We start from the raw sequence: 144,179 nt of genomic DNA on the forward strand, positions 1-144,179 counted from the left end.
GAACCCTGCACTTCCTACAGGCAAAGAGCGTGGGGCTCAAAGCAAAAGAATTTAGGGTTGATGTGTAAATAATAATAGGACTCATAGCTAATATTTATTGGGTAGTTCCATGTGGGAGGCACTGAATTAAGCCCTTCACATGCATTAATTCATTTAATTTGCACAAGAGCCCTATGTAATAGATGCAATGATCACCCCCATTTTTCAAATGAGGAAAATGGTCACAGAGAGGTTTAGTTACTTGCCTAAGGTGGCACAGCTCGCAAGTGGGAATGCCATGCCTTAGTCCCTGGCAGTCAGGCTCCAGAGCACACCTCTTACAGCTAGAAAGCCCTGGAAGCCATCGGTTTTACATGTTATGGTTAATTCCATGATCTGACTCTCCGAGACAACAAGGTGGGGGGACACATATTCCTTCAACACATATTTACTGATGGCCCACCGTGGCCAGGTACTATTCTGGGTGTGAGGGATCCCAAGCTGAACTTGAAGCAGACCTTGCCTAGAAGGGAGACATCATCTATCGGTTTCATTTTCATCCCACGGTATTAAGTCTTAGTTCTGCCCACCACAAAACTGAGACCTACTACGAGGATTTCTACAATATGGTCGTGACGGTTAGTTTTATGTATCAAATTGACTAGCAATAGTACCCAGGTATTTAATCAAACGCTAATCTAGGAATTCCTGAGGAGGTATTTTGTAGATGCGGTTCACATCTACCATCAGTTGATGGTAGATAAAGAAGATTAATCCTGACGATACGGATGCACCTCATCCAATCAGATCCATTCGATCCATCCATTCAAGATGCTTAGAGCAAAAACTGAAGTTTCCCAGAGAAGAGAGGCTCTGCTTGGAAACTACAGTGCTAACTGGTACTTGAGTTGCCTGCCTGGTGGTCTGTCCACCAGATTTTGTAGAGGTCTTGCCAACCTCTACAACCACAGAAATACATTCCTTAAAAGAATAAATTATACACATCTAAAACTAATGATGTAATGTATGGTGATTAACATAACAATAAAAAAGCTAAAAAAAAGAATAAATTATACAGACACACACACACATATATCTACATACACACACACACACACTCGCATATACACATATATGCACGTGTGTGTGTGTGTGTGTGTGTGTGTGCGCGCATGTATCCTATTGGTTCTGTTTCTCTGAAGAACCCTGACTGAGACAATATTTGAGAATCACAGGATTAAGGGTTGAAGATCTGGAGCTCTGGGAACTTCAGAAATTTCTGGGAAGGCCTAAAATTCTCTTCAGAAATTCTCTTCAAGCTTTAAATTCCTCATCTATAAAATGACGATAAAAAGTTTTCTTTTGAAAAGTCACACTTGCCTCACCCACACGTATCCAATGACCCAGATGAAAACATGTTTTAAACACTAAAATGCCACACCGATATCAGCGATTAAATTCCAAGGGCATATTTCTTACAGACGCTAGGTAACTATTTCTTCTCGTTCAGACTTCGCATCACTGGCCTCAAAGTGGGACAACAAAACGAGGGTGCTCGGCTTCAGCCGGGATGATCAGAGACGGCGCAGGCCTGAGGTCACCGTGAGTCAGTTCAGGGAGGGAATCAATACGCTGCCGCCGGGGCTGTCCTTGCGGTGGCCTGGGGAGGACAGGGGGACACAGGACCTGCGAGCTCGGAGGAAGGAGCGATGTCCCATCAGTCGGGCAATGTCTTAGAAGACCCGTGACCAGGGCAGCGAAGGGGCAGCGTGGCGGCTCGTCAGCCCCCCTCTCCCCCTCCACCCCTCTACCCACCCCCTCCGGCCAGGGCACCTGGCCAGCTCCTGTCCCAGGCTACACAGAGCCTGTGTCGGGCATCTCTAAGCCCCGCTGAGCAGGCCACCGTGTGATTTGAGAGGTGGGGAGGGAACCACCTGACCTACCCCAGAGCAGGAAATGGGCCTCCAGAGACACACGTGTGCCCTCTGCACATGAGGCATGCTGTCACCTGGGAGGAGTGCCACTAGCTGGGGCCTCCCCGGGTGTCAGCAGACGGAGAAAGAGCAGGAGAGGGTGGGGAGTGCGGACTGCGGGGGCCAGCGTCCTGTGCAGGCATGCAGAGAGGCAGGATGCAAGAGTGTGGACAAGCCCACTGCAGATCCGCCCAACAGCACCTCTCCTGGCTGTGTCTGGGACTCGCTCCAGTTTTCTCCCTGTCTACACAACACGGAGTCCAAACTGCTGGTTTTGCAGAGCTCCTCTGGTCACCTCTGGTGACTTGCCCTTTCCTCCGGGCCCCGTACGAAGCAGAGAGCTCAGCAGTCATCATCGGAGTCTTCCCAAAGCCTCCACCCCACTCCCTTCTCTTCCCACATCCTTCACAAAGCCAGATGACACAGCATCTGTAGGACCACAGGGCCATTTAGCCTTTCCCTGGTCTTCCAGGCTGCCAGGTTTCATCCAGGCCAACAGACGGTCTCTGAGAGCAAAACGCTTTCTTCTCTGATCCAACAGAGCCAACATTCCTCTAATATTGTAATTATAATTTTAAAAGTGTCCAGTGGGGGTGGGGGGGCGCCTGGGTGGCTCAGTCAGTTAGGCTGACTCTTGGTTTCAGCTCAGGTCATGATCTCAGGGCCATGAGATCGAGCCCCGTGTCAGCTTCTCTGCTGGGTGTGGACCCTGCTTAAGATTCTCTTTCCCTTTCCCTCTGCCCCTCCTCTCCCCCACATGCTCACCTGAACATGCTCTCTCTCTCTCTCAAAAAAAAAAAAAGTGTCCAGTGTGACTGGCGTGAGCTTGTTCAACACCCCACTGCCCACAGCCTGGGATTTTCTCGTTTTCTCAAAGCTCCTTACCATACATATTCATCATAAATATTGATCTCATACTCACCCCCTCAAGACTTGTCATACTTTTATATTTTCAAGACTGTTCTGTGTTAATATTTTCTTTGTCTTCCAGGATCACCTCCATTCCCCATATGCTCTTCCCCCTAGATAGTCATAAAAACCAAAAGCCTTAATCAGTACGCACCACTAAGTATGCCAGAGAGTTCAAGCACGTTTATGGCTGTGTGTCCAATGGGCACTATCTATCCCATTGTCTGCATGACAACATCTGTTCTGGAGCTCCACCTCCTAGAGGCAGGAGACAGTTCCCACGCTGCACCCCTGCCCAGGCCACACTCCGGTTTCTGGAAGTAGGATAAGCCTCATTCTAGAATTCTAGAATTCTATAGAATTCATCAAATGTAATCGATAAACATCTGAGCTCAAGCAAGAAGTTCCATAGTATAAAGAAATGATCGATGTTTGTACAAGCAGCATGTTGGAAGGAAGGGAGGGAGGGAGGGAGGGATGGAGGGAATCAGGCAGAAAGGGGAGATGCCAGATTTTGTGCTTCTCCAAAATTACGTTGAGCATTTGATGATATCTAGTAAGTTTAGAGGCATGGATAGCCTCATTCCCAGCAATCCCCAGACCAGGGCGGGACACTATGCCACCAAGGTGGCCAAATCCAGCTGGCATAGTATGGATGGCCGTCGAGTTGAAAATTGCTTTTACATTTTTACAGGGTTGTGCAGAAAGTGGCGGTGGGGAGAGATGAAGTGGCAGAACCTGTCAAAAGCTCTGTGGCCCACAAAGCTTAAAATACATAGGATCTAGCCCTTTCCAGAAAAAGTTTGCTCTGGAGTTTTTCAAACTTGTCTGGTCATCTTAAAACTCACCTGTGGACATTGTCACACATATAGATCCCTGCCTGTGGCAAGCCCATCATAGCATTGTTTTTATTTTTTTTAAATATTTTATTTATTTGTGTGTTTAGAGAAAGCATGCATGCGAGCAGCGGGAGGGACAGAGGGAGAGGAATAGAGAGAATCTCCAGCAGACCCCAAGCTGAGTGGGGAGCCCCATGAGGGGCTCAATCTCAGGACCCTGAGATCATGACCTGAGCCAAAATCAAGAGTCTGACACTTAACCGACCAGCCACCCAGGCGCCTCATAGCATTGCTTTTAATCACTAGAAGTCAGAGCTGGCCTACATCCATGAGCAAATGGACACCTCCCTTAGAATAAATGAAGTGGCCATGAGTATTAAAACAGGAAATTCTCACATGTAAAAAAGCATGTTGCAGATAGAGAAATGGAATACAATACTATTTATATGAAGTTTTAAGGTGGTATCACTTATGGAACTTACATAAGTAGTAAAAATATAAAGACATACATGGGAAGGGTAAAGATCAAATCCAGGTTAATAGCTGCCTCTACAAAGGGAAAGGAATGGGTCAGCCAGGACTTCGATTTTATCTAGAATGACAAGTAGATAAATAGATGATAGCTTGCTATAAACAGAGATCAGTATTCCAATATCATTGCCTAGATTTTTCTGGACACCAGAAATAGTTTATTATAGTGATCTTTCAAGAAAAAATTACTGTTGATCTTCCTAATAGATATTCTGGGAAGCCAAAGTCTTTTAGGGTTAATATGTGGGTCACATGAAAGAAACTCCACATTTTCTGGTTCCTTTTTCAATGATGAATTTATTGAGTGATGAAGATTTTAGAAATCAACTGGCTTTTTCTGATTTTAGGAAGAAAAGTCAGCAGGTTCCATGCTTGATTAAGGAAGTTCCTCTACCTCTTCTCCCAGAAATCTGTTTACACCTTGGACTTTCTGTCTAAAAAAGGGAACATCGCATCTTTCTGGAAACAGCAGGAAATGCTGGTCAACATCTTCATTAAAAAACTATGGACAAGTGGAGACCAATTCAAGGGAGAGGCAGGAGTGATGGCCAGTGGGGTGGTGATGAGCAGGGGGTGGGGAGTTAAGAGAGAGCAGGCTCTGCCCTTCCCTGGCTCACAGCCACGGCTCCTTGGGAGAGAAAAGAATGCAAGCTGAGGCAGCAAGAAGAAATCCTCCAGATGACGCTTCCAGAGACTGAGCTGCCAGAGAGAGGCAAGACCTGTGAATAAAACCTCGAAGCCAGAGGGAGGGCTCTGCTAATTGGAGTATATAATTTAAGAGGTGAACACAGCACAAAGCCCTCAAGGGACTGACTGCAGGTTTTAATTAAAGATGATCTTCCATAAACTTGTCCTTCATTTAAGAAACACTGGCCTGGAGAAATGCTGGGAAAACCAGGTATGCCTTGTTAGATGAATCTCTCCTTCTTTGAACCTCGGATACGGAAGGCCATTTCCCACCTGTAATTTGGCCCACTGGGATGGCTATTGGATCGAGGATTCTTGCTCAACTGCCACCTCCCTACACTGGCCAAATATGACCCCAAGAGGGAGAAAAATACAAATACATTTCAATATTAAAAAGTAGAAAGTCTAATCCACAGACAACAATGACCAAAAGATGAATTCTTTCAGGTCCTCTAAGCGTCTAACTACAGAATTTGAGAGCTTGAAAAAGCTCAGGTGTTCCAGACTTACTTCTAAAGACACTTCCTCCATATGACCTTGATGCCTTATGATGCACCATCAACGGCCCTGACCTTCCTCTGGCTTCCACACTTGTGGCTTAGCAGAATCAGATGAACCACGGGAACTGACCAAGAAAGAAAACAGAGGAGGAAGAGCAAGAGTCTTAAGGGTAGGGATCATTATTTTTCAAACTGAAAATGAGCAAGCAAAGTATTCTGAGTAGCTACATGCAGTGTTTTCCTAATTACAGAATAGTAATAAGGCGCTTTTTATGTAACAGGCTGATATACGTGTAAAATCTAATCCTGTTACTTTCCTAATTTATAGATCAAGCAAGCAAGGGGCGGGAGCCAAAGGCAGCACCAAAAATCACATGGAGAGTCAGCAGCGTGCAGGCCTGATTCCAAGCCCAACGCTGTTGAGTGAGGGGGTGATAGCACCACATCTTTGCGGCTACTCAGGTTTCCAATCTGACGAACATTCGACCTTGTTTCTACAGCTACTCCCTTGCCATTTTCTGCCTCACAGCCCCTTGGGTCTTTTCCTGAACTAGGCCTTTCTCTGCGATATTTGCATTGTGTGAACGATATATTCCGATCAACAAACCAGAATCACAGACTGCTTAATCTAGCACCCAGGGCCTACCTCGGTCTATGCTGAGTTTTGCTATTTTTTTATTTTGAAGATGGAGAGATGCCCATACTTTGTTTGGGGAGGCCTATATCACAAGATGGGAGTCAAAAGACAGGATGGCCCCTACTTCCCTAGCCCGCATAACCATCTCACTTGGAATCTCAGTGAGAGCTTAGGCTGGGACAGGGTTTCTCTGCACAACGAGCACATAGTGGTGGGAGCTGCACAGGCAGGGCATGCAGAGGCGGGATGCACGCTGCATGGAGTTACCCAAGATGAACAGTAGAAGGGCCATCTTGCACGGGCTCCAGCCACCACTGCTTTTCTGGAGAAAAAAATAAACCCCTCCCCCTCTCCCCAATTCTTCACCATGTCTTTAGGGATATAGTTTCAGCCTCTGCACTCTCAGGGTCTGCCCTAACCCTTCCTGCTGGAGCTGGATGCTATTTTTGTCCTGTTTTCTCACATTGCCCACAGGCACACTTTGGGGATCGGGAAACTGGGTTCCAATTGACCATCAGCCTCTTCTCTCAGAGGGAAAATGCCTCTGGCTAAACCTTCTCTGCCAGGGCCTGTTGGAACCTTCCAGACGCTCTGTGCACTCACCCAGGCCCAAGCACACAGGCCAGGCGTGCGAACCACACTCGGCTGGCCATGGACACAGGTGTGAGGCTCACAGAGGCCCTCGGTGAGGCACTTTGCACAAACGTGTCTTATTCAAACTTTGTTTCCTCACTAAAAGTGAATGTGGTCTCATCAGAAAATACTCAAACATGGCGCACCTGGGCAGCTTAGTCGGTTAATCATCCGACTCTTGGTTTCAGCTCAGGTCATGATCTCACGGGTTGTGGGATGAAGCCCCTCGTCGGGCTCCACGCTCAGCTTGGAGTCTGCTTAAGACTCTCTCTCCCTCTGCTCCTCCCCACTGCATGCTCTCGCTCTCTCTCTAATAAATAAATAAATCTTTAAAAAAAGAAAGAAAATACTCATACTACAGAAATGTAATCGATGGTAAGTGGTCTCCCCAACACCTACCCCAAGATATTCTTACCCCAAGGTAACAATTGATGACAAAATATTCTTCCACTTTTTAAAATGTATATAATCATATGTATATATAGTTTTCATTTTTAAAATTTTTAAAAGATTTTATTTATTTATTTGACAGAGAGAGAGACAGCAAGAGAGGGAACACAAGCAGGGGGAGTGGGAGAGGGAGAAGCAGGCTTCCCACCAAGCAAGGAGCCCGATGCGGGGCTCGATCCCAGGGCCCTGGGATCATGACCTGAGCCGAAGGCAGATGCTTAACAACTGAGCCACCCAGGCACCCCTTTATACACTGTTTTTAAAAAGTGGGATTACATTAAATCCTACCCTGTTTCCTTTTCTCTCTTGGCAACCAACACCATGTTGGTGTATCTTTCTTCGAAAACCTACATTATGTTTATCGGTAGGTATGAGTTGGTTTCCATTTTTCTCTATTCCAAAAAACACTAATAAAGAAACTTTACACATATATCTCTACAAGTATTAGGTACATTTTTAAAAGTATAACTATTGAATTAAAAAGTATTAACATTTTATATTTTAATAAATATTTCTAAGTTGCCCTCCTAAGGTATGGTATCAGTTTATATGCCTATCCTGCTCAGTCTTTTGGCAAAGAGTTTGACCTTCTTTCCGCTTGGCTTCTAAGTGTAAATGGGACATTATGCTGCTCACATCACAGGGTTGCTGTAGGAGATAACTGAAGTTCAAATGACATTCAAATGGCCATTGGTGGGGTCCCCATTCCCCACCTTTAGCCCTCAACAACCTCACACACCCAGACCCTCCCCCCAATAAGGAATTGGACAAAAGCAAACATGATTACAGTTTAAGGCTCCTACCAGGGGTATGCGCAGGTTAACTTGGGGGAGAATGGGTGTCTGATCGTGGGGTCTCCAGCACTGACATGGTTGGGGGATTGCAGGATTCAAGACAAAGGAGGGTTGGGCAAGAGGCCTCCCGTGGCTGCTGAAAGCTCACCGACTGGTGCCTGCTGACTCCACCAACTCTACTAACCTAAGCTTTTTCCCAGAAGATTCTTTCTTTTGAAATCCAGGGCACAGAGCTTAGCCTCAGGGCCACCATTTAGGAGGAGGACAGAGGGAGCCATGGCATTATTTAAAAAACCTGATATGCAGTATAGTGGGCCAGCTTCATCCACCTTCTTGAGGAGACAATTCGCTCTGACAACTGCAGGTAATTTAAAAGCTTTTATGGCGCCTTGGGTGGAACCCAATGAACCTTCCAATCTCAGGCAATTCAATACAAGCATCTGAAAAGGTAGTCATAAAACATCCTTTCCTAATCCACGGCAGACATTAACGTTGACTTTCCCAATGACCAATGAATAACCTTCAAGGACTTTTCACTAAAACTGACAACACAAAAATTATGAGCCCTTTAGTAATGAAATTAGTATCTGCAGGAGACATTGGATTGATTATTTGTTAGGATTTTAAAGCCCCTTCATGTCTGCTTGTTTTTCTCTGGACAGTCATCACCGAATGAACATTAAGTTTGATATTTATTGTTGGCAACAAAATGGGAATTCCATCTCTTTCAGGGTTTCTGCCTTCAGGCTCTGGAGCTCATTAGAAATATGGCTTTGTCTGGTCCACAATATGGGTGGATCTGAATCTCAGGTGGTGGAAGGGTGAGCAAGTACTCAGGCAGGGGCCATTTCTGCTGCTCACACGACGTATGCAACTGATGTGCGTCATGGCATTAAGAAGTATCTTTAGTATTTCCGCCATACAAAGATCATAAATCACGGACCAGTGCTTTGGATTAAATGAGACCCATGATAAGACACGAGCAAAACAAACAGTTAAGAGCTTCCTTCCTCCTAGAAGGTATAAAATATTTTATGGGATTTAAATTCCCAGCCCCAATATAACACAATAGCTTCTTTCTTTGAACACCTATGAAACAACAAAAGAATGCTCAAAAGAAGTGGTTTGTCAAGGAAGAAGCTCTTGTTCTTACCTTCTTTTCCTCTTTTTTTTTCCCCCAGGGACAAGATGACAAAGTATGGACTTTTCTCCCACCCATTGCTCTGCCCTGTTACACCAGTATTCACATGCCTGTCTCAGTGTGTTTGTTCGATAACCTGAACAAGATGGCAGCTGGGAGTGGGAGTGGGGGTTAGGGTGAGGAGAGATCTTTCTGCAGGTGCCCTTTTGTAGCCAGCACGTGCTGGTTGGGCAACGGTGTTGGCAGTTGAAGCAGACTGTGGAGCTGGGCGTGTTGGAGATGAATCTACTCCAGAGGCTCGTGATCATGGGAACCCCTGGGCAGAACTCAGCACAGAAGGCAGAAGAGGAAAGGCACCTGGAATCTACCTCCTAAACAAGCCAGTGTGTTCTCTGCCAGGCAGGCCGTCACTTGCTCCTGAGGCAGTGCGTCCAGGAGAATCTATCATCCATGGAAGGAATTCGGCAAAGTAGAACATCTGAGTATGAGGTGGGAAGGAAGGAGTTTGGGAAATGTGTTCAGGGAGGTCTGAGGCCAAGGAGGGGAGGCTGGCCTTACCACCAGCTCTTCTGGGACTCCTGGCAACCCTGGCTTCCTGCATGGCTATGACCTCCAAAGTTCCAGGCCCTGGTTCTTCACCAGTTCTCAGTATGGATATTTTGAGAACCCAGTGATAGCACAGACCCTCTCCTCCCCAAACTGTTCGTGTCTCTCTGCCACTTTGTGTCCTTCTCCTTTCTGGGGCTCTCTCTGCTGCTCTGTGTGTGGTTCTGTCTCTGTCTGTTCTCTCTCTCTCTCCTGCAAAGTTTCAGAAGTTTTGAGGACCCCCGAAGTCTACATGAGCTGTAGCTATAGGAACACTTAGCTTAAAGATATTGGCAGGGAGTTCTCAGCACACTTGTTTGCAACAGAAAATAAGATTCAGAAGGAAACAAAACAAAACAAAACAAAACTACTATGCATTTTTTTTTCCCCAAACAGTTTAGGAGGTTTTGTTCAACTTCTCACTCATCACTAATTTCAGAAAGAGGGAAGTCTCTAGGGCTTTGGGACATTCTGTTAAAGTAAGGCAAGCCTACATTATAGATTGTACATTTTGCCCCCCCCCTCCGCCCCCGCCCCATTGGGATTATAGCTAAAAAGAGTCAGGCTCTGTGCTAAGTGCTATAAAATATTTCTTAAAGATAAATTATCTTATTTATCTCCTTATCCATGAATGACCAGAAAGGTGGTTTGTCAGTAATGTCCCCTTTTATGAATACAATCAGCCACAAGGGAGCATTTCTTGCTACTAACAATAGAAAAACCAAATAGTAAATCACTTAGGCTCAAGCGACGTGTGACCCAGAAGGGTGTGTTGGGTTACACTTTCTATGAATCATCCTGCGAACTGACAGGAACCAATCTGGTAGCACCAGATATTCCATGAACTCATTTTCTATTTTTGGTTTCAGAAATGACTGGGCGGACTGGGATACACAGAGAAATGATGGTCACAGACCTGCTGTTGGAGCTGAATTTGGGAACTTCAAAACAACAAGCAATAATGTGCTACTCATATTATTCAGGCCCTGCCTGCTCCTTGCTCTAGAGGGAGAAATGTATTTCTATCTTCCAATACTGACATTAATTAAAGCCAGCAGAAACATGAGAGACCTGTGTAGAATTGTCTCCCAACAATGATCACACTGAATTAAAAATATGTATATAAATGAGATCAAGTCTACATAGCCATGACGTTAAAAGTGCAATTTTCTTTACCCTCATATGCTTGCTAGGACTATCTACCTCTAGAATCTACCAGAACAAGGTCAGCCCCAAGAAGGACATCCCACAGAGTCACTTGAAAATCCTGAAGATGAAGGAAAACTGTACCAGAGAAATCTGGTCTTCTTTCTCCAATGGATCCAACGAAAGCACTAGAAAACCAGATTTCCAGGATCTGATTGGTAGTTGCTTTAATGTCAGTATTCTGTTGAAATGCCCATCTGCCCTGTTGTAGTGGGAACACCCACGGAGCCAAGAGAAGGGGTGAACTATCCAGTCTTATAAAAACAATTCACCCCCAGCCAAGATACACCATGATGGCATAAGTACACTGAGAAAGTGAAACATTTGCGGCAGGGTGTCCGAAAAGGGTGGAAGGAAACTCCATGAAGTCTGGATAGGTCTCACTCGGAGTGGACTAGGAGAAGCCACCCAATTTTTCACAGGCAAATTACAAACACACAGTAAGGGATATCCTGAATCCCAAAGGAAATAGCACTAGTTCTTAGTAAAAACTCTGCAGGCTCAAAGTAAATTCCAGAAGAGGAAAGCAATGGGGGAGACTACTGGTATTCCTGTCTGTGTCCAACTTGAAACTGGCTTTTCACAAAGCTCCAGTTACTGAATACATTGAATTCTTTTGGTTTTTTAGACCGCAGACCAGGGGTCCCCCCACCCCAAAGTACTTCCCACCAGGCCTCTTTAGGCCCTTTGTGCCATTAGAGGGCCCTGAGTCTAGTGACCAAAGACAGGGGAAAAGGAGGAGACAATGGGGTTGGGAGGAGGCTCTCCCTCTCGCAGAGAAGGTTCCTGAGAAGTGGAGGGAATCCCCAGGATCTTTGACTCAGAAGCAAAAATGATGTGAGGATAGAGATGTGTCCATCAGCCGTGGGGCCTGCCTTTCCCCAAGCTGTTAGTCACATGAAAGGCTGGCTCAGGGCCCGGGAGTCCGGCTGAGCAATACTGGAAGACTAGCCGAAAGTGGCAGATCCCAGCAGGCTGGGCGGCAGCAGGGCCCACCATATAACTAAGCCATGGAGCACATTTCTGGCCCCCTCTGGCAGCCTCGCCTGCGCCATGAAGCAGGAAGGGGACATCTCCCAGATGTTATCCCACCTGCTTCTCCGAGTGGTGGGCCAAGCGCCTGGGCCAGACGGGCTGCTCTCGGTGGTGGCCCCTTCGGTCAGTGTCCCTTGGGGACATGGTGGCCAGGGCTCCCAAACAGCTCATGTTCCCAAACCACTGTGTCTTCTTGGAAAGAGCCAACATAATCATGTACGCATCTATTGTTGATAACTGATTCTGCATGGCGCACCATCTTTTATGGGGATTTTAGGTAGTAAATGAAAATTAGGTATCTTCTGTGTTACAGGAATTGAGAAACACCTTCCTCAAGCTGTTCTTCCTCCCAATTTTGCCTCCTCTGGAAACTGATAGGAGGTACTCCATGCTGAGGCTCCGAGGCCAAGTCCAGGAGCTTTTCGTCAGGGGAGAAGGCAAGAAGAGCCTGGAAATGCAGGGGGCGGGGGGCGGGCAGGAGCACAAAGCCTGGGATCCCCTGTTATCAGGAATGAGGGAGAACCCATAGGGAGCCGAGGACCCGCTCCAACCACAGAGCCTCCCACGCCCCACCTCTCAGCTCAGGGGCTCAGCTCACTTTCAAAGCAGCTCCTGGCTTTCATTCCTGTGGGGGGAACTGAGAGCAACCCCTTCTGAGGGGCAGGAAAGCCTAATGGTCAAGGGGCTTAGAGTCAGACAACAGCACTGAGTTTGAATATCAGCTCTGGGACCGCATCTGAGTTTATTTTCTCTTCTATAAAATGAGGATAATGCAATCTACCTCTTAAGATTCATGTCAGGATTAAATGAGATCAGGCAGGTAAGCACTCAGCACAGTGATACCTAAGTGGGGACTATTATTACAGTTGTTATAAATGGATCAAGTTTAAACTTAGATGTCTCAATGCTCAAGTGGAGCACCGAACTAGAAGTTAGGTACTTTGGAGTCATTCCCCTAGTGCTGGACCGTAACTCCTCTCCAGCAGAAGAGAAAATGACAAATAGTCAATGTGTTAATGCCACAGCTTCCACCTGCCGTAACAGCATCCACACGGTGAGCTGAGGTCAGTGAGGTCAGACTTGTGTGCCAGGCTCCGTGAGAATGAGCCAACGGCCCAGCTGGTGCTGAGTCTGGGAGCGTGAAAAAAATGCCTAAGGTCTGCTTCTCCAAATTCTGATTAAATTGGCCAGGACTTGTGTTAAAACTTCCTAGGTGATACAAATGCACCTTCAGGCCTAAGAACCACTGTCCCCACCAGAAAGGAAACAGTTGAGTTTTCTTGAAGAATCTTTATCATGTTTATTCAGTTGGCAAACATGTATTGATCCCTTTGATGGGCCAGGCTCAGGAGTAGATGCTTGATTTATAGAACTCGGTCCCAATCTTGGAGTATCCTAGAGTCTAAAAGAAGAGACAAACAGGTGAATAGACAGTAATAATATGGTGGGTACATGCTGTGATGGGGTAAATGCTAGAAGCTCTGGACATACTTAGGAAGGGCTGTAGACCAGCTTTCCAGATAGAGCCTGTGCATGGTGAGGGTATTCCAGGCTGAGGCAACAGTTTTTGCAAAGCCTCAGAGGAGAAAATATCTATGTTCCAGAAACCCTAGTTATTCAGTAGGACTGGATGTTAGGGGAAGGCCAAAAGATGAGGCGGAAAAAGCAGGGACTAATTTCTTTTAAGGGGTTTGGGTTTTAAGTAGGGGATGGAGTGATCTCAGCTGTCTTTCAGAGAGATTATTCCAGCTACTGGGTAGAGAACAGATAAGAGGTAGGCAAGACTGGACATGGGGAAGCCAATCCCAAGATGGCTGCAAAATCAAGGCAAGATTTAACAAGGGATAGATATGAGAGGTATTAGCAGAGGAAAAAGAGCCTGGTGATTGAGGGTGTGTTGAGGGCAGAGATGGGGAATCAAGGAGGAGGTCCCACTCAGGGGAGTCAGGTGATGCCAGGCCCTTGGTGAGGGAAGGAAGAGAGTGTGTTATGTGGCCAGATCAAAGGGCCTCTTGCTTCATCAGCCCATAACCTGAGCTGGTCAGGCCTAATGGAAATCCTGCAAATTCAGTATTTTTGTGTGTTTATAGGGTGCATGGCATTCTTGCATAATTGGAATATCTGATTAATTTGAAATTTTCTTGAGAATTTCTATCAGATGGGTAAAAGGGAGTTTTAATTAAATGCAAAGCACATGGCCGGAGAGAGGCCCAAGAGCACATGGCCAGGCAGGACCAAATACACAGAGCTCATTCTCGGTTTCCTTCCCAGCCCAGGAATGTGTCCCCGCAACTCTGCTCTCATCAGGAGAGAACCAGGATCAAACACCTGAAAATATCTGGGAAATGAAAAGCTAGATATAAGGGCTTGGTACCCCTGTCTGGGGAACATCTCACAAAGTAAAATTATCCTTTGAACATGTCTTGCAATGCAAAGGTGTGAGCAGAGTTGTAAGCAGCTCCATTTATTTGAGTAAATAGCTTGTAAATAAATCATTGGTAAACATTACAAAATTAAATACATTTTCAAAAGCTTGCCAGTATACATAAAATTCACAAACATAGTTCTTTTAAAAAATAAAATATGTTCAGAGCACCCTTGATATAAAATGTCTGACTCCTGTCCTCTGACAGGGCCGCCTAGAGACGCCTTACAGTAGGTGGGGTTTCTGTGCGGAGGCGGTGGAGGCCTCCTTGGGGAAAGGACGAGTTTCTACTCTGACCTTTTACCCAGCCCACATCCGTCTGAATTTTGATCCTTCTCCAAGGAGCTGATATATCACCGGGAGGCACGGGGCAGGCGCCCCACGCCTAGCTCCAAGCAAGGACATCGGGGTGCGTAATTGGGGCCAAGAGCCAGAATCCTCAGCGCATGCCATAGAGAGGAGCCAGAAATGCAATCTCCGCCACCCTTCCAAAGTGGCCAATGCTCCTGTATCGACTTTCTTGAAAGCAGGTGAGGCTTTCTCACCTCTACAGTCTTCAACCCTCAGTTCACCCGCTCTGGTCTAATGCTGCCCAGGCACGGAAGTGACCAGATCTACATCTAAGGAGGAAGATACGTGATTTGCTAACTTCCTTCTGACCTGCTTTCATGGAGAGAGAAGAATACACAGTATTTGGTTGAAAGCAGAGAGTTAATTGCTACACAGTGCTTCCTTTTTCCATTGCAAAACACCACTCGGCATGGGCATTTCTCTAGAAATCTAAATAGTTCTTCAAATGAAGGGTTCATAAAACTTTAAAATACCACGAACAAGGCAAGAAGTACATGACCTGGCAAAGCATCCCAATTAATGAAATAATATAAAGTCCATGAATTAAGCCCTTGACCAACTCAACTTTTTGTGGCGTAGCTCATTAAAATAACGGATACACTGAATTCTTTCACTTTGGTGCATAAAGTGAACGCTGAAGGTCCGCAGCAGTCACACGACACGAAGAATATCTAGTGGCCTCTTGAAAACCCATGTGCTGTGACCTCCAATTAAAGGACAACCACAAGTTTATTCCATCAGTGTGAAATAAAACTCACATCTACATATTAACTTAGTTGTGTGTAGATATATACATGTACGAGAAATTCGACATCTGAGACAATTGTACAACTTAAGAAAAAGTATTACCAAACTAGTTGTAAGAAAACCATCATCCCTGTATAGTTAGGTCCTAAACCTGCGATTTCTCAAAGAAAATGCTGCCCGGATCAGCCCATTCCTGCATGTCTGCCTGGTTTGATAACCCCTGGTTGGGCTGAAACCAGAGTCGTGATGTTCTTGCTATTAAAACATTACACTAACAAAACCTCCCAAAACAAAAAAGGAACACTCTTGAATAAATGTCTAATAGACACCCCCCCCAAAAAAAAAGTTTCTCATAAGGGCAACTATGCTTTAATAAATGTCTTCATGAAGCCCAAATCCCAGGACCCTTCTTTGTCTCTGGGAGAGTTCCATCCTGTGCCAGAATTATACAGTCTTCTTCTGTGGAGGGCTCAGTTTCCTCATGCCTCTTATCCGAGAGAGCAGCTCCTGGATAAATTCCTAGAAGAGATCAGAAGAAGTTAATATGACAGGCTCACTCTACTAAAGTTGGGGATTAAAATCTGCTTGAAGTTATTAAGGTCAATTACAGTTATCTTGAGTTGATGAGTTTGGTTGGAGGTGTCAACCCCAGTGGCTTCAATAGAGGACATTTTTAAACAAATGAAGGGTGCTTAAACCCCACATCACAATCAATCCTTCTCGCTGCTGCTCTCTTTGGGGGAGAAACATAGGCTGCCTTCACTCAGTGACATTATCTATATGGCCTCTGAAGGCACATGCGGTTGAGATCAGCCTTCTCAACCTTTAATAAACCTTTTATATGAGCATACACGTCACCCAGGGAGCTTGGGGATTCTGATTTAGTAGGCCCAGGTTGGGGCCAGAAATTCTGCATTTCTAACTGGCCACGAGGTGATGCCCATGTTAGTCTCTGGACCAGGCCTGGAACAGCAAGGCCTGGCCAGTGGTTCTCAAATATAAGTCCTCATCAGAATCACCAGGGGGACTTAGGAAACCACAGAGTGCTGGGCCCAGGAATTTCTGATTCAGAAGTTCTGGGGTGGGGCCGAAGAATGTGCCCCTCTGACCAGTTCCCAGGTGATACCTGCTGCTGGCTCCAGGATCATTCTGAGAACCACTGATCTAGACCTCAAAAGTCTTTTGACTTTTTTTGACGGCAAATCAGTTTTTTAAAAAAGCCAACCACATTTTACACTTACCATTCAGTACATTCAAACACATACCTGAAATAAAAATCTAAAGAATGAATACTTAATATATAGAATACACCCTCTATTTTCTATTCTAATTTCATTTAAAGGGTAATGCAGAGGGAGATCCACTAAAATGATTTCACGTCCTAGTCATAGATGAACACCCAAAGACTAAAGAACAATCTAGAATAGTCCCCACGTTATACCATTAGGAATCTTTCATTGTTGCCTTCTGTTTTAAAATATTTGCTACCTAAACAGTCACATTTATTAGATAATAATTACTTTGCCTTCCTCTTTTATATTTGTCACAAAGTGGACAGCCAGACTCTGATCAGCAAGTGGCAGACGGTGGGTATGTCAGGAATTTACCGAGAGCAAAAACACTAAGAAATCTTCCTCTCCATTTGGCCTTCTGAGAAACCACTCTCAATCTCCCCTGCCCATCACAGCCCTTGGTCACGAGCTCCCAGGCCAAGTGATCCCCACAACTACTCTCCAGCTCCAAAACACAATAAGCTTAAACATTTAGTGTTTTGTTAGCCACCCCAATTTTTTTGTAATGTTTTTGCTATTACAAAGTAATATACGCTTTTTCTAGACAACTTAGAAAATACCAACAACAATTACCCCTCAGAATGAACCACTAATGTATTTTCTCCTATGAAAATGGATTTTTACCTAATTAAGATCACACTGAATAAATATGTCCTTTTCTTTAACTTAGCATTATGTCAGAAGCTTTCTCCCACAACACTAAATAGCCTTCCTAAAAATTAACTTCAATGGTTATACGATCCTTTATTATACAGATATTCTACAATCTGCTTAACTCCTCCATTATTGGATATGTGGTTGGTTCCAGACTTTTCAAAATTAGAAACGATGCCACAATTAACATCTCTGTGCATAAATCTGCAGTTTCAATTATTCTCTTTGGAAAGCATATCCAGAAAGGCTTCAGAGGACAAAAACGTTTTCATCACCACCATTTCTGACCTTGGGCAGAATGGAACACATATGAAATAAAATGAGGCCCTGTTTTAACTTTCTGAACACTATTTTATCTAATTTAAAGAATTTTCTAGGATAAAATAATGCCAAATTTTCACTTATATTCAGTTTTCATTTTATAAAGTTAAATGCATTTCCTTTTTCTATACCTCTTGCTATGTGGTTTTGACAATATAATGTGAAACATACAGTTTCAGTTTCATTGTTTTGGAACCTACTACTCAAATGACTCCTGTAGAAAGTTCCAGCATTTGAGTGTAGATCTCCTTTTTTTTTTTTTTAAGCAAAGGTAAGAATCACAAATCCTATCACTTAGTTAATAACTAGTAATCCTTCTGCACTATTTCTGTATTTTTCATAAAGACCATTATAAAAATAAAGATTAAACATCATAAGGAATAATATACTCTAAACTACAGACCTTTCTTCTTCAAGACAAAAGTAATTTGGTAATTTAAATTCAAATTATCTCAAAAAATCAATCATGATGTGCATTAATCTCAGTGACTAAAAAGTTCAATAAATAACTTGTACTTATAATAAATTAACATCAATGAAACTCTTAAAATTTTACATTAACTAATTTATGTCTATAAGTTAATATACTGCATTACACATATTTTAAAGTGTTCATTAAATTTGCATAATGAGGTACTCCGCTAAGTTAAAAAAATAGCAAGACCAATACTTATTCCCCATATAGAAACTTGCACAGAAGGATTTTAATAATTACAGATGATTCTCAAAGAAGATTCAAGAATCTCTAATCAAAAATACTTTGATGGCTCTTTTTCCTATTACTCAAAAATTCTCTATGTAAATAACAATATAGCTCATTTACTTCCAAAACAGATCACTCAGCCTTGGGTTGTGGACACTAATTGAGTCAGAGAAAGGCTGCCCCTTTGAGGAAATGACATCTGATGTAAGACCTGCATTAACAAAGAGAGGCCAGCTCGGAGAAAGTCTGGGGGTCTCGGTCACAGCACATGTGCAAAGGCCCTGCAGAGAAACAAGCAAGGAAGTGGGTGTTCCTGGCACAGAAAGGCCAATATGAGTGGGGGGGAGCCATGCTGGGGGTGCCAGGGTCAGCTCCCAGGGCCTTGCTGGCCACAGAAATATGGCCGCGGAGAGAGTATTCTTTAGGCAATGGAAAGCCACCGGAGGGTTTCAAGGAGGGAAGCAACATCATCTGATTTCGGCTTTTCCAAAGCCCCCTTTGACTGCCGTGTGGAGAATGGGTTGTATAAAGACAAGAATGAAAGAGCGGCCAGTTTGGGGCTGTGGCAGGGATCCACGCAAGGGATGCCCGGCCTTAAAGGTGAAGGAAATCAAAATGGAAATTAAGTGGGATCTATTTCAGGGGCAGAGCCACTAGACTGTGTTGCTAGACTGAACGGAGGCCTTCAGTGAAACGGGAAGAGGGGACAGGGAGAAGGGGGATTAAGGTCACCATTATGCTGAGATGAGGAAAAACCAGAGGGGGAAACAAAACAGATTTACAGACTTGGGAGATCTCGGGTAGACAATTGAACATGACTTGGCGCCTTAGCTCATGGCTGAGGTCATAAACCTAGGCCTCACTAGCGCCTAAATCAGCGGCTTTCCACTAAAAAACAAAACGCCTAAAAAACTACATGTGATCTATACATAGTTACAGCAACCTACTCCACAGAGAGACAAGACGGAAAAAAAAGTTTCTTGAAAAAAATATAACTCTTACTATATATGATATCCCTTGATATTTCACTTTGAAAAAAACTAAAGGTCAAGGCCAGCTCATGGGTTACCACCCACAGTTTGTAAGTACAGTGATCTAGACCAAGGCTAAGAGATGCAGTAGCCCCCAACCACATATATGTAATATATATTTTTATATTCTATAATATAAATGATATAGTGTGACTATTTAAATGTAAATTAATTAAAATAAATACAATTTAAAATTCAGCTCCTTACTCATACTAGTCACATTTCAAACACTCAGTAGCCACATGCGGCTAGTGGCCACCACAGTAGACACTGGGGCCATAGGATACTTCCCTCATTTCAGAAAATTTTATTGGACTGTGCAGGTGGCAATGCTTTGAATCACAAGGCTTGATGGGATAAGCTTGGAGGAAAGTGCAAATAGAGAGGAAAAAAAGGCTGAAGACCAAGGCCAGAGGGCCCCTAGCAAGCAAGGTCTGCGGCCAACAAAGGAAACTGAAACAGAGAAACCAATGAGAAGGGGGGAAAACCCAAGAGAGTGTGCTGTTAAGAAGTTGTCTACTTTTTTAGTTTCTTTCATTCAACATAACTATTTTGAGATTTATTAATAGCTCATTTCTTTTTTTTATTGCTGAGTAGCATTTTGTTATATCGGAGTACCACAGTTTGTTTATCCATTCACCTGTTGGTGGAAATTTGAGTTGTTTTCAGTATGGGGCTATTATAAACAAAGCTGCTTAAAATATTATATAAAACTCTTTGTATGGAACATGCTTCCATTTCTTTTGGGCAAACACCTAAGATTGGAATGGCTGAATTCCTGATCTATTTGTTTGGCTTTCTGGCAATACCAGACTGTCTTCTAAGTATAGGTTTACAAGTCCTAAAATCAGGTAATGTTAGTTTGCCACCTTTGTTGATCTTTTAAAAAAATATATTGTTTTGGCTATTCTAGGTCCTTTAAGTCTCCTTAAGAATTTTAGAATCAACTTGTAAATTTCTACAAAACAACAACAACAACAACAAAACCTGCTGGGGTTTTGGTTGAGACTGCAATCTGTAAATCAATTTGTGGAAAAAACAATGAATGTTCTCAGCAACATTTTATAGATCTCAGTGTAAGATATTGCACATCTTTTGTCAGATTTATTCCTAAGTGTTTAATATTGTTGCTGTTATTGTAAGCGGCACATTTTTATTCCAATTTCCAATTGTTGCCAGCCATAGACTTTCATATATTTACCTCATATCCTGCAAGCTTGTTGAACTGACTTGTTAGTTCTATCAGCTTTTTGAAGACATTTACCTTTTGCAGATGTTCTTTCTAGAGTTTAGAAATTTCCCTTCTATTCCTAGTTGGCGAGAATTTTTAACCAGGAATAGAGAGATTGGATTTTGCCAAATGCTTTTTCTGCATCAACTGACATAATTATAGAAAGGGCTTTTTCCTCCTCAGTGACTTACACTGATTGATTTTTGATATTTTGATCCTTCCGTGTATATGTGTGTGTGTGTGTGTGTGTGTGTGTACTGTTACATTCAATTTGACAAAATTTTCTTTAGAAATTTTGCAGCTATGCTCATGTGGAATAGTTGTCTACATTTCTTATTTTATGATGTCTTCGTCTGGTTTTAGTATCAGAGTAGTGCTGGCCTCATAGAATGAGTTGGGAAGTATTCCCTCCTTTTCAAGTTTCTGGAAGAGTTTGTACAGGGTTGGTATAATTTCTTCCTTAAATGTCTGGTAAAAATTCCCCTGTGAAGCCATCTGGGTCTGGAGTTTTTTTGTTTTGTTTTGCTTTGTTTGTACTGGCAGGTTGTGTCTTTCAAGGCATTTGTCTATTTCACGTTGTTGAATTTATTGGCATGAGGTTCATAACATCTGTAGAAACTGTAGTGATGTCACCTCTCTCATTCCTGACATTGGTAATTTGTCTCCTGTCTTTATTTCCACTTGGACTGGAGGTTTATCAATTATATGGTTCTTTTCAGAGAATGAGCTTTTGTTTCACTGATTTTCTTTATTGATTTTCTGTTTTATATTTCACTGATTTCTGCTTTCTTTTTTTTTTTTTTTTAAAGATTTTATTTATTTATTTGAGAGAGAGAGAATGAGAGACAGAGAGCATCAGAGGGAGGAGGGTCAGAGGGAGAAGCAGACTCCCTGCTGAGCAGGAAGCCCGATGCGGGACTCGATCCCGGGACTCCAGGATCATGACCCGAGCCGAAGGCAGTCGCTTAACCAACTGAGCCACCCAGGCGCCCTGATTTCTGCTTTCATCTTCATTATTTCCTTTCTTCATCTTACTCTGATTTTAATTTGTTCTTCTTTTCCTAGTTCCTAAGGTGGATTCTAAAGCCATTTATTTGAAACCTATTTCCCAATATAGATATTTCATGTTATATATATTCACCTCTAAGCACCGCTTTAGCTGCATCTCACAAATTTTGATATAATGGGTTTTCACTTCATTCATTTCAAAATAGTTCCTAATTTCACATTTGATTCCTTCTTTGGCCCAGGAATTATTTAGGAATGTGTCATTTAGTTTCCAAATATTTGGGGATTTTCTAGACATCTTTTTGTTACTGATTTCTAACTTAATTCCATTATTCAAAGAACGTACTTTGTATGACTTGAATCTTTTAAAATTTGAGATTTGCTTTGTGGCCCAGAATATGTCTATCTTGATAAATGTTCTGTGTGCATTTATAAAGAAACAGGCTAACTTCAAGCAGACCTTTTACCACTGCATTTATATGGCCTCCTGCCATGTGACTTATACACATACAGAACACGCCAAAAGAAGGAATGAACAAAGTGGTTCCCCAGATGTAATATTTCCACAAGAAAATGATTCCCTAACCACAAAGGACATGAACTTTTGTGATACTCAAAAAAGGGCATTCATGTCTCTTTTGACCTTAGTCCCCAGCTAAAAGGATGGGTGAGGATGGATGCAAACTCCCTGGTGGATGTGGGTTCTGTATTGGGAGCTGGCTCTGGTCGTGCTCAATCTAAAGAAAACAAAGGGAATTAGCATTTACTGAAGGCCTTCTCTGTGTCGCCTACTCATACCTATTACCATATTTAATCTAATGTGGTTTTATCATCTCCATTTTACAGATGAGAAAAATGGGTGTTCTAGTTCATTCTAAGTCATTGTCCAAGGTCACAAAGTGAATATTTGAATCTAGGTCTCTTGAAGCAAGTTGAGCTCAATAACTAGGTACCACACCCCCACCAGACTCTACCCTACTTTCTGGGATGCAGAGGAAGGGAGAGGCCCTGCCTAACAGGGGCTCCCAGGCCAGCAGGGAAGGAAGACAGAGAGATAGGCTCTGTCGACGTTAAGACACGAGCCACAGTGCTAAGTGTGTACATGAGTGCCCCGTGGGCAGTTGGACAGTGCGCACCGCCCTTGCCCAGCCCAGGCCTGGGACTGTCCCTGCCTCTCCCACTCTGCCTCTCCCAGTGGATGACAGGCTAAAAGAAGGTCATAATTCCAAGAGACTTTGAAAGATGAGAAGCTCTGTGTCAATACAAGGAATCTAGAATCCAGAACCACTGCTCTGGAGTGACGGCCCAGCTTCCTCTCCCTCCTCCTCCTCTCCCTCCCCCTCACTCCTTAAAGGTACCCCTTTTATTAGCTGAACATCCCTCTACTAGTCTGTAAGATCTAACCATTCTGGTTCCCTAACGTTTGAAACAGTATTTCAACGAACTGCCCGAATTTTAAAACGGCAAACAGACATTGCCCTGACCCCTCATCTATTTTGCTAGGCCACCTCAGCGGCTCTTGTCCAGATGCTCTTCCTCGTGCTCCCCGAGATCCCAGGTCTGCAACTCTGAGAGAGCCCCCCTGTGGGCTGCCGAGGGCCAGGCTGTGCTCAGCCGGGCAGGGCCCCAAACTGCAGCTGGACAGATCACCTCACACAGTGGCCTCTAATAAGATGGGGGCCCCATGTCCCCAGGACCGTGAACTCTATGGTGACGCAAGAGGCAGAGAGACAGAAGATAAAGACCTCGGGTTACAAACCCAAGCACGCCCTTTGAAACAAATGCCTAGAAAGATCTCAGATGGGTTCATTCCTATGTGGAGGGAGTCGCCCTCTGCACATAGAGCAGGAAGCAGTGTAGCCACGGGGCTAAGAGACGGACTCGGGAACCAGGGGACTGGGTTCGAATCCCTGCGCACCACTTAAGGGCTAATTATTTTCTCTATGCCTTAGTTTTCCTCACCATAACCTGAGAGCCCTCAAGGTTGGTGTATTTAACAATTTAATGAATGAATAGCTGTGAGAGGCTTGGGAAGGTGCTTGTACCACAGGGAGCGCCGTGTTAAGTGCTTGCTGCCCTCTTCCTCGTCGTCGTCGAGACGATGCTGATAAGAATCGCTCCAGTCTGGACAAATTCTAATCAAGAGCACTAAGGGAAATGTGGCCATCTCCCCTCGCCCCCCCAACACACACACACACCACCACACACAGCCCTGTAGAAACAGTTGGACAATTGAGGCAGATGAGAAGTGGCATCCAGCAAGACAGAGGTGCTCAGGTCAGGGGGTGACGTCAGGCTGTGAACAACACCTGTGTTTCCTGGAAGAAGCGTCGGTGACCCCAGCCACGCACATGTTTCTCCCTCTGTGGCTGTCGGGTCCCCCGCTTCAGGCAACAAGGCTGTCATCGCTGAGAAAAGCCACACTAGCCTCTCGCATCCTGCCTGGGCTGGGGTCTCGGTTCCCATAGCACCTTCCTCCAAGATTCCTGCCTTTGACTGTCCTCCCTGAGGTCAAGGCCGCGGCCGCTCCCGCCCCTGCTGAGCCACCGCCACCGCTCGACCCCCTCTCCAAAGGCTGTAAAGGAGCATTCGCTCTTCACATCATGAAGTGTTCAAAATGGACTTGAAAACATGCCTTCAGTGGCATTTCCCAACCACCTAGGTCCCTCTTCCACGCATACACGCACACACGCGCGCACTCAGAGAGGCACACTCACACACGCTCAGACACGTGCTCACACAGGTGCAGCAGTAAACATGCCACGTGCAGCCACGTCCCACCTCCTTTAGCTCCTCCTTCTCCTTCTGACCCTCTGAGTCTTTGACCAGGGCCTCTATCACACTGCAGGCGAAATCCTTACCCTTCCCTCCACCTACTATTCTCCCTTAAAACAACGGAAAACCTTGCTTCTTAATAAACATCTTGCAGGGCGCCTGGATGGCTCAGTTGGTGAAGCGTCTGCCTTCGGCTCAGGTCATGATCCCGGGGTCCTGGGATCGAGCCCCGTGTCGGGCTCTCTGCTCAGTGGGGAGCCTGCTTCTCCCTCTGCCTGTCCTCCCCCTGCTCGTGCGCTCTCTCAAATAAATAAATAAAACCTTTTTAAAAAATTAATAAACACCTTTCTAAATGACCCTGGGCCCCTACCCCTGACCTCAGTCCTGGGCACTATTTCTGTATCGGAGAATGCTCTGCATTCACCTTTTCATCCATTAACTCACCTGGGGATGACTCTTTCCCACAGTGTGTACCTTTCTATTTTGTTTGGCATAGTGCCATGCTCTCATGGGCGCTGAATTCCTGTCTGGGGTTCAGACACAACTCATACTTATTGGGCACCCTCCATGTGACAAGCACTCTGGGCATTTTCATGTACTGTGTCATTTAATCATTGTAACTGTCTTGTAATGTAGGCTCAGAGAAGTTTAGAGGTTTGTCCATGGTCACACAGCTACTGAATGGTCAGACCAAGATTCACTGCCTACATTTCTATAAAGCCATAAGAAACCTGGACTCATCGCCTGGGAACAGATGGTACAATTCCCTCTCTCTGTGCCATGATGCCCAGGGGAGGACATCTTTTTTATTAAGCACCCAAGATGGGTAATTTTGGTCTAATTCCAAACCAAACTGAAATGACTTGAAATATGTATGATAAACACAGCAATCCTTTAATGTTTACCTATGGGGAAGGGCTGACCAGATATGTAAAGGACTGTGTTTTACAGGTAAGCTCTGGAAATCTTTCTCCAGAGCACAAACCTTCCCTCCATTCTGCTCAAAGCCTCTTCCCAATGAATAAATACCTCAGAAGCCCTAAGTTGCTGCCTTCTACTCTAGCTAACTTATAAATTAGAAAAGAAGAAAGAGGAAGAGGATGGAGCAAAAAGGAGAGAAAGAGAGAAGGAGAAAAGGAAGAAGACAGGGAAGCCGGAGTGTTGACTTTCTGCCCACTGAGACCCGGATTCTGCCCAGTCAGCTCTGACTCCTCAGGGCCCCCCACAGCTCCTGCCCCTGCTAAGCTCTTGTCATCTGACACTGCTAAGGACAACTTTCTCTCTCCCCCTCTTCCTTCCTCCCTTCCTTCCTTTGTTTTCTTTCCTGCTTACTTGCTTGCTTTCAGTTATCAACTTTATTGAGGAATAATTTATGAACAATAAATGTGAGAGACTTCCTGGACCCAATTCCAGTGTGTGTGTGTGTGTGTGTGTGTGTGTGTGTGTGTGTGTGTGAAGGCTTCCCCACATCCACAAGCAATTGTGACACCAGCAGGGTGTCCAAGAATTCAACTCACTTCCGACACTATCTACCTGGTGAGAGCATCAGAGTCCACAGGTAAAGGTTTCAGTCCCACTAGACAGCCCTCCACCTCAGACGCCAATCCCAAGTCTAGGTTGTTACCTGTGCTTCGGACAGACTGCCTAGAACTTGGAGGTTCCCACAACCCCCTCCTTGGATTTAATTTGCTAGAACTGCTCACAGAACTCAGGAAAACCCATTTACTCACTAGATTACCAATATATTACAAAGGATATTAAAGGATATGAATCAATAGCCAGATAAAGAAACACATAGGGTAAGGTCCTGAGCAAAAGAACTTCTGTTCTCATGGAGCTTGGAGCCCAGCACAGTAGTACCTGGATGCATTCTGGTTCCCCAACATGGAAGCTCTCTTAACCATCCTTTTAAAGTTTTCACAGAGGCTTCATTACTAGGCATGATTGATGAACTCACTGGCCATCGGTTTGAGCTCTAGCCCCTCTTCCATCTCTGGAAATCAGGGGGTGAAACTGAAAGTTTGAGCCTTATAGTTATGGTTGGCTCCCCTGGCCACCAGCCTCCATCCTTAGGTGCTTTGCAAAAATCACTTCATTAACATAAACCCGGTTGTGGTAGAAAGGGGCTTGTTACAAATAACAAGTCACCCATTTCACCTTTATGGCTCCGAAGCTTTTCAGGAACTGAGGACAAGAGCCCAAATACTATAACAAAAGATGTTCCCGTTGCTCTTATGGCTCAGGAAATACTGTGGGTTTGGGGAACTGTGAGTCAGGAACTGTGAATGAGAAGTAAATGCATCAGAGAAATATATTTTGGTCATCTGAATGACCAAATATATATATTTCTTATAAATTGCAGTAACACAAAATCGCTTCTATTTAAAGGTCAGATCATTTCCATTGCTCCCCAAAATTCTCATCTCCCTTTATAGCTCATTCTCCCTCTGTCTGAGCCCAGTTTTCTGTCACTACAGGTTGCATTTTATGTAACTGGAATTATTCATCATGTACTCTTTTTGCCTGGCTTATTTCACTCCGCTTAATGTTTCTGAGATTCACCAATATTGTTGTATCAGTTGTTTGGTCTTTTATATTGCTGACTAGTATTCCATTGTAAGGATGTATCACAACATGTTTATCCATTCACCTGCCGATGGGCATTTAGGTTGTTTCAAGTGTTTGACCATGGTGACTAAAGCTACTATGAAGATACATGTGCAAGTATTTGTGTGGTCATATTTTTTCTTTCCTTTGGGTAAATATCTAGCAGGGCCATGGCAGAGTTGTATAATGTATGTTTAATTTTTTATGAAAGCCCCAAACAGTTTTCTAAAGTGGTTGTACCATTTTGCATTCCCACCAGCAGGATATGAGAGTTCTAGCTGGTCCACATCCTTGCTAACACTTGGTGGTGTCAGTCTTTTTAGTTTTAGCCATTCTAGTGGGTGTGTATAGTGATAAGATACTACTTTTTTCTTTTCTTTTTTTCTCCTTCCTTCTCCTCCCCTCCCCCCTTCCTTCCTTCCTTCTTTCCTTCCTTCCTTCTTCCTTTTCTTTCTTTCTCTTTCTTCCTTCTTCCTTCCTTCCTTCCTTTCTTTCTTTTCAGAGCTTGCCCACTCTCCTCTACATTCTCTTTGTTAAGTTTCTGACTTTCTCCTCTCACTCCCCTTTCTTGGCCACTTACTTCTGCCCCCTGACCTGCTGATGGAATGTGGGCATTCTCCAAAGCTTGGTTTCCAGCCTTCTCAAGGCACTGTCTCTCAGTCAGCCATTTTCCTCATACTCTCAGACCTCCTCTCTGTCTTCCCCCTTGAGATCCAGGCTTGCATTTCCTGTGGCTCCCAGAGGTCTCCACAGGGATGTTCCATGGGCACATCAGTCTCAAAATGACCAAAACCAAACTCACTGTTACCTATCCCTTCTTCAAACCTGTCCCTCACCCTGAGGAATTCACAGTTTTTATTACTGTGTCCTGAACAAACCATCATATAGATCTCATTTACCTCCAAATTAATCTATAAGTTTAATGCAGTTCCAATCAAAATATAAATATTGAAGAATAGTGAAGATACTTCAAATAAGAAAATCGTGGGTTCACCTGGCCCTGGCTAAGAACCAATTATAAAGCCCTGGCTAGGGGCACCTGGGTGGCTCAGTTGGTTAAGCATCAACTCAGGTCGTGATCCCGGGGTCCTGGGATGGGGCCCTGCGTCAGGCTCCCTGCTCAGTGGGGAGCCTGCTTCTCCCTCTGTCCCTCCACCCTCCACCCCCGCTCATACTCTTTCTGTCTCTCTCTCAAATAAATAAATAAAATATTTAAAATAAAAATAAATCAAATCCCTGTGACAGTGTGCAGTGATAGACAAACAGCCAGTTCTGCATATTAGGAAAATTGAATATATAACACAAGATGATTACTTATCAGTACAGCTAAGGATGGACTGATTGCATAATAAATGGTACTGGAACAATACAGCAAATGTAAAATTAGATCTTTATTTCACACCATACACAAAAATAAGTTCAAGATGGTTTAAATATCTGAGCATAAAAAATAAAAGTGAAAAGTTTTAGAACAATATATAAGAAGATTATCTTTTTTTTAAGAGAGAGTTCAAGCTGTGGGGGGAGGGGCAGAAGGAGAGGGAGAGAGAGAATCTTAAGCAGGCTCCATGCCCAGCACAGAGCCCGACCCTGAGATCATGACCTGAGCCGAAATCAAGAGTCAGACACTCAACCAACTGAGCCACCCAGGCACCCCAAGTAGACTGTCTTTAAGACACTGGAGTAGTTCAATCTTTCTTAGGCACACATCTTTTAAAAGCATAAGCCATAAAGGATGTCACGGATAAAACTGATTTCAATTAAAATGTAAAACTTCTGTACACAAAAGAGAACACAAGCAAAATAAGCTCCACAGTTTGTGAAATATATTTGCAACCTACATAAAGGTCAGAGGATTGTCATCCACAATATATAAACAACTCTTAAAAATCAATAAGAAAAACACAAACAAGTTGAAAGTAGACAAAGGATTTGAAATGGAAATCCCCAAAGAAGGAAACATGAACAACCAATAAGCACATGGAGAAAAAAACATGTTCAATCTTACTAGCAAGCAGTCAGGAAAAGGTATGTTAAAACAGCGAGATCTCATCAGATTGGCAAAAAATTTACCGTTTGGAAATACTATGTATGAGAATGATGAGGTTAAAAGAGAATTCTCAAATCCTGCTGGTGGGCATGCAAACTCATGCCAACATTTAAGAGCAATTTCATTTCTCGGTATATTCCTTGGAGAGACTTTGTACATGAGTCAGCAGATCAGGAGTTTTTATCACATCATTATTCATAATAACAAAAAAATGGACACAGCCTAAATGAGTGTCAGCAGAAGAATGGATAAGTACATTAATGTATCAGAATGCTATACAGCAATGAAAGCGAATTAACTAGAACCTCCTATATCAGCATGAGCAAATCTCAGAAATCGAATATTGGGCAATATAAGCAAGCTGAAGAAAATCTGCAAAACATTACTTATATAGCTATAAAGCATGTAAGATAATCCACGTGCATAACTGTCACTCCAGCTTAGCTGGAAGAGCCCCATTCCTCTTTTCCTAGCATGGTGTGTAATATACAAGAGGTGCTCGGCAAAGGTTTACAAAGTAAAGGAATACATTAATTTGTGGACTAATTAAATCACACAACTGTGGCAGTTAAGTGAAGGAGCAGAGAGAGGAGACTCTAGAATCTCTGTGTACTAATTCTGTGTGTGTGTGTGTGTGTTGGGGGGATTGTACAAAGTATCTATTGGCCCCAGCTACTATGGAGAAAGGTTCTAAAGGTTCTCGTTGGTTCTCGTTTAAGCACTGGAAAACTAGCCAACCTGGGGGAGTTACGCAAGATGAGAAGCATTTGGGGAAGAGTGGAGCCTAGGATGCTTGTGTGCACACACGGGTTCACACACACACACACACGCACACATGTACCGAGAGCTCAAAGAAACAACAGAAAGAAAAGAAACAGTTCCAGTGACCTCGTAAACCTGACTCTATATAACACACAGTCACCTGATTTATGAGACTTCTGAGAAAAGCCAAACCATGTTTCTGAAGGGATCTGGCAGCAGCCGTGAAAACAGAAGGTCCGTCCTCGCTCTGGAGTTTCTGCCGTGTGGCACTGTCATGGGGCATGGCGTCCCAGCGGCACGTTCTGCTCTGAGCTCTCATCGGCCCATCCCTCCTGGGCCCTGTGGCTTTCAGCTTCCACCCCCTTCTGCCTGCCCCGGCCGGGGCCAGAGGCAGCAGATGGACACTCATTCTGTAATTATCACCACGGCCAGGCATCTGGGACCTTTCCCTTGTCACTCAAAGTGATTCATCTGTTACATTCATTGATGTACCGTGATGCTTTAACAAAGATGGCTCCACCGGAAAGCAGGAAAAGGAGAAACCACAGTATCTTGCAAATCACTGCTTTGTGCATAATTAAACCACACTTATATCATTCTTTCAAGCATTTAGAGTCATTTAAAAAGACAAATGGATATTATGTGGTAGCCCTTTAATTAGAAGTAGTTCCCCACAAAAGGACTTTTTGAAGGGTATGCTTAAAACTGTTGCTCAATGCGTGGTGTCGCCAATCACAATAATTGTGTAGATCATGCGAGCTCCCATAAAGGGTGTCCAGCGGAACTCTGAATGCCCAACCTGCTTTTCCAAAAAGTATCATCCACCCCTGATGCAGAGTCCAGGGTGAAGTGAAGAGAGAGACAGCAGGTGAAGATTCTGAAGGCTGGGATCCACGTGGCTCAGTGACTCCCCCATGTACTGTCCCCTCTTTGTCACCCCAGTCAATGTACCAGTCACCTCCTTAAAATGCATATTCACAGGGGCCATCTGCTCCAGGTGCTGAGTCTCACTGCCCAATGACAGCAAAACCAAGTCAACCGACACAACTTTTACAGAGCTTCCCAAAAGCCTGACATGCATCAGAAGACGTGGGGATCAGGCAAAGCGTGATCAGGGGGAGGGAAAGAAGAATTTCCAAATCCGCTGAAGTTAAATAGGCAAGGGTGATGGAAGGGTAGTACTTGCCTCTTTTAAAAGCATGGTAACACCTGAGAACCATTCCAAATGGCAAAATATGCTCACCCGAAGAACCAGCTAAGCATTTAAAAATCACACTGTAAATTTTGTTCAGCTTGCATATCCAGGTCACACGGAAGGCCAAGTAGGCAGGCAGTGAGTCAGCACTGACAAACAGCTCTGGGGTGTCTCCGGCCCGGTGCCCCCCAGCCAGAATTTGCTCCCTGCCATCCTCGACATCTCAGCACCACAAATGCCAATATCACTCACCAATGAATATTTAATTTTCCCCCTCTTTTTTGGAGGGTGGGGGGAGTGTTGTTTATCTTTAGGGAGGTTCATTTGCTTACAGTGCACGCCAGAACGGATCCTATTTTTCATTATCTGAAAAGAGGTTTATGAATCTGTTACAGGTAAGGGTTTGTGCCTGCCGTCATTATAATCCCTGCTGCCAACAGAAATTCTGGAAGGTCTTCTTAACTGCACCCTGGTTGTTTTCTTCTTTCCTTCCTTTAACTTAAAGCCACTTGACACTGTTTTGTCCATTTATTTTCTTGACTATTTGCCTTTAGAGATTAATTTGTTGTGCTGGTGAAAGCAGTCCCATTAATCTACTTTAGAGACCACTGCTCTTAGAGTAATTATTTTGTACCCAGATTCTAACCTTTATTTGTATGCAGCAGAACTGTTCACCTGCCCTCCGCATATTCAACCTCACCAGCATTCAATTCTTCCTTCACTTACTAATAATTGGCTTCTCAGAACCCATACACTTGCTATTCGGACAATGTAAAATAAAACCCACATAAACAAACCCACCACAATAAATGATCAGTGGAGTAAATCCAGCAAAATTATGATCTCTAACTTTATAATCACTACGAAAAACTAAAATAATTTTATCAAGGGCCCCATTATCAATGAGGGAGAATATTATTTGCTACAAATATCTAAATCTTGTTGAAATGAAATCTTACTGAATTTACAAGCTGTGAGATTTGTTTTTGATTATGGCTCCCTTTGCTAAAGATCTAGAAATCCAAAAGTCATGTGTCAAATTGCCTTTAAATCGCGTTCTTTCTTCTGTCTGGATTAAGTCGAAACCCAAGAAGAGAATGTGGAACTGTTTATAATTAGGGTTGATCAGCTTTTAAAACATGATCATTCATTCTGAATTTAATGAAAGAAGAAAAGGCCATAAAATCACAATCAATCATTCAAAAATGCCAGCCACTTAAAGGTCCACTGTCCTTTAAAGCCTGTACCTCCTCTATCATGTGTTTTTAAAAAATAACCATCATTAATTACTGGGGAGGGGGGGATGTATCCAAAGCCAGACCCGTGTGGCTCTTCCCATAATGGCATCTACCTCTTCTTTCCTTATATCACGGTTATTGTTGTCATCGTTATCACTCTTCTCGTGGTGATCCTGCTTCTAAGAGTGTGTAGTAAAGAATTTCACCTTGCCCCAAAAGAGGTCTAGTCTTTGCCCTCAGTTCCTGGGAGGCGAGCTCTAAGCCCTTGGAATGTCTTGCCTGATTAAAGTATCTTTGTTTACCCGGGGGGCCTTGGGCCACCCTAGAGAGTCTAATGGTGTGATTTAGTTGGGGGGCTTTGGGTCATGTGATATCAGCTCAATATACCGAGGGACTGGCAACTGAAGTCAGCCACATGGGCAGTCAGCCATGTCCATGTGACCTAGTCCCGGTAAAGACTCTGGGCATCGAGGCTCACGTGAGCTTCCCTGGCTGGCAAGACTCTGTATACAGCATCGCCCATCATAGCTGAGAGAATCAACACTGTCCAGGACTCCACCAAGACAGGACAGCTGGAGGCTCTGTGTTTGGAACTTTCCTGGACTCTGTCCCATGTATCCTTCCCTTGGCTGATTTTCATCTGTAGCCTTTGACTGTAATAAAATGAAATTATGGATATAGGAATGCTCAGTGAGTGCCGTGGGTCCTTCTAGCAAATTATCAAATATGAGTATGGTCTTGGTGACCCCTAAGCTTACAACTGGTGTTGGAAATGAGGATGGGCCTGTGGACTGTTCCCTAACTCTGCAAAGTGTGCTGAATAAAGACCAAAAGAGAAATGCAGAGTTCTGCTCTAGGACTGCATGTCTTTGGCAAGCTTACCTAACCCTTCTGGGTTGATTTCCTCAAGGAAGACAATCTTAACCAGATTTATAAATATTCCAAACGGGTGCTCGTGCTGACCTAGTAAGAATTCAGAGAAAGGCAGTGAGAGGTAGACAGAGCACAGATGCGGACTCCAATATGGGTCCAAATGCTAGCTCAAGCCCCTCCTGGCTCCTTCTCCCTGGGCAGAGGAGGCCTGGTGCATAAAGAGCCCTAAGGAAAGTGTGTGAGCAACTGGCGTACGGGGACCAAAATCCTTTTGCTACTTGGTAAAGTTACTCTTGTTTCTGGTTAACAAATCCCAGTCCTTCATTACTTACCTGCCTAATTACGCTAAAACATAATAAGGCTTTCCTAGCCAGCAGCTAGAGCCACTAGAATGTCATTTTCATTGATTGCAGGCTTTCTTTGGAAGCTCCCAATGCTCTCACCCTTCCAAAACCTTGTTCTGAAGGTGACAGCTTCCAACGGGTGTATTTCAACTCGTTAATCCAGCATTCAAGCTCTCTTTCTCATCCCAGCCCCACATTGCAGTCTTTTTTGAGGAAACCCCATGAGAGCTGAGAAGAAAAAAGGTTCCTCTGCATGGAGTCACTCTGAGCCATTTAAACGGAGTGAAATGGCTACTTCCTTGTCTTTCCCTAGCAACTATGGATCCACTCAAATCACATTCCAATTAGGCAATTTGGTAACTAACTTGGAAAACCATGGGATAAGCAGACATCCTGGCATTTCTGTCCTTTTATTCCTATTTTAATAACCTTTGAGCACTTAATTCTCACCATAGTTAATTGTGAACTTAGGAAAGACTGTTTTTTCAATGGACGCCCGGGTTCACTGCTTTATTTAAGTCCCTAGATTCATTATAGGCACAAAGATGTTCAATAAACATTTGTTGAGCAAATGAATAGAGAGAAGATAGCAAAATGCCAAGCCATGTCTCCTCTAGTCACACACGCAGGCTTTCCGTGTTATAAATACCCAGTGTATCTTTTCTCTCCACTGCAATCAGCTCAGAACAGGAGCTCTGAGCACTACCATTACTTCCATGTATACATAGCTGAACAATATTTTGCAGGACAGGTTAAAATGCTAAATGGAGCGAGACTGATGTGAGCAGGATGAGTTAACAATGGCCCCCACAAAAGTCGGTCAGAAAAGTGAGATGCAGTCACCATGACAGCATGGCGAAAGAAGGAGATCCTGCCTTCCTACCATCATCACGGGGAGAACAGAGCAATCCTGCCTTTTCAAAACCACTGGTCAATTTCTATTGCAAACCACGATCCGACATCCATTTCCTCCACCATCATGTGTCCGTGACATTTCTGTGACCCGACAGATTACTGGGATCCAGAAATGCCTCTCACCACCTACTCACAGATTTAGTCATCCTGCATAAAACCCTGATGCATATCAACCTACAGGCTCTGATTGCTAAATGCACAGGAAAAAAATATGATGTTTATCAGAGAACAATGGCACAGCCATCATCAACTATAAAAAGTGATTTCTATGAGTCCATTGACCAGACTGACAACTCCCCTAACAGATGGTAAGACAGATGCCCTCAAGCCCATATTAAATGCATTTTCTGTCCACCACATCAGTACAATGGGAGTGCTCCTATGCGACCCTAAGATTTGAAAACCATGCAAAGTAATGAGAAATAGGAAAAGAAGCTTCTCCCTAGCCTGGCTAGCTGGCTCCAACACCTCACCTCAGATTTCTATAATGTCCACCAGGCTGCCACTCCTGATCATTCAAATCCAAATATCAGCCAAAATTAAATTACTCCTTTTCTTCTTGCATTATATAGAAACATTATTTTTCTACATTTAAATCAGCTCTATTTTAATATCAGCTACATCACAAATGTCATTTACTCCAGGGGAAAAAATTAAAACACCATTCTTACTAATCAACCAAAAATACATTAGTGTGGTGACCACAATTATATTGCTATGTTTTGAAAGGTCCAAGTCAGAAAAGATTTGCGCATCAGGAGTCCACAGCTAGGAATCTGAGTCAAAATGAGAAAATACAAGTTCTTTTCTGATTAGCCAGGGTCCCACATAAAATGAAACCATGGACCCAAATCATCTGACAACACAAAAAAACATTCACTTCTGTGAAATGAGCAAATTCTTTAAAGTGCACTCTTCAAATTGACTAATTCAAGAATATCATCATTGGCAAACTGGGGCATTTTGCATATTTAATATGGAATGGAGAAGTACTACCTTATACAGAACCAGATTCGACTAGCATGTGTCAAGCTTTATGCTATGTGCTTTTGTGCATATCCTGACTTGTCCAATTATTAATTATATCACCTTAGACAAATGACATAGCCCTTCTATGTCTCAAATTCCTGATAACAATAGTGTCAACCTCACAGTTTTTTTGTGAAGAAGAAATAAGTAAATATATGTGATATACTTAGATCGGTCCCTGACATGTGCTTAGTAATTATTTAGCTATTATTATTATTATTACTATCTCTAAAATTATCAGTGCAAACAATTGTTACTAAAACCCAGAGAGGTGGTTATTACCTCCATTTTATAGAGGAGGAAATGGAGGCTCAGAGAGGTTGAGAAAATCGCTGAAAGTCACACATACGTAGTGCTGGTGCTCACATAAAATTCTTGTCTTAGATGGTGCCTGGGTGGCTCAGTCAGTTGAGCATCTGACTCTTGATTTTGACTCATGTCATGATCTCAAGGTCCTGGGATCAAGCCCTGGGTGGGGTTCCATGCTCATCAGGGAGTCTGCTTGAGGATTTTTCTCCCTCTCCCCCTTCCCCACTCACATGTGCACTCTCTCTTTCTCTCTCTCAAATAAATAAATAAATTTTTTTAAAAAAAGACTCTTGTCTTAAAGTCCACTCTTCCCATCACCCACCCCCACCTCAGCAAGACTATAAATAAATGTCCCTGATTCAGCAAAGATGTCTTCTTTACATTTGTAACTTCAAAGTGACATAAAATTGTATGCAAAATCCTTTGATCAAAAAATAGCACCTTCAGAGAGGACTACTCTAAAAAGAACATCGTTAATTGATAGGCACTTATTTGAGATAGGACAAAGTCCTTTAATGTCCTAAATGTCTTTCTAGGTCAAGTAGCTTAGGAAGCCAGGCAGGGGGGAAAGAATGAGCACAAGATGAGATGTCTGAAACTTGCGGTTGAGTCCTCCCTTTGCTTACTGCTGTGAGATCATAGACAAGATAACCTAACTTTCTTCAAGTCATGATTGTGAGGATTAAATAAGATAGTGCTTGTTACAGTGATGTGAACTCTAGAGCTTTGGGAAAATAATAAGCTATGATTTTTATCATCATAACCCACTGCCAACCTTTTCTGAAATGACCCCTTTAATGGATGAATGAACCTACTGAAATTCCTTAGCATTTTTCACCATTTCCATTTCTAGAAACCATGAGCTAAAGAACACAGAGATGTTCACATGTAAACACCTTCCCTTCTTTCTTCCTTTGGAACTCCAAAGAGTATTCAAATATTACATCTTTCATCTTTTAAAACTCCTTATAAAAACCAGATGAGGAATACTTTTGTTCTGGGGGAAGCAAGACTCACCATTTTCATTCAACTGCATGGCTGTTAACAAGTATGAATGTTTTGCTTCCTAGATACTGAAACAACTGGAAGAGAATAGGGCTCATGAAAGTCGAACCTTTCTTACCTAAATACCAGAACATGAACTGTCCCACTAGAAGGAGAAGCGAAGAAGAAGGGAATGATTAAGTGAGTAAATGGCATGTCTACACCTACCCGTCTGGATCTACTCTCAGCAGCAAGCCTCCTACCCCCACATCACATGTGAATTCAGTGATACAATCTATCACCTTTCTTGACTATTTTACTATTCTTGTTTAACCTTTCACAACAATATAACTCTCCAAATATCTAACTAATTTAACTCTTTTTTGAAAATATTTTATATATTTATTTGAGAGAGAGGGGGAGAGCACAGAGGGAGAGGGAGAAGCAGACTCCCCGCCTAGCAGAGAGCCCAACACAGGGCTCGATCCCAGGACCCTGAGATCATGACCTGAGCTAAAGGCATTTGTTTAACCAACTGAGCCACCCAGGCACCCCTAATTAATTTAACTCTTATATTAATTCCCCCAGATAACTATAAATAAGTTCTTTTCCCAAAAAACCTAATGGTGAGGTCTCTTGCCTCCATCCTGTCCTTGTTTCCAGAAAGCCTCTAATCAAACTATTAACTCCTCAAGGAGTTTAGATAGTCAAACTCTTAAGAAAACAAAAACAAAACCCAAATCTTTTCGTAAAAAGATGTCCAAATAGCAACATTTTGAGTGGGTACCACTTCCTACACACACACACACACACACACACACACACACACACACACACCCCACTAAAAAAAAAAATTTAGTTTGCAACCTGGTCATCCATGGTGAGCCCCACCAATAGACAAGATGTGCTCACGTTACACAGATTCAATCAGTTTACTGGCTCCTAACACTCATGGACACACTGCCAAAAAATCAGCGAAGAAAGATGAAAACAGAAAGAAAAAAAGTGAGATTCAGAGAAAACAGAGACAATGCAGAGAGCAGAAAAATCTTAAAAACAAAACAAAGAAATTAAACATTTGATTAATATCCTCAAAGAGAAAAAAAATTATAAAATGTGTCCATGAAACAAGAAGAAATAGTAAAGCAAAATAGTGAACAGAGAACAAGAAGGTGCTCTTAACTATTAAAAAAAAAAAAACAGATGAAATTTAAAATATCAATAAAAGGGCTAGAAAATAAAGTCAGAATTCTTTCAGGAGAGGGACAACAAAAGGAAAAAGATAAGAAATCAGAGGCTCCATCTAAAAGATGTAACATCTAAGTAACAGGAGAGCCAGTATTATAGAATACTGAGGAAGAAACTGATAAAAAATCATAATAAATAAATAATATTTTTTTAAGAATTGAAAGACATATATCTTCAGACTAAAAGAGTTTGCAAAGTACCCAGCACATGATAAAAAAAGGACCCACACTGAGGCATATCACTGTAAAATTTCAAAGTGTGGCAATAATCCTAAAGTTAATTGAGGGGGAAAAATAGGTCACATACAAAGCTCTGAGAATGGAAGTGGCATCAGACTCTTTAATATGAGAAATGACAAAATAGGATAATGCCTTAAAATTGAGTTTTAATAATAAATTTTATCCCAGAATTCTATATCATCAAAACTATTAATCAAGATACATTTTCATTCATAAAAAGATTCAAAACATTTACCTTCTATGCATCTTTTCCCAAAAAGCTACTGGAGGATATACTCTCACAAAAATGAGGAAGATTGGGACTTAAGAAACAAAGTATCTAACAGGACAACAGTGAACAAAAATCTTATTACAGTAGCTACTCAATAGACCCAGAGAATAACTTCTCCAGATTGTTGCATTGGGGCACCAGGAGGAAAGTCTGGGGTGGGGGCATAGTAATGACAGGTTTGAATATACAGAAAAGATATTACATGTTTAACAAAGATATTGGAGAGTTCAACAAAAAATAGCAATAGGTACTAGACAAAAATAAAAGACAAGAAACTATCAATTCCAGGAAAAACAAAGAGCTATACAGAAAAGGAGACATGGTCATATTTCACTGTTTGGCTTAGCAGTGAAAAATATCTGTTTAAATAATAATACTATAAACCCTGACCATTGATTCAACAAAATTCTGGTCAATAACTTTATTAAGGGGATGGAGGGAAATGAATTATGTGGAGAGTGAGAGAGCTATCATATTTCCCTTTAAGCCAATAAATGAAAAAAATAAATAAATAGCAATTGCATATTTAGGAATACAAGAGTAAATAGTAGGAAAACAGCCAAAAGTATTGATGTATAAAACTATTTGAATATAAAATATAAATATAAAATATATACCTTTAGGAAGAGGGACTGAAGAATAGGAAAGGCAATGTTACTTTTCCTTTATAAGCCTAGTTGTATTTTTGGCTTTCAAAACTATGAGTATATACTACATTAATTTAATAATATATTTAATAACTTTATAATTTTAAAATTAGAATTAAAAATCTCTATGACTGCAAGACACAATCAGCATAAAGGAACACTGGAGACTACAAGAATAAGGCTCAAATAAGTAATTGGTCTCAAGCCAAATGATCACAAAACACCCTAGTCATTTTAATCTTACACACTCTTGTGGAAGTATGCTTTCCTCTCACTTTGTAATTATATCACTTCAAAAAATCAGAAGTCCTACCACCATTGCTTTGATGTTGCAAAAAACATCTGATGGATCTTCTAATTTCTCTGACTTATCACAGAACAAATGAAAAGAACTTCCTTTACCAATCTTTTCATGACTGATCAAATCCTTAATTTCTACACCATGCTTTCACTCTTTGGAATATACCTTAAATGCTTTGGTCTAATCAAACTAATACCCACTGTTTTTTATACTAATATTTATCCACTTGATGATAAATACACAAACAAAGCATAAAATTTCTTCTTCCAATAAAGACAATTCTTCTGAATGACAGATTTCACTTTAAGCTTCTTAAAAAATGCATATCTATATACTAAAAGAATGTATTCTCCAGTTATAAATCTAACACTTTTACTAAAATGATTCCAAACCCTCTCACAATTACCTTTGAATTTGGCTTTTAGGGATAATTGGGTGATGGTCATTAAGGAGGGCACTTGATGTAATGGGTGTCATATGCAACTGATGAATCACAAAATTCTACCCCTGAAACTAGTAATATAGTATATGTTAACTAAATTGAATTTAAATAAAGAATTAAAAAAAAAAAAAGACAAGCAACACACCCAATTCCATTAGTTTTAAGTCTTCCTGAACCAGGTATGCTTGGGCATTCATTTAAGGAAGTTAATAGTAGTCAAGCATGCATTTCACTTATGGATAATAATCACTACTTAGTATATACATAACCAAACCATGTATTGTTGTTTGGCTTTAAAAATACACAAATTGGTATAATAAAAATGAATTCAAACACGGCATTTAGGAAAAGCGATTTCTTTACCTCTGTTGGTTTGTAGCAGTCTACAAGAGCTTCCTAGAATGAAATACACAGAAGGTAAGTTTGATTATTTGAAAATTCAGTATCGATTAAAAATCATTTTATCTTCATGGTGTTATTCTACACATGGTAAATCCAGATTTCATATCAACAATCTAGAATCGCACTTTATTTCAGCACCCATTGGGTCATCTTGAAGATATCAAAAGTTGTACCTTCCTAGGCATGAATTCAGAACACACGTGTGCCTTCCCTTTGGCCTACCAACTGGTTAATAATAAACTGCATATGCTTAAGTTGAGACAGCCTGTGGGAAACGGTAATAATCACCCCTGACATGGAAAGCCAGGGGCCTGGCTGCAATTCAACCACAAACCACCTTGTCACACCTCTGCAGGCCTCAGTGTCCCCACCTGGAAACCAAAGCGGATGGCCTAAGTAGCTAAAGCCCCTTTGAAGTTCTCAATTTTAAAAAACCTTTTATATGTCATTACATTTTGTACAGATCAGGCGCCTGCTTTATTGTTTTTTAACTTTTGTAACTAGATGCTATCATGTCCCAACTAAATTTACAAACAAGAAATAATCATTAAGCTGAGACTGTTCACCACATGAGGGACACAAGTAATCATTAACACATTGAACACATTAATACATTAAAATGTGCCCTTTAATTGCCCTTAGAGATGACTTGCCATTGGTGATGACCAACAGCCATTAACAGTAATTATCAGTGAACATTAAGAACAATGACAGGTCAGAAGCTAATTGGTTTTAGAAACTCCCAAACGCAAATTTTAAAATGATAGATTGGACCTCCTGTGAGAAAGGAAATAAATGTCGTATTGCTCTGGACTGAGGAAACAGGAGACAGCTCAACATCCACTGGTGTACTAGAAGGCTACCAGGTGAGCACACTCTAATAATATGTCTTTTATTAGGTTGTAAACGATCTTCTCTAGAAACTGATTCCATGGGTGACAATAATCCACAACCGTGAGACCAGAGTCCTGGGTTTGGGTACTCTGGGTCTGGCTCAGCATCTCTTCCTCTCACATAACTGTGGAGCATCGCTTCCTTTCCTGGCAAATGAATTTCTGGAAGCAGAACCGGCTCTTCCTCCAAGAAGATGTAGCTACGGAAGCGCATACCTGGTAGGCAGTTTGAGAACTGACCCGGTAGATTCAAGACCTGCTTTACCATCAGAGACGCAGTGCAGGGGGACGGACACCTAGCACCCCACTGCTTGCCTCTCAGCAAACTGCCGTGGCTCAAGTCCTGGAGCTAACACCGCCCTAGGGCAGGATCAGCGTATGCCAGGTTCTGGAGACTCAAGCCAATCCAAGCATCCAAGACTGGCAAGTTCTAGACTTTGAAAGCTGCTCACCCGTAATTTTGAAGCCCTCTCCTCTTCACTGTCTGCATCAAGAAGATCATCAATGTCAATTTCTACTTCCGGCATTTCTTCTTCCTGGGCGGAGCAAACAGAAAGGCATTCTATTTAGTGAGCAACTACATTGAACCAAACCAATTCAGTTAGCTTAAATAAATGACGAGATCATTCATGAAGGGTGGAGGTCAACAACTGGGGGGGGAGGAGAGACCAAAAGGTAGAGGAGGGAAAGGAGGAGAAGGGGAGGAAGTAGGAGAAAGAGAGAAAGAGGGGAGAAAGGAGAAGCCAGAAGAAAATGGAAGAAAAGGAGGGAGGGGGTAAGTGGAAAGAAGGAGGGGAAAAGGAAGGGAGAGGGGAGAGGGAGCAAAGAAGATTTAAGAGTCACGAAGCAGTAGAAAGTAAGATTTCAAAGATGACAACTTCTTACGTTCTGGTAGAAAACTACAATTATGAGGCCAGCATGGGACTCAGCAGATTACAGAAAGAGCAGTGAGAGTTGCAGTTTCTTACCCAACATCTACCCTTTGCTTGGTGGCTACCTGATCTTTATTCCAGGTCCGCATCTCCCTTCACAGCTCTGGGTCTGGGGGAACCTGATTCCGCAGATTTCTGAGGCATGGTGCTTGGGTCAGGATCACCCAGCCCCAACTACTGACTCCAGAGAGCCCAGGAAATCCAACGGAGACCCGAGGGGGTGCTGGGAAAAGATGCTCTTTCCACAAGAAGCATCCCTGCTCGCTCCTTCTAAACTGAAAGTGGAAAGGGGAAGCTCTTAGCCATAAATTACTGGCAGCCATCCTGCAACTACAAAGGGAGTGATCCTGATTCATGGTGGGCAGAGCAAGGAGAAAGAAGAACTCAGCATCCTGGACAAGTCACTGAGTCACTAAGTCAAACCACCTCTGAAGCCCACCTACCTAAGTAAATCCCTATTCCTATTTCAGCCAATGTGAGTGAAGTGTAATATTCCTGCAACCAAAGACATCCAATCCAGAACAGAGGGCAAGAAAGTCCAGCTGGAATGTGGTGAAAGATGTCCCCAATTTGGAATCTGTACTTCCACCCCAGAGTAGGTCTTTGCTACCTCTTATTTCTGTTGTCTGATCTGCGCCATTCTGAGAACACTGAAATATAATCGCATTTAGGAAAGTGCTGCAATTTTGCGTGTCACCTTCCCAGTAGGAGTCACCTCCTCCCCAGCTCCTCCCTGTCACAGGGATGTGTCCGCAGAAGCTAGAGAGAGACCTTTAGGAAGGACATCTGGGCTTAGCCACCTGGTGCTGGCTGCATCACCTGGTCTTCAAGAGCAAGGCTCACTTCCTGAGTATCTCCTTTCTAGTAAAATGCATTTACTAATAGTGCTCAACCATTCTTTTTTTTTCTATTCCAATACAAAAGATGACCCAAGCGTTTGGAGGAAACTAAGGAATATGATCCACTGCTGTGAAATGATAAATGTATATACTGGTCTCGACCCCTGGTTCCTGGCACAGCGCTCCTAAAACCCTTATGAATGGGGGTGCCAACATTTGTTCTAACATTTAGTGTCTGATCTCAGTTCCTGACATAGAGCTCCTAAATCCCTTAGAATTTCCTGGCTGGTAGGAACATCTTGAGTCCTAATGAGGTGACTCTTGGTGGGCTCCTGGATGGGGGCTGGTCACAAGAAAGACCAAACCATGATTAGAAGTTTGGAACTTTCCACCATACCCCTCACCCATCCTCCTGGAAGGGGAGGGGGCTGGAAACGGAGGTAGGTAAAGATGTGGCCTCTGTCCAGGCTGAGGATGCTGGGAGGATCCCAAGGCTGCACTCTGTGGTCAGGACGCTGGGAAAGACCACGCTGGATGTGCATGCTGCTTCCCTCCATCCATGGCTATCAGCCTCCCTGACCGCCACCACTTTCCCCCCTGCCCCCACCATGCTGGCACTCTGTCACTCTGAGCTGCCCGTGCCCCACTTCCTATTTTTGTGTGTATGTGAAATCCCGGCTGAAAGGAGTCATTTAGGAAGCCACAAACAGATGGTAGTACAGCTCTCAAGGGTCTACTAGACTTTACACAGTGACAGGACAGGTGGGGACTGAAACACCAACAGAGAATCTCACTAGATTCTGAAACAGCCAGCAGCCCACAAACACAGACCACAGCCGGGGAACCCCAATGTGGACGGAGCCCACAGGGAACCTCCCCAGGCCAATGAACGCTGAACCAATGGCCATCGGCCCCTCGGAGCAGAGCCCAGCGCACACTGGGTTATGTTCTGGTAAATGTGGTTAGAGATTATGTCGGTTACATCCACAGCACAGTGTAGCTTTAAAAACTACCATATAAGGCCAAAATACCCACAGCCAGTTTCAGCTGATTCTACCCAAGAAAAGCTAAGTGAAAGAAATAAGCCCACAGGTTCCTATCTAACGATCTACACAGAATCCTCCTCAGTTTCTCCACTCCTTCCCCAAAACAGTCGTTTGGGTTTGGCATTAATATTAGGTGTGAACACAAAGTCTATATTTAAGTTAAGGTTCAATGTCCTCGAGCACAGGAAGCAGGATATAGAACCTGCTCAAGGAGTCACAGCTAAGGGAAGCTCAATGTCTGCTATTCTTAAAGGAAATGAAAGAATAAGTAAATAATGCTCTCCTCAGAACAGTACAGCAATGCGTTTCCCTGCAAACATTATTCAGCTTTGATGCCCTGCCAAATTCGGTCAAATGGGCCCTTACTTGTGCAGCAACGCAGAGTCCCACCCACGCGGGAGGCGTCTGCAATACTCTCATTAGGAATGCACTCAGCTTTTCCTCAGATGCTACATTTGACCCATTTTCTCCAACCCTCGAGATCTGGGCTGTCCAATATGGCAACCACATGTGGTATTTTCATTAAAATTCACTAAATGAAATACAATTAAAAATTCAGTTCCTCAGTCACATCAGCCACATTTTAGTGCCCAGGGGCCACATGTGGCCTGTGGCTCCTGCACAGATGTAGACCCTTTCATTCCATTGGACAGGACTGCCCTAGAGTCCACTTACCCCCTGGCCCAGACATTGGGAAGCAAAGCCTCCTTCCCTCTCAAAGGAGCTTGACAGGAGTAAAGAAAATGCCCCGCATCACAAGGTCACTACCATTACCAAGGGTATGTGGCAGGGAGAACCTAGGCTTGGCTTTCCTGGTGCGAACTGTCTTCACCAACTGAGTAATTATAACAATCATTGGGCATGCACACTTTCTACCAACCTATGATGCTTCTCATTACCCCCACCCTGATCTGTCAATAGCTAGGAGGAGTCCGAGCTCAGCATGCATGCCAGGAGGGTGGAGTAAGGGTGTGTTCTGAAGGTCGGCGATGCCAAAACCAAACCATGGGGCACAACGACATAGAGACATGGGTCATGGAGGTACACATGGGAGAGTCCTGGGGAGCAAAGACTGATCTAGTATCAAGTAGAGAATCCTATGTATATTTGGTATTTAAAATATCTAATGAGGAGTGCAGAAATATTCTACATTCGATTGAAGTACTCTTTAGCGCTTTTAAATGTATGGAGCAGTGTCACTGAATAAATAACTTTAGTGATAGATCACATCATTGACAAAGGAGTAACCACAGCTACAGCTCACTCTGATGTCCCAGAGTTTAGTTGCGTTTAAGGATTTCCCCACATTAAAAATAGATCAGTGGTTATGGTGACACTAAGTGAAACAATATCTTCAGGGTCCCTTGTCCAAGTGAAATAGTGGTTCTCGTGACAGTAAGTGAAATCATCTCTTGAGGGTCCCTGGGCTAAGTCACCAGCTAACATATCTCCCTTTTAGTCAGAGGCCTTCCTGTTGGTACCCACAGAACAAGCCCCTTGATCATGACCATGCATCTTCCTGGTCATACATCTGTTGAGAATCCACTATATGCAAGGCATTGTGGGTCAGGCATTGTGAGACTCTGCCCAGGTGGGACTGTCAGTCTAAGCTCAAAACAAAATAACATGGCACCAAAAGAGAAAGACAAACCCCAAGTGCTTGAGAAATTAAGGAGAGGGAAACCTTCCACCGAGGGCTGCCTGGGAGGGTTTCACCAAGGAATGCATAAGCTAGCTTTGAGGAGTGGCAGGATTTGGACAGGATTAGAGGGGGAGGGAGATCACCCACAAAAGGCAAAATGGTACACAGGAGACAAAAATACAATGTGAGTTGTAAACATGGCTTGTAAAGAGGTCCTTGGCCTGGAAGTCACCCAGCTCTGTGCTGCCAATTTTAATGCCTGATGGCAAGCAGACAGGTAACAGAAATGAGCACTAAGGTAGCCTAGGGGCGTTATAAGGAGTAGTGGGGAGCATGGCAAACTGGAGAAAACATGCCCTGAAGAAAGACAGCAAAGAACACTCCATTCCTGCCAATTGTGACCTTCCTTTTAGGAACGCGTGCTTAGTGCCGCCAGATTTTCTAACTTTTCAGGAGAAGTTGAAAATACAGATTTTTAATATAAAACTATCACAATATTTTAAAAGTTGGTTAACAATTCCTTAAAATCCTGTAAATGACAAACAAAATCCATCACCCTGCAGGCTGCAGTTTTTTCCTCATCCTGCAGAGACTAGTCCATGGAGGGCTCCAGAGCAAGGGTGGGAAATGCCCGAAGGGGAGCCCACCCGGCTGCAGGGCTGAGGGCAAAAGGGAGGAGGTGAGGAGATGAGGAGGCTGCTGAGAAACACACACTCAGCCCAGCGTGAGCTAACCGGGCTTGAATGAGTTGTGGCAAGAACAAAAAGATCTTAAACCACAATTAACAGGGAGGGAAAACAGATGGCATTTGGAGCTGAGCTGGGTGGCAGATGAGGGAGAAGGAAAAGGTAAGAGAAAATCCAGGTTTCGAGTCCGAGAGGTGTTGGAGGAAAATGCAGTAATAAGGAGCACATCTGGGACCTAGAGGGCAGTTCACAACCAACAAGCAGTTCAGAGATAAGCCATTTGCTTATCAGAGATAAGCCCCAGCTCCCAGCCCGTGAGCAGATGTGGGAGCCGCAGGACCCCCACAGCGCCACCATAAAGGGACACACTGCAGGCCCAGCCCTGTGCAGGCAGAAGCTGTAGCCTGGAGGCGGCCGCCTCAGCTGGGAGCACACAACAGGCCCGGGGATGAGGATGACTCGGGCCACCCACACGGGCTCCCAAAGCACGGCCAGCCTGTGGAAACACACACACTCTCACATGTGCACACACTCGCACACATACATATATGCGTCCCGTGTTCATACACACACTCACATGCACACTCGTGCACCTACACTCATGCACTCACTCATATGCACACACTCACATGCACACACTCACATACACCCACACCCATAGTCTCACAAGCTCACACACTCTCTCACATGTGCACACACTCACATGCACACACTCACATGCTCACACACTCTCACATGCATGCACTCACATGCTCACGCACTCTCATGTGCACACACACTCACATGTGTGCACACACACTCACATACCATATGCACACACACTTCTAACCTGCCAGAAAATTTACACCATGAACCCTGTCAAGTGTGTTTGTATTAAAAAAAAAAAAAATACAAATGCTCACTTCTCTCCACAGCAGTGATGGGGGCAGGAATGCTCGAGATAAAACAGCTTGAACATGGATTGTTGTTTTCCAGCCCTGTGACCCACAGTCTAATGGCTCCCTGAATGTGCCAGAGGCTCATGGTTCGCAGCAAGTCCACAGCTCCAACAGGGCTGTGATCAGAGCCTGTGACCCTGGCAGCCATGGACGGACACACGCGGGGCGGGACACGATCAGACCCTGTGACCCTGGCAGCCACGGACGGACACACGCGGGGCAGGACACGCGGGCGGCAGGGGCAGGGGTGGGCAAGGGCCCATTCCCACAGCCAGCACTTCTGAGCACTCCCCCTGCTGTAAGTGCGCAGGGGACACTGGCTTAGGAAGAACAGAGGGGAGCTGAAGTCGAGGGATTCTGTGGGTTCCCTATGAAAATATTTACATTCCATGTTTTCATTTGAATGACAATCCCAAAAATTTCCGTAAGCAAGCATATTTATTCTAAGAATCGTCTGGATGGGCATCCTTTAACCTTTAACTCGACTCTGTGTCTACACGTGGGCATCAGGCAGAATTCCTTTAACTGTCATGGGCTAATGAGTAATACCGAATAGATATAGTACCTGTTAGATTCATACCTTGGTGACTTATGCCCACCAGGTGAAGCCAGAAGACGTCTCTTACAGGACGTGCAGGGGCAGGGCTGGGCCTCCTTCCTAACCTCGAAAGGAGTGACTTAGCCATCACACTAAATTCATGTTGTGTGCTTGAATTCCATTGGCTGGGTGCTTTCTGGCTAATTTGCAATTTCGATTTGATTTTATAACTGGAAAAACCATAAGCATCAAGAGTTATGCTTGGTTTTAAGTGGCACAAATTTAAATATTATAATATTACATGTTTAAATCAGCCCTGGAAACTGCAAGAAATCTTTTCCACTTAAAAAAGGAGCCTAGCCTGCCCTTCGGCACATCGCTGTGGAATTTCAAGACATTGGGGACAAAGAGGAGATCCTGGAAGCTTTCAGAAAGGAAACAGGTCACACAGGGGCAGGGAGAGAATCTGCGTCATCAGGCAAGGGAGCAGTAATTCCAAAATCCCGTGGGGAAATGATTTCTAAACTGGATGCCTCCCTGCCCACAAACTGCCAATGAAGAGTCAGAGAAACACCACAGACATTTCAAGACACATCAGGTTTTACATCTTAATAGATTGGCCTCCCATCTGGGGAAGAAGTGTTCCAGCAAAACAATGAAATAAACTAGGAAAGGCATCTGTGGTAGTAGATGGTGCAGGCTGGAGGGCATACTCTCAAATCAAGCCCGAGGAGGGAACCTGGGAGGCCAGGAAGTGAAGAACAAAGCACATGGGGCCTCAAAAGCTGGGAAGCTGAGCAGAAAGAATGGAGCCGAGCCTAACGGGTAACACGGGCTTGGGGACCACCTCACACCTGCCTGGGTGGCCAGGCATTCAGAGGGGCTGGAAGAGGATGGCCTCCCATGGAACCAAAATGGGGGAAACACGTGTAGGTCATCCCAGCTCCAACACCCTTGGTAAATGGTGTGATCCCATGTTACCAGTCTTTCCCTAATACCCACTTATTTTAAAATTTAAATAAGCTTCAAGGGTTGAAGCTGGCTCCGAGCCAAACAGTAATATCTCCCAAACTCTTCTCTTAAAAAAACAAAAAAAATGAAACAGCCTAACCAAACTTTATCCTATGATAAAGGGATGGTTAAGATAATGTCCACAGAGGATGCTGTTCTTGCCGCCCAGAAGAGCAAGTCTGTACCTCCCTTTATCCCACACACCTCACAGCTGAAGTTCATCTCTGCAGCACCCAGAGCACCCAAGCACTGTCACCACCCACATCCACCTAGCACCCCACACAGAGCGCCATCCCATTCCTCTCGGGCAAGAAAACATGATGTGATAAGGGTGAGCAACACTGACATTATTTTATAAACACCATAAACTATGTTTTAATTTGTCGATAGTTCACTTGCTTGATTTGGTGTTATCTTGCTATTATCACTGAGCAAATTACTTGCCACACCGTCTCATGTCAGAGCAGCCCAGGGCACAGCTGCTGTCCTAACCATCAACAATAGAAAATGAATACCAACTCATAGATAGGAAGATTCACGTTACTGGTCTTGTGAGATTATTCTAGAACTAGGCACATCTACAGCAAACGCTAAGAGCACCAGGCAGATCCATGTGGCATCTACTGACTGCATACCTACTACCTGCCAAGCACTTTCTAGATGCCAGAGAGAAAGAACAGACAACTGACAAAAATACCTGTTCTTGTGGAGATCAAACCCTGGTAGGGGAAGACAGACAATAAGCACGTAAGGACCACATACCACATAGCAAATGGTGATAAATACTTTAGAGAAAAAATAGGCAGAGGAGAGGGACAGGGAATAGCAAGGCTAGAATTTTACCTAGGGTGAGAGAAATATCTGAATAAAAGACCTTGAAGAGAGTGAGGGAAGCCAGGTCGGATGTCTGGAGGAAGACGTCGAGGGGGACAAGCAAGTGCCCAGGTGTATCTGAGAAGCTGCAAGGAGTCGGGGGTCAGTGTAGTGGGCTTGGGGTGGGGACCCTGTAAAGACTGACTTGTCCCCTGAGTGAGAGAAAAGCCGAGTTTGAGCAGAGTGGTGGCGTGATCTGATTCACCTCTTAGAAAGGATCACCCTGGGCTGTGCGAGGAATGGGGGTGAACAGAGTCACGTAGAAGGTGGCAGAAATCACCTGGTAAGAGACAACATGCCTTAGACCAGGCGACAGTGGCGCAATATACATTCTCTTCTTACTTGGGTCATGGCTACGCCAGACCTCAAAGAGCAGACTGCATACATGCAGCTCCCGCCGTCCCGAGGCTGAGGAGCTAGAGCATTCCGCCAGGTGTAGGTGTCAAGGGCACGCCTATCAAGCAGCAGCAGGTGGGCACAATCATGGGTGGGAGCCGCTGGGACGCAGACTCGGGTGTTGAGGGCCAGCATTTAGGTGAGGGGGTGCCCGGGCTGAGAGGTCAGGGGTGGCCACTGAAATGCTAACGAAAGGAGCTGTGTGGGAAAGCAGCAGGACAGCACCGAGCCCAGCCAGGGAGGTGCCTTCCCAGATCTGAACCCCGTTCCCCGCCCTGCCCCCCACCCTGTGTCAATTGTTCCTCCGCTGAAGGACTATGCGGGGCAGGCCTCCACCACCCCCAAATCTCTGCCCCTCCTAAAACCTGACATGTAGCGATTCATTTTCATAAGTGATCATCTCTGGCAAGGGAGGCTGGAGAGAGACAGACCCAGGTTCAATTGCATTCCTGCCACTTAAAACCTGTGTGATCTGGAGCGAGGTAACTCACCCTCCTGACCCTTCTTTCCCACACCTGTAAAATGGGGCCGAACAGAAAAAGCCAGCGCGATGGTGCCAGGGCTTATCACATCAACTCAAGGATCCGTAACACGACCTCAGACGTGGCTAAGGTTTCTGAGCACGTCTGATCAGCTGATCCCTCTTTGAAAAAAATTTAATGTAAATGTCTCTTCCGGGGCATCTTTCACTCCTTATGCCTGAAAATTGCATGTAAAGACCTAACACATCACCAACTTATTCAAAACCACAAGGATTAAAAGGGTGGAGGGAGAAATGTAAGCAAAAATCCCCAGAGGCAGAGCTTTCTGGAAACAATAACACTTTGCTCTGCGTTTCTGCGGATGAACGCTAAACATGCACAGCTGGTCATGAACAATGCCAAAGTGACAAGAGAAAAAGCAGAAGTTGGTATCCTAAGAAGGTGCTTGACAATAAGGGAGAGCTAAGGCAGTTCTCAGAGATGGCGAGGACAGCCTTCTTAGCCACAGCACAACGGATGTCCCAAAGGTTCTGGTTGCATTGAGTAGACGGCCACCATCCTCATGCTCCCTGCACTGATTCACAGCAGTGGGACCCCTCTAGGTCCCCAGCCCCCCACAGCAGCACCTGAATCACCAGGAGCACCGCGTGCAAGCCCTCAGGCCAGTGCTGAGGGAGCTGCTGGGCACACACATTCAGAGGCACATCAAGCAGAAGACAGGAGGGATCAGGCAGGTCAAGAATGTGGACAAGACAGCTGGGCAATGAGCTCAAGTTGCTATGGGGCTGGAGGCTGCCACTAAGGACACGGGGAGAGAATAAAGGGCTGTTCCAGAAGAGAGGGCTGGTGTCACCCACGGAGAGCAAGAGGCAATGGGCGTGCAGCCTGTCCCTTAAGAAGTCACACTTGGCTATGTCCTGCTTCTCCTCCATTTAGTAATACGGCCGAGACTGTCTTTGGATAGAAGGTGATCCATTCCTACGTTTTTAGAAAAACTACTTAAAGGCCAAGCAGAGCTCTTCAGGCTGGAAACACTCAGACCCAGGGTGTCACAAAGGCGCATGCCTGTTCCAGCTCAGTTCTTAGATGGCAGTCCTCCCACACTATCAAACCTGTCACCACACTGCGCGTGACTGAATCATTCCAATGGGAATCCGCGGGGGCCAGGGTGTTGGATTTCAGGAACACAGAATACTGAATCTGAACATTTTCCCATCTCCTATCTTGGGAAAGCTCCTAAATCTGCTATGGCTACCTGTGTTCGGGGTTGACAGGTACACAGAAGAGGAAGACTGAGAAGACGATGTGGAGCTGCCATTTGGAAGCGATGCCAGGCACCGAAAAGAAATTGCTATTCCCATCTGGAGACCTCCAGGCACAGACCAGCAGGCAAGGCCCACTTGTGGAAGACTATGGGTGAAATGAGCTCTCAAGCCACAAAAAGACATGGAGGAACCTTATTATACCTATTGCTAAGTGAAAGAAGCCAACTGGAAAAGGCTACATACCATAGGATTCCAACCATATGACGTTCTGGAAAAAGGCAAAACTATGGAGACAGTGGAAAGATCAGTGGTTGCCAAAACCTTGGGGGAAAGGAGGGGTGACCAGGTGGGGCACAGGGCAATTAAGGGCAGTGAGATTGTATGACATTGTAATGGTGGAAAAATGTCGTTAGCGTCAAGTCCATAGAAAGTACAACACATAGAGTGAAACCTAATGAAAACTCTGGAGTTTGGCATGATAAAAATGTATCAAAATCCTTTTTAAGTGGAAGGCAGGCAGGGACAAGAGGTTCCTTCCCACACACACACATACACCCTAAGAGGAAACCACCCTTAAAAAGATTTTGCACCCGCCCTGGAAGGAGCCCTCCACCCTTTCCCATATGATAGATAGGTGACAAAAACCTGATTGGGTGACAGGTGCAGGGAGGGTTAATCAGATTCAAACAGCCTGCCAATGAACCCATAAAAACCCCTAGACTTAGAAACTCCGGCAGCAATCCCCTTGGGTCCCCTCCCTCCTTGGGAGCTTTGTACTATCCCTTTGCTATCGCTCAATAAACCTTGCTTTGCTGCCCACCAAAAAAAAAAAAATATATATATATATATATATATGTATATATATATATATGTATATATATATATCAATACTCGCTCATCTGTTGTAATAAATACACCAGACTAATACTAGATTTAACAACAGTGGAAGCAGAGGGAGGGGAGGGGACGCCGAGGGGGTGTATGGGGGTACTTTCCAGAAGCTCAGGTACCTTCTAGGGTACAGGTGAGAGCTCAGGGCCACCCCTCAGGACATTCTGCCTGAGGAGGAAAATTTGCCAGAAGTTCCTTTCATTACCTTCCTCACATGGAGTCTTGCTCCAAGAGCCACACTGGGATCAGAGGGCAGGTCCCTGGGCACACTGGGCACAACTGACTTTGCTCAAAGTCACCTCTCTATAGCCAGGGTAGCAACTTTCAGAACACAAATCTGTCACTGCCCTGCTGAGGACCTTTCGGTGGCTTCCCATCAAACTTAAAACCAAAATTCCTAGCACAGCCTACAAGACGTGCTGGGTGCCAGGCCCCACCCCCTGCTCCGCCCCATCCCCGATCCCTCAACATGCTCCCCACCTAGGCCTCCACAGGGCCTTTGCACATGCATGTGTGGTATGCTCTTCTCATTATCTGAAGTCAACAGTCACTTCCTAAGGGGAAACTTCTCTGGTCTCACTTGGGACAAGGTCAACCTCCTAACCCCTGAAACTGTATTCCTAAGGCCACAGACTTCTTTGTTGCATGTGCCACACAGGTAAAATTTTACATTTGGTGTTATCCCTCCCTAAACTGTACGTCCCTAGAGCAGTGCCTTGCACAGTGCCGGGCACATAGGAAGCCCTTGATAATCATTTTTTGAATTAAAGATTGAACAGTTCACTGAGTTAGGTACGATCCTCACTGCGATTTCACAGAAATGTTTGAGTATCTTGACTCAGGGAATGAGGACTTAGTTTCAAACTCAGACACCCTGACCCCAATCTGCATGGCTTTATGCCAACACGTGTTCTATGCCTTTCAGGATGCAGCCATGCTGAGCAAAAGATTTGTCCCTGCTGATTTCAGTGACTTTGGGAGCAGCACGAGAATGGCAGAGCCCTTTCCGGAGGGCTGGACAGCAGCCAGAGGGCCCTCTGGGGATGGCCTCCCTGTCACGGCTGGCTTCGGGTACTCCAACACATCAGAAATAGCCAAGGCACTCACCAATCTGGAACCCAGCAGGTGATTCCAAGTTTCCATGGAACACACCCTTTGTGAAATACACACGAATGGACTCGGGGTTCTAGGGCAAGTTTGGGATATCACTAACCATTTCCAGAGAACATGCTAACCCCCCAGCTGGAGACCTGAGCCTCACGCATTACAAACATGGTGGAGATGGTTGATGTAAGTACTGCTATTCCCTGGGCCTGTCACAGAAAAGCCCACATCCACACCAGAGGATATGATCCAAAGGGACAGGCAGCCGGGTCTGGGCAAGGGACCCAGTGTCTGTACTAGTCTACACTACCTGTCAGTCAACAGTGCGAAAGGAATGTTCCCCAGACTGGGAATGGGAGCTGGACAGATCGACCCCAGGGTGCCAAGGATAAACCTGTCTTGGACAGGGAAGGAGTCAAGACTATAAGGGAGGGGGAAAAAAGGCCAATTGTTCTACAGAAGCAAGTAATTAGGACCCCGACTCCTTGAGAAGTGGCTGTGATATAGTCCAGTCTCCGGGGGCTACAATAGAGTTTATTTAAGATCTGGTACTTGGGAAACTTAACTGATTTTTAATTGTACATCTAGTAATTTTGTTGTTGTTGTTACTGCTCTCCTATAAAAGTACTCAGTTTTTTAAATGTCAACTGGTTTCAGCCATGCCACTGAATATTTAGAGGGTACTTGAAGAGAATGGTAAAGTGTCCCCACGGGACTCGATGGGGTGGTACAAAAGAAATCAAAGGTGTGGAAAATTCCAGGTGTGTGATCAAAGCAGTGGGAATGAGTCAGAGTTCCTTCCTCGATTGTTGACTCCCCACCTGAAGAGCCTACTTCCAGAGCACTCGGCGGCTAGAAGCAGGAAGTGCTCTTTCTCAAGTCCTAACTCACAGAACACCTGCCTCAGAAGCCCCTATGAAAATGCAGATCCCTGGGCACCATCCTCCCTCAGAGCCGCTGGACCCCAGCACGTAAGGAGGAGCTCAGAGTCTACACAGGTTGACAGGGGCCACAGAGGATTCACAAACCAATTTGTCTGCAAACCACTGCTTCAGAAGGCGCTGAGCATCTTTGCAGAAAGGGAAGACACCCCACGACAGAGAGTGACAACAAAAAGGAAGAGCCACTCCTCACATACGGTCGCTGATCTCCACTCCCCGTCTAGAACCTTCATTCTACCATTACAGGCTGGGTGCTGAGGATTCCACCGTCAACAAGACAGGAGCCCCCACCTACCGTTTGCAGGGCAAGACAAAGGCAAATGGCAGCTACACAAAAGAACACCGTGGAATGTCGTTTGGCTGTGGAAGCAAAGCTCAGACACACAAGCGCCCCCTGGAGCCAGAGATCCACCGGTGTGGCCCTTCTGGGAGTGACTGCTGATGGAAGGAGGCACACGGCGTGACTTCCTAGACCAACACCAGCAACTGGAAGGTCCGTCTTCACCTGAATTCAACGGGCCAGAGCTGAGCCTCTTACACTGGGCTCTCCTGACTTTTTCCTCCCCAAGAAAATACTCCCGCATCCTTCACCTCTCTGAGGCCTGAGGAAAGCGAGTTCAGGAGATAATCCTTGTAAACACTGGATTGAGATTTGAGTGGCCCCTTAAGGCTGAAGTTTGAGCCTTGGTCTGTGGCAGGTGAGAGGTTATATTTATGTGAAGGGGCGGGGAGGGAAAGAAAGAGCATCCAGACCTTCCTTATACCTAGAAACTCTCATCTGTCTTCCAAAATGCTGTCAGCCCTGATTGTGAGAGAGGTTCACCTTTGATCCCAGGCAAGTAGCACAAAATACAATTCCAGTCATTCTAAAAACGCCAATTCAGTTACTCTGATCCATCGCAAAGTAAGCTTCAACTAAGAAGACAGCAAGCTGTTACCTCATCTGCATCTGTCACTTTTGCTACTGGAATAGACACTCATTTAATGGCAGATGCACAGAAAGAAAGGGATGCCATGCTTTATTTTTGATTTCCACAAACGGACTGATTGAACTACAGATCTATTTTTCAAAGGAAAAAAGCAGTGGCAAATAACAAAGGTGTAAATGCCTATGCTGATCTATGTTTTTATTCCCAGAAAGAGGTGTGACATGGACAAATCTTTCCCCAAATCCTTATTTAATTTCTTCTGGGAGAGAATAATTAGGATTGAAGATGACATCCTCAAAACAACCTTGCAAATTAAAAACAGAAAACAAAAAAACAAACCAAAAAAGTCCTTGGAACAGAAATTAGATTCAAGAATCCGATGCCCTGCTACTCTGCTAACTTTTGACATCAATGAGAGAGGAAACAGAATGCCTCACACCTAGTGGGCACTCCATAATTGTCTATTGAGTGACCGACTGCATGATTTATTCTGAGTCCCAATGGCTCTTTGCACTAGCAAGCTAATTCAGTTGTTATAAAGGCAAGCACGGTGGAAGATTTATGATTGTCCAGTTACCCGGAATGACCATAAATCCTTGCCAACCTCTAGGCTGTTCCAAGCAGCCCAGCTAGGAGTTCGGCAGGCATAATGGCAGTATATTGTGGTGATGCCCTTTGGAAAGCCTTGGCGGCACTCTTCTTTAGAAAGTGAAGGTCTACCAGGACTACTGTTCTCAGTCCGCCTTTATAACACAGACCAGGAGAATCCCATCCCTCTACTCACGGAGATGGTTTCGTCAGCCCAGACAGGGACCAGGCTGAAGGATCTCAGGCCTTCTATCCTCGGTATCCAGTGCACATCAGGAGATGGGGTGAAGGTCATTCGGGCTGACCACTGTCCATGACCTGACACTGTATTAGGACCTGGACCTCCCGTCCTCTGGCCTCCCAGAGCTCTGTAGTCACTGGCACATTAAATTTCATCATGATCCCTAGCACATTAAAATCCTAAAACCCATCAAGACGTATATCTGTTGTCTCCAATAGCACATTAAGAGCTCCTCGAGGGCAGGGACTATATTTTGTTTATTTTGTAACACTCATACCTATCTGGCCCACATATATGCACAGTGAATTTTTATTGAGTGAATAAATGGAAGCTCTCACCAAAATAAAATACTTAAGCCTAGAACTACCTTTAGACACATTTTCTAGAATATTGAGGTTAAGAAAAAGAGGAATTCCTATAACTGCATGAATACTTAATTTCCTCTTGAAACTGGCCCAGAATTGGAGATAAAATGGTGTTGCAGGTTTATGTAAGAAAGGCTGGCTATAAATAGCAACGGCTTTAGCTGTGTAAGTAAAGAAAATGTGAGGGAAAGTAGACATATATTCTTTTCATAACTCTTGCCTTCATTGATCGAGAGACAGTGACACAGACAGCCTCTTGGATCAGTTATTATATTTATGAACTGGCCCCATCTCACCTTTAAATTTGTCAATAACTGTATTCAACATGCATAAGTACTTAAACGAGTAGTCTTCCCCCTTTACTCACTGAGATGCCAAAGAATAGCAAATATCTACCACCAAGCAATTTTTTTTTTTAAAGATTTTATTTATTTATTTGACAGAGAGAGAGACAGCGAGAGAGGGAACACAAGCAGGGGGAGCAGGAGAGGGAGAAGCAGGCTTCCTGCCGAGGAGGGAGCCCGATGTGGGGCTCGATCCCAGGACCCTGGGATCATGACCTGAGCCGAAGGCAGACGCTTAACCGACTGAGCCACCCAGGCGCCCCACCAAGCAATTTTTTTAATTTCTTTTTTTTTTTTTTTACTGAAGTGTAGTTGATGTACAATATTGTATTAGTTTCAGGTGTAGAACACAGCGACTCAACATGTATATACATTACAAAGTGATCTCCATGGTAAATGTAGCAACCATTCCTCACCATACAAAGTTGTTACATATTACCAACTATATTTCTATATACTCGACATTGTATCCCTGTACCTTATTTATTTATTTTATAACTGGAAGTTTGTACCTTTTGCTCCTTCTCCTATTTTGTTCATCTGCCCCCTCCCCAGCCCCACGCTGTTCCAGCAACCACTGGATTGTTCTCTGTATCTATGAGTCTCTTTTGTTTTACATTATTGTTCATTTGCCTTGTTTTTTAGATTGCACATATAAATGAAATCCCAGGGTATTTGTCCTTCTCTGACTTACTTCACTTAGCATAATACCCTCTGGGTCCATGGCAAATGGCAAGATTTCATTCTTTTTTGTGGCCAAGTAATATTCCATTGTATATAAATACCACATCTTCTTTATCCACTTATTTTTTGATGGACACGCACTGCTTCCATATCTTGGCTATTGTAATAAGGCTGCAGTGTACACAGGGGTCCGAGGGCTAATCCCTGAGGCCTCCAGTGGGTAAAATTAGAAGTGTGAGAGCCAGCAACGGAACAGGAAAGAGTTTGATGCCTGGGAAGCCAGAAGAGGAACGTGCCTTAAGGAGGAGGGAATGAGATCAACTGTGTCAAACTCTGAAAGTAAGACAAGGACCGAGCCTGGGCCATTGGGTTGAGCAACACAGAAGTCACGGTTACCTAACAAAGCAGCTTCGGAGCAGGGCTGGGGCGGAAACCCAGAGTCAATTCAAGACACAATGGGAGACTGGGACCGGGTTTGGTGTTCAAGAATGCAGTCATCCCACCCACCATCTGCAGTTTCAAATACCTGTGGTCAACGGCGGTCTGGAAGCAGATGACCCTCCTTCTGACCAAGCAGAAGGTCAAGAGCAGCCTAGCGCTACGTCACAACGCTTACGTCATTCCCCTCCCCTCATCTCATCATGCAGGCATCAAATCGGCTCACTCATCTCAAGAAGCAGGGTGAGTACCGTGCAATGAAGATATCGTGAGAGAGAGAGAGAGAGCGACCACCTTCACAGAAGTTTTATTACAGTATATTGTTGTAACCATTCCATTTCATTATTAGTTATTGTTGCTAACCTGATACAATGTCTAATTTATGAATTAAACTTTATCACAGGTAGGTACGTATGGGGCAAAAACACAGTGTGTAGAGGGCTTGGTGCTGGGAACCACTGCAGACATCCACGAGAGGTCTGGGAATGTATCCCCTGCAAAAGGTTGGGGGGGGTGCACTGTGCAGAAAACTTTCTCGAGTTGTTTTGAAGAAAAGGACAAGGTTGCTAATTAAAAGGAGGAAGTGGGGTCAAGAAAGGATTTTAGATTTTTTTTTTTTTTTTAAGGATGAAGAAAGAATAGCATGCTTATACTCTGCGGGGAACGAACGAAGCAGGAAAGTGAGGGGAAATTACCGGAACAATATCCCTGAGTAGGCCAGAAGGGTGGAGTCCACTGCAGAAGGGAGGGTCCCTTTCTGGGGCCTCAGACAGCTCATCGGCCGCGCTAGGAAGTGAGCAATGTGCGTGGGCACGCGAGCCGGCGGGGCACTGGGAGCGCCCTCCGACTGTCCCCGTTTTCTCAGTGGGAAACCAGAAAGCCGAGGTGAGGCCTGCGAATGAGGTGCCGAGGAAGGCAGCTGCCGTCTGGGAGAACTGGAGAGCGGCCAGCCTGGGCAAACGCGGTGCATGTGCGGGGCCTGCCTCTAGTTGGTCGTCGTGAATTTACGATGTGTCCGGGCAGAGGGGTAGAGTGAGTGAGTGAGTGAATACATCTTTCAGGAGAGAGGCACAAGCCAGAATCTGCACAAAAGAAAGTCTGGCCAGCTCTCTTTTACCTCCAAGATGAAGTGCCAGCAGCACTGGGGACAATATGTAAATGGGTCCTTTTCAGTGGGTCTCAGGCACCTCCTTGCACATGGCTGTCACCCCATTAAATATTTGCTCTCGAGGGAATATGCAAATCCAACATCACTTTTGCCTTCGAGCGGGAACAGTACTTCAAGAACAGACTTGAAGCCAAGCAGACCAGGGGTTTGGTCCCAGCTCTGCCAATCACTCACTGTGTGACCTAAACCTCTATACACCTCTATTTCCTCATCCATAAAATGGGAATAAGTAAGACTAGAACTTTCCTCACTGGGCTGTCCTAAGGTTTAAATAGTATGTCCTGTGCCTAACACAGTACCTGCCTTATAGTAAGTCCTTCACCAACGAGAGCTATGATGAGTCTGAGGAAGTCAACAGCAGACCCAGGCCAGAGAAAAGATTAGTCTTGATCTAAATTCCTTATCATACCTGAGCAATGCCTTTGTTTGCAGAGCTCAAAATATAAGTTTTATTATGCAGTTGTCCAGGGTTACTGGACTCTGTCCCGACGATTGCTTAGTAACCACCTGACCTACACCCTCTAAGAATTAGTAAATCAGCCCCAGAACAGAGACTATTATGTCCATTGATTAGTAAATCAGCCCCAGAACAGAGACTATTATGTCCATTGATTAATAATAAAAAGACAAAGTCTTGAACCATAAATCAGCTATGAATGAGTGACTTAGAGCCAATGTGTACATTGTCTTTAAGAAACCTGTGTGAAACACAAATTATCACAAAGTAAGGTCCTAGGTCTGATCAAGAAGTACCAAATTGGGTAAGACAGTCCTCTTTTTTTTTTTCAAAATAATAATAGCTCATATTTATTAGTACCACTGAACCAGGTGCTGTGCCAATAACTTTTATAATCAAGAGTTTAATTACTGCTCATCTCAACCCTTGTAGCAGGTGCTATTATTACGGATGAGGACATGAGGACTTTGAGAGGTTATAGGATTTGTCCCGGGTCACACAGCTTGATCTAACGGTGGTTTGAACCAAAACCATCTTTCTTCCCTCTTTAATCTGCAAGTGAAATGGGAAACTAAGGTCCGGCTAAGAGCCTTGCTGAACAGTGACTCTCTTGGCCTTCACCTTCCTGTCGCTTCCTGGACGGACGTGTTCTTGTCCGGGAGAGTGGGGGACTACAACCCAGAACAGATCTGTGTGATTCAATTCAAGCCCACTAGGGGGGTGGTAGCTCAAAGAGTCAGTAGAGAACCAGCCAGAATTAAGATTCCAAGCTGTGGTTGTCGATGTTAAGGTGTCTGTGGCTTTCAAACTCTATCCAGAGGTATGTGGGGAAAATAAAACATTCAATATTAGTCTGAAGGAAGGTTTTAAAGGTTCCAAATGCGAGTAGCCTAGAATGTGAAGTCAGAAAATGTTCTCCCTGCAAGAGAAGCTAAAACAATCAGTATCAACATGATGAGCTTGGCCATCACCAGAAATCCCTCCAACATACAAGATGGTTTGGTAATATATTGCAGATGAGACTTGGGGATTTTCCTAAGCCTCCACAAGGAGACTAGAACTGCTGCCAAATTCAATCAGGGACACCCAGGTGTCTTCCTTATCCAATCAAGAGACCAGAGTCCCCCTCAAATCCAATAACTGTGACCATGAAAAATGGGATGAGGATGTCAATTAAGTCATCAAAGAACACTGCAAATCTTCTCTATTGCATTATGACCACTGCCTGAGTGGGCACTGTGTCAACAGAAAGAAATATAGGAGGATGGGGAGTAAACACAAAGCCCTTTAAATGTATCGCTCTTCATCTGGCACTTTTGGGGAAAAGGGATTGCACAGACCCTCAAGGATTGATTTCAGTTATATCCAGAAAAACGAACTCAAAAGGAGTGGGAATTTCGTGAGCAAACAAAGGGTAATTTAAATATCCCATAAGAAGGTAGCTCCCTTTGTTCTGTTCATCACCAATCACCCATCTCCCAGGTGCACTGCCCCCCAAGACAGCATGCCCTGAGCAAATGACCACCGTTGCCTTCCTGCTGGATATCACACCCATCCACTGGCAAGTCCTGTCCATCCTACCTCCAAAGAGCACCGCGTCGGCGCACCCCACCCCATCCCCACCACTAACACCTTGGTCCCCCCCACCTCTTCACTCTCTCTTGACCTTTGGCACTTGCAGCACACCTGGAGGCTTTTCAAAATTCTAATCTGCCTTCAGTCATTTAGGAACAAAACTTACAGTTTCAGAATGTGTGTATAAACATTTGTGTGGCCATCTGATTAAGCTATTACCAAAGGAAGACAGATTTGAATAAATAGATTATCTCGCCATAAAACCAACAAAACCAGAAGTAGATTAATCTGTTCTAAATTAGAAACCCTTAATGCTTTAAATCCATACGTATAAAGTTAAATTTTGACAAGACAACGAATTGTAGCAATCACCTAATGAAACAAACAAGCCCCGAGAATAAACAGCTCTCTCTCTCTGCTGTAACTGAATCTACATTCGAGTATAATATTCTACTTCAGTTTTCTCATGTTGCTAAATTTTCTGTGTAAGTGAAAAAAAAAATACTGGAAATGATCAGATTTAAATGTGGGTATTCAGTGTAAAACAGAACTTGAGGTTTAAAACAGAAATACTGCCGAGAGTAATTAGTTGTGGAAATGTAAATCATACCAAGAAGTAACACATGTAAAAAATAATGAACAAATCAAGCATAAGTTAAATTTAAAAATTCAAGGCATTTTGTTTGGAGGCATCTTTGAGCTCGCCAAGCAGAGACGATAAGCAAAACTCCTCTCCTGAGATGAAAAAAATGTATGGGCAAGAAGTTATGGTCACAATTAAATGGTGGCAGGTGTGGCCAAGGAATATTGAGGGGATTTGGTCCCTTTATGGATCTTTTGATGGATGAACGTGTGGGGATGAGGCAACCAAACAATGTGGGAATGATAGAGATGGGAGGAAATAGCCTTGGATGGAGCACAGATGATGGCCGTGTTCACCAGTGAAATCCACTGTTTCTGCGTGTCCCCCCCCCCCATCCTGTTTTTTCTATAAAAATCAGGTTGTGTACATTTTCATATTGAACTTTTTTGTTCGATACGCCTTTGTAATAGTAAAAAAATAAAATAAATTCAAATCTGACCACCTCATTTCTCTGCTTCAATGGCTTCTAACCAAACTTAAAATTCTGACTCCCCGACTTGGCCCACAAAGTTCTCACAGTATGACCCCTCCAGGTCTCCAGCTTCTGCTGCCCTATGGCCTAGAACCATCTCCTGACCACGCCCCTCCTCTTTACCTCAGGCGAGCTGATTTCTCAGCCTTCCAGAATCTTCTGGGGGAGGCCCTCCCCTACCTGCTATCTCCTTCCCTTATCCTCTGGCACACTTCCCTTTGCTTCTCCTTCTCTCAAGCTGCCATCGTTTTGTCTATTAGCCACTCTACCACAGAACCACAGAACCCCAGCTCCCAGCTCAGTGCTGAGCACAGAGGGGCCAGTCCCCAGAGGCTTATTTATGCTTCCGCCGATGATTATCTAACAGGAGCTTATCTACACAATGGCAGTGCACATATGAGTCAGGACTAAAGGCCATATAAACCCTGATCACACAAAGGGTCTCAGCAAAATCCCAATAAAATAATTGAGTGAACTGAGGGGCTTTTCATATAAATCACTCTCCTTGGAGGCCCAGCTCTAGATTACTTAGGACATTTTCTCTTCAGACACATAGTTATTTCCTTCAACGTGGATGAGTTCATTGTTCCTGAGAGCTTTGGAAGACCATCCTGAAGGAAAACTCCATTTGTGAAGCTTCCTGGGACTCATGCCTTTTCTCTCTGACTAAGTAATTATTTTGAATGAGGCTGGAGATGAGGCATGGCAATCCTTTTGAAGAGTGACAGTAATAATTAGGCAACACTCCCTTTATCAGCAAAATCTCTCTCTGGTCACAAGTCCTCTAGTGGCTCCTTCAGGCACAGGGTAGGTCCATGCTCTGCCTCTAAGGTTAGACGTGGAGTGAGACTCGCTTTGGCCAGTGAAGAGCAGGTGGGAGCGATGGGTGCCCTTCCTGGTGGAAGCTTTAGGAGCCGTGGGTGCCTCTCAGGGCCCTTGCCCTGGCTCGGTAATTACAGAAGCATGTTTCTAGAGGCAGCCTCATGGGCCTGGGTCCCTGAGTGACGGTGAGGAGCGGAACCCCCACATCAGGTCAACATTGGCTACACAGCTTGAGTGGGAAATAAGATGTCATTATTTTAGCCGGTGAAATTTGGGGTTGCTCTGCAGCGCAACCTAGCCTATCCTGACTGACACAGCGAGCTGCCTTGTCACCGGCTACCAGAATTATAAATGCTCATTCGGTTCCTATCCCCGCAGGAGGCTGCCGAACCACCGTGCAGCAGCGGCCTCAGACGGTGGAGCCTGGAGGCCCCGGTCGGGGGCGAGGCCAGAACCTCAACGTCTGCCAACCAACAAGTGGTTGTCGGTGTGCGTTCTTTGACCGACACTGAGCGGGGTGCTAGGGAGACGGTGGACTGTTGCTAGAAGATTCCGATGGATGCTGTGAGGAGGGTCTCCCTGGCAAGTTGAACAAAGTCAGGAAAGCATGAGGTGGCTGGCAGGGCCGAGAGCACAGGAGAGACGGCCTGGGCCTCAGAAGGGGCGGCTGTGCGTGTGCGCGGGACAGTGTGGGTGACTGGGGATCAGAACGGACTACCGCAGGCCCTTGCCACGTGCTTTCCATGCAGTCACTCCCTGCACCCCCCAGAGCCCTATGCGACAGGCGGCACCACTGCTGTCATTTCCTAGGCAGAGCAGAAAGAAGTTAAATTTTAAAAAAAGAAAGAAAGGGGCCCTGGGTGGCTCAGTCGTTAAGCGTCTGCCTTCGGCTCAGGTCATGATCCAGGGTCCTGGGATCGAGCCCCGTATCGGGCTCCCTGCTCAGCGGGAAGCCTGCTTCTCCCTCTCCCACTCCCCCTGCTGTGTTCCCTCTCTCACTGTGTCTCTCTCTGTCAAATAAATAAATAAAATCTTAAAAAAAAAAAAAAGACAGAAGTTAAGTAACACCCCAGCTAAACCGAGAGGCAGGGGAGTTAAGAACACACACATTAGCAATTAGGAGGGGGTGATAATAAGCTGGAATGGAAAGGGGGAAAGGCCTGCAGCACAGGGTGACAGCCGAGACCCAACCACAGGTGGCACGGTAGCGGAGAGCCCAGCCAAGGAATCCAGCGTATGAAAGGGGCACCGGCCATGCCCACCCCTGGTGGGGGAGTCAGGAGCGTGACCTCCTGCTCAGGCGTCTCTCCGGTGGGCCACGCGTGCCCAGCTTTGGTCTGCTCAAAGACACAAATTCACCCGTCCATTAACTCACCCACAAACCCTCTGGGTGCCTGCCCCGTGCCAGTCACTGTGTGTGCCCCGAGACACAACAGTGAGGAAACCAGGGCCGCAGCTGCTCCTCAGAGGCCCTTCTTCCTCCTGGAGAAAATAGACCTACACTGGGAGCGAGGGCTCCCACACAGAACGGGGTCTCTTATCCACATCTTCGGCAGAAAGAAGCTCAACACAGGGGTAAAGGTGATGTCGCCCAAATGCAAGCTAGGAATCACACCCCGTGGTCGCAAAGGGAACGAGGCGCGGGCCGGGGACAAAGGGCCAGGCGTCCATATTCAGCAGAAGGTGACAGAAGGTGCTCATGGGACAGAAGTCAGACTTGCCCGTGAGCAAGAGGCGGCATCAGTGAGGGAGTCAGCTCCGTGGAAGAGCCACCTCAGCTCAACAGCACAACAGGCCAAACGCTGAGCATCGCATGCCACATGCTAGTGGGACACCTGTTCACCAGGTCCAGCATTTACTACACTCCGACGTGTGACCACACCTGCAAATTAGTTCCTGGAGAGCCCAGATATTAACTTCTGAGTCCATCTAGATCAGAGAAGAAAATTATATTTAACCTGCCCGATTTAGCTCATCAAATTTTGACCACTAATCTTCTTCAAAGGCCTGAAGAATCTCTCACCTGACATCAAAAGGGACCACTCAAAACAAGAGAAATATGTAGAGTCAAAAAGTGTGCATTACACCATAGCACATCTCTCTTCACCTTTTCTAAGATGTTTAAGATAAATAGGCTTAAAAAATAAAGTTAAGGGCGCCTGGGTGGCTCAGTTGGTTAAGCGACTGCCTTCGGCTCAGGTCATGATCCTGGAGTCCCGGGATCGAGTCCCGCATCGGGCTCCTCCCTCTGACCCTCCCCCCTCTCATGTGCTCTCTCTCTCTCTCTCATTCTCTCTCTCAAATCAATAAAATCTTTACAAAAATAAATAAATAAATAAATAAATAAATAAAGTTAAATTAAAAGGCTTATAAATGTTTGCATCAATATGAATTTTGCATAAACCAATGAAACTTTTCTGTGTTTTACTTACTCATTTCAAGAAATTCCCCAGTTTGACGACTCAGGTATAAGCCCACACTCAAATGTCAGCCAGCAGGTTTGGAATGACCCCATACCATGCCATTGGAAAGCACTTTTCTGAACACTGAACTTGCCTGAATTCCTAAGACAAAATACAAAATTTTATTTTCCATTCTATTTCTTTTCTGTCAAGGTAGAGAGATAAAGTTGAATTTATAAACCCATTTTCACCAACTCATTTTCCTTTTTATAATTTTAGGGCTAACTGTACTGTAGAAAACTCAACTGAAATTTATAACTAACATTAGCCACAGCGGCTTGCTAATAGTTCAAGACAACTCATATTAAAAAAAAAAAAAAAATCACTCCCTTTCAAAAGTGAAAAGTCTAAGTTACCGCAGTAATCGTGAAAGCTATAATCCACAAACCAGCAGAATATTTATGCTTTAAGTGGGTATTTATGGATTTCTACAATTATATTGTGCTTACTTGGTGACAGGTATTATACTCTGCACTTGACACACACCGTATCATCTCATTTACTCATCACCATGACCCTATAAGGTAGGCGTGTTATTTCCACTTTATAGTTGGAGCAAGGTACACAGCTTGGAATTGATAGAGCCAGATTCAAACCCAGCAGGTCTGGACAGAGAGTGTGCACCCTTGGCCATTATATTAAGATTCTTCCGTTGCCGACCATAACCTAAACACCTATACACGCCAACCAATTTGGTAACAGTGGCTGAAATCAGTCGAATAACAACACTAAGTTTTCTTGTTCTTTAATATCATTTGCACCTGGGCTAGTTAGCTGTACAACCCATATCAGACTTAGCACTTCCAAAAAACTAATTCATATTCTACCCTGGCATCCTATTTCCCACTTTATCTAGCAACTGCTATGGGAGAAGAAGAAGAGAGGGATAAACATATTGCCAACCATTTACTGCATAAAGTAATTTTATTTCAAGTCTCAAATTAGAGAAGCAATGAAAAAGAAAACCTGTCATAGCTCCAAATCAAAAATAAATCAAGTCACATTAATGAAAGATCTTAACAAAGATACACTCAAAGCGTGCTCTGTTTGTCAGAAAGATGGTTCACACAGACTCCAAGCAAACCTCAGTGGCTCAGCTCCCCGGCATGCTACCATTAAGGCGAAGGACAAAGCATCTTATTATATCTAGAAGCAAGACAACTAGGCTCATATGTGACATTTTTCCTAATTAAGGGATAAGCAAGAAAACCATTATGTGCAAGAAACCATTCTGTAACTTGGGAAGTGGGCTACCTGGGGAAACAGGAAACGGAGGAGAAGGAAAGAGCTAGGGTGACAGAAAAGAACAATGTTCATTCACAGTTAAATATTCACGACGAGATTTGTAAAATGTTCTGCCATACTAGTAAAGGGTCTCCTCTCAGGACAACCTGAATCTCAGAGCAGAAAGGAAGAAAAAGGTCCCCCAGCAACTCCCCCTCCCTGAAAAAGCACCGAATAATTGCTACCAAGGAGGAGCTCGGGTGCATGGCAGGCTGGGCAATGCACATCCAGAATCTCTCCTAAAACGCCAGCCTTGCCGGAAGCAGCCAGCCACTTCCTGGCAAACAGATGAAGATAGAGGGAATAAAGATTGCAATTCTGGGGCGCCTGGGTGGCTCAGTCGGTTAAGCGTCTGACTCTTGATTTCAGCTCAGGTCGTGATCTTGGGGTCGTGAGATCGAGTCCTGCATCGGGGCCGCCCTGGTCATGGAGCCTGCTTCAGATTCTCTCTCTCCCTCTGCCCCTCCCCACCCCACATACACTCTCTCTCTCTCTAAAAAAAAAATTTAATTAAAAAAATTGCAATTCTGAAGACACAGCCACTTGATTTCACCTAATACACACACACACACACACACACACGTATATATATCACTTACTACTATATTTAAATCTGACCATTAGCTCCTAAGGGAGAAGCTATAGTTTTTCTACCTCCCTTTCACCCAGATCAACCTCAACTTTGACATTCTGTCCTTATTTCAGATGCACGGTGACAAGAATGTGGACACTGATGAATTTTCCTAGTGACGATGCAGACTGGCCCTGTCCCCTCCTGTTTCACAAAGAGCCCCTCTTACACCTGCAGATGTGGTCCAGGATCACTGTTCAGCAGTAGAAACGCATCGCTCCAAACGGCTCTGCACCCAGGCTTCCTTCAAATTTTTGCCCACTCCGCGCACCCCTAGCCCAGCCACACTGGTGGTGACGGTCCTAAACCTCCGCAAAATCGTCCTGGTGTCACTCATCTCGAGGAGCTTACACAGACTGCTCTGCCTATGTCACCCACCGAAGGGACCCCAGGGAGGTCCTCAAGACACACACTCAAAACAACTATTCCAAGAAGGGCTTGTGTGGCTGGGACAACATTTAGAGCAGAGAAAACAACCAAAGGCAAACTCAGGAGCTCGTGAGATTTATCTGCAAGTGTAGAGTACCGTATACAGCACTGGATAAGATATAAAACTACACTACGCCTTACGCCCCAAAGGGCTTGCGTTTCATTAAAGCGCTTTCCCCAGACACGACCAGGTGTAGCTCTCGTGACTACCCTTTCATGGAGGCAGAACTAAAATGCCCATTTTACAGATGAAGAAACTGAGACTTGGACAGGTTCCACTATAAGCCCACAGTAATGCAGCTAGAGGGGCAGCCCAGGTCTGCCTCAGTCTGTACTCCTTTGCCTCAACTCTAATAACAGCTAACATTTCCTGAGTGCTTACTATCTACAAGACACTGTGATAAATGCTTTATTACATAGAACACCTCGGTTCATTCTCACAACATCTCATTACCCCCAATTTGACAGACGGAGAAACCAAAGAACAGAGAGGCCAAGTAATTTCCCCAAGATCACACAATCAGTATGTGACTCAAACCCTCGTCTTCCTCACACACTATGCCTGGCCTTATTCTTAGGTTTCATCACGCCTGTTCTAAAAATAATAATAAGGTTGTTTCATCTCACGGATGTAAGAGCCATCATGGATAGTGCCAATTATTTGTATCACTCTGAAAAGCAACAAGATTTAACATGAGACAAATATTTCAGATTCAGAGTCTAACAAAGGGTAAATCTGCAGAGTTCGTTTCCATTTAAAAAGACAGACCCCTGTGGCCAGGCCACCAGGTCTAGACACTTACTGGGACTCTCCGCACCTGGGCAGTCCATCCTCCTCACTGTGAGGATGAAGGCCTCTGGGCGGGCAGTCCCTCCTCCCTGGGTCTCTCCTCATGCCTCCCCTCGCTGGCTCTACTCTCAGGACAGGCAGACACCACAGGCCTCTCTTCCTCTCAAGAGGAAGTGGATTGGGAGGATATTTTAGGAAACAGAACAGAGCTTTGAAAAGGACTGCACTCATAGTAACAGGAAGACTCTAGAAAGCTAACAAGTACAGCTGCTGACTTTCCCTGGAGAGCTCGCTTTGCTTGCAGCATCCACATTTGGAGCCAGTCATCCAAGAGGTACCTCCAAGAGGATCTCATTTTTCTCCTTCTCCATGAATGAATAAATGAGTCACCTGTGAAATTTGAAAATCCACATATCAGAGAGTATGGGTCAGGGTCTGAGACAAACCACTAGTAGCTACGTCCTCCTCTTAGATGATCACTTCCATGTAATACCACGATAACCAATGGCATAAAGATCCTCTGCAGTATTTCTGGACACAGTATTTTGTATCACCATGATAATTTTGAAAGCCAGGTATAATTCTGTCTTTAATGATTCCAAAAAACAAAAGAGGAAACAAAGCAATCAAGGTGATGCCTCTACTACTATGCTTAGGTTAGACATACACAGTCATCTCTTTGGCTGAGATGCTTCCAGTAGGCCTATAAATCAATCATACTGACTTAAGTTGAAGGAGCGAACTAAAACGGCTGCTCATGCATATTAGGAGAGTAACAAATCTCCACCTGCTGTAACTCCTTTCTCCTCCAGTAATAGCCCAGAGTCTCCAGAGATCCTTGAGCTGGTCCTGCCCCTCTCCGTCATCCCACATAGGGTTCCCGTTGACCCTGTGGCCCCAACACACTCCCCTGGCCACACGTGGCATTTCCTCCAGCCTCCTACATGAGCTGGGTTATCAGGCAGACCATCCTGGTCTCCCCACAAGGCTCCCAGGTGGGCCCGAGACGGGTCGCTGTAAGCCTTTCCAATGTGGCATCTGCCCCTGATCACAGGATGCAGATAGACAAGGAGGGCACAAAGCCTCTGCACAAAAGCCCCATAGTCCTGCTGGTGTGGTGAGGGGCCATCCCGGGGGCCAGGAGACACACACACAAAGCCCTCCAGGAGATGATGATCACAGCACTCAGTTGTGGGGGAAAGCATGTTCACGAGCAAGGTAAAACATTAGACTGATGAGCAACTGGACAACTACACAGAAAAGAGGGAAAACGTAGGCCGCAAAGAGAAGCCCATCTTCATGGCTGGAGATGGGGCCTTGGTGGTGAGGTCTGTCCCCATCTCCTCACTGGGAGAGTCACTGGACAGGCCGGCCTCTGGAGTTCTGATGTAGGTCCGATCGGCCCCATTAAGGTAGCTCCCCCCACCCACTCTCTAGCTCCCCCTCCCGGGAAGAGAGGGACAGGAGCCCACAAAAAGGAGAAGAGAAAGCAGGCCTAGGTATGAAACGATTCCATCTTCACAAAAGCTCCATCGCCCCGGGACACTCCACACATGACCCTGTGTTTACACTCTTTGCTGTCAACAGACAGAGGCCAGTCCTCGGTCACACTGGCAAGAATTCTCGCTTCTTATCTACCAAGATAGTTCCCTTCCCAATATAAACCTGGCCTGAAGGCACCATTAAGTAAGACCCATATATAGGCCCAATTTAGCATTTCATTTTCCATCTCTTCTCCCCAGATCGCTTCACAGAAACAACAACAACAGGTAGAGAGAGAAGCGGTGCATCTTAGTTTTTCCAGAACTGTCAAGATGCATCTCTTGAAGCAGAAGCTCATTCCCATTCTGGTCGGCACATAGCATCGGGGAAAGGCCTGCATTCTTTCCGCTGAGTGTTAAGACTGGCTTACTGGTGTCTGGAGGGCAATGTGGTGTTGGAAACTTCTAGCACAAAACCACCCAGCGAGATATCTGTTGGGAAGTAGGTCCAAGTTTGCAGGCTGGGTAACACGGACATTAGAATTTTGAGTACAGAGAAGGCAGCAAACAGGACATGGAGTCAGGATCACAGGAAGCCAGAAGGCAAAGGCTAGCGGACACACAGGACAAAGGTGGGTTACTTGCCTGGTGGGACTGCCTTAAATAACTGGCTGTTCCTAGCGATCTGGCTTCCCACTTCCCTGGGTGGCCTCATCCGTCAGTATGAAGCCCACCTCCTGGCCCACAGGGTCCTCCACAGCACAAGGTTCTCCCGATTCAGCCCCTCCTTCCGGTCCTCTGCTAGACACACCTCTGTGGCAATCACAGGGGCCTGCCCTTCCATGGGCTTCACTCCCAGTAACAGCTTAAGAGAAAATCTCATTTCTATGAAATAAAAGAGTGTGTCTGAATGGGAACTAGTTGAAGATGATCATAAAACTCTGCTGGCTCCAAGACATGAATCCACTGATCCACCAAAACAGCATAGAAAGAAACAGATTATGAATTAGACCAAGAACAATCCTTTCAAACAAACTAAGGAAGTTGTCACAATTACTGAGCCCAATTACTTGTTTGGTATTTTAAATAAGACTGCACGGATAGGGGCGCCTGGGTGGCTCAGTCAGTTAAACGTCTGCCTTCGGCTCAGGTCATGATCCCAGGGTCCTGGGATCAAGCCCCTCATCGGGTTCCCTCCTCAGTGGGGAGTCTGTTTCTCCCTCTCCCTCTACCCCCTCCCAGTCGTGCTCTCTCTCTCTCTCTCAAATAAATAAAATCTTCAAAAAAAAAAAAAGACTGCACAGATAGAAATAGGATGTTGCTTTTCTGTCATCCCTTTGGCACCAAGACCTACAATCAAGGGGAAAGGTCAATTTAAACTGAATGATAAGCCAGGAAGCAGGAAACAAGACAAGAGGAAGGAGCCAGACACAAATTGTACCAAGGGTATCCTGCCTCAAGCTTAGTTTTTAGGAGCAATCCCTGGCTTGGTAACTCTGCCCTGCCAAGCTGGCATCGCTCCAGTCTGTCCTGCCCAGATTAGGCAATAGGGCAGCTGCAAGCATTGCATGGGCTCCATCCCCAACCCTCCCCCACCCCCTCACCTACCAGAGCCTGACAGGGTCCCTCCTGTTCACTGCTATCACGAGAACTCCTTTCCCCAAAAAAACAGGTAATCAGTCAAAGGATAAACCTACAAGAAAGGAAAAACAACAACAACAACCACAAAAGCACAGGCCATGTCAGGCCAGCATTCTAAATACCCACAGTAGAGTTTTGAATTCTTTTTTAGTAGAGTAACTTATGACTTCGGTGTGGCAGGTTTGGGGATCCTGTTGCCAGCGAGAGAACCTTGGAATGTTCGGGACCCACTGGAGCAATTACGACCAGCAAACCGAACATCAGTTAAAAATACCATAGGTTGGCTTGTGGTTAAACTGCATTTCCCAAAACAAGCCAGGGGTACGACATCCAGGTTTTATTTTAACTGATTCTAAGAAAAACACCAGCTTTAAACTTAGCAGAGTGAAAAGCCATGTGTTATGGTTACCCAATAACACACGGTTAAATGCTGTAAAATGATTAAGCATTAGAACGGAGAAAGCACATAAAGTAGGAGTTCTGATAATGCCCTACCCCCCTGTCCTGGGGGGACCAAATCACCACCCAGAAAATGTCAGAACAACTTTCTTGCATTTAGAAATGCTCCACACTTGGGAGCTTGCCTTTATTTGGGCTTTTAATTGGTAAAGTAATATTTTACAAAGGAAATTACTAAGCAGTCGTAAAGATCAAGGAGTTAAAGATTTATAAAGGCTCACACTGGTAATGAACTCACTTTTTTCAAAAAAGACACTCAGCATATCAAAGTTCTAGTCTTAGTAAATGAGCCTCTGACCTCACAAAAAGAAGAGGTGAGTTCTGTATGCACTGTGACCCCACTGAAGTAGATCCAGGGGACCCAGCCCACTGGGGACAATCCTTCCTGCCCCACCAGCTCCTCTGTGCCTCTCAGTGAGTTACTGGATCTCTCCTTGCCTGGTTTCTACCCTTTTAAAATGGGACTGGTGAAAATACCCGCCTCAGATGGTTGTTAAGATGATGAAGAGTTAATGTGGGGAAGCCTTTAGAATTGAGCCCAGAACCTAATAAACACTTCGTGCCCATTATTATTGTTGGTTTGGGTTTTATTTGGTCGAGAGTGATTCAGTGCCATAGCAGCTCTATAAGCAAAGTTCAAGCCATTAATAATATGTTTCAAATAGAATGAGACTCTCTTCACTATTTATTATCAAATGATATTCCGGGAAATCACACTTACTTAAAACACATTTATTCAACAGAGACTATATGCTGGACTCTTTGGAGGACACAATATATTATAAACCAAAGTTCCTTGGAAAACAGTAGGGAGGTTCCTCAAAGAGTTGAAAATAGAGCTACCCTACGACCTAGCAATTGCACTAGGGGGTATTTACCCCAAAGATACACATGTAGTGATCCGAAGGGGCACCTGCACCCCAATGTTTATAGCAGCAATGTCCACAATAGCCAAACTATGGAAAGAGCCCAGATGTCCATCAACAGATGAACGGATAAAGAAGATGTGGTATATATATACAATGGAATACTACTCAGCCATCAAAAAATGAAATCTTGCCATTTGCAATGACATGGATGGAACTAGAGGGTATTATTCTAAGCGAAATAAGTCAGTCAGAGAAAGACAATTATCATATGATCTCACTGATATGTAGAATGTAAGAAACAAAACAGAGGATCATAGGGGAAGGGAGGGAAAGATAAAACAAGATGAAATCAGAGAGCAAGACTCTTAATCATAGGAAACAAACAGGGTTGCTAGAGGGGGTGAGGGTGGGGGGATGGGGTAACCAGGTGATGGGCATTAAGGAGGACGTGTGATGTAATGAGCACTAGGTATTATGTAAGACTGATGAATCACAGACCTGTACCTCTGAAACCAACAGTACATATGTTAATTTAAAAAAGTAAAGGTTAAAAAAATAGTAATAATAAAATAAAAATAAATAAACCAAAGTTCCTACCTTCTAGGAGCTTACAGTCAAATTGGGAAGATTAGATGCCCACCCATAAGAAATCACACCCACAGGAAGCATATGGAAAGTGCCAGCTGAGAGATAAAGCATTTATTCTAATTGATTTATAAATATTAAGAAGTGCTGGGTAAGCAGATTGATTTCAGCCTAAAATGAAAAAAATAAATCATGGAAATGAGATTTCAATTGGCTTTGGAGGATGAGTAGGATCCTCACTGAAAATACAGAAGGGTTTGGTGAAGGAATGTGGAATGGCATGAGCAAAACTCATGGGGCCATCTTGAATTTGAGATGAGGGACTGGAGTGCTTAAGAACCTAAGGTCTATAGTCAGACTGTCTCAGTCCAAATCCTTGTTCAACTACATACTGGCTGTGTGACCATGGCCAGTTACTCTTCCTGTGCCTCAGTTTCTAATTGGTCTCCCTCATAGGTACTGTCCTAAAGACTGAGTAAGATAAAGCATGAAAGGAGAACACAGTTCCTTCACACAGCAGGACTTGAGGCTTGGCAATTGTGAGATAGGGAGCAATGGATGGGAGGCTGCCAAGAAACCTCCCCATCTGCATAAGAGGGCTGAAGCTGAATCTGGAAGGTGGTACAAAATCATGTTGGAAGGGTTAGAAAAGAGGCTGTGGAAGCTCAGCTTTCAGTCAGGAAGAGATCTGAGCTACCTCATAGGAGTCCATTTTCTGATGGTTCCCCTGGCAGTTCTGGGCAGCTCCCAAGAAGGTCAGAGAATCTGGGGATAGGAATCCAAAAGTAATAGGCCAGGGTCCACATGTGAGTAGTAAAGGGCTGGGGCTAAGTCCAGGCACTTCCACAAGAATAGAAAAAAATGTGGGTATAAGAGATTGGATTATGTGGCTCAGAGTGGGTGGGACATGAGGGGAGCCAAAGACAAACTCCACTAGATGAGATGTGATATCCTTCATTAGGTCCTGCTAGAGAAAAAGGACATTAGCGAAAAAAAAAAAAAAAAAAAAAACAGGGCGATCTGAATAAAGACTATAGTTTAGCTAATAGTATTATACCAGTGTTGACTTCTTGGTTTTGATAAATGTACATGATAAGATGTTAACATTGGAAGTAGACAGGTGACAGGGAAATGGGAAAACTCATCAGTACCTCTGCAACTCTTCTGTAAATCTAAAATTACTTCAAAAACAAACAAAACCCAGATCTTTTGCGGTTATTCACCACACTATCAATAAAAAGAAGGAAGCCATAGCAAGTGCCAGTTTGGCCTTGAGATGATTTGATTGAGTGACACAGACAGCAATATGGCTGACGCTAGAACAAAGAGATACCCAAGCGTGGGATGTGAGAACATAACCTTGTGCCCACGTCTGGCCATGTGATGAATCTGGATGAATCTGGCCTCTTAGGGACATGGAGTGGCCTGACTGTCCTCTCAAATTACCACGCTCACATTCCTTGCCAGGAGCCCATCTCCCCACCTATTACATGCGGCACCCACACACCCACTGCTTCCTGTTACAGAACTGTGCCCACCAGGAGAGATGTCAGATAGAATTTCCAAAGAATTTTATCTTCAGACTAAGGAGCTTCTATTTTGAGGCCCATAATAAACCAAGGCTTCTTAAGGAAAGAAGAAATATCCATAACACCAACTCTCAATAGTCCAAAGGAAGAAGAATCACCAGCTGGTGAGCAGCAGAGCTGGGCTTTAGATTCAGGTCTGCCTTGCTCGGCAGGCCGTGTCCTTCCCACCACACCACAGGACCTCCTACAGTAAGCCTAGTGTGGTCTGCCGCATTAACAAACACACACTAAAATCCAGCTTTACAAAAGAGCTCCACCGTGTCATAAAGGCACCAATGCCCCAGGGTTAGAAAGATCTTCTAGAAAGCTGTCTGGTCTCCCTGGCCCAAGAGAATCAAACACTTCCTATCTATAGTAATTTGAATTATTAGTTCTGAATGTCAGAAATACCATATAATGAGTGTGTGTGTGTGTATACATATATATATATATATATATGCATATAGGTTTTATATATATATATACACACCTATGAATAAATATATAATAAACTCTGTATAATAAATATCCTTTATAGATGCATGATGGATCAGTAAAATAAATTCTTCATCAAAAAATCAGAGCTACTGAACAACTACCACATAACAAGCACGAATGAACATTTGCTGATTTTACTCAATGACATGGTGGTCATTAAGTTAATCCCCACAAATAAAACATGTCTTGTGCTAAATTATGAAATCAGGACTCGGGTTGTTTTCATGAGAAGGAAGTTGGAGAGCAACAGGAGAAAGAGACCAAATTCCAGTCCTGGTTTGGGGCCGGAGGAACCCGTGTCCCTCCACCTTCAAACGTGCAGGTCAGCGGTGGATTCTGTCCTGGGACATGAGAAATCCGAGCAGCAGGAGCCTGGGACTTTCCTTTCATCAGGCTGCAGATAGAATTAAAGTGGCAGGTGGAGAGGTCAGAATAGATGAGGGGTCTCTCTTAACTACAAGCTTCTGGGATTCTCTTCGAGAGGCAGTTAGATTGTTGTTATGCTCGTGTAAGCCCGCATAGTCTCCCTCAGCTACAAGGGGCTGGGTACGTGCTGGAGAGGCTCACAGCTCACAAGAGACAACTGTTAACCTTGCAGGAATTTTATGAGCCAGCTCTTAAGCACAGTCATTAAAAATTAAATTATATAAACATACCAGTAAGTTAGTTACAAGTAAAATAAAGTTAATAAATGCTCAAAATTTATCACTTTTTAATGATATCATTACATTTCACTCCTGTCTACACTCTGGAGGGTACTTACATCTACTGGATCTGGGTGGAGGAAATACTCGTTCCTGCTCCACACTCAGTGACTTCCCAATGGTCGCCTGAGATCAACCATGGAGGAGTACAAATGCTATATAAATCAGGGTTGGTTGGTTTGGTTCCTGAGAACCAGTTGTTGAACATTTACCAGCAACCCACTGGATATCTGTGTCCTTCAGAGACAAATGGGAAACTGCACTGTGTTGGGCAGGGGTGGGGGAGGGGAGGGAAAGCAGTGGGGGCGGGTAAGGGAGAGTGGGGAGAGGATGGGGAGAGAGAACAGCAGGAAAGAAAGCAAGAAGAGGGAGAAAGGAAGGGGGAGAGAGAGGAAGAGAGAAGGAAGACAGAGAGAGAAAGAAAAAAATATTTACTACCCTAAGGGAAACAATGGTTCTCTATAAGCAAATTATTTCAGATAACCAACACTGGGACTCTTCTTCTGAAAACCTCTCTAATGTTAGCAACAGAATTAATATTTTCTTAATGACTCAGGTCAGCCCTGTGAGCAGCCGTTCTATTGTGCTGCATGACCCTCCAGGCCATTGGCATGCACAGAGCTCTTTCTGTCTTCCGTGAGACGGCTCCAATCTTCTGAGCTTTTTATAGATTCTCTGTCAACCCCCTTACTGTCAGGCTGTCAGCTGTCACTTGTAGACTTTCTCCCAGTTCTTAGAGCAAGCAGCCTTGTGTGCTGCTTCTACATCACGGTGAACTAAGAAAGTCAGGAGGCCAAGCTTGTTAGAACTGTGGCTCAAGTAAGAGTCAATGTGCTCTCCCCAGCCCAAGACTCTCTCTCTAATAAATAAAGAACATAAACTCCGGGGCAGCTCCTCAGGTTCTCGAAGTCCCCCATCTGCTTTCTCCCAGGTTCTTCACTGTGTTCCAAATGGTTGAGGTTACAGAATTAGTGACCTCTGGATAGCTGAGGTTTCACTAAATATATAAGACATTCAAGGAGACAAACGAAAAACTAAACAGAGCTGACATTAACTAATCCGAAAGCGAATAAAAGTTCCGTCACGTAAGTGACAGTCGATAGCCCAGACACCCTGTTCTCTTGCCAGTCTCTTTGCTTTGCCTGAGGCAGAGGGCTGAGCCAGCCGTGGCCTGGCTCCCCGGCTGTCTCTTTCAGCATCCCCAAAGGGCTCTGAACGGGTAGAACTGGAAACCATCAGATACAGGCAACAGTGGGCGAGAACAAGCTGGCACAGGCAGCCCCACCTGCCAGCAGCTAATGCCAAGGGCTGGGCCCAGCTTCGACCATCTGCCCACCCTACCACTCCTCATGCACATCCCTGGGGGGAGGCTAGGAGCACAGAGGTCCTATGACATGAACCAGGGCCCTACCATAACTGAGCAAGATGGCGGCTGCGGAGAAGCCATCAACAGACAGGTCCCCTGATGGACAGGTAGCAGAGCGAAAACAGCCCTCAGCGTGCCACCTATTTGTAGTGCAATCTGATGTAAGGACACTGACTGGCCCCTTCTGGGCACAATGCCATCCTCCTGAAAACACAGGTCTCCATTTCACTGGATGTGGTCTTTGGGCTGGCACTAAATTCTGAAAATAAGAAAAGTATTTAACTGCTCATTGAATTCACTAATAAGGTGATTTTTTAAAATAAATAATGCACTTTTTAAAAAATTAATCTCTTTTCTTTTGTAGGGTTCTATTTGTTTTAAAATATTCTGAGAGCAACACAGAAGTTCTACTACATAGGCCTATCACCTCTTTACCCAGACTGTCACACAAAAAAAATTTTTAAATAACTATAATAGAATAAGCTATCCTAGAAATAGAAGAAAATTCCAAAAATTGCCCTTCTTGTACTGAGTATTCAACTTGTAAAGAAAGAAACAACAAATATCCTAAAATTAAAAACAGAAACTCTGGAAAGAATCCCATTATTTAATAGCTTTCCTTTATGCCTGGCACATAGTAGGCCCATAACAAATATTTATTGGGTGGCTGGCTGGATGGTTGAATAGATACAGCACCACAGACTAGATAGTCTGAAGTCAACCGACCTTCCCTAGGACTTTCATCAGCAGGATGCATCCAAAACCATATTGGGGCATGTTGAAGAAATATAATTAACTAGTCAAGTAAAGTCTTTTCTAAAATGAAATCTGAGTATCTTTTCTTAGAGCCTGAGACTAGGGATTTTAAACACTCTTGTCTAAAGGCAAGTTCAGACCTGCCCCTTGAACAGTTGATATTTACTAACCATTTACCAATTGAGTGCATGGGCCATTGTGCCAGGAAATGAAAATGGGAGTATTGTGAGCAAGACGGGAAGGCCCAACCCAACATGAAAACACACTCACCAGAATCTATAATAGACCCACACAGACAAGGTCCCCTGACTTGTGACTATAGTGCACTGGGGAGAGAATGATCTCCAATGAATGGTACAGGGTCAACTGGAGGAGGAAAAAATGAATCTTGATCCCTACCTTACACCATAAAAATCAATTTCAGATAGATTACAGATCTAAATATAAAAAGTAAAACAGTGAAGCATCCAAAAAATAACATCTTCATGACCTTGGAGCAAAGATTTCTCAAACAGGATACAAAGTGCCCTGACTATAAAGCAAAAAACTGGTAAAATGAACAATATTAATATTAAGAACTTCTATTCATCAAGACACTTAACATTACAAGAGTGAAAAAGGCAGCTCACAAGGTGGGAGAAAATACTCAAACAACACGTATTTCTGACCAAGGACTGATATCTAGGATGTATAAAGATTAGTAGCCAGGATACATAAAAATCAGTAAGACAGACCACCTGACTCAACGTTTTACTTTTTAGTGGCAAAAGATTTGAACAGGCACTTCACAAAGAGGATCCCCAAAGTATCGATAAGCATATGAAAAGGGGCTGAACTTTCTAAGTCCTCGGGTAAATGCAAACTAAAACCACAAGGTGATGGTATACCTAAGAGTGAAAATGAAAAAGAGAAAGCACCAAGTGTTGACAAGGATGTGAAACAACTGGCTTTCTCCTATACTGCGGTGGGAATGTAAGTCAGTATAATTACTCTTGGCTGCCATATACAATCATCTGGAAATATGCAGCAAAGTCGAACATATGCACACCCACTAAGCCAGGAATCTCACCACGATGCATACAACCCGGCAGAAATGCAGACATATGTTCACCAAAAGACGTGCAATAATGTTCACAGCACCTCGATTCAGAATAGTCCCAAACTGGAAACCTCTCAAATGCCCATCAAAGGCTTCTAGAACAGATGAAAAAGAAGTGGGATGTACTCACACGTGGAATATTGGATGGCAACTAAAATGAGCAAACCTGAGTGGCACGTGCTTCCAGGGCCTTTGCACTGCTGACGTCTTCTCTCATTATGTAGGTCCAGGTTCACGTGTGACAACTTGCCCAGAGAGGCCCTTCCGTGGTCCCACCAAACAGGCCACAATCATTCACCCTTTATCCCAGTGGCCTGTTCTATTTCTTTCACAGCACCTCTCCCGAGCTGAACCCACTTTGGTTTGCTCATTGTACTTGTGTTTAGAGCACAGGGACTTGGCCTCTTTGGTTCACTGCAGGATCCCTGGCACCTGGACCCTCAGCGTCTAAAACTACGTCTGGCATATTTACTCAACTGATTTGAAGCTTATATCCACATAAGAGCCTGCCTGCAAACGTTTATATCAGGTTTATTTATAATTGCCCAAAACCTGAAGCAACCAAGATGTCCTCCAACAGCCAGATGGACAAATAAACTGTGGTACATTTATACAATGGGATATTATTGAGTTATAAAAAGAGCTGAGCTACCAAGTCACAAAAAGACATAGATGAATATTAAATGCCTATGGCTAAGCGAAAGAAGCCAGTCTGAAAAGGCTACATACAATCTGGTTCCAATTCTATGCCGTTCCAGAAAAGGCAAAACTATGGCAATGCTAAAAAGATTAGTGGTTCTCAGGGGCCTGGAAAGAAACGGAAAGAGTTGAATGGATGACTCACAGGAGATTTTTTTAAGGTGATGATATTACTCTATGTGATATTGTGAGAGTATACATGACAGTCTGCATTTGTCAAAACCCACAGAACTTTACAGCACAAAGAGTAAGACTTTTGTATGCACATTAAAAAAAAAATCATTTAGGAGTTTGGGGGATCCCAGAAGGGATGTAGAATGTGACAAAGCAATCTAACTACATTACAAATGTAGGAAGCAACCTCACTGAAGGCGGGGGAAGTAACTGGAAATGAGTGGAGTCTATAAGACCAAGTGCAACAAAATGCACAGGGACCTGCACTCTCCTTGATCATGCTGTTTCTGTACCCAAAAAGATAAGGACACCCTGATTTCCCAAAGTGTTATCAGCACTTAGTCGGCAAAGGTAAAGAATCGAAAATATGAACAAAATTGCTAGCTTATTTTTTCCTTAATTATTTGCAATTAAAAATAAAAACCTCCCGGCTGCCTCAAACGAGGAGAAGGCAAAGCCCCAGGAAAGCTGCTCTTAACATCGTAAAGCCCTGTGATAGGAGAGCTGGTGTCCTTGAAGGCAGGGAGCCCTTTCCTTACCAGTGACAATAGGCATATCCACGCCCACCTCTTTTTTAAAATAACTTTAGATTTCTCACATAAGGGAATGCGTTCATTGGACAAAATGTAAGCAAAATAAAAATCACCCATAATGACACTAAAAACACTATCAATATTTATTACACATCTTTGCAGCCCTTTTCCTAGGCACATATGAGATACCCTAGGAAAAATATTTTTATCCAGAATGAATGTTATATGATAACAGATATATTATCACTTAACTCACAAGCAATAATTCTCTTGAACCGAAAAGGTAATTCTCTTGAAGCAGCCCAACAAAATCTTTCATTCTGAGACACTGGCAAGGTTATTCCATATTCATAAAACCAGGTGTGTGACCAAAATTTTCAAACCCTCAAAAAAAAAAAATTCTAAATAAAAACTCCAAAAGCCTCTGTTCTCTTTTTGGCCAAAGAATGTACCTTTACCTTGAATATTTGTAGCAACAAGGATGAATCGATCATGGCAAAAAAAGCATAGACGTTGCTGGTGGTACTTTAATAAATATCATGGGCTTTTCCTGGGATGATTTTTTAACATTATTAATCCTCAAAAGATCCCTGAGAGGGCTATATCATTTAAAAGGGGAAATTAAAGGAAGCCAAGGATGACGACTTATAACCACACTGTGAGTAAAGGCAGGTGCAGGGATCCTGCCTCATCCTTCCGGGCAGACCAAGCCTACTCCTTATAATGCGACGCCCCGCACCAGGCCAGGCATTAAGCATTTGTTTATTTTTTTTTTAGGATTTTATTTATTTATTTGACAGAGAGAGAGAGACAACGGAAGAGGGAATACAAGCAGGGGGAGTGGGAGAGGGAGAAGCAGGCTCCTTGCTGAGTAGGGAGACCGATGCAGGGCTCGATCCCAGGACTCTGGGATCATGACCCGAGCCTAAGGCAGACGCTTAACGGCTGAGCCACCCAGGTCAGGCATTAAGCATTTAAAAGGAACCCAAGGTCTAAACCAATAAGGGATCTCTGAAATGAGACAACTTATTTCCTACCACCAGCAGGAAGCCATATCTAGGAACTTTTCCATTTGTTGTGATTTTGTAAAGTGGGGCCAGAGGGAAAAAGACAGCCTGAATTCCTTGAGAAGGCTGGTCCACGCCACGCCCACCAGACCTGCTCAGAGCCCCCGCCTCACACCTGCAGAGGTGGGGTGGGCCGGTGGCTTCATCATAATGGCTGACTTGAGAATCTACACTTCACTAAATGTTTTATACATTCTCTATCTCATTCTTCGCCCTCCTTCACTGTCTTAAACTGCTTTATGCGAGGCAATTTACAGTAAGGTGTCAATGATAAACAGACCAGTTCCTCGTTTTCTTCTTCTTTAGAGCAATGAGTTAACTCAAACTTGGGATATTTCACATATAAAATGCAGCCCACTCTCCCTCTCTGAAGTTTAACATGCGAATATCCTAGAGGTTTGAGAAATGACTGGCAGCTAAACACTTTTAAAGTCTCAGGCTAGTTTAGATGATGTCCTATTTACCTAAATACACACGGTTTTATTTAAACATCCATCCATATAAACTGCTTCTGGCAGAAGATTACTGAATGCTGAACCATCTGGGGTTTGATGAAGAAATGGAATATTCTAGCTTAACAAAAGGCACTTGTCTACCAGGGATAGTACATGTTATTTTTTTTTAGTTGTAATATTTGTAGGCTCTTTTCATTATGGCAAGCATAATCATGTTTTAGCACCAAATCAATGACTCATTTTCTCTTGACTTGTCAGAGAGCTGCCACACCCCATCACCAACAGAAGAAAAACCAGTTGACTAATTAGAATTGTTATGTTGAGTATTGGCTCATAAGAACTAAACAGAAAAATTATCTTTACCAATCTGAAATCTCAACACCTTACCTATTTGGCTTGAAACAGATTTGATTCTTTTAACATTTGCAGAAATGAACGGAGCATCTACATCTGTTGTACTACTGACATATAAAATATAAAAGATATTAACAGATGATTCAACAAGCAGCTCAGGACAAAAATATCCTTTAGCAGAAGCAAAAGAAGTTGTTAAGGCATTTGTACATTTTATTTAGAAGCATCATTTCTTTACTTCTATCATGTGACAGGTAATAGCTGATGCTTTCAAACAGGCAGGATAAAATACCCACTCTGCAACCAATGTTTTATTTAAAGTGAGTTTCTAACTTTTCACCTCAAAACTCCATCTATGTGGACAGCTAGAGAGTGTAAGGGCTCCAATATTAACTGTTCATGCAGACTGACAATCCAAGAAATAAGTAGTACACTTCCTAGGATATATACTTGAGTACTGATGGATTTGAATTTTTCTAAAGAAATCGTTGAATCCTGTTGATGGTGCATCTAATAAATGGCAAACATAGAATGGAAACCTGTAAACTGTTCAACTAAGATGAAGCATATTTGAAAATCTATCAAATAACTAAGCAGAAGAGCTTTGCCCGGTGTATGGGGCAAACATTCTAGAATAGTTGGAAATGACCAGGGTGAGGGAGGTGACCCACATGGTCACTGTTTCCAAGTGTGAGTCTTCCTCTTTTTCCTGCTGGCAATTTAAACTCAGGCATGGAACTAAGCCTCTCTCAGCCTCAGTTCTGTTGTTTTAATTTTTTTTTTAAGATTTAATTTATTTATTTGAAAGAGAGAGAGAGCACAAGGGGGAGGAGGGGCAGAGGGACAAACAGACTCCCCTCCGAGCACGGGGGTGGAGGTGGGGCTCGATCCCAGGACCTTGAGATCATGACCTGAGCCCACCCAGGTGCCCTTAAGCCTCAGTTCTGTTGTTTTAAAAATGAGGTAGCTACTGGGGCACGTGGGTGGCTCAGTCGGTTAAGCATCTGACTCTTGATTTTGGCTCAGGTCATAATCTCAGGATTGTAGAATTGAGTCTGCACTCGGAGGGGAGTTTGCTTGAGGTTCTCTCTCCCTCTGCCCCTCCCCTCCGTATGCATGCTCTCTCTCTCTCTCTCTTTCAAATAAATAAATCTTTCTTTAAAATGAGGTAACTACTTCTATCACAGAGTCTTTGTGTGAATTGAATGGGATTATCTGTTGGTGCTTTATGGATTCTATCATCATACAAAATAAACAAATATTATTAAGAGCAAAAAATACTGCTTTCCACTTCCGACCAGAAGTGTCCATGAAAAATCTTAATTTATTTTTTCTATCATGTCATGCTCATTCTAAAACGAACTATAAAATGACATTCTAGGAAGAAATTCCCCAGTGAAAATTAATTTGTTTATACAGATTTATTCAGCCTCTTATTTAGGCTACTTTGTACCCTTCACCTTTTAAAAATTTTATTTCCTAAAGCTGCTACTCTTCTCCCTCTCAGATGCTCATTTTATATCTCAACACAAGTTAAAAATAAATACCACTATTAGTCAATTATGAGTTGCCAAGGTAAAGGACAAATAATAGGAACAGGAAAAGCCCCCCAACAGACAATATTATAAGTTACACATTAAAAATTTCTAAGTCAAATACACCAGCTCTTCTTAAAGGTTAACCCAATTAAATTTTTCTTTAAAAGGCAGTAGGGTACCTATGATGTCTGCAGCGTCAAGATTTCAAATTTCACTTAGAAGTCAATAGTAGGAAGTGCTGGAGGAGGGAGAGAGGGTGTTTTTAAAAGGCTTCTCAATCTGATTCTTCCTATCCAAGCCACGTCACACAAGAGATCATGCCAAGGGAAGGACGGATACACTCTCACTTTAGCTACTGGAATTAGCTCTGCAATTATATGATCCTTTGGTGAACTAGCCTAATGCTTGTCTCAGGTTTGCCTTAAGAGAGAAAGACGCTTCGATAACCGCTTTAAATATCACCCTCTCTTTAATGAATCCCATTTTCTGCAGTGTAGGGCACCTTTATCATAGAAGCTCTAAAGGGTAGAGCTTAAAAACCCTAGACCAGCCCCATTTTTTCAGGTAAGGAAAGAAAACCTGAAAACAGAAGTCTATCATGAATATGACTTGCCAAGGTCATTGAGGTAATTAAGCAGCAGCCCAAGGTCCTTCCCATAACATCCTGGGAACAATGGACATGTTTTGATTCCATAGATTTCACAGATGCCAACAAGGACCCGGAGCCCACAAATAAGATATCCTGTCCTGGTTCATTGATTCCTGAAGTTCGGCTGGCTAGTAAGAGATTACTTTCTCTTACTTAAAACCTTACTTCCTATTAAAATGAAAGATAATTAAAGTGTGTTTAGTCATTTACACTATAAAGTGAACAAATTTATCATATCCTTCCCTGAAAACAGGCTTTGAGTAAAGGGAGAAGCACAGAGCCACTATGCAGTAAATAAACGTACTGGATACACTAAGACAACTGGGAACAGGACATGTCTCTGCCCGCAAAGGGCTTTCAGTCATATGGACACCTCCATTCTCTTGTAACAGAAAGGGTTCCTTTCTTGTTCTTTTCCTCTTACCCAATTTTCAAGGATGAAGGCTTCCTATTCCCCTTTCCGCATCTTTGCAAGTATCTGTTGGAACGAACGAATGAATCAATCAATCAATACTCCCAAGTTACTTCCTGCCCTAAGGATTCTTCAAAAAAGGAAAAGCCCTTCTTTGATCATTTTTTCCTCAACCATAAAGTCATGTGTTAGAGACGAATCCGCACTCTGGTCTCTTCTTTTTTCTAAGGTTTTATACCGTGAAACAGATTTCCCGAGCACCAGTCCTGACTCAGAAAAACCTGGTTGGACTTTACTGGCCCAAACTTTGAAGCAGAGGCAGGAATCTTGGCTCACATTCCCTGTTCTATTAAGACTTGTGTGAGCCCGTTGCTCTGAATCTTATCTGCTGATGGAAAAGCACTCACCCCTTCTTTGCCCAGCAAGCACAGCTACTCTCAGAGAAATGAACAATGACTGTGCAAATAAAATAGGATTCTTGTACATACTGAAAAATTAAAATTAGACAGAAGAATGGCAGTAACCTGTGATTACTTCCGTGGAAGACTCTCATCCCCCTACCTCTGTGTTTTATTCCATTGCCACTTCCTTTCCGCTCACAGGTTCAAAGGATAGCACAAATATAATTCACAAGCAGGGGAGAGAACTGAAACTTTGAGTCAACAATGAAAAAATAGACTTATAACCCAGGCAGAGCCGAATTACATTAGTGCAGTTAATTTGGGGTTTGTCTTTCTGAAACGCACAGTTCCAGAAGATGGTCTGGAGGGCCAGTTTCGGTCACACTCACTTGGCGGCCAGGCGCTGGACACCTCAGGGCACCCAGGTGTGTGAGAGACACTGGGGCTGCAGGGGCCACAAGACCCTGCCCTCACGAAGCTGCGAGACAGGATTACACGAAGTGTTCCAAGAAAGGGGTGAGTAAGCACAAGCCAGCGGAGGCCTGTCAGCCAGCCCGCCAGGGAGGACGTGTCAGAGAAGCTTCCTAGAGGAGATACCCCAAGGGTGAGCCTGAAGAACAGGAAACAGGTGGACAAGTAAGGTAGGAGAGGTAAGGAGAGATGGTCTGGCAGAGAGAGAAGCAAGCTTGAAGGGGTCCTGTCTGCCCTGCATTCAGGGGTGGGGGACAGGGGCAAGAGATGAGGCTACAGAGGCGGGCAGGGTGAGCCCCTGAGCCCTGGCTGCAGCCTAAGGTCTCATGCTTTGTCAGGAAGGCCGTGGGAAATAACAGGATCCAGCCTGGATTTCAGAAAACACTTTGAATCACCACAGTGAGGGGCAGTTGGAGGGGAGGGCTCAGAGGGGGAGGTCCCAGCCCAGGAACCTGAGACAGGTGTCTGCTCCTGACTCTGCCACTGAGAGGGACGTGGCCTCTGACCGGGGCCTGTTGCTCAAGCTCCCCGCACCTCAGTTTTTTGCAGAGTTACTGCAAGGTTGGGGTATGCAGTAGGAACTCAGTAAATCGAGCTGTGGGGCAGCATTGCGGCCATGTGCCTCTGGGGTCAGCATGACCTGAGATGGGGACAGGTCACAGCTTCTCTGGTCTCGGTTTCTTCCACTACAAAATGAAGAAATGAAGAGAACATCACCACCCCCCCCTCCTAAAGTTATTGTAAAGTTTGACTGTGGGAGACAAAACGTACAAGTCCCCTGGCCCTCCACGGGGAGCTGTATTAGTGGACAAGCAGGGGGCTGCTGCTGGCGGCCATACCAGGACTCGGGGCGGTAGTAACTGCAGAGAACTGAGATGGAAGCATCAATCGGTGAGAAATGTTAAGGTGTCGCACGAATGCGGTGGCAGAGAGAAGTCAAGGCACCGGGTTGCAGAGCCGTAAGGAGCGAGTGTCGACAAGACTCCGAGGCTGCCGGGTGTGACGTGGAGGGCAGAGGCAAGAGAGAGGATGCCAGCAGTATCTCTGGCTGGGACATCCATGGATCGCAGCACCTGCCATTCACTCACGAGGGAAGGGAGGAAGAGGAGGAGGTCTGCAGAGGAAGGTAAACTCCATTTGCAGGCCAGTTACTCACAAGGCTCCCATGGAGCATCTAAGTGGAGTTATCCATTTCAAAACTCTCTGAATATGTCTGGTCCTCAGAAAACAGATCTGGGCTAAAAATACAGATTGAAGAGTTGTCAGCATATGGCCAGCAACTGAAGCCACGGGAATATTCGTATCACCCAGAAAGAGCGTGAGAGAGCGGGGGGGAAGAAAAACAACAACACAAGAGGCAGAGCAGGGGCCCAAAGACAGACCCTGTGCAACATCAGATCAAAGAGATGGGCAGAGAAAGAAAACCCAGAAGGTGGCTGGAAGAGTAGCTAGAGAAGCGTGGGAGACCTGGAGGGGCTGCCTCAGAAGCCAAAGGCTTCCCCGGGGAGTGGCCAAGGGCGTCTAATGTGGCAGGAGGGCCAAGGCAAATAAAGCCTCACACAGTCCCCCTGGATTGAGAAACAGCAAGGTCCTCAGGGCAGCTGTGGTGGATAAACAGTGTCTGGAGAAAGATCCAGAAAAGTAGATAGTAAGAGTGGCAACCAGAGGGGATCCAGGACTGGGGAAGGGAAGTGTTTTTCGTGGCCAGTGATGGTTGCTGTTTCTAGCAGGGAGCCCGGCTGCCAACCCACCCAAGGCAGGAGGACGATGAAGGGAAGAGGCCCCCGGACGGGCGGCTGCACTGGCTGGCACAGGAGGAGGCCGAGGACTGGGCTGCAGGGAAGGAAAGAGCATGGAAGATTTGCCTTGAAAAGACAGGGGACGGTTTGAAATTCAAGCCATGAAATAGCCAAGTACGGCCTGGGAAGACTAGGTAGTAAACCGCAAAATGAGATCGTGCGCAAGGTGCACGCACCACATGGGAAGAAACAATGCAGACTTTGCTCTTCCCTCATCTGGAAAGAGAGACTCCTCCGAGGAGAGCTGTCAATGAGGCAAGGTGCAGCCAGGTGCAGCCAGGTGCAGCCAGGTCGTTTCAGAGCTGGGAGAAAAGCACAAGACCCTGGAAGCAAAAGCGTGAGTCCGAGGCAAGAATGCAGGCAGAACTAGTATGTCAGGGGCACAGCAGAAGCAGAGGAAAAGAGGGTGGGCGGGAGACACCAGGAACATCAGATTCTCAAAAGAATTCTCTCGATCTAAGCTGAAAAATCAATGCACTGCAACCACGATTTGTAAACACCTATTTGGAGCAGATAAGCCAATGAAGGTAAGTATACTTTTCAACAACGCTAAAATAAAACAGTAATAATGCAAGAGTGGGATATGGATTACTGTAACAAAACCATAAGTCTGTTTTTTTTTTTTTCCTAGCTGTGACTCTAATAAAGAAATGCCACCAACTCACTCAATGCTAAAATATGGCTTCTGATGACTGACTCTTTTTCATTCATTCAAATAAATGCCTAATGGTTGAAGAACTGCGCTCTCCCACACTAGGACATACACAAAGAAAATTCACGCAGATTGAAGTCTAATTTCTCCATACATACATGAAAACCCACAGGAACTTCCAGAATAAGGAAGATTCTAGAAGAAAGGGGAATGATATAGAGACGATTTGCCCACGTTCAAGTTCAAACACATACCGATATCCCTGACCTCAAAGTATCCACTCATCTTCTCCAAATTCTACCACCAAATAGATGCGAATGCCTTGTTTTCTCTTCCTTCCTGTCCTCTGCCCACATCACAGAGAATCAGCAGTAGTTAGTGGCTGGTTGTGGTTCAAGGTACAACAGTGACGGTACCTACCGCGTTCCAGATGCTATGTTCCATGTCTTTCCCATCCGGTCCTCACGACAACCCTGCAAAGAGGCCAGGGTGATCCCCTTAAATATAGCGGAAGGTGAGGCTCAGAGAGGTTACGGAAATTACCTACACTCTCACGACTACTGAATGCTGGGGCCACGAGGTGACTTCAGGTTCTTCTAGCCACGGAACACTTACTCTCTTAACCACCGCCTCCACCCCGAATTTCCCTACCTACTGTTCCAAAGGGAAACGTGTGAAGCACTTTTATTCCCTTGGCAATTGAGAATTCTTTTATTCTTAGACTTCTAACACGTTTAATTTATTCCTTAATATTTTACAGATTGAGTTTACGGAGGTTTAAAAAAAAAAAAAAAAAAGCAGTTCTTTTAAAAAGCCTATTCATTCTCCAATACCCAAACACATGGAGATTCACCGAATGATCCACAAACCAAGTTCTAAGCAATAGCTTCTACCTTCTGGCTCAGGTACTAAGAAAGCAGCAAAACAGGGAAATGTGATGTTGTTAGAGTGGGAATCTATATACAAAACAAGGACCTGAACTTAAAGCTAGAAGCTTGATCCAGGTATAAGAACAACTCCCCAGTGGTGTTCCCCCTACGGGCATGATCAGCCAACTCAGAGGCTCCAACAGCCACTTCTCGGGGAGTACACAACACACACAAGTTCACAGAAGGTGCCTGGAGCTGTCCTGCCTCGAGAAGCAGTCGGTGCAAGGGGGTGCATCACAATTCCTGGACATGGCCCTGCACTGCCACATTTCAGCTGTGGGCCCTGGGGCAACTTTCTGGCATCTCCATGACTCACTTTCTATACTGACAAAATGAGAATATCAGAAGTTGTTACTAGGACTACACGAATCATACCTGATGCACAGAGATCATTTAATAAACACCAGGTAATTCTATCACATATGTTTAGGCTTTTCCCTTTCTGGAGGAGTATTTTTTTTTTTAAGATTTATTTATTTATTCTAGAGAGACAGAGAGGGGGGAAGGGCAGAGGGAGAGAGAGAATCTCAAACAGACTCCCCGCTGAGCGCGGAGCCCAACTCGGGGCTTGATCTCGCAACCCTGAGATCATGACCTGAACTGAAATCAAGAGTCAAACGCTTAACTGACTGAGCCACTGAGGTGCCCCTGGAGGAGTATTTTTAAAACTGCATGCCACTGTCCAAAAATGTTATGGAATCTATTTATTTTTTAATTAATTAATTAATTTTTTAAGAGAGAAAAAGAGGGGCAGAGGGAGAGGGAGAGAGAGAATCTTAAGCAGGCTCCATGCCCTGTCTGCACTGGGCCAGATGTGGGGCTCCCTCTCACAACCCTGAGATCATGACCTGAGCCAAAATCAAGAGTCGGACACTTAACTGACTGAGCCACCCAGGGCCCCCTGAAATCAACTTAGAGGGTCACAACCAGCAATTCTGGAAAAGGAAATAGAACATTGTATTTAAACATTAATAAAGTCATATTTTACACTACCCTTGTCATTTTTTTCTCTAGCATACATGGTAATATTAAGCGGTGCTTTGTGAATCCATGTGTCTTTCATACATCCATGTGTCCGTGTGTCAGGCAGCAATCTAAAGGGTATTTCTTTCTAGGGTCACCATCAAAACAAATCAAACTGCAAAACTGGAAGTACAGATGTTATCTTGATACTGGGCAAGATGAGAAAAAATGATATGACTTATCCAGTAAGCCATCCTGCAACACTTGTCAAAGGAGACTCGATGCCAGATTTCAAACGCTCTTAAAAACTGTCTGGGTCTGGATGAGATATGAAAATGTCTCAAAACAGAAATTCTTAAATGAGGATACAGATCCATCCTAACAGTTCCATTATAACCAAATCCTTAGCTGAAAATTTAACTATCTGTACAAGAAGATGAAATGGAAAATAACTATAAACATAACTAAGCATTTTAGAATTTATAAAAAACACTTATCTCTATATCCAAAAGGCTGTTTGATGTGGTGTGCAGCAATACTGCCCTTAGACTGGGTAAGAAGGGCCATGGTCCTGGGCCCTAATCCTCCCACACCCATCTTCCTGCAGAGCTCCTAGGACCAACTGGACCCACCTACCTGGAACCGCTGTCCCTCTGTCTGGTTTTAAGCTCTGCTGCAGATCCCCAGAGTTTCCTGATCCAATACCAAGCCATTTCCAGTGCATGAACAGGCTCCTCCTGGATCTGTCCTCCCAAGGGGGCCTTTGCCACTGGTCTGAGCCAAAGGTATGATGAAGGGTAGACAGAGTAGACAGAGATTGGGTATGCGAGCGGACACAATGCTCTTCAGCAGGTGAGACTGTACTGTGGGTGGGAAGAAAAGAAAGCAGGCGCGAGGCCAGGGGATTCTCCAGCTGCATTCCAGCTGTGAGCTCTGGGAAGTCTGAGAATTCAAAAATCAAACCTAGCCTTCCAGGCCACTATGGAGATATCATTGTAAAGGGAGGTAGACAGAATAAATTTTATATCATGCTCATTACAAATGCATTATTTTTAAATATTTAGACCTATGTTATGAGGGCCTCCATCTGTTCTCTTGCATGGGCCCCTGCAAACTCAAGAGGCAGGGCCCGGTGATTAGCATGTGGGCTCAGAGCCACACGGCCGCGGTTCATACTCCCATCCCCATGCCCTGCCCTTCACCAGCTCTTCGAGCTTGGGAAAGCCTCTTACTCTGGGTCTCAGTTTCTTCATCTGTAAAACAGACAACAGCACCCTCTTCATAGGGCTGTTGTAAAGACTAAATCAATTAGTCCATACAAAGTGCCGAGAACAGCACCTAATAAGCACTCCACAGATGCTGTCTTCAGATTATTCTCCATACAAAATTGACTGGCCACTGCAAACTTCAAGACAAGACCACAGCCAGGAAGTTATTCTGTGTATTTCTTCTTTCCCACTCCTAATTTTAAATATCATGCTCTATGCCTCTCCAAAAGATCACTATTTTCTATTCCGAAAAGGACAAGTCATCCAACTGCTGACTGGCCTGATATAAGTTCTTCTGAAATTAAATATGTGTTCATCATCTCCCCCAATTTGGCAGAAAGCTCAGGCCCCCGGCCAGTTTGAAGTCTGGCAAATTCGCTTTCTGTGTCAATTGCATGCAGTAAAAATTTGACAACATTACCAATTTTAAGTGTAAAAGGAACATTCCCCACCCTCTATATTCATGAGATTCAGAGCGATTAGTCCTTCTCGGTTCAGAAAGCAGGGGCTGACATACTTGAAGACATCAGCAAGGAAAGGCTACAGACCAGAGAAGCTAAGCTAAAAATAGAGCCCCACCGGTGGAGAAATAGATGGGAGACAACAATTCTTTATACGCCTATTTATGAATCCACATGCTTTTTGTCATTAAAGGAAGATGGTCATCAGCTTGGTAATTACAAACTGCCAACAACCTTCTCAATGACCAATATTCCTTAAACCTAAAATGACAGAGCAAACAACTTAAAGAGAAACACTTGCCACATTGTAATGACATGCAGGCAGCATGAAGCCCTCTCTCAAATCTCCAGTTTGCTGTATGCCAGAAGGTCTAAAATAGGAGAAGAGATGTACCAGGAAAAGATTCAAGGTGATGTTTACCCTTTAAAATATGTATCTAACCTACATGTTCAATACAGTGAACATCCAATCCACCATTTTTCCCCAATTATTCTGAAGAATTTTTAAATTTTTTGATTTGCCAACCTGCTAAGGGGCCAGAACTCTCTAGTTTCCCCAACTACACCTAATTAGCCTCCCATAAAAGGAGCACTGCTAAAGCACTCTTAATTTCAACAGTAGTTTTTCTATTAAATCTTCTCCAAATCCAAAATGGAGTATAAAGGTCAGTATGAAATAAATGAAAATTAATTGGATTCTACAGAGGCAAGACTGAGCACATCCATCCACCCAACAGTAATCCCATCTAAATCAAATACAGTGTTTCTTGAAAGAGTTTTGCCAACTTCCTACAAAAAAAAAAAAAAAAAGAAAGAAAGAAAGAAAGAAATCCCAGAAACACTTCCTATGTTGGCCGGTTTTTATTTATGCAATTAAAATGGCTTTTTGTAAGAGCCAGGCTGGGGAAACAATATATTTTTACAAGCCTATTAGTCATATAGTCAAGCTTCATTATATCCTAATCATTCATCAGTAGTCCCTAATGAGGATGCTGTTGCCTCCTACCATGAGAATGTTAAGGAAAGGATGTGTTCACAATAGGCCATAAAATGTGTGAAAAACAGAATACCCCAAACCAGGAGAAAAGCCAGTGAGTTCATCTGGCTTTCATTTTTGCTGAACAGCGCTAACAGCTGTATGGACACAAACCTGCTTTAACTTAGAAGCCAAATCCTTAATTATTAATCCCCTCCATTCTCCCACCCTTCCCAAACTCCACGCCCTTAGGAGAAGTACAATACTTCATTCAGAATCGCTGTTATTAAAGACTCTCATGGGGAATCATTTTGGCTTCAGTCATTTTTCTAGCAGACGTCTGTTACAGTTTATTCTAAATATTTCTCCTAACATCAAGCATCTACGCGTCCGTCGGACTTGTGTATGAACCTTAGCCCCTGAACCGTGGGAAGTCACAGGGGTCGCCGCGGAGGGGAAGCTGGTGGATTCCGGGCATCCCGCACACCACCCGCAGAGCTACCTTCCTTTCACCCAGGCACCCTTCCAGGTTGCCAAAGGCTCTCACCCTGCGCCCATCAATGGGAGTAACCGAGCTCGACCAGGGGGAAAAAAAAAAGCTGCTTCAACAAAGCCCAACGCGTGCAGCTTGGGTAAATGCAAGGATGAATTATGGGGACGCGCGTCGGGGCTCGCTGCAAAAGGGAAAGCGTTCATCTCATGATTTTGATGTAGAATTTCAGGAACCGAGGGGTCCTCTGGGATCCCCAGAACCTCTCCTCTCCGTTAAGCAGCTTTCAGGTACCTTCCCTGCTCCCCCTCCACAGAAATCGGGATTGCCAGGATCTCAGCAGTGAGTACTGTTCTTGTTGGGTTAGGCGCAGCTGGGGTGAGCCCTTCTGAGGGTAGCTGCAGCTGGAGGCTAGAGGCGCCCCGGGCTCCGAGAAAAGCAAGGTGCTTAGCAAAACCCAACGCTCCCCACTGCGGGCACCCGGCATCTGGACCCAGGCAGGGGCGTCCCAACTGTGGCGCCCCGGCGCCAGAGGGCACCCCGGAGAGAGAACGCCCTGCGCCTCGCTCCCAGCGCTGGGTCCCCAGGAGACAGGGCGGTGCGCACCCGAGAGCTGGAGCCCTGGAGAATTCCGGTGTGGGCACAGTGGGGCGAGGGAGGCCCCCGACCCTCCCGGCCCCGCGCTCAGGTACCTCGCAGCCGTACAGCTGACCCAGCTGCTCCACGATCCACTCCTCCAGCACCAGCCGCTTCCGAAGCTCCTTGCGATCGTATTTCACTGTCACTTTTCCCTGCTGGTGGCGCCGCTGCTGCTGCTGCTGCTGAACCTGCCCCGCCGCGGCCACGGGCGCCGAGTCCTCCCGGGAGGAGCCTGAGCCACTGCTCGAGCCCGGGCTGCCGCCGGCGCCGCCCCGGGGACTCTGGAAGAAAACCCGCGCGCCGCCGCCGCCGGCCCCACCGGCCGCCTCGCTGCTGCCCGTCGCCACCGACATGTCCCCGCGCGCGCCAGAGCCCGAGTGCGGCCCGGAGGAGGGGCGGGCGGAGCGCGCCCGGCGCCGCTAGCACCTCCGGCCCGGCAGCGGCATGCGAGGGGCTCGGCCGCACCTGCTCCGCGCGCCGCGCACGCCCGGCAGCCCGGCTCGTGGGGAGGTCGGGAGGAGCCTCGGCGACACGGAGGAGGACGGGCGGGGGAGGGCGGGGAAGAGGGAGGGGCGGGGACGGCGGCCTTAAAGACGCCGCCGAGGACCCTCTAGGTCCCGCCGGGGGAGGCGGGTCTGGCGCCTCGCGGGCACAGGGCCCGGGGCGTGGGAGTTGCGCGCGGAGGCGGGAATGTGTGCGCGTGGGCACGCGCGGCCGCCTGTGCGTAGACACCGGAGAGGACCGGCTTGGGTCTGGTGCCAGAGATGGTCCTCCGCGCGGGTGACCGTGGCCTCTCCTCCCGGAGACGCGGAATTGCGCCTTTCGCTCCCAGCAGTGCCGGAGCGCACGAAACCCGCCGCCTCCAGCGGCCTGGGCCCCCCCGCCTCCCCGGCGCTGCCCCGGGGGGCAGGGGAGCGCCCGGAGAGGGACGCGGGGAGGGACCGCGTCGCATGTTCCTCTTGAAGGTTTTCTTTGCCCTCCCACCTCTCCCTCCTGTCCCCACCCTCCAGCTCCAAACACATTCCTATTCATGCCACTTCCTCTCTTAGATTGTGAGAAAAATTGACGAGGCGATGTTTGTGCAATCAGACAATCAAAGCGCCTGAGAAATTCTCTTCAGACCAGTTTTTCTCTCCTTACAAAGTGTCTGTTTATTCGCAGGCAGAGCATTCATATATCTTTGTATCTAAAGGGCTGCAGGCTTGATCCACCGCTTGGCTAAGAGGCTGGGGACTCCCAGACAGCAAACATTTCTCTAAAGGAGTCAGTGCTGTTTACTGGGCTTATATTTCTAGTATTGCATTCCCTGGCCAGTCAGCTTTCCTCTCTCTCAATACCACTGCCAAGCTACCTCTTTTTACTGGGGAAAGCAATTGCACTAATTCTACTCTACAAACATCAGGCAGCCAAGTAGAGTTACAAATGAATGAACTTATTATAAAGGTTTAGGGCAAAGAGATGGGGAGGGAAATTATAAACAGAGAACTGCATGTGGATGTGTGTAAAATTATAGGGAGACACTACTATACGTCTCTTGTTCCTAGCATTACATTTCTGTTCAGGCAACCGAAAGAAACCACAAAGATGCTCCAACACATTAAGTGGCTTTTGTGAACTTCTTGAAAAAGCTGGTGAAGTTTACCAGCAGCTACTCAAAAAAGTTTCTCAGAAGGAAAGTAGATAAAGTTGATTTCTTCTGAACATTTTCTAGGGTATCCCTGTGTGGGGTTCTAGACCAACAGCTGTAAAGGGAAATTAAAGAAGTAACCAACAACTTTCTCCCTGGCTTTTCCAGCTCTGCAATCAACCAGTGTGCAGGTCTGCTCTACCCAGATTTATGATCAGCTTTGTTCCGTCCCTTTGAGGTTTTCACCAAGAGCCTGAGAAGGGATTTGCCCAAGGAGTTCCATATCTGAAGCTCATCATCAGGGCAGGCCCTGAAGAGTGAAAGTAAAGGATCTAGTGGGGGATTGTGTGAAATGGGATGGCTGGAGTCCTATCACAATTAGAGGGGGTCAAGGCTGAAACCTCTCTACCCCATGGAAGAGGCCAACTGTCCTCAAGGTAGGTTCCCCACCCAACTTTTCACAGACAAAGGACATAGAACTACCATGATTGGCCCCTAGAGATTGATGACTGTTTTCCACATCACCTCCACCCTCAAACTGCCTGGGGCATCAGAGGTTGTTCTAAACCCTGAACACGTAGCCAAGAGGGTGAGTACCTCTGTTGGCCAGGAGGAAGAGGATGGAAGGAGGTGGTGATCAATGACAGAATAAGCTTGTCTGTCTCCAGATATCTGGCACTGGTCCAAGTTAGCTAGCCCCAGCTTTAACCAACTGAACCAACCAGGAGAATTTCAGTCAAAACAAAAACAGCTAAAATTATAGTTAATGAAGGAGAAACTACATAAAATGTCTCCCTCATTCTGGCACTAGGACCTGGCTCTACCAATATTTTGAAAAATTGTGCCTGTGATCCAGGAGTATGGCAAAGAGTGGAAAATTCCAACCAATTCCAACTCCTTTGAGTCTTTGGACAATGAATTCAGTCATTCAAGAACAACTTCAAAGAGTTCATAAAAATTCACTAAGTTCTTTCTGAGAAATTCTTGTGTCAATTTTTTTTTCACTGTGTAGGATCCTTTTTTCCTTTGTGCTTAAAACTCAGCTTTCACTTACAACTTCAAAAATGACAGGTAATAAGAGACATTTAAGAAGAAACTTAGGGTTTTAAGCATCTTCACTTATGAAAAAATAGCCAGTGAGGAGTCCGTCTCTTTCCTCACATACCTTGACCTTCGTTGCCCAAATGAGTCACCTTGACTTACAATTAGGAGTTGAACTAACATGAAAGTTCCTCTTCCTGTAAATCCATTTGCTCCACCCAGGACATGATGTACACTTGAAGGGAACTCCCCACCACACAGACACACACAGACACACACACACTTTAATTCCATGTTTCAAAATATTTGGGAATAAGGGGATTATTCTCAGGCCAGACACATATACATACACACACACACACACACTTAATTCCATGTTTCAAAATATTTGGGAATAAGGGGTTTATTCTCAGGCCAGAGACCCTTTACATAGATGACTAAATTGAGCAAAACCAGCAATATTTCTCATCTTCAAGACTATACGTTTTTGTTCAAGGCAAACACTTTCATGTCTAACCCATTTAGACAAGATTCTTCACATGCTGGTTAATCAAAAACAATGAATGGTTTTTAGTGACTTGAATGGTCTGAGAATTTTCTAGAACACAAGAGATGAGCTTTTACCTTAAGGCAATTACTCACTGCTGTGAAAGCAACCTAAGGAAGATTCGCCAATATCCTTTCTTCATAGCTTTGCATTTTCTTAAATTGCTCTCTGGTCTGGAGAAAGTTTATTTTAGGAATTATATATAGTTCCTTCATCTCTGAAAACTATCTCTATGCCCAACGTTTGTTAAATAAGGTGACTTTATCAGGGGTCCCAGCTTTCTTCACCCCCCCAGGGAAACAAAGATTAAATACAAATATTTATACTCAAATGCAAATTTCCTTACTCCTTACAGACTAGATGGCGCAATAATTATGCAACACCTGGTAATCCACCTGGAGGCTGTGATAATGGCAGTCCCCACGGCCCACAAACTTGAACAGAAAATTCTTATCTTGACTAGTAAATGTCAGTGATAAGGTGCCTACATCCGAATTCCCTCAAACATGTGGTAAAGCCAAAGACAAATCAAAAGTAATTTCAAGTCTGGTTTTCATCATAAAAGTAGAAGAAATTTAATCTGTCCCATTGGATTCTATCAGTTACCCACGGCATTTTCTGTTTCAGAATACAGTCCATTAGTTCATTATTCCTTATGCAGTGATAGCACTAATGTTGATAACCTATCAATGTCATTTTTCTTTTGGCTACCGTTTCATCCTCTTTTTCTTTTCCTCCTCCTAACTGGGATTTTGATTGCATTGTGCATTACAATTTGGAATCATAATCCCAAAATAAACTTAGCCGTTACTCATATAAATAACCAGAACATCAGCAGTCATTGTCACCGTTGCAAAATTTTGTCTCCACAATTGCCAGAAATTCTTACTCGTCTGTTCAGAGAGGATGGGGGTAGGCGGTGGGAATCCATAGTTTCACCTCATCCCTTCTAACAGAGGCTAAATGTCCCGTACCTTCCTATAAGCCTAGCTTGTGAAGATTTTGTCTTTCTGTAACACTAGGGCCAAATTTGTCTCTGGAGGAACCCGTTATCCCCCGTCTGGCCAACAGCTTCTTGCCCTCCCCATTTCATTGCCAAACATTTTGGAAGAGCTGCCCATCCCCCCCCCCCCCCCCCCCCCGCCCCATGTCTGTCTTCCCTGGTCACCATTCAGTTCCCCCCACAGTAGAGCGGCCACCACTGGACTGAAGGCACCAACCAACGTCACCAGGGAACTCCTTGTTGCTCAATTCAGTGTGAGCCTTCCAGGTCTTACCTCACTTGACCTCCTGCCACATTTGACAATCTTGAACCTCTCCTTGCTTTTCGGACTCTCTCCTCTCTTGGCTCCCATGCCAACACCCTCCTGGTTTCCCTCCCACCTCTTTGTCCAGGTCTTCTGAGCTCCTTTTCCAGTATCCTTGCCTTAAAGGTAAATGGTTCCCCAGATTCTACCCTCTTCTCTTTGCTCATTCACACTCTTTCTAGGGGATTTTGTCTCCTGCTAAAGCTTCCATTTTGACAACTTGCCATCTACCTGCCACCAACTCCCCAAATCATGAGCTAGAGCAGGTTTCTGGGCCAAGCTTCAGGTCTGCAGGAATACCACATTTAGTGCCGATGCACTGTGCACATATGTGTAGAGTTAAAGTACACAGACGAACGCCTATATCAGTTCATTAGAGAAGAAGATACAGCAGCCCCCCCTTCTCCACAGGGGATACAGTCTCACCTGAAACCGTAGATTGTACCAACCCCTATATTTACTATGTTTTTTTCTATACACACATACTTATGGTTAAGTTTAATTTATAAATTGGGCATAGTAAGAGATTAGCGACAATAACTAATAATGAAATAGGACAATCATAACAATATACTATAAAAAAAGTTGTGTGAATGTGGCATCCCGGTCTCAAAACACCTTATTTGTCCTGCACGCAGCCTTCTCGTGATGATTCAAGATGATAAAATGCCTGCGTGATGAGATGACACGAGGGGAATGACGTAGCATTCATTCGGCGGCTACTGACCTTCTGACATGTCAGAAGGAGGCTCGTCCACTTCTGGAGCGCAGTTGACCATGGGTAACTGAAACCACAGGTAAGCGGGGGCTATAGTCGTACAGTGAGTATGGTTTTGGCCGTGGACCGCACAGTAAAAAGTGCTCTAGCTCAGCATTTTCCAAACATTCAATAACAAGTACATTTATGTCATGACCCAAACATATATCCACACACATAACTTGCGCATATTACATGTAATACACCCCCTACACGTCCTATTCTCTTCCGTTGCATTATTTGGAAGGAATGCTGGTTACAATCGACGAAACAGATTTCCCAACCCACTGAAGGGTTGCAGCCCAGAGCTGGGAAAGCACTGCTGTCAGCCAAAGCTGTCCCTACGAGAACAGATCCTGGCTCTCCTTAGCCTTCATGGCACACTCGGGGCTGGTTATTTATTCCCCTGGCACTCTCTTTCTGTCATTATTAGGTTATCAAGTGTTCTGGTAAACAACTTTGGCCCAAAATGGCGGACCTCGGGCATGTGTGTGATCCTCCTGAAGATGCCACGAAAGAACTAAAGAGGAAAAATATTCTGGACATAAAGATATACCTTTTGCTGGACCCCCATGCTCCTCCCTCAGGGAATGGTGAAGGGCCTCGAGGGTAAAGATCAGAGAGGACACCAGGGGTTGGTAGAGTGTCCAGTTTGCCGACAAGTATGTTGTGGTGGTTACCAGCCTAAGCCCTGCAGCCCAGCTGCCTGGGTTGAATCTGGCCTCTGCGACATAGGCGCTGTGTGACCTTGGCAAGTCTCTTCACCTCTCTGTGCCTTCTCATGTCTCCATCTAGAGAACAATCAGCAGTGCTTGTCTAACAGGTTGTTCTAAGGGAAAATGAGTCATTGGAAATAAAGCACCTAAAACAGTAAAATAGTGCCCGCTGTTGTGTGTGAACATAACATGCCATAAACAGGCGGAGGGGACTGACTCACTGTTGTTCCAACAATGTCCCCAGGAAATTATGGCCACAGGCACATCTTCACTTCAGGGATGTGAAGCAAGCAGTGGGAAATCATCTCCATAGGCATCCTGTTGCCACCAACCTTAGAGCGTGATTCAGTTATTGTCTCCATTGGCAAAGCCAAATAAAGGAAGGTAAGCATGTATCTCCAACTGCTTACTCAGTTGGGACCTGCACCTGGATGTCTTTTAGTCATCCCCAAATTAACAAATTCAAACCAAAACACCATCTTCCAAGCTGAAACTGCTTCACTTCCAGTTTGCCTTCTGGCAGGACTGCGTAACACCATTCACTTCTTGTTACACTTAAAAATTCTTGGTCTTATCCACTGTGTCCAATCCATCAATAAGCAAACCCTAATGATCCCATGCTTGTCTGGGTCCTATCTGCCCTCTCCTCTCCTCTCTGTCCACACACTCTCATCTGGGTTTCTTCTGTGGTCTCCTTGCTTGCCTCCACACCCTGCCTTCCACCCATTCTTTCTATTGCTCCCACAGAGAGCTTTCTAAAAGCAAATGTGATCATATCATATCATATACTTAAAATTCCCTCCATATTTCCCGTTCTCTTCAGGCTACAGTCCAAACAACTTCACATTGCCCCTAAGGCTTCTCTTGCTTTCTTTTCCAGCATGTGTTCAAATACTCCCCACTGCACCCCCAGGCACACACACCTCACTCTGCCCATCACCTTACGTAGCCTGGGATTCCCAAATACGGAACACTCCTGTCTACTTTTGTCTGTGCCTACAACCTCACCTCCCAGTTCCGCATGGCGCCAGCCTAACCCTTCACACTCCCAGCTGGGGTTAGTCACCTCCCTAACTAAGCTCTTGCCAATTTCCTAGCAAGGTCTCACTCTCATGTCTGCCCCTTGGCCACCATCTATCTATCACATCGCCCATCAAGTCTTTCTGTGATCAAGTCTCTGCTCAAATGTCACCTCCTCAGACAGGCCTTCTCTCTGAACACCTGTCCCTTTGCTCTCTTTCTTTCCCTTCCTCACTCTTACGACCACTTGAAAAATTATATATATAATTATATAAGATGTTATATTTTATATATTACGTATGTTTTACATAGCAGTATATATTATATGATGATGGAAGGAGTCTTTTAGGTCATCTGTCCCTCCCACCAGACAATAAACCCCTGAAGACAAATATGTGACCGAGTGGAGTCTGTATTCTCAGGACCAACAACAGTGCTTACAACATGGTGGGCACCCCAAAGCGATACATGAGTGAAACCATCTCCACTTCTGGCTCAACACATTTTTTTCTTGATAGTCCAATATAAATACACAAAAATGCAGATCTCGTCACTCCTCAGTACAGGCCCTGTCTGATGCTGGCTGTTCCTATAAATCATAGGAAGTCACACTTCTCCCCTCTACAGAGACACTCCGAGGATTCTTACTAGGTTTCCATAGTAAGCAAAGGAAACGGTTGTCACCCAGACCTCCCAAGACCCTACACTTGAGCTGGATCTTGAGTCACCTCTTCCTCCAGCATTGTCTCGGCTTTTGAGCACCTGGTTGGTTGGAGGCTGTTATGAGATACGGCTGAGGCATCAGGTGTAAAATCAAATTGTCATTCCAACTCTACTCCTATCAAGACTCCACCATCAGCTGATCACAGGCTCCCCCAGCTGTTGTTTTCAAGCTGTAAAATTAGGACTGGTCAGAAGGCCACCACCAGCTTAGGCCATCTGTGGGGCAGCACCAGTTTTGTTTTCTCCCAGGGCATTGTGGGAAGAGGTGTGGTCCTGAGGCACACAGCTGATCTGTAGCTTGAGCCGCCTTCAACACACCCAGCGAGTCTGATCCCTGCCCTCTGACCCCAGGCTATCCCACTGGTCCTATGACAATGTCAAATGTCCCTAAAACTTTCGAGACACCAATTCTTGAGTTTTGCACTTACCTCAGCATGGACCAGAAACAAACCGTTCGCCCTCTGGCACCAGGTCGGGAACCATGCCCCGCAAAGCCCTGAGCCATTTTGTAATTACAAACAGCTTATAAACTTTAATATCTATAATAATAACAATAATAATTGGGCATTGTCCTCTAGACACTAGAATGAGACACTAGTTTTTATTTCCTCCTCGGAAAACTTTGATAAAAACCGAGCTGAGTCCAAAGCTATAAGCAATTAAAACAGTATGGTACTGGCATAAAAACAGACACATCGATCCATGGAACAGAATAGAGAGCCCAGAAATACAGCCACTATATGTGGCCAATTCATTTATGACAAAATAGCCAAGAATACGCAAGGAGGAAAGCATGCTCTCGTCAATAAATGGTGCTGGGAAAACTAGACAGCCGCATGCAAAAGGATGAAACTAGACCAGTATCTTATATACATAAAAATTAACTCAAAATGGATTAAAGACCTGAATGTAAGACATGACACTATAAAACTCCTAGAAGAAAACATAGGCACTAAAGTTCTTGATATCAGTCTTGGTGATGTGTTGTTGTTGTTGTTGTTTTTAATCCGACAGCAAAAGCAAAAGTAAATAAGTGGGACCGTATCAAACTACAAAGATTCTGCGCAGCAAAGGAAATCATCAACAAAATGAAAAAGCGACCTGGTGAGTGAGAGAAAATATACGTAAATCATGTAACTGACAAGGGGCTAATATCCCAAATATATAAAGAGCTCATACAACTCAAGGGCAAAAGAAAAAAAAATCCAATTTAAAAAATGGGCAGAGAATCTGAACATTTTTCCAAAGAAGACACTCCAGATAGCCAACTGGTATTTAAAAAGATGCTCAACATCATTAATCCAGGGAAATGCAAATCAAAACCATGACATATCACCTCCCACCTGTTAAAATGACAATATCAGAAAGACAAGAAATAGTAAGTGTTGATGAGGACGTGGAGAAATAGGAACCCTCATGCACTGTTGGTGTGAATGCAAACTGGTGCAGCCACTGTGGAAACCAGTATGGAGGTGCCTCAAAAAATTAAAAATGGAGCTACCATAAGATCCAGCAATTTTACTTCTGGGTATTTACCCAAAGAAAACAAAAACACTAACTAAAAAATACCTGCACCTTCATGTTTATTACAGCATTATTTATAATAACCAAGATATGTAAACAATCTAAGTGGCCATTGATGGATAAATGGTAAAGAAAGTGTGAGATAGATCTATTTGCACACCATTGCTGTAGAGGATGACGCAAGAATCTTTGCTTTAGGAATCAACATCCCTGTTCCCATGTGTGTCTCTCAAGACTGTGGGGGTTATTATGCTGTGTTGATTGTGTTATATTGCATGTTGCATTGTGTTACAGTGGGCCCCATCCCAGGGGACAGAGGGCTGGTTATTCATGAAGGGCTTGACATTCCCAGGGTCAATTGTCTCAAGATCTGGAAGGTCCTTCTTCTGGAAACTGAACTCTTTAGCTGCTGCAGAGGGAGATGGGAGAAAAGGTTTTTCCTTGGCCTTGTGATTACACTGGAGATGATGATCTAGAGCTGATTCTACTCTGCTTATGGTGTCCTCCATGGAGAAGCGGACCCACAACAGGGTCGGCAGGTCCTGAACTAATCTTATCTGGAGCAGACGACTCAAGGTGATAATATTTTGAGTCTAACAATACCAAAAGCTACTCATCACTGACATCTGTTAGGCGTCAGGCATTTTATTATAAATGTTATCTCATTAAAGTTCCCACAATGCCACATGATTATCTACCTACAATATTGATCACTATGTTCATATGAAAGATAAGGAAATCAAGCTACAGGAAGTTAAGTAACCCCTACCTCCAACCTAAGGTTTTATAGGAAGTGGAGCTGGGATCTTATTTTGCTTCGGCTGGCCTAGCTGATAGTAAAATCTGACTTGAATGTCCCCAGTCTGCCCTCGGTTCTATGCATGGGTGTTAGGACAGGGCTGTGTTTAGGGCAAGGCCATAGGGTTATGGGCACTCAGCATCCCCTTTCCTTCCATTCTGGCTTGGCTCAGTGTAGCCTGGAGTCATCGTGAGAGACCCTCAGGGGACAGTCAGCCTCAGAGGAGCATGAACCCACCCGTCTCAAGATTGCTTGTCTACTTCCAAGTCCAGAGGAGCCAAATTTTGTTTTTATTGATGAAGTCACTTTTCCTTTCCCCTTCTCTGCTTTGAAAACTGATAACATCTGAAATAGATCAGCAATTATATATAGCACCTGCTGGCTGTTCAGTTCCATGGTCCCTGCCACGTGGGAGGCAAATCCGATGCTGGGCACATAGCACACCAATTAAGCCAAAGCCTATGGAGGCCAGGCCTGGGTGCTGGTGCTGCTCGAAATTTCCAGGTGATTCCCCTGTGCAGCTAGGGTTGAGGACCACCGCCACAGACCATTTGGGGACAGTCTTATGTGTGACAACTTTCTCAGCCTTCTTCCATTCTTTCCCACTCTTAACTCTCCTCTGGAGTTGTGCTCCACAAAAACCTCAGAATCATCATCATCAACCCTCCAAAAGTGCTTAATCAAGTATGCCAATATCTTTAACAAATGCACTATTCAGTCACAGTGTGAATTTCACTGTACAATCTGAAACTGGTGAAGCAATTTGGCAACTGTTTTGAAATATAAAGGGTAGATATTTATTGATAGACAAAACACCTTGATTATAGAATAATAAAGGGATTAGATATAGTTATATGATTGTATAAATAAGTAAATCTTTCATACCACCAAAAAATCTAATTACCTAACTAGAAAAAAAAAAAAAAAACAACCTTCCAGTGTATGGTCTGTCAGAACCTTGTGCAGATCCTAGGAATCATAACATGTTGAAAAATTGGAGAACGGCGTTTCTATCTAGCTTTCTTATTTAAGATAACAGAAAAATCTACCGCACTATGTTGCATATATAATGTTTAAAAACAGACCAAATTATAATGTTATATGTCATGGTACAGCAATAAGGCTATAGCCCAGAAAATAAGCCAAGCAGTAAGAGTGCATAATGCCCTCAGTGTAGACAGCAAAGCAATAAGCTGCAGAATAAGTAATAAATGGCATTAACCTCCTCTGCCCCAACTGCCCAACCCACAGAGAGAGAAAATTATTAAAAATTCCACAAATGCCCTTTGGCTGTCTGAACCCTTCTGAAGATTCTATATAGAAAAGCCCAGAAATGCTGTAGAGCATAATGAATGAAGATAAGCCTCAAGGTACTTCCAAAACTGTCACTGTGTATATCGTAGAACTGCGGTTATAATCACAGCCATCGTTTCAGAAAATAAAAATGCTGGTAAATTCATGCTTCTGGTGAACCAAGAAATGTGGAGTCTTCCTGGGAAAGAGGGTGAGAATCTAATTTACCTGTTGTGCCGTATCCCCTATGCCGTCCTATACTATCAGTCAGGCTGGGCTACAGGGCAGACCCCACACGTGGGGAGCTCAGCTGGGCCATCTGCCGTTGCTCATCCTGGCATGCAGTTGTTGGCTTCCAGGCCATGAGTCAAGCTGTGAGTGGGGGATGTGTGTCCTTCTTCCTGATTTCTGGGTCCCCTACCTCCCCCGGGTGCATATTCCAAGCCCCCTGTCCCGCCTTCACAGGCAGAGCTTCTCACAAGGCTCTCCCCTGCCACATGCCTTCCACTTCTCACCTCCTCCCCGCCCAGCAACTTCCCAGCCCCCGCCCCCTGTCCCCCATTCGCCCATCTCCCACCCCTCATCCTCCACCAGCCCTCTCTCTCATCCTTCAGCACCAAGGTGGTAACTACTGACCGGGATAAACCAGCCGTATGATAATGACACAGGCAAGAAGCCTGTGCTGGGTTGAATAGTGTCCCAACTCCCCCAAATTCATGCCCTCCCTAGAACCTCAGAATGTGACTTTATTGGACAATAGATCATTGTCTACAAATGCAGGTGTAATTAGTTAGGAGGAAGTACCAAAGTAGGGTAGGCCCTTGATCCAACATGCCTGGTGTCCTTATAAGAGGAAAAGAGACCCAGGGACACAGACCCCCGCAGAGGAAGACTGGAGCGACACAGAGAAGACCGTGGATGACAGACGCAAAGATCGGAGAGATGCATCTCCGAGCCAAGGAACACCAAGGATTGCCAGGAACAACCAGAAGCTAGAAGAGCCAAGGAAGGATCTTTGCCCAGAGCCTTCGGAGAGATCATCGCCCTGCCAACAACTTGATTTTTTAACCTTGAGCTTCCAGAACTGGAAAATAATACATTTCTGTGGTTTTAAGCCACCCAATTTGTAGTACTTTGTTTTGTTTTTTTAATATTTTATTTATTTATTTGACAGAGGGAGACACAGCGAGAGAAGGAACACAAGCAAGGGGAGTGAGAGAGGGAGAAGCAGGGAGCCCGATGCTGAGCAGGGAACCTGACGCGGGGCTCGATCCCAGGACCCCAGCATCACGACCTGAGCAGAAGGCAGACATTTAACGACTGAGCCACCCAAGCGCCCCAACTTGTGGTACTTTGTTAGTCTAGCCCTAGGAGCTAATACAGAGCCTTTAAAAGCAAGTGTGTATCTGGTGGTGAGCTAGAGCCTCCTGCAGACTTGAGGTGGAAAATAAGTTTCTTCTCAAATGGCAGCTCATGTTGCTTCTCAGGGCTGCTTAGCATGAGGCTTGGAGCTGGGCTGTGAGGCCATGTCCAGGCTCTGCAAGGAAGAATGACATCAGGCAACTAGCATCGTCTGCCATGGTCCCCAAAGAAAGAGTGACAGCTGACGCCCATCCTGCTGGTGGCACTTCCCCGGCTCATAGCCCACGTTTTCTGGTCGGTGACTCCCACCATCATCCACCATCCTACCATGTTGCAAAGTTTTCTGATTTTCAGTTTGCAGGGGGAAAAAACGGAAATAAGTACAAAATAACACACTTAGAATTAGAAGTTAACTTTTTTGGGGTGCCTGGGTGGCTCAGTTGTTAAGCGTCTGCCTTCGGCTCAGGTCATGATCCCAGGGTCCTGGGATCGAGCCCCGCATCAGGCTCCCTGCTCAGCGGGAAGCCTGCTTCTCCCTCTCTCACTCCCCCTGCTTGTGTTCCCTCTCTCGCTGTCTCTCTCTCTGTCAAATAAATAAATAAAATCTTAAAAAAAAAAAAGAATTAGAAGTTAACTTTTTCAAATCTAATCTTTAAAAAAAGGTGGGAGTATTCATTCTTGTACAAATGCACTGAATGCCAGCTAATTTCTTAATTAATAGAAACCAGACCCAATACCTCCTTAGTAGACTAAAGAATGTTGCAGAAAAGTCTGGCAAGAAAGGACCAGCTTGTAAAAGTTTAAATAGATAAGATACAAAGTCAGAGTGGTTCCATAAAATTTGTGAGGCTGGAAAAACATGGTTTCTAACCAAGAGGGTTAAGATGATAAAATCTCAGAAGAAAAACAAAGAATGATCTGGCTTACTGTATTAACTTGTACCCCTACTACCTACTAGCGTGGTATTTGGCAAGTAGTAGATTTAATAATGAATACATGACTATGTATGTTAATTTTAAAAAAACCATATATTTAAATACCAAATGCTATTTGGACATCAAAATACCATCTTAATAAGCTGTAACTCGCTATACTCTTCCACTCAAGCTTATTAAGCGAGGAACATTGAGAATCACGTCAACATTCTGAAAGTCAAGATTCAAGGAGAATATTAATACCATCACTGTAATAACAACAGCAATACTCATATAGGCTCCTAAATGCCAGCTCATCTCGTGATTGCTTCTTTTACATCTACTAACTATTCAATCCTTACAACTCATCATTTTGTAGATGAGGCAACAGAAACACAGAGAGGTCAAGTAACTTGCCCAAATCACACAGCTGGTAAGAGCCAGCCAGCCAGTGTAGCCCCGGATGCTATGCAGCCTCGGATCAGAGTCATTCCTCCAGCAAATGTTTGCGAAGTACCCGCTCCATGCAAGTCTGGCCATCATACTGAGACAGTACTGAGTCCCTGCAGGGAACATTCTTCCTGGTCACAACACACTCACGTTCCTGCCAACTGAGATTCTGACACTCCACAGCGCCCTTCATAAAGCTGATGTTCAAACTCAGCAAGCTTTCGCTTCCTCAATTCTCTCTCCCCATGGAGTCAGGCAAGTACAGAGGAGCCTTTCCATTGTAACACGCCATGTACAGGGTGTGAAGCATGGTGTAATTGGGAAGGACCTGGAGATGTGGCTTGTCTTCCTACAGGGGGAAAGCTAGTGTTGGCAAATAAATTAATCTCATTTATTTAAAAAGCTGAACTGTTCGTTTGCTTAAATAGCTATCTTCCCAGATGTCACATTTCCCCTGGACATGGTTAGAATGGCCAGATTGAAATTAAATTTTAAACAGACAGACAAGGGCACAGCAGTGATGATTCTATTTGCAGGATCAAGTGATGACTTCCTTTTGCCAAATCTCCTGGAAGTTCTAGTAAATTTTTTTTAATGCAAATGAGAAATTAGAATGGGATTGAGGAGATTTGCTAATGGGGATGTTTTACCTGATGTGGCCATGATAATATGTGGATCATGTTTATTTATGGACTCCTTGAACCGCCCCCCTAGGACACCTCCTAGGCTAGAGCTAGTTGGCTGAGCCTTCACTGGCATTAAATGATATCTTAAAACTATTCAGAAATACTGTAATCAATACATTTATTTTCTGGGAAATGAACACCATGCATGGATTTTATGTGGCACTTGTCCCCATCTGGCTGAGTCACACGCTCTGCTTATGCACCTGCTTATATATCAGATTGCAGTGTGTGTTCATTAGAATAACGAACTGCTATGGCCAAGATCCAAAATACGTAATGGTTCCACCCCTATAGAAGTCTGTGCTGTGCTCCCATATTAATTCTGGGTGGATGAACAGCCCTCCTCCATAGCAGCCCCTCTTCATGGAGTCATTTCATAGTCACTCAGGCTATGAAAACTCTGTCAGCTTACTTTCAAGGTAGTCCCAGGTGTGGAAATCAAGCCTTCAGAAAAGGAAAGCCTGGAAGACAGCATGGGGTAGGTTTCCATAAACCAGGCCAGGAAATGGCACACACCACGTTCTATTGGGTAGGACTCAGTCACGTGCGCCACTCCTAATTGCGAGGTATGAAAATTTTTATTTGTAAGAAATATATATTTGGTCATTTAGATGGCCAAAATATATTTCTCGTATATATTTGGGTTTCATCTACAGTTCCTGTCTCACAGCTCCCAAAACCCTTGCAATGTCCTAAGTGTTGAGATTGATAAAGGTATCTTTTGTCACGTAAATAAGATGGCTTTGGAAGCTCACCTGGGGATGGGGGACTGGTTGCCAGTGGAGTCAGCCCTGTGATTCAAGGATGGAACTTCTGGTCTCACTCCCTGACCTCTGGGGAGAGGCGGGGGGCTGGAGGTTGAACCAACTGCCAATGGCCAGTGATTTAACCAACCATGCCTAGCTAATGAAGCCTCCATAAAAACTCCAAAGAGCAGGGTTCGGAGAACTTCCAGGTTGATAAACACTTGAAGATTTGGGGAGAGTGGAGCCCCAGGGAGGGCATAGAAGCTCCATACCCTTTCCCCACACCTTGCCCTATGCCTCTCTCTCTCTCACTGTCTGAGGCACATCCTTTTCCAATAAACCGGTGATCTAGTAAGTAAAATATTTCTCTGGGTTCTGTGAGCCAGTCTAGCAAATAAATCAAACCCAAGAAGGTGTGGGAACCTGTGATTTAAAGCAGGTCTGTCAGAAGTGCAGGTGACAACCCACACTCTGAAGGTGGGGTGGGGGAGGGAGGAGGGACAATTGTATCCGACTGAACCCTTAACCTGTGAGATCTGTGAGGTCTGACACCGTATCTGGGTAGTGTCAGAATTGAGTTGAGTTGGGGGCACCTGGGTGGCTCAGCCGGTTAAGCATCTGCCTTCAGCTCAGGTCATGATCCCAGGGTCCTGGGATCGAGTCCTACATCAGGCTCCCTGCTCCCAAGGAGTCTGCTTCTCCCTCTACCCCTGCCCCCTGCTTGTGTGCTCTCTCATGCTCTGTCTCTCAAATAAATAAATGTTAAAAAAAAAAAAAAGAATTGACTTGAGTTGAATTCTCAGACACCCTGCTGGTGAGAGAGAATTGCTTGGTGTTCTGTGGGAAACACACACACACACAGAGGAATTGGGTCCAAGAACCCAAAAGGCAAAGACACCTGGGAAATAGAGTTCAGCCATGAAGTCTCCAGGAAAGAAAGGGGTACACAGGTTTTGACGGGCCCCTAATGGTCTTTGCCACATAGAGCTGTGAGATTATGGGTAAACCCTGAACTTTATTTCCCACTTGCAATAAAGATGTTCCATTCTGAATATCGTAGGCTATAAGAAGAGTTTTGATTACTACTTTAAAGTTCTGTTTTTTGGCCTTTTCTGGACAAATAGAAACTGACAAAAATCTTAACTATGGCAGTAATCCATATTAGGCCCTGGAGTCAGAGCAAATTGGATTAGAATCTGGACTTTGTCACTTAGTAGCTGGTTGATCTGGGCAAGATACTACATTTTCTTAGCCTCGGTAAAATAGGTACAAGAACAGTAGTATCACACAGAGCTCTTACAAGGATGAAACAAGAGCATGGGGTTAGATTCTGTATTACGGAGTGATTAACATGGGGCCTGGCATGGTTGTTCCCACATTCTCCTAGGGAATCTACCACCAACTGACCGGATTCTCTAATTTCTCTGATTAGCACAGTATTACACAGTATTACACAAAATCACTCTCTGCTCAGAACACCAGAGCTGCAGGGCATCCATCAACACTTCACATCTCTTTAAAGCATCCAGTCGCAAAAATACCCTCTTGATGAGGTAGGGGTCCCGCTTTGGTTAAGCTCGGCCGGGACCGGCTCTATCATTTGGGGAGGGTGTATGGTGTGGGGCCCTTGTTCAAAGATTAGTAATAATTTCAGGACCACACCAGCAGAGCATTAAACCCCGCATGAGGCCCTTCCAAGCGCAGGTGCTGAGCGACTGCTTGGGTCCTACGCGCTGGAGGCCTGCCCTGAACTCCAGCCCCCACCTCCGCAGAACTGATTTTCTATGGCTTCTAAGGAACTTCCCGAGCAATACAGCTTCTGAGTTGGTTACAAGTGTTGACATCAGCTTCATTGTGAAACCACGTTTTGTCAGGTACAAGTTCACCCCTTACTTCTGTCGCTTTCTTTTGATTCCAAGCATGCAGGTTCTGAGCCGAGAATCCTGACTGTGACTTCCCCCCAAGTGGCACCAGGCACCAGCTACCCAGGGTCCAGGTGGCTCCTCACCCCTAGCAGCAAGGCCTTCCCCAGCCCCCAGCCCTCAGGGCCCGAGGACGGGAGTGCAGCCCACACATTTGCACATTAAACGCAGAGCATGTTCTTCACATCTACCAAGATCTGTTTGGGCCCCACATGGTCACGTCTTCGGGTTTTCAGGAGAATCCAGAAGTACAGATTTTTTTAATGTGAAATCTCCTAATTCTAAAATGTTGATAACTACATAAACGTTTAGGAAAACCGCAAGTAGAACAGAATATGTCTGTGAGCCCGAAACTACGACTCGCCGACTTCGTCTCGTCTGGGGACGCGCACCACCTTGGAGACGCTTCCTGTCACCTACCCACACCCATACCCCTCCTTCAGGCGGCACTTGCTTCCCCCGCGGCCACACTGGGCCGCACAAAGTGCAGATGTTACCCGTGCATACGGAGCATCTTAGGATGTCCGGTGCTTCCTCGGAAGCAGAGGGGACCGTGGGGTGCTGTGGTCTCTTTGCTCAGCCCACGAGTCAGGGGAGCCTGGAGGAGAAGGTGAGAAGGTGAAGCCCGCGATGTCCTAACAGACCCGGGGGAAGCTGGCCTCAGATGAAGCCTGCTGGCCTGGGTAGTGGGGGGCCAGTGCTGAGAAGGGGTGGCGCCTGGAACAAGAGCATGAGAGAGAGGATGAGAAAACCTGGAACAGGTGTGCTGGCAGGGAGAGAGAGCAACAGGACAAGCCCACCCACTTCAGGGTTTCACCCCAGGCCGTCCTCAGGTGTCCAGGCCACGTCAGAGAACTGGTGACAGTAAGAGGCTTTTGGCCCCCCATAGATGGATTGTGTGCCTGGAGAACAGTGTTCCCTTGCAGACTTCCCTTACCCAGGAGCGAGAACGTGACTGCTGATTGTGAGCTCCCGTCGCTAGCTGCGAGCTGGAGGCCCCCCGTGTCTTACCCAGGGTCAGAGGCACAGAGCATTCTCCTGCCCTGGCAGCCCCAGGAGGAGCAAACACTTTAGAATGTGCTCATACTCTCACTGTGGGTTTCTGTTTGATTAATTCCACGTTCCAAGGAAGTGCCCATGGCAGTTTCAACAACACAATAGCTCTTGTGGAGGTGTGGGTGGAGTGGATTGGGGGCTGACAACTTTGTAAGGCACCTGAGGGACACCAGGAATAGGAAAAGGCAGTTGGCACCATTCTGTCCTGGAAGCATGCTTGTCACTGAGAACCAGTCTGGGCAGGTCAGCCCTGGGGGACCGGGGAAGACGGGGCAAGAGCTAGAGGGCCAAACAGCTGACCCTGCCCCACAGGCTCAGGCTGGCAGCTTTCTAACCCAGACCGTGGGGCCTAGGACATTCGGACAGAGATGTTAGAGCCATGACCAGGCAGGCCTGGAGTTGAGCATGAGCCACAGGGAAGATCTGAGCTTCCTAGGAGCGTTGAAAGGACTAGAACCCTCTGAGGGCCTTTAGACCCTAGGGCTCAGATAAGTCATCAGACTGCCTAAGGCCACTGTCAATAGACACGTAGCCAAGTTTGACCTGCTCATTCTAAGTGAGCATCAGCAGATTGAAACCCTAAGTGATGGGGCCCCTGGGTGGCTCAGTCGTTAAGCGTCTGCCTTCGGCTCAGGTCATGATCCCAGCGTCCTGGGATCGAGCCCTAAGTGATTTGAGGTGGGCAGCGACAGGTGTTGTATGTACCCTTATACTGGAATTATTGATATCTTTCCCAAAAATCTATCCGAGCAATACAGAGCCAAGTGAAAAGTTGGCAACTATGGCATTTTGCAGATTCACTCAAAGTAAATGAGGTATATTTTCTTGCCTAAATTATCCAGTATGGTTTGAACACTGACTACATTAACCATACAGATTTTAACTCTCATTTCTCTCTAAATTGTATAGCTCCGTGGCAAATGTTTGAATTAGAGATGGTTTGTGTTAGCAAACATTTTAAAGGAAACTCTCATACCCTTAAAGTATTTGTTTCGATTTTTATCTTTCAAAAGTAGTAGAACTAATCCTTACAGAATTGTGTGCAACGTTTTCCATACTCCTTGCCTCTAAAGCAATGCAGAATCTCCACTAATTAACTAAGTGCCTCAAATGCACCATTTAGGATTGCAAAGACCCATTTTATAATTGTGCCGCGGTGGGAGAGCGTAGAGAAGGAAGAAGGTAGAGAAAAGAAAAACAAGAGGAGGGGGGAAGATTCAGTGTCTCAGGCAGGTGATGCAGACGTCCCCCCCCCCCCCCCCCCCCCCGCCAGGGGCCCCTTCGGAAGCCGATGGCAGCGGGCCAGGCCACCTCTTTCAAGGCCAGAAGGAAGTAGCCCACGACCTCATTCTAGCTGTGTTCGTCTCCAGGCGTACTTGTCGAGGAGGTAGTCTGCCATGTCAGCAGGTACTGCCTGCCTTGTGCAGGTTAGCTTTGGAGGTTTCACCTGCTCATTCAGGTGGTGGTGTCAAAGAGGTCCCCCACGTGGGGTCATGTGTGTCTGGGGCTAGACACATGAGGTCGTGTGTGTTTAGGATTAGTTTGGTCTGTTGGTCTGTGTGTCTGAATCTAGTTCGGTCTATTGACGTGGTGAATGACTCATCTTCCCCCCACTTCCTACCCCCCTCCTCCCCACTTCCAGCATGTAAGGGCTGTCTTGTGCAAGTTAACTTTGGCGGTTTCACCTGCTCATTCACGTAATGGTGTGGGGTCAGGTATGTCTGGAGCTAGTTTGGTCTCTTGGTCGGTGTGTCTGGGGCTATTAGGTCTATTGAGGCTGTGAACGACTCATGTTCTCCCCACTTCCTACCCCCACCTCAGTGAAGCACAGACTTTACTGCTTTTGGTGGTTTTGCCCTTGTATGGGTTTCTCAGCACGTTTTCTCTCCTGGGATCGATGAAGAATGTCTTCCGCAAGGATCCTCGAAGTCATGACATCCCCAGCAGAGCAATCAGGCATGATAGTAGACATAAGAGGCATGGAGGTCCAGGTTGACCTGGGGCTGGTGGGTGCCTCTGAGTCCTGATGGCAGCAATAATGCACCTGAGGGAGGGGTGAGGGTGGCTCAGGGGAGGGAGCAAAAGGAGTCTTGGGGTGAAGCACATAGTGTGAGCATGCCATGAGGCCGTTCTGGGGGTCCAGGCACAAGTGAAGCAGGAAACTGAGGGAATCTCTCTATGCTGAGCATTTGACCAAAGCATGGTGATTTTTCCTTTATACCATTGATTTTTACTTCTACCATATGAATAGTCAAACTCTAGGTATTGCTAAAAATTGTTAGAACTGAAAACACAAGACCACAGATCCACAAAGAACCAGTAAAATCAAACTGCACATGCCATGTGTATTCATTATTTATTGCTGCACAGCAAATTACCTCAAAATTTAGTGGTTGAAAACAAATATAAGCATTTATCATCTCACACAGATTGTGTAGGTCAGGATTTCGGAGCAACTTGGCTGAGCCGACCTAGCTCCCGTCTTTCCTGAATTAAAGACAAGATGTCCGTTGAGGCTGCAGTCATCTGAAGGCATGGCTAGGAATGGAGAATCTACTTCCAAGAGGGTCCACTCACGTCGCTGTCAAGTTGGTGCTGGGTGTTAGCAGCAGGCCTCAATTCATTGCCACATGGACTTCTCCAAAGGATCACTCCAGGTCCTCACAACCTGGAGGCTGGCTTCTCCCAGAGCAAGTGATCTAATAGAGCAAGGTGGAAACCAGAATGTCTTTTATAATCTAGCCTTGGAAGTTATACCCCATCACACCTGCAATATCCTATCGTTTAACATGGGATTGCTCCCTTATTCAGTGTGAGAGAAGAAACATAAATACCAGGACGCAAGGACTGTTGGAGGCCATCTTTGAGGATGGCTGCCATACCATGGGAAATGCATGCCTAGGTAAGAATTCAATTAACACAAACACATTCTTCAGGGAAAATGATCACCTGAAATCTTCAGAAAATTTGTTCAAGTTTCAATTCCATCCTGCATCTGAACCAGAAACACCTGAGGCAGGAGTGACCAAACTCTACATTCCTTTCAGCTTCCTGCCCACCCATGAGACAAGAGGGCTGAGGCTTCATAAAATACTCAAAGGTGATTGCAGGGGAAAAGACAGGAACACCATCCTTCTCTTTTCTTTCAATTTGCTGGAACATATATCACCACATGCTTGAAAAGTACCACCAGGATAAAAGACTGCTCTTAATCAATAAATCAAAGGTAAGGAATAATTGAAATCCATTGAAACTCAGTTCTAATATAAAAACCAAAGAAGCAATTTGATAACATAACACAGATGAGAAGCGATAGCATCCAACTCAGAGAAATGAAAGCAGATAGAGGAATGAAGAAAAAATGTTCTGATGTTAACAAAGTCACTTTCACTCAGTGTGATTGGGAATTCTAAGCCACGGTGGCCAAAGTGAGAAGGGGTAACAATTATTATATTCTGTCAAGTAGCAATGCATTCAAGGAAAGTTTCAATTAATTGCAACTGACATCTATAACTCAACAATTATGTGCAATGCACTGGTGCTCACTATCTATAGAGGAGATCTAGAGAAAAAGAAAACATGGTCCCAGTGCTCAGGGGGGTTATACTTCAGGGAGAGAGATAAACACATATACAAATAAGCAAACCATGAGTGCCCAAAGGAAAGTATAGGCAAGGGATTTGGGGAGTGTTGAATGAAGACGACCCAAGGAAGGCTTCCCAGAAGAGGTAGCAAATGAGGGAGGCATTGCAGGATGCACAGGATGTAGACAGGGGGGACCACAGGGGAGAGGGAATGGGAAATAGAGTGATTCTGGTGGAAGAGCTTGAACAATGAAACTGAGGTTGGCAAATGCAGGAGTGGTTTGGAGAAACAATGTAGACTGTCAGTAGAGTAAGAGATTGGAAGTAGTCAGGGTAGAGGGTGGTCCTTGATGAGAGAGTGAGAGTGTGCACTGGGACTAGAACTTGAAGGGACATTAATGCCATGAAATTATGTGAAGGCCATGGAAACCAGATTGACAAGATTCAAATCCCAGCTCTGTCACTTACCAGTTGTGTGAACTTGAACAAGTTACTTAAATTCTCTGTACCTCAATTTCTTCACCTGAAGAAGGGGATGAAAATAGTACCTACCTTACAGGTCATGCAATCCAATGACTTCATATATGTAACGCACCACAGCCGGGCCTGGAACAATGAGCCATCATCATCATCACTATCGTCCGTTCTGTGAATGCAAAGTAGGGACAGATCCGTGGAATGTTGGAAGAGTAGCATGGAAAGGACGAATGACCTATCAGATGTGGAATTATGAAGTGAGAGGAGTCCAAATGCACGGCTAAATTTCCATTCCCAGATGAACTAAGAGGATAAAGATCGTACTGGTCATGCATGATGAACACAGTTAAGCTGAAGAAACAAATTAAGCTTCCAAATCCTAGGCTTAATACAGTAATGAATTACTTCTCACCTGGGAGACACCCCCTACCCTGGTTGGTGGGAGATTTTGCTCCACTCAGTCTCCCAAGGAGACTGAACGTCCACCATCTTAGAGCTCCACCCCTGGAATAGTAGTAGCCTCCCTGGTCACTGTGACAGGGGATAAGATTGGTGTCACTCACAGACCAGAATGACTGCATGGCCCCACCTAACTGCAGGTCCGCAGGGCTTTCAGGGGGAATTATATGGATATTCAGTGAGCAGTAAATGCCTCTGAGGGCCACAGAATGAATGAATGAGTTTGAACAAGGAAATAATAAACTTGGTTTTGGATGTTGTGTTAGTCTGCTAGGGCTGCCGTAAGAAAATGCCAAAGATTGGATGGTTTAAACAATGGAAATTTATTTTCTCACAGTTGTGGAGGCCCAAAGCTCAAGGTCAAGGTGCCAGTAGCTTTGTTTTCCCCTGAGACCTCTCTCCTTGGCTTACAGATGGTCTCCTTCTTGCTGTGTCCTCACTTGGTCTTTCTTCTGTGTCCATCCCTGGTGTCTCTGTGTGCATCCAAATTTCTTCTTCCTATAGGAACACCAGTCAGGAGTCAGGTTGGATTAAAGGCTCACTGTACCTTGATCATCTCTTTAAAGGTTCTATCTCCAAATATAGTCATAGTCTGAGGAATGAGGGGTTAGGGCTGCAACATATGAATGAATCCAGGTGGGGGCCACAATTCAGCCCATAACAGATGTGCTGAGTTTGACCTACTGAAGCAATCATCTCCCGTTTGCCTTAAGAATAAATCATTTTTGTTAGATGTTGGGAAGTTTTGCCCTAAATCAAATGAGTCCATTCAATCTAAGAAGCAGTGATAATAAATGTTCAGTTTTTGGCAGAACAAACAAGTTAAATATCCTAACCATGCAACAAAAGGAAAAATTCCTGTTATATAAAGAAAGAAAAACCTGACCTCTGGAATATAAACATGTTAGCGAAGAATGGAACTCATTCACAGCTGGGAAATAAGTAATGGATTTAACCTGGCACTCATTAAAGAAATTGAAGCCACAATGATTATTCTAATTAAAATAAAATTAATCTCCATGTCATACAGTAAACACTGACAGAAGGCAACACGTCCATGTTTATTTCCTTACGGCTTTCGTTAACCCATGGCTGGAATCTCTACCAGAGATTTGCCGTGTCTCAGTCTACAGGCTGCCCACACTTGAAAGAACAGTTTAAAATTCAATCATGAGTAATGTATAGAATTGTCTAACCAATACATTGTCACAACTGAAACTAATATGATATCCTATGTCAACTATTCTCCAAAAAAATAAAAATTAAAAAATTAAAAAATTAAAAAATTCAATTATGCAAAGTAAGCAAAAAAACGGACAGATGACTGAATTTCTTTCCCTTCCTTCACATGTTTTGCCATCAGAGAAAAATAACTGGTAACTAGAATTACAAGAAAAGGTGCCTCATGAACCTTCAGTGAAACTCCGGTCAAGTAAAATATCCTACTTTAGGAAAACCAGGCAAATACACTGGATATGTTGTGAGCTATAATTCTAAAATACACTATAAGGCCAGGGTGGTTCCTTTGTAGATCTTTTTCCATGACTGGCTCTTAAGGATGCTGCAAATTCTCCTCCAACAGCCTCTATTTCTGCCCCTATATTTCAGCCCTGGGTTCTTTGACCTTGTACTTGGTCCATGTACATAGGTTGACCCCTGCGCTTTGAGGGGAATATATCTTCCACATTTTACATCTCTCAATGCCTCCACTTAAGTCTGAACATAGCTGGCCCATGGGAAATCCATATTACTGCAACATTAGGCAATCGTTTACATGTTAAATGCTTTCCAACGTCGCTCAGTTAAATCCCCACCCCGCTGAGTGTGACCAAAATCATCTCTTTTTTCCCCCCTACTCAGCAAGTGAAACAGGAAATTTCAAGGCCAAGCTAAGAGCCAAGAAGGCCCTGCTGGACAGTGACTGTCTTCTTTGGGTTGCCTTCCCGTGGTATTTGTGAAGAATGTTTTGTGTCGTAGGTCCAATATCACCGCCAGACCTCCAGCCACCATTAAATGCATACACACAGTCACATTGCAGTATGTCATAAACACTTGCTTATGGGGGACCAAAAGCAGTACTGAGTGTCCAAGAACCCACCTCCCAGAAGGTTACAAATGGGTAAGCCAGGGAAGGAAGGAGTGGGAATCACATCACAACTATGGTAGACTTGGTGAATGAGCAAGAGCCAATTTTGGTAATTGTTATAAAAAACCTCGGGTCCCACCTAGGCAACTTCTTTTCTGTTGGATGAGGATCACCAGACCATGTGACTTCTCCTGTTCCACCCCACCACCCCTGCCCCCAGATCTCTGGGTAGTCAGTGACGTCCTCCCAGACGACTGGCAGAAGAGACTAAAAGCAGAGCAACAGTCAGGAGGCCATTTATGGCTACAACCCAGGGCAGAGGTGATGAACTAAGCCACCTCAGTGAAGAGAATAGAGAGGACAGACTTACAGATGGGAAGGGGTGGACTTGGGACTTCACAGCTGGTTGACCGTGCGAAGGGGTTCCGGACTTGTGTGTTCCAATCATATGACTGACAAGGCAAGAGGGCAAGATGTTGGTGTTGATTTCTGTCTCCAAGAGGTTATATGGTAAGTTCCAATAGTAAGATTCTTTTTTTTTTTTTAAGATTTATTTATTTATTTGAGAAAGAGAGAGAGTGAGTGAGCATGTGGGGGGAGGGGCAGAGGGAGAGCGAGTGAGAGAATCCCAAGCCGACTCCACACTGAGCATTGAGCCCAATGTAGGGCTCAATCCCACGACACTGAGATAATGACCTGAGCTAAAACCAAGAGGCAGATGACTAACCAACTGAGCCACCCAGGTGTCCTTCCTATGGGAAGATTCTTAAAGATAATAAAGTAAATGGACCCTCCACTCAGAAGAGAGGCTGAGATGGAAATTTCGAGATGGGAATCATACAGACATCCGGGCTATGGATAGGATCTCGGGCACAATATGTGCCTTGTGAGGCACCACCATGCGATGGCATTCAGAAGTGAGGTTTGTTGGTAAATCTTCAACTGGAACGTTGTGTTGTTTTTTCTAGCTCTGAGCAGATATATTAAGAAGACTTTACTGTACTAAGATTACTACTAGGAAGAAATAAAACCCAAGGCTAAAGCCAATGTCTAAATATTTTCAGTCTCTATCTTGCTGACCAAAACATTGTCTCAAGGAATAACCTTGTGTGGTGTTACTACTTCACCATCTGTATGGGACATTTCTTATTTACCACTTTGGACCCCCTCAACCTCACCTGTCTTTTGTTTCAGCCTCCACTGGGGCACCCACTGACAGCTCCAGTCACTTCCACCTACACCTCAGGTCTCTTACCGCCCAAGCCAGCGCCTCTCTGTAGATGCAAAGCGGGATGCCTCAGGAACCCACTTGGTGCCCACAAATCTCCAACTGGAAGATGGGAGAGTTAACATCTTACAGGCAAACCCACAGAAGTTGGTGGAAAGTCCTTCCCCTTTCTTCCCCTGATGGGCAGTCTTGAGATGCATTTCACATGGCTCCTCAGGGGGTCCCAATGATCCAGGGACCAGTGACCCCTGCTGCAGGCAACTCAGTAACACAGCCTTCCTTCTTTCCTGGGAATCACACTCCCCAGTAAAATCCTCAATAAGCCTTCCATTCCTCCTCTGCCTTCTGCAGTCAGCCCCATTCTTCCCCTGCCTTCTACTCAGCCCTCTCACACAGAAGCAGGTCTTGGCCCAGAATGATGTCCTGGCACAGATCCTGTTTTCAGGGATCCCTTGATGAGCCCACACCTGGTCTCCTCTCTAGAAGGTACTGTCCGGGGACAAGAGCCTCTGTAACCCACTGCAGAGATCTGGGGTCCCTATCTGTGAAACCGCCAACTCCCATGTGTTCTGTTCCACCAGTCTGCGACCATCCTGTCCCCTGGATTCAGTGACTTCCAGACTTTTTTTTTTATCCTGACCCACAGAAAGAAAAATATTTTACATAGTGTTTAGGAAACTTTTTATCAATCTAATTATGAACACATTTCAGAGTGTATTTTTACAGTCTTGCTGTAAAGGCCTCTAGTGACCCATTCAAAGATTTATTTGTGGCAGGGACATTTTATGGAAAAAGAAAATGGTTATTCTTAGACTAACAACTAAAAGAAAAGGAATGTTTGGATAAAGGTCACTAGATTCCTGATACTCACTGACAGTTCAGTGGATAGGTGACCAGTATCCTTGAGCAAGTCTTAATCCCATTAAATTCAGAAAATCGTCAGTGTTTTATCAGGGATACTAGTTTCTTCCCAAAAAGAAGTTGTAGATTCCATCACTTTGGGATCCAGGACAAGTGTTTCTTTATTGTTAGTTACAACCCAGAAAACGTTTGCGTATCATTGAAACAGAAGTCTGAAGATAATGATTCTTGCCCTTACCAAGCTAAAAGAGTTTGAATTTTCCTATTTTCTATTTCCTAAAAAAAAAAAAATGTTTTTCTTCCTTTACAACACACTAGTGGTTCCCAATCTGCAGTAGGCAAAACGCTGCTGGGAACTATTCTGCTTGTGTGCCAAAGGGAAAAATAATGCAGGGACTCGCTTTACGAAGTTGCAATTTACTTACAAGAATGATGGCGTTTGAAATGGTCATTGTCCTTGAAGTGTGGAAGCCTTCATTTAAATGTTTGATGTTTCCTATTACTTGTCAAGGTCAAAATGTCTTCCAGGAGACTCATCTGAAATTATATAACAGAAGCCAATATTAAAAGATAAGAAAGTTCATAGCAGCGTTACGTATGATAGCCGAAAACTGAAATAGCCCAAATGTCCATCAACATTAGAATGGCTGGTACAGATAGAAGAATTGTGATTAACCAAGGAATGCTCCTCACCCATTTCAAAAACAAACAAAACTACTGGCACCCACAGCCAGGATGACTCTCATAATCATTGTGAAAACAAAGCAAGCTAGACATGAATGAGAACCCACTGTATGATTCTATTTATATGAAGTTACAGAATGGGCAAAAATAAATCGGTGGTGACAGAGTGGCAACCTCTGGTGGGGGGGAGGGGTATGGGCTCTGAAGCGGCATGATGAAACCTTCCAAGTGCTGGAAACATTGATTTTAATCTGGGTAGCAGTTCCATGGAGATAAACATATATAAAACTGTGTACTTTTGTATATTATACCCCCCCAAAAATTAAAAAACACAAGGAATATGCTCTAAATGCACTTTAAAGGCAACTTTTTAGGAGCGAGTATATGATCAGTTCCTAAGTTTCCTGAACAGCATCTCGTGCTTCATAACGCTACGTGCCTTTGCAGAATGCTTTGTCTGTGGTCCCCTCCTGTAAGTATGCGTGGCTTGTTACTGGCTCATTCCATCCTCACCTTAACTCTGCATGGTGCAGAGAGTCAGGCATTCTCATTCCGATTATATAAATAAACAAAATCAGGCTCAGAAAGATGAAAAGGCTTGTTCAAAATGACAAGACTCCTCATGACCGACCAGAACTACATCTGTCACCTGACTCCAAATCAAACAATCCTTCCACAACTATCAGCCACCTCTCCTTCACCCAAGAATGCAAGGAAGACCCTAGGAAGACCCTCACTGTCATCTCCCTCTGATTCTCCCTGGACTCTTACTTAAAGTGAGTAATGATTGCTGGGAGGCAATTATCTGGTAACTACTCTGAAAATGAGTAAAGGAAACCTCATTTAAAGTGGAGCCTGCAAGCCCTGAGGGGGGAGCTTTCATGCACTACCACTTGCCCAGAACCCAGCAGGAAGAAGCTTAGCTCGCATTTCTCAGCAGGAAGAAAGAAGAGTTTCTGCTGACCCAGCAACAACCCAGCCAATGAGAACTGCCATAACTCAGCCAATGAGAAGTCACCACAACCCCAAACTCTTGCTCTCCTCCAATGGACTTTCCTCCCAAACAGCCCCTCCCATCTCCTTTCCTCTATAAAGCAAGTCCCTCTCTTTTGTTCTCTGGACTTGCCTATGGGTTACCATACTTTGCCCAGCGTGATTTGCAAATTGCTCTGCTTTTCGTGAATAAATGCATTTTTCTGCCAAATTAACTGGCTATTTTATTTTTAAGGTTGACACTGTAAATAAAGCTACCACGGGTCACACACATATTCCATGCAAATAATATGTTTCCCATTGTCATGGTTGGTTTACTCCTCTCAACAAACTTATGGGTATATTTATCACCACTTTATAATGGAAGTAACTGAGATCTACAGAGACTGAGTAACTTGCCCAAGGTCATACAGCAGGTAAATGGGAGGCCTGGGATGATTCAAATCCAGGTCTGCTTGACTTCAAAATCTGAGTTTTGTTTTTGGGGGGAGGTTTTTTGTTTGTTTGTTTTTTGTTTTGGTTTTGGTTTGTTTGATTTTTTTTTTTTTAACAAATCGTTTTCCCCACGGGATAAAGAAGTTTTTTGTTTTTGTTTAAGATTTTATTTATTTATTTATTTATTTATTTATTTATTTGAGAGAGAGAACACAAGGGTGGGGCGTGGGCAGGGAGTGCAGAGAGAGAAGCAAACTCCCCACTGAGCAGGGAGCCTGACACAGGGCTTGATCCCAGGACCCTGGGATCATGACCTGAGCCGAAGGCAGATGCTTAACTGACTGAGCCACCCAGGCGCCCCCAAAGTCTGAGTTTAAACAGTAATGCTCCTGCCTCTATTAGGACACTCCTGGTTCCTCTACCAAGTTTTAACAGGAAGGAATTTTACTTAAATGCACACAACTGTGTCCCATCTCAAGCCTGTTTGTTGAGCTCCAGGTCTTCAGCCTGTGGACAAACTGTCACCTAGTAGATCTCTGGTGTTTGGACCCCAAGAAAAGAAATCCCTCTTGATGCACCGCAAAGATCTTGATGGGGTTGAAAGCAACAGAGACCTTGAGAAGGCAACGCTCTTGTCAGCATTTAAGTAAACCTGTTTATTTGTACACAATTAGGGAAAAATTATTCCGTGTTCCCATACAGGCAGTACTGCTAAAATGTTAAATGCAAATCTCACCTTCATAAAAGAATATTTATGTGTTAAAAATGGAGCCTACACTTTAGTACTGAGAGTTTTGAGGTGAGACTTTTCCATGTGCTGCTCAAATAACATCCACCTGGCTCCTGTAGGTCGTCCAAATCATGGCAGAAGCCTCCCCTCTGTGATTTGTTAGTGGGAAAGAGAGAAGCTCTGGACCTTCAGGAGCTGGCTTGACATGCACAGCTGGGCCCCGATGTTCTTCTGTTGGACATAAACAATTTCACAGAACACGGATACCAGACAAAGCCACTGTGTGACCAGGATGGAGCAAGACAAAACCAGGACCACCTCATAATCATGTCTGAACACAGACAAAAATAATAACATTGCTTAAACAAAAATGACCACCATCTTCCTGTCCCGGGTAATGTCAGTGACTGTTGCTTCCTTACCAGTCAAAGCTCCAGCCTCCTCTGTTCTTTTTGCCTTCTCCATGAGAATTATTAAGGTACCCAACCACAGAATTGTTCCCACTTAGTGACAGCATCCAATGCAAAGCAAAGCTACCCTTCATCAAACCCTCCCAAAAAAGCAATGAATGCAAGACCAAATGCTATAATTCTTTCTTATGCCCTCTTACTGAAACACCTCAAGATTCCCATGGTGTGTGTCCTCCCCACCACAATGAGTAACAAACCCAACCTGTTCAACCACAGGTGGGTTCCTGGTGGTCTTTGGCTAAAGAGCAATGTCATCACCTACCTGCCTTCCCTTTTCCGCCATTGCAAAGAATAATAAATTTAGAAAACAAGATGAAATTATATTTCAGTATAAGTTGATTAATCCTTCTTTAAAGATTGAGACTTCTCTATAACTACATTATAAATCAATGTCAAAGGGTGTCAATGAACCAGTGAGTGCTTTTACCTATGAACAAAAACCTTAATGAGGACCTATTGAAGCAGGTTCTCCTTCCAGCTTCTATGTTATGTAAAGCTCCACATAAGATAAAGGACAGAGGGGAATGATGAAGAGGGTTCACATCTGGAGGTCAGACCCCAAGGAGGGTCATGCAGAAAGCCTAACCCAACAAATGGGCAAAATGTAGGTCCCCCACTGTTCCAGGTGTGAACACAGCAGTGAGCCAGGTGGAAAATTTCTGCTCAATGGAGGCTTACATTCTCATGAAGGGTCAGATAATCAAGAAGCAAACAAATAAACAGGTTAATGTAGATAATGAAAGGAAAATGAGATTAGGGGATAATGAGAGAGGGGCTCCCTTACATTGGGTGGGCTCATAAAAGATCAGTTCTAAATAGCTGAAGAGTTATCAAAAGATGATGAACTGTATCTTTTCTTTATGATGCATAGATGCTGGCTGGATGCCACCAGACTTCTGGGAATTTCTATGAAAAATTCTAAATAACAACACTTTTTAAAACCATACCTTATCACATGACTAGTTGGAGCCGGTTGCCCAATGGGAGCTCAGCTGGTGCCATCAACCCAGGACCCAGTCTGACTGACCACAGTTTTAAATACATGTGTTATCCACCCCTCCTCAAAATGGGTATGGATGATGGCATGCTGCCCTGCCCTGTGACTACACAAATATTCAGCGTCTAGATAACACTTCATGGTACTACAGAATTGCTCATCCTGTGGGAAAAAACCCAACACTTAGGAACACAAATGATTTGGTCATGGTTATCTGGGATTGTACTTTTCCACAGATTTGCTCAGAATCACTTCATGTAGTTGTTCAGAATTCCAGTGTGGAAGGTCAGTGGCATGGCGGGGGGGAGGCGCGTAGGTGGAGCTGCCATCCCAAGGACAGTGACGATGGGTGGGTTTAACACGTATGCCCTACCACCCGGCAATTCCTTCACACTTACCGTGTAGACTCTTCACAAAAGGGGGTTGTTCAGCTTCCAAACATTAAGCAAGTGAAGTCCTAACCAGAGCAGGATTCAGAGCAAACCACCACTGAGAAGCGGTGATGGGGTCAGAAGAATCCATCGAGCAGCATCACACCGAGTTGCCTCACAAGGGCCCTGACTTTTGTAACTTTCTTACTCCTTTTATCGGCAGTGGCCACTGCAGCCCGAAGAAGCCCAGTGGCACCTGGTCACACTGATGATTACCTGGATAATGTCATCATTTGCCATGAGCAGGGGGAGGTGGGCTTCTGCAGGCACCCTGACCCCAGAGCGTTACCCACAGCCTGGCCACCACTTCTTCCAGCCACCTATGGACAGGCCCAGGGCTCCCAGTGTCTCTTCATTGACCAAAAAGGAATTCCAGAACCTCCAGATCTTGGCTCAGAACTTCATTCCAACATAATTTTCTCCCAGTCCACGTCAGGCCTCCTTTGGGCCAGGCTTTCTCCTCTCACTGAGCCCTGCACTGGCTCATGCTGTGCCTTAGTCCTTGCTGTTCTCCCCACCAAGGACGTCCCACCAGGTTGACATGACCAAACCCACCTGCCATGCTTCAAGGCCTAGTTCTCAGCCTTCCTTCCCCCCAAGCCTTTCCCCTACTATCCCAGCCGAGATGGATCCTGCCTTCTCTGAGCCCCCATGGCACCGGCTCTTGACCTCCATCTCTCACTTGTCACCACCTTCCTCTGTTAGGTAATTCAGCTCCAATTCCTATAGGCCTCCTCCAGAGCAAATAGTGCAGTTCCTAGGCATGGTGGAGTATTTAATAAGTACTTATTGAATAAGTAGAAGACTGCAAATTCATTGCATCTAATAAGACACATGACACTGGAATAATGTATCCATGTTCTCTCTTTACTGTTTCTTCCCTTCTTCATTTGTTCTGTTTCTTTATTTGTGGTTGTCTTCCTTCTAAACTAAAATAGCCTCTGTTCCCAAAGCTCTGCCTTTAAAGTCCACCTGTTCCAAGAAGTCTGTTTCCTTCTTCTCTCCACCTTAGTTCCATATAAAACAACAATCTTTGACAAAAACAGATAAAAATAGAAGGAATGAAAAAGCCACAGTTCAGGAGGAGGTGGGATGTTAGTAAGGGTATGTCAAGATGCCGTGAACTTTACTAAGAGTTGACAAGTGTGTTGGAGACCACGCTGCGATTCATATCAACTCTCCCCTGGTCTTTCCACCCCTAAATGTCAGGGCCCTTTCTGAGACCCCAAATCACGCTGCACGTTGCTATCTCGTCATTAGTTCAGGTGGCCGAGACTCAGGCTGCCTCCTCCCGTGACAGAGCAGCCTCCTCACCTACCCTCAGGGCTACTCTCCCCCAGGATCCTAAGATTCAGCCATCACCCTGCCACCTCCTCTTCCTCATCCTTTTTGCTGCCCAGGAAGCAAGCATAGATAGACAGCCTTTCTTTATAAAGTATTTTTACAGTGAGAAAACTAAGCAAACACAGAACATCCAGAGATGTTCCAACAGTTCTTACTGCCATGGTTCCTGATCTCTGGGACATGGCCTTCGACTTCTGAGCTTGAGCTTAGGGCTCACCTCTCCCCTCACCCTCCTCTCTCCCATGAGGGCCCACGCGCCCTTGCCTCCCCCACAGCCCCTGTTCCTAAGACAATAAAGTGGGATTAAAAAAAAAAAAAGACAATAAAGTGGAACAGCCATCACCCCCTCCACCAAGTGGGCAATCCTTTGTCCATTTCTACTTAAGGAAAAATAATTAGAAATGAATTCACAGTTGAGCTTGAATGGGGGTGCTGGTAGAATTCGAGTTGCTACTAGAAATAATCACTCAGCTGTTACACACCGGTTACAGGGAAGAGTGGGAATGCAGGGGAAGGGCAGAGGGAGAGAGAGAATCTTAAGCAGGCTGTACACCCAGGGCAGAGCCCGCTGAGGGGCTCCATCTCATGACCCTGAGATCATGACCTGAGCGGAAATCAAGAGTCAGACGCTTAACCAGCACCCCACCAGGAAGCCTTTTAACCTGGTAGAATTTCATGTCCCTGGAACCATTAGAGATGTCTGCCCAAAGCCAGGGAAGTAAATGAACCAGTTGTGCTGTCCTCCTACTTCTCAGCAGCACCTTTTATGTTGACAGTTTTCTCCTATTTCTTTGAATATCCATTCCAGCCAGCCCAACACGGTGTCTTCTCCATCGCTGACTTGTCATAACACACGTCAAAGCAGTTGGGACTATCCCAACAGAAACACCTTCAGGAAACCAAGAGCCACACAGTGATGGATTCACCCTGGCAGAGGGGCCAGGGGGTGGGCTGGCAGTCACTGAGGAAGCCGTTCTTGCCTGGATGGCTTCCCGGGGAATCAGGCAGAACGGCGCAAAAGAGGGGAGACTCTGCCCCCAGGAAGGGGAGGGTCTACCTAATCACTCAAACGTGGACTCAAGGTTCCACTACCCACCAGGCTGCAAGAACAGAGGAGCTCTGTACCCAGAGAATCAGTCTTCTCCCTTGTGAGCAAACATGTGGACACGGCTTTAGAGAAATCCGCGGTAGGAATGAGAAATTTGCAAAGGGGAGAGAGCTTCTGTAGCGCACCACAGTTAAGAGTTCATAGAGCCTTGGCTTGAATCCAGTTCCAGCCTTACTTGGCACCTCGTCCCTGTATGAAACCTCAGGAAGCTTCATTATCCCAGTTCATAAGTAAGAATAAAACAGCTCCCACCTGACAGCATTGTCATGAGGTTTTAAGGCCAGGAATCCATGTAAAATGCTTAGCCCAGTTGCCTGCGCAAAGCCCGGGCTACACAACTGTTGGCTGTTAGTATTGTCGTGATTGCTATGGTTATGATTTTGTCACGTATATGAGGTTCCCTGGAAGTTTCAGCCTTTGGGGGGTGGAAAGAAAAGGAGGTTTTGTCCTTGGACTAAGCTGGGAAGTAGCAGTGAACTAAGAGAAATCAGGGGTGCCCGGGTGGTGGTGTCGGTTAAGCATCCAATTCTTGGTTGCAGCTCAGGTCTTGATCTTAGGATCTTAGGATCCTGGGACCCAACCCCGCAGCAGCCTCTACATTTAGCCCAGAGTCTGCTGAAGGTTCTCTCTCCCTCTCCTTCTGCCCCTCCCCTGCACTTGCACACACACCCATGAGCTCTCTCGCTCGCTTGCTCTCTCTCAAATAAATAATTTTTTTAAAGATTTTATTTATTTGAGAGAGAGAGACTTAGAGAGAGAGAGCACGAGTGGGGGGGGCAGAGGGAGAGGAAGAGCAGGCTCCCCCTTGAGCACCTGACAGAGGCAGGGTGGAGGCCAGGCGAGGTAGGCTAAAAGGCTGAGGCTGGTGGGGGTGGGTGGGATGCAAGCCTGAGTCCTTGGAGGTAGGGCCCCAGGCAGGGCTCGATCCCAGGACCCCTGGATCATGACCTGAGCCAAAGGCAGACACTTAACCTACTGAGCCACCCAGGTGCCCCAATAAATACATATTTTTAAGAAAAAAAATCAAAGTGGCCCTACATGCTCGTATATAGGCCCCTGGTATCTCAGTCCCCACATTCCACGGCTGGACTTCGTGGGACTAATTATGTCACCGTGTGATGAGAGGAAGACCTGACCTGGACAATAGCCCCAAACCTTTAAAGAATTTTCTCAGCCTTTTCTTCTCAAGGCGCTAATTCTCAAGTTTTAAAAAAAATAACACAATTGTAAACAAGCACCACGTTAAAAAGCCTTGCATGAGACTAGACCTCAGAGTCTCAATAAATAACCTAACTTTACACTTACCCCTCCGAGATGCTAGCAAGCCCTGGTTGGAGTAGCTGTCTCCCTTCCAGGGTAAGCAATAAACCCAGCTTTGTCTTATAAGAAAAATAAAACAGGCTTAACACACACACACACACACACACACACACACACACAAACACAACAGTTGGGTGTGCATTAATTCTAGGGCGTCGCTGTTTCCCCGACTGAAGAGAGTCGGGGTGTCATGACCTCCTGAAACGCCCCTCTTTGGGGCCTTGTAGAAAATATTTCCACATTCCACATCATTTTTGACAGTTTAACTATGAAATGTGTGGGCAGATTGAAATGGAGCCCCAAAACTGGTTGACTTCCAAAGAAAATTACCATAAATTGGATACCTGAATATAGCTATTCATCCGTGGGCCTTGGGATATGAATGGATCATTAATTAGGGCCAGAAAAAAAAAATGGCACTGTCTCAGACAGGATGGCAAAAAGGAAAGACTTTCCCTAACCAGCAGGAGTTCCTTGCAGGCAGGGACCATGGCTGGTGCCCGACCCCGCTCCAGGCACATGGAAGATGATCCACAAATGGGGAATGAATGAAAACAAGATGGGTGTGCAAAAGATTTGGGTTTGAGCCCCTGCTCTACCTTTTCCAGGCAGCGCAATCCTAGAAAAATCCTTCCAAATTCCAAATTTTCACCTCTCTAACACAGAAACGAAAAGCAACACACATCTCTTAAAAATCATTACGAGAATTACATAGGCTAATTCAGATGAAATTTTTTGACAAGCCACCAAAAAAGTTTGTGGACGAAAGGGAGAAAGGGAACTAACATTCCCTTAATGCCTGTTATTTGCCAAGCTTACTGACAAAGACGTTTCGTGTAGGTTACGTTGTGTAGTAGAACACAACGTGAATGACTACTACGTATTCATTAGTAAGAATGTCTTGATTGACTTATTTTCTGAGTGGATTCAGTTCTTTCCCCCAAATTCATCATCCCTTTGCTGGTGAAGCGGCCTCAGCTCCTCGACTGGACTGCTCAAAACCTGCCCGTGGCTCCCATTACATGGCATAAGCCGCATCTGACAGTGGGGGTGCTAGGAGCTGGGGGCCTCGCAGCCGAATGTTGGGAGGCCAGGGATAATGTGGGTAACTCAATTCAGGGGAATTGTATCATGGTTTCTCATAACATGCAGGGGGCCCTTGGCTTCTGATGGCCTCTTTGAGATCTAAATTTGTCTCGGCAGGTGTAATGAAGAGGTCAAAGTAGCTGTGAACAAACAGCGCAATAATGAACCTGGAAAAAGATAACCCAGCTTACCTTTTAAGTTCAAACAGAACTTTTATAAAGATCTGTTTGTCTTCCTCCTCATCTCACCTGCTTTTCAACCACACCCACATTCCCCTTCTAGAAGGTGGTGAAAGGATGTGCTGGCAAGTAAGATTCCTAGACTTATTCAAGAAAGGATAACCGCCCCCCACCTACCAGCAACGCTGTAAGAACTAAACGAGGCAATAGATTTAGATAAAAAGAATAACTCCCATGTACAAAGCTCTTGCCATGTGCCAAGCACTGTGTGAGCTGCTTTATGTGTGGCAAGGGAACCTCCATGAAATAGCTATTATCCCCATTCTACAAATAAGGAAACAGAGGTTCAAAGAAGATCAATCATTTGTCCAAGGTCAGAAAGGCGTATTAAGTAACAGACCTAGATATGAAATCAGATCTGACTCTCCAATCTGTTCTTAACCAATACCCCCACTTCCGCGGCCTACCCAGAGCCTCTTGCACTTACAACCACTCAGTAAACGTTACGTCTGCTCTCTCCCCTTGGAAATGCCAGCAAGGGAAAGCTTAATCAATTTCCCTCATGAAAACTTGCCAATCAATTTGAACGTGTGTGTGTGTGTGCGTGTGTGTGTATGAATATGTGTGTGTGCATGTGTGTGTGTGTAATCACTATTGATCTCTCTGATCACTGATGTACTTGGAAATCCTTTTTCTCACAAAGGTACAAACTAGACAGGGTTTGGCAGTCACTCAGATTCCAATCACTTTCTTGGGTATAGAAGAGTACATAATGGTTTACAGTACCTGAGAGACCCGTCTGAATTCCGGCGCTACCTCCTCCTGGCTACATCAGTAGAGTTTCCAACCACAAACAAGAAAAACCATCTCTCGCAGAAAGAGCCTGTTGAAAGGGAGTCCCTCGGGACTGATGGGAGGGCTGGAAATCCAGGCTTGCCAACCGCAGAGACCAGACCGGGCAAGGCCCAGCCAGGATCCCCCACAGAATATTCTGCTTAGGAAGCCACACTTTCCCCACTGGGCATTCACCCCACGCTGCTGCTGTGAGTAATCCCTGACTCTCCTTGCACTCAGGGGCCTCTCCTTCCAAGTCAGAATCCCAGGCAGAAGCATTAGTCAGCTGACTCCGGCCACAAGCCTGCCTCCTCGCTGCCAGAGAACAGGAAGAGAGAATACTGTCCTCACTGTCTCCACTCTTCCCACTATGGAGCTGGATAGGTCGCCGGTGTCCCATAAACGTTAACTCCCTTCCCACCTCTCCCCTCCCGGGCCCTACCAGACCCCTGCAAACAGCCCAGCCACCGGCCAGCCTCTGGGAAGAACAGGCTGGTCGACAGAGAGCCAGCCCCTCTTGACACACACCCCCTCTTTGCTAGAGTGGCCGCAGGATGCAAGATCCGCATGGTCTCTGAACAGTTTTAAACCACTGGTCACAAAGGATGTTATTAGCATTCTGCTAGAAGTTTAATAACAGAGAGGGAGCAAATCAGTGCAGGAAGCCTCCTGAGAATTTCTTTCAGAAGTAACCAGGAATGCAGACAGAACATAACATTTGACATCGAGCAATGCGAGTTCAAACCCACCATCTCTGACTATCTAGCGTATTCTTTGACTTTTCAGTTCACGTTTCGGTGGAGTGAATGGAGACATGGAGTAAATAATTTTCCGGACCGACTTACAAGACAAGGGCCAAGTGGGTGCCACGGAAGGAGCTGCCCAGACAGGAGTTTGGCTTTGCAAGGGCGGAAATAGGATTGTGTAAGGGAAGGGCAGAGAGGTGGAAGGCACCGAAGCTTCTCTGCTCAGGCCAAAGGCAGATCTGATATTGGATTCCGCAGGCACGTGCCCCGGCATGCCTACATGCACAGGCCCCTCCCTCCCCATAACAGTGCTGCGCAGAATCCTGCCTCCTTACAACGAGGCTCACTCTCTCCACAGAGCTTCCAAGGGCTGGTCCTGATGCATAAGCTTTAAAAAAAAAAAAAAAGTATCCTTTTGTTATTTCTTTTCCTTTCACTCTGGATATATCATACTGGGCCTCACTGTGTAATAGTTAATGTGGCAAACACGCTATAAGAGAGATTGCACTTAATCGCAAATGACCACTTACATATTCTCACCCATTCTCAGATAAATAGAGGGATCACCTTGAAAGAAGAATGAGCTTCTGCCCCCCACCCCATCCTGGAATGAATTAACCATGTTTACAGAAGAAAAACTCACAGCACCAAGGTTTGCATCTTTCTGAAGCTGGAAAGTAGTTTGATAAAAATGAATGGCAGCTCAAATTTGAAATGGAGAAACAGCTTAGTTATTCCTAAGCATGTATTGCACTGGAGTAAAATAATATTCTTCCCCTTTTAAGATACCTCGGGCCACCTTTTCTCTCAGAAGCCCAACTTTTAAATTAAAAAATAATCATAATTTGTATGCCCATCCACATTCTGAATCCCAAGATGCAACGTTCATATTTGCACTTTGTCCTGTGTTGTCTACTGGAATCAAATAACTTGGCAGCTGCATGTCAGAAAGGAAATAGAAAACAAAGGATCCGCAATGTTTACTGGGTGTCCATTGCCACTCAAGTGCGTTTTTAAAAACACAATTTTCAACAATATGGATCGTTTCAAAACCCAGACTTTAAGAATAAACAATGACCTTTCTCTGACAAGATGATATGTAGAGACATGCAGAAAAAAATCACTCACTGGACAATAATTTTATAAATCATCTTCAGAGAAGCTCTGCTATAAAATTTTGCCTTAGGGCAACCCTCTGGGGTCCCCTCCCTCTTCGGGAGCTTTGTACTATCACTTTACTATCGCTCAATAAACTTTGCTTGCTGTCCTCCAGAAAAAACAAAAACAAACAAACAAACAAACAAAAACCTTTGCTTTATACATAGTATCAGAGACTTTGAGAGCCGAATGAAGCCTCACCTCACATCCAGATGAGCAAATTGACTTATAGCAGCCAAACGAAACCCATGTTTGGCTCCCTGTGGCTCGAAAGGCCAACACTCAAGAGATGAGTTCTGATTGGGAAGGAATATGAGCTTTTTAGAGGAGGCCAGCACCTGGGGAGAAGGCAGACTTTTTCCAAAGACCAACTCCAAGGTTTCCCTCTGGCCCAGAGACTTAAAGGGGCTTAATCAGTTAAGGGAGTGCAGCGGTCTCTGACATTTCTTGATTACATGCAAATGATGACGTCAGCTACAGAGTTACCTCCGTGCTCGGAGGAAGTTCTAGAGCCTTGGTACCGGAAGAGGGGTGGGGGGATAGCGTTATGCAAGAAGGTCTGGTTCCTTGGTACCCAGGGGTTGTGCAAGAGTCCTTTGTTCTTTCTGCAAAGGAGGGCAAGGTCTACAGATATGCAAAGGAGGCTCAGTAAAGTCATTTGTGTCAACTTAAAAAAGAAAAACATTTTGCGAACAGATTGCTGGGCTAATCAGAAAGCTAAGGGGGCTTCAAACACACTTGGGGCCTCTGGCCTGGGGACATTCTGGTCCCTTATTCCCCAAGGCCAATGGTCTGCAAATCTCAAAGAAAGTAAATTAGTTCTGTTACCCATCAAGAGCCTTCAGTCAGCAAGCAAGGAGTGTGTTACCTTGAAGCAAGTTCACCCTTCAGACCAGCCAGACTGCTGTCACACGAGTCCCCTAGCAATAGTGACCCAGGGAGAAAAGGGACCCACCCACCGCTGACACTGGTGTCCTTCCACTGTCCCACCTGTATACAGCAAGAATTAATTTATTACCACCTAACTTGCTACATGGATGGGGAGACACATCAAAGGCACCGTACCAGGCCAGATGAAGCTTACCTAATAAGGAGAGACAGGTCAGAAAACATTTGGCTGGGACAGAGTCATTTCTGGTGGTGCCAGATTTTAGTCTAATTTGTAGTGGAGCAAGAAAGATGCATGCATTCATCTTCTCTCTCAACTCTGTCAGACCACTAGCTTTTCATTGTCAGATGTACCCATTTATTGAATGTTCTGGCCAACCCTAATTTGTGTTTATAAGTATTTCAACAATCAAGATCTTAAACTTGTTTTGAACCTAAAATTGTTAATATTATTATAACCTCAACTTACAAACAGGTTGCATTCAGTTCATTTGCCCACCATTTTTATTTTTATTTTTTTAAGATTTTTATTTTTAAGTAATCTCTGCACCCAACGTGGGGCTTGAACTCACAAACCTGAGATCAAGAGTCACATGGTCTACCGACTGAGCTAGTAGGAGCCTCAGCCCGTCATTTTTAGAACCCGGAACTTGCCTTGTATCAGAAACCATTCTACAAGTTGGAACTGGAGTCCCAGCTGCACTAAAGCTGCCCCACCAGCTCACTGAGCACATAGGGCCCTGGAATAGGATGCCCTCTCTTTCCCACGCCTTCATTCCTGTGGAGAACAATACTATTCCCTTCCTTTCCCTCTGTCAGCCCTCACTTAAAAAAAATTTTTTTAGGGATCCTGGGTGTCTCGGTCGTTAAGTGTCTGCCTTCGGCTCAGGTCATGATCCCGGGGTCCTGGGATCGAGCCCCACATCGGGCTCCCTGATCAGCCGGATGTCTGCTTCTCCCTCTCCCACTCCCCCTGCTTGTGTTCCCTCTCTCGCTCTGTCTCTTCTCTGTCAAATAAATAAATAAAATCTTTAAAAAAAAATTTTTTTTTTAAGATTTTTTATTTATTTATTCATGAGAGACAGAGAGAGAGAGAGAGGCAGAGGGAGAAGCAGGCTCCCAAGGAGCAGGGAGCCCGATGTGGGACCTGATCCCAGGACCCTGGGATCATGACCTGAGCCGAAGGCAGACGCTTAACCATCTGAGCCACCCAGGCGCCCTAAAAAAATTTTTTTTAATTAAAAAAAGACAGAAAACAGATATGAAATTCCAACTGTCTAATCAAAGCAAGAGCCAGTTCTACAATGATCATGCACCAATTTTTTTCATTTGGATTCCTCCTGCTGCTGGGTGAGAACCTCCCCCAAACTCTCCTTCTGCTCAGACGAATGGGCAGTGGACCTTGTGCATTAGAAATTGAAGAAAATTTTGTATTACAAATCTAGCAGACAAAGAAGGTTCCTGAAAATTCCACCACTTTTCTCCTCACTCCAGGATATTTAGTTCCATAGCTTATATTCGCTGCAGTGTATGCCGGTATAAACCAGCATATGCAGGCTTCAGAGTCAGGCCAAACGTGAGCTTAACTCCCTGCCCTACCACTGTCTAATGTGCTACGTATGGACGATATTGAACACTTGGAAGCACACAGGGCTGCCATTTGGTGTTTCCTACGGTTTGGTGCCAATCTCCCTTCGAAATTCACCTTCCATCACTTTGCTACAGGAGCTGTTACAAGCTCTTCCCCAAACATGCTCCGTTTCTGGTATCATTTCTTTACTTTGGCAGGAATCCCTGCCCCATCATGTTGACTTGTCGTCCAGTTCCCACTCCAACTCTACCTTCCCCTAATCCTTATCTGATTTCTCCAGGCTCTCATGTTCCGATTGCATTCTAGTTGTTTATGTTATTCATGTTATTATTATTATTATTTTTTTTTTACTAAATATCAGTTCCTTGAAGACAGAGGCTATGGCTCACATACCTTGTTCTTTCCGTAGTGGCTCGCACATGGTCTTTAATGCCATGGGTGTTCGCTAAATAGCTGTTGAATTGAATTGAATCATGAATTAAAGACTCCTAATTTACACTGCAACTGGTAAATGCCCTTCACCAGTATGTTCATTCCAATTAGAAAGTAGAGGAAGACCTTTTAAAAAGTACTCACCAGGGGTGCCTAGGTGGCTCAGTCAGTTAAGTGACTGCCTTCAGCTCAGGTCATGATCCCAGGGCCCTGGGATTGAGCCCTGCATCAGGCTTCCTGCTCATCGGGGAGTCTGCTTCTCCCTCTGCCTCTGCCCCTTCCCCCCACTCGTGCGTGCTCTCTCTCTCTCAAATAAATAAAATCTTAAATAAATAAATAAATAGTATTCACCAAAGTACTAGACATTTTTCAAAGATTTCTTTCAAGTCTTAATTCTTCATGGTCTCACGGGGTGAAGAAAAGGAGTGTCAGCTCTCTTTCATAGGAGGATGGAGCAAGAATGAAGGAAAGGCAAGCTCTGCTATCCCACCCTGACTGGGACCCCCTGCTCACCAAGCCCTATTCTCATTACAGATTGGTTTCCCGAGTATGTTGAAAGGAACCATCACAAATACTTTCTGCGCCTAGGAGTACCTTGAAAACACTTCATCTGCCTATTCTTCATCCTGTCATCAAAAGCACTTGTAAGCATGGGGGATTTTCCCTCTGCTAACTAGGAGGGTCATTCACTGAATCATGTGTGATTGTTTTTATAAAATTACCCATTCACTTCTCCTGGCAAACCCCTCTGATTTGTCAAAACTTACCTCAGATGCCCACCTCTGTAAGGCTTTCCATGACTCCTCATTCATTCAACAAACATTCACTAAGCACCTGTGATATGCTAATCACTGCTTGGTGCTGGAAATACAGTGCTGAGCAGGATGGACTTGGTTCTTACTTTGTGGATTTCATATCTAGTACAACGTGACATAGAGGCTTATAACAGTGAGATTCAACCTTGTAGGAAATCAGAGTGGGCTTCTTTGAGGAAACAGTGTTTTCTACTCTCTCTGTATTGCGCTTGCCTATTATAGCAGTAATCACAGAGTTTGGGGACTAAGGACCCAATCGAACTGTGCGTCAAAGATAGGGCCGCGTATCAATAACATGCTAACCATGGAGCCTGGCACATGGCAGGGCCCAATATGTGAAATGAGTGACCCAGCCCTGGCCCCTACCCTGCGTCACAAGTAGACAATGGTCACCGGGGAAAGATAAACATCAGCACATCATATCCCAACCACATCAAAGAGATGTCATGGGGGAGCTTTTGGGGGGACACTTAGAAATGGCTCTGTGTGACCTTCCAGCAGGCCAAGGGGAAATCGCATCCCAGTTACTTAGCTGTTAGGTCATCAGTCTCTGGTCCTGACAGAGACACAGCCATATGACAGTGCCTTCAATTTGAATGGTCCACCTTTGAGATTAGAAGGAACCCACACCTCAAAAACATTAAAAAGCCCAGCATGTCCCTCTCCCACTCATTGCCAGCAGCTAAGGTCTCAGATGCAGAGCTGTGTTGTTCTCTCCCCGGCGTGACTGTAGGGGCTGAGAAGTCAAGTTACTGCCCTAACTGACCTTGCAAACTAAGGGTGTTTCTTGGCCTTTCTAGAAGCAGTCACCTTCCCATCCCAGTTATTTTATCCACACAAGGAGAGGACTCTTGGGGGCCATCAAAATCTTCTCTGAGACCAGCACCATCTCCAGAGAATTTGCTGTCTTTCTAAAGAGCACACAGAATTAATTAGTACAAAATTACTTATGGAGGGCTGAAAACAATTGCCAACAGATGAGCTGCTTTGCACTGGCTTGTTCGTCCTCAAACTGTGTGTTCTTCACGAGACACTGCTCCATCAAGGAACTTTCCAGCATCAGGCTCAGCAACGACTTCGAACAGATTGACTGGGCTGGAGCCAGCAGGATCTGGACAAATTCCCTTTTCTAGATATTGTCTCAGTGATGTTTGAACTCCTACCAGCTGGGATGGCACCAAAACTGTTGAGAGCTGAAAAGAGGGAGACCTGATAAGAAGTTCTAGAGAATCATAAACCAGAATGAATTTCTCGTTTAGGGACCTACTCTTTAAAAATGTTTATTTATTGCTCATGCAGCCATTTACCCACTTATTCATGGATTTTACAACAGTCCCCATGCCCAACTGCGCGAAGTGACAGCGACACGGGATCATACACGCACAGCTCTCAATCCATCTCAGGAGACAGAGGCACAAACACTGGGGAGAAAAATGAGGAAACCGTGTGTGCCACCCGGCAGGAGCACGGAGGAGAGGTTGCTCGGAGAGGTGACACGGAGCTGGGTGGGAAATGGGGGACAGGCGTTCGCCCGCCAAGAATGGGGGGGAGGCAGGCTGCTAGAAGGACCCATGAGTAGAACACATAACTTCTGTAATCTTCAATGTCTTTAGGTATCAAGTGAGGGAAGGCACACCCCTAACGTAATGGCACCCGTGAGGGGATCCGAGAGCACAATGCCTGACAATCACACAGCACTCCCAGGGCTCCCGCTCCACAGGATCCTGCTTCCCAACAGTGCAGGGTGGATTGATGGAGATTCCTCTTTGCTCTTCCCCATTCCTGTTGGTGGCCTGGGTGTGTGTTTCTAGCATTCGTGGCTCAGCATTAGCCAGCAGCCAAGGAATAAAACAAAGCTTAGCAGTGGAAGCAAACCGATGAATCACAAGTCATATACCATGCAGACAAAGCAGCAGTCTTTTTTTGTTTTTAAAGATTTTATTTATTTATTTATTTGAGAGAGAGAGAGAACACGAGCAGGGGGAGGGGCAGAGGGAGAAGCAGACTCCCTGCTGAGCAGGGAGCCCGACGCAGAGCTCGATCCCAGGACCCTGAGATCATGACCTGAGCTGAAGGCAGATGCTGAGCCATCCAGGTGCCCCACAAAGCAGCAGTCTTGAAATTAGAATTGTTCGTGGTAAGCCCACATCCATCCCTTAACAGAGTGCCTTCAAGTGCTGGATTCTAGTGTTTGGCCTCCACCTGTCTCTGTTTGTTTAATTGTGGTAAAGTACACATAAAATTTGCCATCTTAATTTTCAAGTATACAGTTCAGTGGTATTAAAAACCTTCATGTTACTGTGCAATCATCACCACCATCCATCCTAACTCTTTGTCTCCTAAAACTGAAATTCTATACTTATTGAATAATAGCTCCCCATTCTCTTCCCCTCCAGCTCCTGGCAACTGCGATTATACTTTCTGTCTTTATGATTCTGACTACTCTAAGCTTCCTCACGGAAGTGGAATTATATAATATTCTCTGTGTCTGTGTGTGTGTGTGATTGTGTGTGACTGGTTTATTTCACTTAGCATAATGTCCTCAAGATTCATGCATTTCCTTCTTTTGTAAGGCTGAATAATATTCCAGTGTGTGTGTGCATACATTTTGTTTATCTTTTCATCCATCAATGGACGTAAGTTGCTTCCATGGTTGAGTTATTGTGAATAATGCTGCTATGAACATGGTATATATATATCTCTTTGAGACGCTGCTTTCAGTTCTTGTGGGTATATATTCAGAAGTGGAGTTGACAGATCATATGATAACTCTATTTTTAAGTTTTTGAGGAACTACCATACTGGTTTCTGCAGCAGATATACCATTTTTACATTCATACCAACAGTGCACAAGGGTTGAATTTCTCCACACTCTCGCCAACACTTGATTTCGGTTCTTTTGTTTTCTTCTTTTAATATTTTCTTTTTAAGTAATCTCTACACCCAGCATGGGGCTCAAACTCTCACCCTGAGATCAAGAATCTCATGCTCTTACACAAACGATGAATCATGGAACACTACATCAAAAACTAATGATATGATGTATGGTGATTAACATAACAATTAAAAATTAAAAAAAAAAAAAGAATCTCATGCTCTTCCAACTAAGCCAGCCAGGCACCCCTTTTCTGTTCTTTTGATAATAACCATTCTAATGGTTGTGAGGTAGGAGCTCATCATAGTTTTGACTTGTGATGTTGAACATCTTTTCACGTGCTTCCTGGCCATTTGTGTATCTTGTTTGGAGAAATGTCTATTAAAATCCTTTGCCCATTTTTAAATTGGGTTGTTTGTCCTTCTATTGTTGAATTTTAGGAGTTTTCTATGTATTCTGGATTTTAATTATCATTTATATAATATGCAAATATTTTCTCCCATTCTGTGGGTTGCCTTTTTACTCTTTTGATATTGTCTTTTGGTGCACAAAATTTTTTAATTTTTATGAAGTCCAATTTGCCTATTTTTTCTTTCATTACCTATGCCTTTGGTGTCATATCGAAAAAATCATTGCAAATCCAATGTCAAGAAGTATTTGTCCTATGTTTTCTTCCCAGAGTTCTGTTGTTTTAGGTCTGACATTGGGTTAATTTTTGTGTATGGTGTGAGGTAAGGGTCCAGCTTCATTCTTTTGCATATGGATACCCAGTTTTCTCAGCACCCTTTGTTGAAAAGCAGACTGTGTCTCTTTTTACAGCACTTTAAACATCACATCTGTTACCCGGTTTGATCTAACAATCATGCCAGGCAAATACAATGGGTATTCTGATTTCTTTATTTTTAAGTGCATGTCTTTATTGCTGAGGGACTGAGAAATTAAATCCCTTGTCCAAGTCACACAGTTGGTTAGTGGCAGAGCAGGGACTAAAATTACCAACAGCACAATGTTCTTCATTCCCACTATATCAGTTTTTCTGAACTTTTTAATTGGCTATTGCTGGGGTTGGGAGTGGGAGGTTAAATCAAGAAGGAAGGCATATAAAGCCCAAACCACATTCATAAATTAGAAGTTTTCTCTTTGTGCTTTAGTTTCCTTGGATGTCAAATGAGATTGTTAAGCAAGAATTCCAAATGTTTCCCCTAAAGTATCACTAATGGCAGAAAAACATGAACAAGCATTTGCTTTATATCTAAGGACCAAGAAACCCAGCCCAAAGCAGGCCTCTGCAAGATAGAAGCTTCTTTGAAATTCCATGTTTTCACTGAAAAAAAAAAATCATGTGCAGGTCTGCATTTTGCTCCATAATATACGTGGATTTGTTTTTAATATTAGGAAGCTTATCCCATACAAATTTCTGGCTAAAATAGATTCTCCAGGATGATACATGGCCTTTTCCTGTGTTGTGGTTTTTGTTGTTGTTGTTGTTGTTGTTGTTGCTTTTGGTATTCCTTGTCACTCAGCAGTGTACTAACAGGTGCACACACCCCAGTGTGAGATGCAAGCAATTATAAATCTCCATCCCCACATTTTATCATCCTACCCTTGGGCTTCAAATAAAAAGTGTGAAATCACACTCAAGTTTGATAATGAGTACTGAGGACTGAACAAATAAAAGTAATGATTTTTACAAAGAAACACAGTGACAATAATACAATAATAGTAGGGGACTTTAACACCCCCCTCACTGAAATGGACAGATCATCTAAGCAAAAGATCAACAAGGAAATAAAGGCTTTAAATGACACACTGGACCAGATGGACTTCACAGATATATTCAGAACATTCCATCCCAAAGCAACAGAATGCACATTCTTCTCCAGTGCACATGGAACATTCTCCAGAATAGATCACATCCTCGGTCACAAATTAGGTCTCATCTGGTACCAAAAGATTGGTATCATTCCCTGCATATTTTCAGACCACAGTGCTTTGAAACTAGAACTCAATCACAAGAGGAAAGTTGGAAAGAACTCAAATACATGGAGGCTAAAGAGCATCCTACTAAAGAATGAATGGGTCAACCAGGAAATTAAAGAAGAATTTTAAAAATTCATGGAAACAAATCAAAATGAAAACACAATTGTTCAAAATCTTTGGGATGCAGCAAAGGTGGTCCTAAGAGGAAAGTATATAGCAATACAAGCCTTTCTCAAGAAACAAGAAAGTTCTCAAATATACAAACTAACCCTACGCCTGAAGGAGCTGGAGAAAGAAGAACAAATAAAGCCTAAACCCAGCAGGAGAAGAGAAATAATAAAAATTAGAGCAGAAATCAATGAAATAGAAACCAAAAGAATAGTAGAACAGATCAATGAAACTAGGAGCTGGTTCTTTGAAAGAATTAATAAGGTTGATAAACCCCTGGTCAGACTTATCAGAAAGAAAAGAGAAAGGACCCAAATAAATAAAATCATGAATGAAAGAGGAGGGATCACAACCAACACCAAAGAAATACAAACAATTATAAGAACATATTATGAGCAACTATATGCCAGCAAATTAGACAATCTGGAAGAAATGGATGCATTCCTAGAATGTATAAACTACCAAAACTGAACCAGGAAGAAATAAAAAACCTGAACAAACCCATAACCAGTAAGGACATTGAAGCAGTCATCAAAAATCTCCCAACAAACAAGAGCCCAGGGCCAGATGGCTTCCCAGGGGAATTCTACCAAACATTTAAAGAAGAATTAATACCTATTCTTTTGAAACTGTTCCAAAAAAAGAAATGGAAGGAAAACTTCCAAACTCATTTTATGAGGCC

General features: G+C 44.6%; 1 protein-coding gene and 2 long non-coding RNA genes across 4 annotated transcripts; 1 reads left to right on the forward strand and 2 right to left on the reverse strand.

The window, feature by feature from the left end:
- Positions 1-12,349: 12,349 nt before the first annotated feature.
- On the reverse strand, positions 12,350-95,528 carry PPP1R14C (protein phosphatase 1 regulatory inhibitor subunit 14C). Of its 2 annotated transcripts, XR_004299965.1 has the most exons (5): positions 95,102-95,528; positions 41,639-41,722; positions 40,255-40,287; positions 15,241-15,941; positions 12,350-13,301 (listed from the first exon to the last, which is right to left on the reverse strand). XR_004299965.1 is itself a non-coding variant. In XM_032407669.1 (4 exons), the coding sequence occupies exons 1-4, from the start codon at positions 95,399-95,401 to the stop codon at positions 15,867-15,869; spliced, it is 492 nt and encodes a 163-aa protein (XP_032263560.1). In that variant the 5' UTR covers positions 95,402-95,528; the 3' UTR covers positions 13,313-15,866. The 2 variants fall into 2 exon arrangements, 1 of the variants encoding a protein (XP_032263560.1); XM_032407669.1 differs by lacking the exon at positions 12,350-13,301 and having other exon boundaries at positions 13,313-15,941.
- A 1,342-nt stretch (positions 95,529-96,870) lies between these two features.
- Positions 96,871-103,922, forward strand: LOC116634415. Its single transcript, XR_004299966.1, has 4 exons — positions 96,871-97,112; positions 100,209-100,367; positions 101,288-101,427; positions 103,801-103,922. It is a non-coding gene; the product is annotated as an uncharacterized LOC116634415 (long non-coding RNA).
- A 12,121-nt stretch (positions 103,923-116,043) lies between these two features.
- LOC116634308 lies at positions 116,044-118,519 on the reverse strand. The gene is made up of 3 exons (XR_004299931.1): positions 118,394-118,519; positions 117,675-117,768; positions 116,044-116,237 (listed from the first exon to the last, which is right to left on the reverse strand). It is a non-coding gene; the product is annotated as an uncharacterized LOC116634308 (long non-coding RNA).
- Between the last annotated feature and the right edge of the window lie 25,660 nt (positions 118,520-144,179).

Source organism: Phoca vitulina, unplaced genomic scaffold, assembly GCF_004348235.1.
Source record: "Phoca vitulina isolate PV1807 unplaced genomic scaffold, GSC_HSeal_1.0 scaffold9, whole genome shotgun sequence".
NCBI classification, from domain to species: domain Eukaryota; kingdom Metazoa; phylum Chordata; class Mammalia; order Carnivora; family Phocidae; genus Phoca; species Phoca vitulina.

Bases quoted from the DNA above. Each gene is read 5' to 3' on its own strand.
- PPP1R14C (XM_032407669.1), bottom strand. From the start codon at position 95,401: ATGTCGGTGGCGACGGGCAGCAGCGAGGCGGCCGGTGGGGCCGGCGGC. The intron at 41,723-95,101 runs GTACCTGAGCGC...TGCTCCGCCCAG, and splicing joins GTCAGCTGTACGGCTGCGAG to GAAGAAGAAATGCCGGAAGT. The intron at 40,288-41,638 runs GTGAGCAGCTTT...ATTTCATTCTAG, and splicing joins AGAGGGCTTCAAAATTACGG to GAAGCTCTTGTAGACTGCTA.